The sequence below is a fragment of the Lampetra planeri genome, chromosome 61 (assembly GCF_965212315.1).
Source record: "Lampetra planeri chromosome 61, kcLamPlan1.2.h2, whole genome shotgun sequence".
Classification (NCBI taxonomy): Eukaryota; Metazoa; Chordata; class Hyperoartia; order Petromyzontiformes; family Petromyzontidae; genus Lampetra; species Lampetra planeri.
Genome location: NC_136167.1, coordinates 753,791 through 897,969, shown reverse-complemented (window position 1 = coordinate 897,969; position 144,179 = coordinate 753,791). Strand labels below are relative to the sequence as shown.

At 50.0% G+C, this 144,179-nt stretch overlaps 2 protein-coding genes across 2 annotated transcripts; both read left to right on the top strand.

The window, feature by feature from the left end:
• The first annotated feature begins 60,106 nt into the window (after positions 1-60,106).
• On the top strand, positions 60,107-81,339 carry LOC144736492 (uncharacterized). The gene is made up of 16 exons (XM_078619033.1): positions 60,107-60,168; positions 61,724-61,777; positions 62,126-62,170; positions 62,998-63,051; positions 65,486-65,530; positions 66,986-67,039; positions 69,060-69,113; positions 70,096-70,149; positions 72,731-72,784; positions 73,470-73,523; positions 75,382-75,426; positions 76,963-77,016; positions 77,599-77,643; positions 79,567-79,620; positions 80,217-80,270; positions 81,180-81,339. The coding sequence occupies exons 3-16, from the start codon at positions 62,150-62,152 to the stop codon at positions 81,240-81,242; spliced, it is 705 nt and encodes a 234-aa protein (XP_078475159.1). The 5' UTR covers positions 60,107-60,168; positions 61,724-61,777; positions 62,126-62,149; the 3' UTR covers positions 81,243-81,339.
• Positions 81,340-83,770: 2,431 nt separating this feature from the next.
• On the top strand, positions 83,771-132,304 carry LOC144736540 (uncharacterized). The gene is made up of 31 exons (XM_078619088.1): positions 83,771-85,278; positions 85,852-85,905; positions 86,606-86,659; positions 88,064-88,117; positions 88,864-88,917; positions 90,302-90,355; positions 93,020-93,127; positions 94,293-94,346; positions 96,031-96,138; positions 96,811-96,864; positions 99,381-99,434; positions 99,568-99,624; positions 100,861-100,914; positions 101,554-101,607; positions 102,305-102,358; positions 103,247-103,300; positions 104,368-104,475; positions 106,202-106,309; positions 107,077-107,184; positions 109,880-109,933; positions 110,821-110,883; positions 112,170-112,223; positions 112,543-112,578; positions 114,200-114,217; positions 115,926-115,961; positions 116,845-116,874; positions 117,844-117,909; positions 119,510-119,642; positions 121,263-121,372; positions 122,231-122,527; positions 122,929-132,304. The coding sequence occupies exons 1-31, from the start codon at positions 85,186-85,188 to the stop codon at positions 123,073-123,075; spliced, it is 2,382 nt and encodes a 793-aa protein (XP_078475214.1). The 5' UTR covers positions 83,771-85,185; the 3' UTR covers positions 123,076-132,304.
• The last annotated feature ends 11,875 nt before the right edge of the window (positions 132,305-144,179 follow it).

The following is a 144,179-nucleotide window of genomic DNA, read 5'->3' as shown; positions in this document are numbered from 1 at the left end:
GTCAAAGATGATGATGTTAAATAATGTGGGAGCCAGAGGACATCCCTGTCGCACCCCAAGGTGAACAGGGAATGGCTCCGACTCCTGGCCACGCAGCTTTACCCGGGCCCGCTCACCATCATGAAGGTCCTTAATGATCGTGAGCAGAGAGTCAGGGACTCCGAAAGCACGAAGAACAACCCAGAGCCCAGGCCGACTGATAGTATCATAGGCCTTGCCCAGATCAATAAAGCAGAGATGTAGGTCTTGTTGGAATTCCCGATCACCTCTGCTGGAGCAGACGGACAGACAATAAGGCATTTGTGCAGGACCGCCCTGGTCTGAAACCGCATTGGGGCTCCGCAAGCCTCTCCTCAGCGTGCCTGGCAAGGCGATGTTGAATAATCCTTGCCAGGACCTTTCCTGGCACACTGCGGAGTGAGATGCCCCTGTAGTTGTTACAGTCTGTGCGGTCTCCCCTCTTGAAGAGGGGGACCACCAGGGCATCCTTCCAATCCTGCGGAACCCGTCCTGTGGTCCAGACAGTTGTGATGATGTCATGTAGGGCAGTCTGCATACAGATGCCACCCTCCTTCAGCACAAACTCCACTCTCATACACACACACATCTCACTCACACACACATTCTGAGAATGTACAAATTCAACATACACACATCTCACTCACACACACACACTCTGAGAATGTACAAATTCAACACACACACATCTCACTCACACACACACACACTGAGAATATACAAATTCCACACACACACACATCTCACACACTCTGAGAAAGTACAAACTCCACTCTCACTGGTGAAGTATGGTCAAACACCCTGACGTCTGCTGCTGTATATTTGGAGTTTGCGTATCCCTCTCTCTCATCACGGTGGCTAGGAGATGTTAACTACCTCGCCTGGTCTACAGGAGGTCGTGGGTTCGATCCCGACCCTGACGCCTGCTGCTGTATATTTGGAGTCTGCGTGTCTCAATGTCATCATCATCACGGTGGCTAGGAGATGTTGACTACCTCGCCTGGTATGCAGTCGGTCGTGCATTCGATCCCGACCCTGACGCCTGCCTAACATGTGGAGTTTGCGTGTCTCTCTTTAGCCATGGTCGCGTGGATGATTTTTTTACAGGCCCTCCGATTTTTATCTCCGCATTTCGAACAAAACATCCCACGTTTAGAGCAGTGGTTCTTGACCTTTGCTGCAGCCTTGTGCCCCTTTGGTTCTTAATTGCAACAGCAACAAGTAAAATGTGAATAAATGCAACGTAGAGTTTGATGAAACAGAGTAATCTTCTTGGTTCTTATGAATTCCTGCAGTCACGAAAGCTTTAAGTCAAGAGATTTTACCCACTGAATAAATTTCACTCACTCACTCGCTCACGCACCCATTCACTTAAAAGTAAACTATTTTTGTATTTTACCAGGTAAGGGTCACGGAGCTAAAGAGCTCATTTTCAGCGAACACAAATGATAGCCCAATGAAGTCATTGCTCATCATCGCGTGGAAATGTGTAGCAGCCAAACACTCCGAACGCGTAGTGACGTTGATTCTTAATGTGGAGAGAACAAACAGGGCCAGGAGAAAAATCCACGCGACTACTGAGAGAGAGAGACACGCAAACTTCAAATATACAGCAGGTCGGGATCGAACCCACGACCTCCTGTACACCAGGCGAGGTAGTTAACATCTCCTAGCCACCGTGATGATGATGAGAGAGACACGCAAACTCCAAATATGCAGCAGCAGGCGTCAGGGTCGGGATTGAGCCCGCGACCTCCTGCACACCAGGCGAGGTAGTTAACATCTCCTAGCACCGTGATGATGATGATGATGAGAGAGAGACACGCAAAATCCAAATATAGAGCAGCAGGCGTCAGGGTCGGGATCGAACCCACGACCTCCTGTACACCAGGCGAGGTAGTTAACATCTCCTAGCCACCGTGATGATGATGATGAGAGAGACACGCAAACTCCAAATATACAGCAGCAGGCGTCAGGGTCGGGATCGAACCCCCTCATAAAAATACAAATCAATTGATAACATTTTTGACATGCGTTTTTCTGGATTGTGTTGTTGTTATTCTGTCTCTCACTGTTCAAATAAACCTACCATTAAAATTATAGACTGGTCATTTCTTTGTCAGCGGGCAAACGTTCAAAATCAGCAGGGGATCAAATACTTTTTTCCCCTCACTGTACAGAGAGATACATAGAGATACATAGAGATACAGAGAGACACACAGATATACATAGAGACGCGTAGAGATACATAGAGATATACCGAGACTAATATAGACACAAATAGACCCTGTCCTTATTGAATTAAAATCACAAATGTATTCAGCGTGAAAGTAATTTAAACAACATAATTGCCATCGTCATTATTATTACGTATTATTTTATTTTCACATTTTTTGGAATGCTTTGATGCTGTCTGTCGGCCGAATCGGCACCGAGATTTTCCACCATCGAGAAGATTTAAACTTAGCCGCCCCACCCCTCCAAGTCATAAATTGTTACAAGAAATGTTTAGGAAATATAAAAATCCCATCGTCCGTACGGAGGAGCGACGGCTGTACAAAACCAGATGCACGGGATATAGCGCATGGGGCCGAGAGGCAAAGACAAAGGTGCCCCGTGTAGCCTGCAACAGAATGTTGAGGCAAGTGCTGCCGGTAGCGATCAGAAGCATCGATGAAGGCCGGCACGGCACGCCAAAGCCAAAGATGCCCCGTGTAGCCTGCCACAGAATGTTGGGGCAAGTGTTGTAGGTAGCGATCAGAAGCATCGATGAAGGCCGGCACGGCACGCCAAAGACAAAGGTGCCCCGTGTAGCCTGCAACAGAATGTTGGGGCAAGTGTTGTCGGTAGCGATCAGAAGCATCGTTGAAGGCCGGCACGGCACGCCAAAGACAAAGATGCCCCGTGTAGCCTGCCACAGAATGTTGGGGCAAGTGTTGTCGGTAGCGATCAGGAGCACCCATGAAGGTCACCACTGTGGCACACCAGGGGATGGGTGGGTGGTCAACACGAACATGCCCGGCCGCTTTTGTCTCGCGAGTGGCGATGTTTTTACACGGTGATCGTGGTCAGGGTGAGTCGCTCCCTCAACCTGTTGTGTGATCGTGGGCTGGGTGAGTCACTCCCTCCACCTGTTGAGCGATCGTGGGCTGGGTGAGTCGCTCCCTCCACCTGTTGAGTGATCGTGGTCAGGGTGAGTCCCTTCTACGTGACTTTACCGAAAGAACCAAGAAGATGAATCCCTGCAGTCACGAAAGCTTTAAATCGAAATGTTCAATAGTTTTATTTTAAAGTTAAATTCTCTACGTCTTGCATATTGCATCCCCCCCTCCCCCCCCCCAGAAGCACACAAGGCAACCTTTCTCTACAAAAAGGAAAATATTAATTATTATATTATTTTGTTAAAAAATAACATTTGTAGGATTAGCTGGTGGCGGCGGGCAGGCGAAACACCCACAGTGACTCCGTTCAGAGTGAAACTCGCTCATTTGAATAATCCCGCCGCTGACGCCGAGAGGGGGAGAACGTTGGCAGAGATCTTGCGAGTTCATAAACTCACAGCCACGTCTCGGATCACCCCTTCAGATCGCTGACGAGTTGAGAAATGTGTTCGCTCCGTGAGTGTGTGTGTCTCTGTGTGTGTGTCTGTGTGTGTGCGTCTGTGTGAGTGTACGTGTGTCTCTGTGTGTGTCTCTGTGTGTGTGCGTGCTGCGCTATGAACCCGGCGACACGGGTTCGATTCCCGCTCACGGCCAACACCAGTGACGATTATCTGAACCGGTCCCGGGCATCCCCTAGGTTGACTCAGCCTCAAATGAGTACCTGGCGCAGTGTGTAAAAATTGCCACTGGGGAGACAAAGGCGGTCGGGCGTGGTGCTGGCCACCCACCCCCCTCGTGTACCGTTCCGGCCTTCATAAGTGCTCGCTAACAGCACTTGCCCCTGCAGTCTGTTAAGGCTATATGGGGGATCTTTGTCTTGATCTTTGTGTCTCTCTGTGTATCTGTGTGTCTGTGGGGAGCGGTAGTGCAGCGGTTAGCGTGCTGCGATGCGAACCTGGCCACCCGGGTTCGACTCCCGCTCACGGCCAACACCGGTGACGATTATCTGAACCGGTCCTGGGCCTCCCCTAGGTGATTTGATCCCATCCGTGAAGGATGTCATTCCTGACATGCAATCAATCCCCTGGTGTCTACAAACTAAGCTGTGTCTGCGGCAGCAGTTACGTTGGGGAAACGAAACGACATGTCTCGGACGGTGTTCGCGAACACAAGGCAGATTTGAAACACGGCAGAACCAATACCTCTGCAGTGACTGATCATTGTTCTAACGCAGTGGGCTCACACGATATTGTTTTTCCGAGACCATGGTACTCTGCAAACCTTCGGGCTACCATCAAAGATTTGCCCACGAAGCTATCCAGATATATAAACACAGAGACAATTTCAACCGAGAAGCTGAGCAATTATTGGAAGGACGTTATTAACCAAGCAAAGTTGTAACTTGATGGTGGTGCTTCCATTCTCAATCTTAATTTTAGAACTTTCGTGACTGCAGGAATTATTATTTAGTTCTTTCGGTTAAGTCACGTCTAAAGATAAAGTAATAAATTAAATTAAATAATAGAATACGACGTTTCGATTGCAACACAAGCAATCATCATCAGGTATAATTAAATAGCGACATAAAATCTAACCAGAAAACTATAGACAGACATATTAGCAGACAGATCACCAAGATACATAGCGAGAGCAACACAGGTAACAGAGAGAGGTGGTCGTCTCTGTGGAGTGGCCTTAAATAGACAGAGGAGGGCGGACGCAGAGAGAGGGAGGGGGGTCTCTCTCTCTGGCGACTTGTTTTCTCTGCCTGTGTCCTCTTTAGAATGTTCACACTTACATTCTAACTTAGCAATCTTTGAAATACGTAATCAACCAGGCTATGCGTTAATTGTGTGTTGACCGACCCTCTGTGTTGTATTACATTACATTTCTATATTTTGCTAGGTTATTTAATTTTAGTATGTCTTTCTCCTGATTTTCAGGCTTGCTTGCCGTTAATCGTACTTGCAGCACCAATTGATATGCTAATTTTTTCTCTAACCCCCCTCCTTCTCTCTGCCTCCGCCCCCCCCTCTGTCTATTTAAGGCCACCCCACAGAGACGATCACCCCTCTCTGTTACCTGTGTTGCTCTCGCTATGTATCTTGGTGATATCTGTCTGCTTATATGTCTGTCTATAGTTTTCTGGTTAGATTTTATGTCGCTATTTCATTATACCTGATGATGATTGCTTGTGTTGCAATCGAAACGTCGTATTCTATTATTTAATTTAATTTATTATTTTATCTTTAGACGTGACTTAACCGAAAGAACCAAATAATGCTTCCATTCTCCCCTGCCGTTTGGCTGTTATCTCCGACTCTCTGAGTTGCATTGCCCTGTTGGGTGCCTCTCTGCATTAACGGGCTGGGGTTTCACTAGCATGGCCACCTCTGCTCCCTTAGCCTCGATGTATCGATGGTTCTGGATGTGTGATGGGCTGTGTGTCTCACTGGCACGATATTTTGCTGTCTTTTCTTGGATTTTCTGTTTGCACTCAGTTACATATTCACTTTAAGATGTTTTTTGTTCATGTTTTTGTTTTTTGTTTGTTGCGGTTGCACCCGATTCAAGAGCCGAATGGCTCACAGGGTTATACCTAATACGTGAACTTGAACTTGAACTTGCACGCGCTTGCCTCTCACAGCGCAGTTGACAGCGCCGCAGCTGCTTGTGTTACACACAGACGTGACATTGACTTGCTAATCCCCCTAATCTTCCTGCCTAATCTCTCCCATCAACATGGTGCTAATCTCCCATTAACACTGCTGTGGGGCGCATATGCGACGATAATCTTACGCGGCGAAAGTTCATTTCATGCGAATATGTCTCTCTTCCTAATCTCCCCCATTAACACAACTGACGTGCACTATGACACCTCCTTTACCAGTGGCAAAACATAGTAGTAGGTTTTTACCCTTTCAACTGGTACAAAAACTGACACCTTTATACAAGGCATCATGTTTGCAATAACCACAACACAAGCAGTCAAAATGCAAACAAAAAGAAACAACTCTGATGATGATAATGATATGCACTGTCCTTGAAGTTGATTGGTCCAATGGAGACTAGGCTCTAAGAAAAGCTGTCTCGGGTGTGGACCAATCAACTTCAAGGACAGTTCTAGATTTGAAGCTTTCGTGACAGCAAGGAATCATATTCTTAGGTTTTTTCGGTAAAGTCACGTAGGTAAAACATCAAATATAATGAAAATAAAATAAAAACAAAAATCACGACGTTTCGGAGGCAACACAAGTCTCCGTCATCAGGTGGGATATGCACTGTCAAGGACAGTGCACTGTCAAGGACAGTGCATATCATTATCATCAGAGTTGTTTCTTTTTGTTTGCATTTTGACTGCTTGTGTTGTGGTTATTGCAAACATGATGCCTTGTATAAAGGTGTCAGTTTTTGTACCAGTTGAAAGGGTAAAAACCTATTACTACAACTGACGTGGTTGCGTCCGGAGATGGAATTTCTTTCCAGCTCAGACCCCGCCTGCTTGCCCATCGCCACATATATAATAACCTCTTACATTTCGATTTTAAGCTTTCGTGACTGCAGGGATTCATCTTCTTGGTTCTTTCTGTAAAGTCACGTAGAAGGGAAATAATAAAAAGAAAACATGATACAATAATTCTCACGACGTTTTCGGCCACAACGCAAGCAGCCGTCCTCAGGTGAAGAACAGGTCTGTCGGGAAGACAGTGTTTGAATGGCTGGATACACACACACACAGAACTTCATATTCAGACGCTGTCTTTCCGACAGACCTGTTCTTCACCTGAGGACGGCTGCTTGCGTTGTGGCCGAGACGTCGTGAAAATTGTATTTTATTATGTTTTATTTTTATTATTTAATTATTTCCCTTCTACGTGACTTTACAGAAAAACCCAAGAAGATAAAAAATAATCCAGCAGTTCCACTGCTGGATTATTTTTTTCCCCGTGAGGACGAACGCTTGTGTTGCCATCGAAACGTCGTGATTTGTTATTTTTTTGTTTTATTTTCTTTTTCTACTCTACGTGACTTTACCGAAAGAATCAAAGAGCAGCACTTAGATATTCATCTCGCAGTGGATTGTCCACGGCTGCTGATGATTACTATAAACGTACTGTACTGTGTATGTCTTATTGGCCACGAGAGGGTGCTCTCTTTAGTTAAACACATTTTTAGTTAAACAGATTTTTTAAAATAATTTTACAAACTAGCCGCCTACAGAGTGAAGTTCTGTGTGAGTGTATACAGAACATAAACGACCCATCTTCTTGGTTCTTTCGGTAAAGTCATGTAGAATGGAAAAAAACATAATAAAATAATATAATAAAATAATATGTTTTATTTTATTATTTTTATTGTTTCCATTCTACGTGACTTTACCGAAAGAACCAAGAAGATGAATCCCTGCAGTCACGAAAGCTTTAAATCGAAATATAAACATCCCAGCTTTGAGTGTAGTTGTCTCTGAGCTGTATGGTGGAGTGAAGGGGTCATGCAACGCTGCGAAACCGCAAACCCCGAGGGGGAACGGTTGGATTCCATCTCCCCAGTGCCGGATCAAGCTCAGTGCGGGGCCTATAGCAAGTGTTGTTATAAAGGGGCCCTAGATTAAAAAAAAAATAACTTAAATATTAAAACACAAAATTGTAACTCGCATAGTAAACTAATTGTATTTTTTCATTTGCTATACGGCCCAGATAATACGACGAATCGCTCACCTTAAACACCCGGTCGTTCGTAAAAGTCGAAGGTGGTGTCGTACTATAGTAATAGAGCAAGTGCAAAATCGCTGAACCGGAATTGATAGCTCGAAAGCGTTTAGCGCGGATGCCCTTGCAAGTGCGGGGCCCGTAGCTACTACACGTGTAGTAGCTACTACTACACGTGTAGTAGCTACTACTACACGTGTAGTAGCTACTACTACACGTGTAGTAGCTACTACTACACGTGTAGTAGCTACTACTACACGTGTAGTAGCTACTACTACACGTGTAGTAGCTACTACACGTGTAGTAGCTACTACTACACGTGTAGTAGCTACTACTACACGTGTAGTAGCTACTACTACACGTGTAGTAGCTACTACTACACGTGTAGTAGCTACTACTACACGTGTAGTAGCTACTACTACTCGTGTAGTAGCTACTACTACACGTGTAGTAGTAGCTTTACCCCACCACTACATATGTAGCTACTTTAACATGTGTAGTAGCTACTACTACATGTGTATCACATCATCATCATCACCATCACCACTATCATAACCATCATCATCACCATCATCACCATCATCACCATCATCACCATCACAGCCTGGCAATGCATAGCAGCAGTCAAATAACTCTAAACAAGGGATGTTGATTCTAAATGTGGAGGGAAAACCCGGATGACCCGGAGAAAAATCCACGCGACCACGGGGAGAGAGAAACAGAGAGACACGCAAACTCCAAATATACAGCAGCAGGCGTCAGGGTCGGGATAGAACCCACGACCTCCTGTACACCAGGCGAGGAAATCAGTCCGTCCACGGCAACTTCGGATCGTATCCTCGCAATACGCGGGCACGTTGGACCCAACAGTTCCGACCACGCGCCAACGTTGGTGCACGAACGTTGGTGCAACGTTCGCCTGCTTACTTCATCGCACGGTCCGCTCAGGTAATTTTCTTTCGCATTTGGGGATCTTCGTCTTTGCGATGGTGGCTGTGAGCAGCCCCACGTGACCTGACACTTGCAGGAGACAGCGATGGGAGGCATCCACCCCCACCCCACAGCCCCACAGACACCCCTCCACACCCACACACACCCACCCACCACCCCCCAGACCCCCCCCCACACCCACCCACCACCCCCAGACCCCCCCACACACCCCCACACACCCCCCCACACACACCCCCACACACACCCCCCCACCACCCCCCAGACCCCCAGACCCCCCCCCCCACACCCACCCACCACCCCCAGACCCCCCCACACAACCCCACACACACCCCCACACACACCCCCACACACACCCCCCCACCACCCCCCAGACCCCCAGACCCCCCCACACACCCCCACACACACCCACACACACCCACACACCCCCCACACACCCACACACACACACACACTCCTCACACCCCCCCACACACACCCCACACCCCCACACCCCCACACACCCCACACACCCCACACACCCCACACACCCACACACACCCCACACACCCCCACACACACCCCACACCCCCCACACAAACCCCCACACACCCCCACACACCTCCCCACACCCCCTCACCCCCTTACCCCCCCACCCCCCCACCCCCCCACACCCCCCAGACCCCCCCACACACCCCTCCTTCCACCCACCACACACCCCCCCCCCCCCCCATTTCAACCTCAACGAGAAGCGGTCCGTGACAAGTTCGCTACAAATTCAATTGAACACCGCGCGCGTTGTGGGGAGAGGGGGGTGAATGAGGAGCGGTGGTGCAGCGGTTAGCGCGCTACCGAACCCGACCTGCCCCAGCGAACGGGGCCAGCAGTGGCGATTATCTGACCCGGTCCTGGGCCTCCCCCCCCTAGGTCGACTCAGCCTCAAATGAGAACCTTCTTGCCGTGTCGTCGTCGTCGTAGTAAGCATCGCCACCGGGGAGACAAAGGCGGTCGGGCGTGGTTGCTGTGCCACCCCCATTGCCTTCATAGTTGCTGCTGCTCGCTGACTGCACTTGCCCCAAATAGGCTGTTGAGGCTACGCGGGGGACCTTTGTCTTTGTGGGGGGAGGGGGAGGGCATCAGTTGTTGTAATTGCCAACACGATGGGTGGCAGTGCGTGAATTAGAAATCTGAGGTCGTTGTATTTGGTGGGGGGGGGGTCTAAGAGCTTCCGAGTGTTTCTTTTCGATGGCCGTGGTCACGTGACGACTCAAGGCTCATAGCCAGACCGGTAGAAATCCTCGTAAGCAGCCCCCCCACCCACCCACTCAGCCGCTCACTCACTCACCCACCTACTCACCCACCCACTCAGCCACTCACCCACCCACCTACTCACCCACCCACCCACTCATCCACTCAGCTACCCACCCACTCAGCCACTCAGCCCCCCACCCACTCAACCACTCACCCACCCACCCACCTACTCACCCACCGACCCACTCAGCCACTCAGCCACCCACCTCAACCACTCAGCAACTCAGCCACCCACCCACTCAGCCTCTCACCCACCCACCTACTCACCCACCCACTCAGCCACCCACCCACTCAACCACTCACCCACCCACCTACTCACCCACCCACTCAGCCACTCAGCCCCCCACCCACTCAACCACTCACCCACCCACCATCTCCTCACCCACCCACCCACTCAGCCACTCACCCACCCACCTACTCATCCACCCACTCAGCCACTCACGCACTCACCCACTCAGCCACCCACTCAGCCATCCACCCACCCACCTACTCATCCACCAACCCACTAACCCACCCACTAACCCACTCACCCACCCACCCTCCCACTTACTCACCCACCCTCCCACTTACTCACCCACCTACTAATCCACTCACCCACCCACTCACTCACCCACCCACTCCCCCCCCGCCTTAAATTCGTCAAACTAAAATACATCGACACAACGAAAAAGAAACCCCAGCAATCTCTGCGCGATAATTTAATATTAAAGTGAACGGACACGGAGTGGTAAATGTTGGGCAAAGTTCATTCGAAGTTTTACTTTCATTCAACTTGACGATGGTCGAGCATCAGCATCAGCAGCATCAGCATCAGCAGCATCAGCAGCAACATCAGCAGCATCATCAGCAGCAACAGCATCATCAGCAGCAGCATCAGCAGCATCAGCGGCAGCATCAGCAGCATCATCAGCAGCAACAGCATCATCAGCAGCAGCATCAGCAGCATCATCAGCAGCAGCATCATTAGCAGCATCAGCAGCATCAGCAGCAGCATCAACATCAGCAGCAGCATCAGCAGCAGCATCAACAGCAACATCAGCAGCATCATCAGCATCATCATCAGCAGCTGCATCAGCAGCATCAGCAGCAGCAGCATAAGCAGCAGCAGCATCAGCAGCATCAGCAGCATCAGCAGAAGCATCAGTATCATCAGCATCAGCATCATCAGCAACAGCAACATCAGCAGCATCAGCATCATCAGCAACATCAGCAGCATCAGCAACATCAGCAGCATCAGCAGCATCATCATCAGCAGCATCAGCAGCAGCAGTGAGGTTATTGCAAGTGATGGAGAGATGGAGGCGCTTCCACTGATTTCTATTTTGCAGCGGTTTGGCAGCCTCTGCAGGGGGAGAGTGCAGGGGGGGCGCGGGGGGGGGGGAGAGCGCAGGGGGAGGGGTGCGGGGGGAGCGGGGGGAGGGCGCGGAGGGAGGGCGCGGGGGGAGGGCGCGGGGGGGGGGAGAGCGCGGGGAGGAAGAGAGCGCAGGGGGAGGGGTGCGGGGGGAGGGCGCGCGAGGAGGGGGAGAGCGCAGGGGGAGGGGTGCGGGGGGAGCGGGGGGAGGGCGCGGGGGGAGGGCGCGGGGGGGGGGAGAGCGCGGGGAGGAAGAGAGCGCAGGGGGAGGGGTGCGGGGGGAGGGCGCGCGGGGGGGGGGGAGAGAGCGCAGGGGGAGGGGTGCGGGGGGAGCGGGGGGAGGGCGCGGAGGGAGGGAGGGCGCGGGGGGAGGGCGCGGGGGGGGGGCGAGTTGGGAATTGGAGAGAGTTGTGGAGAGATGAGAGATGCGGTGTATTTGAGAGCGGAGTTCGAGGGGTGGTGTACAGGAGTGAGCCATCTGTGAAAAAGAGCTTTATAGCTCATCGGATTCCTCCAGACAGACAGAGGGGAAAGAAAGAGGAGGGGAGGGGGAGAGAGTTTTGGGAATTTTGAGAGGGTGTGAGAGTAAGGAGGAGAGTGAGAGAGAGTGTGACAGTGTGAGAGTGTGAGAGAGTGTGAGAGTGTGAGAGAGTGTAAGAGAGAGAGTGTGACAGTGTGAGAGTGTGAGAGAGTGTGAGAGAGTGTGAGAGAGAGAGTGTGACAGTGTGAGAGTGTGACAGTGTGAGAGTGTGAGAGAGAGAGTGCGAGAGAGTCTGAGAGAGAGTGTGACAGTGTGAGAGTGTGACAGTGTGAGAGTGTGAGAGAGAGAGTGTGAGAGAGTCTGAGAGAGAGTGTGACAGTGCGAGAGTGTGAGAGAGAGAGTGTGAGAGAGTCTGAGAGAGAGTGTGACAGTGCGAGAGTGTGAGAGAGAGAGTGTGAGAGAGTCTGAGAGAGAGTGTGACAGTGTGAGAGTGTGAGAGAGAGAGTGCGAGAGAGTGTGAGAGTGTGAGGGTGAGAGAGTGTGAGAGAGTGAGAGAGTGTGAGAGAGAGTGAGAGAGTATGCGAGCGTGTGTGTGAGAGTGTGTGTGAGTCAATGGTTTCTATGTTAGTTTGGCGCAGAACGCGAGAGATGAGTGGGAGAGCGTTTGGTAGGCAGAGGGAGAGAGAGTGTGAGAGAGTGTGAGAGTGTGAGAGAGTGTGAGAGTGTGAGAGAGTGAGTTTGTGAGTGTGAGTGTGTGAGAGTAAGAAGGAGAGTGTGAGAGTTAGGAGGAGAGTGAGAGAGTGTGAAAGAGAGAGTGTGAGGAGAGTGTGAGAGAGTGTGAGAGAGTGTGAGAGAGTGTGAGAGTGTGAGAGAGTGTGAGAGTGTGAGAGTGTGAGAGAGTGTGAGAGAGTGAGTTTGTGAGTGTGAGTGTGTGAGAGTAAGGAGGAGAGTGTGAGAGAGTGAGAGAGTGTGAGAGAGTGTGAAAGAGAGAGTGTGAGGAGAGTGTGAGAGTGTGAGAGTAAGGATGAGCGTGAGAGAGAGAGAGTGTGAGAGTCAATGGTTTCTGTGTTAGTTTAGGGGAGTGGGAGAGCGTTTGGTAGGCAGAGGGAGAGTGGGAGAGTGTTGGGAAGTGAGTGGGAGAGTCAGTGGGAGAGCGAGTGTGTGTGTGTTGGAGTTCAACGGAGGGCGGAGGAGCGACGCTCACAACAACGAGCGGACCGCCGGGTGGCTAAAGCACAGCAAGTTGGCACAGTAGGGGGCACAGGTGGTGCATCAGCCAGTCATCTCGGTCATCTCGGTCAGTCGACCCGTGGCACCTGCAGGGTCTGCCCCGTGACCTCCTGCCAGCGGGCGTTCGACACTTCACGTGACAGCCTAAAGGTGCACATGGCCTGGCACAAGCGTCGTGGTGACGTCACCGCCACTTAGTGGCGAATGGCGGTCGTTGTTGTTGGAGTTCTGTGTTAGACTTGTAGAGAGAGAGTCAGAGAGAGAGGGGGGAGATGAGTCGATGTCATTACCCATCGCATTAAAAGTTGGGCAAAGTGGACCAGTTGGGGAGACAAAGGCGGCCGGGCGTGGTGGTGCTGGCCACACTTCCGTTGCCCATGCACCGTGTCCAGCCTCAGTAATAGGTGCTCGCTAACCTGCACTTGCCCCAAAACAGTCGAAGGCTATACGGGAGATCTCTAGCTTTTGTGTTGGAGCCAGGAGAGTTGAGATTTTTTCGTGATAATCATCGCGAGTTCAGAGAAATGACTACGGAAGAGAGACAGTGAGTGGTGGTGACGTGGAGAGACTCACAGAGAGACTCAGAGACTCACAAAGAGAGACTCACAGAGAGAGAAAAACTCACACAGAGAGACTCACACAGATAGACTCACACAGAGAGACTCACACAGAGAGACTCACAGAGAGACTCAGAGACTCACAAAGAGACTCGCAGAGAGAGAAACTCACACAGAGAAACTCACACAGAGAGACTCACACAGAGACTCACACAGAGACTCACACAGAGACTCACACAGAGAGACTCACAGAGAGAGAAACTCACACAGAGAAACTCACACAGAGAGACTCACACAGAGACTCACACAGAGAGACTCACACAGAGAGACTCACACAGAGAAACTCACACAGAGAGACTCACACAGAGACTCACACAGAGACTCACACAGAGAGACTCACAGAGAGAGAAACTCACACAGAGAGACTCACACAGAGAGACTCACACAGAGACTCACACAGAGAGACTCACAGAGAGAGAAACTCACACAGAGAAACTCACACAGAGAGACTCACACACAGACTCACACAGAGACTCACACAGAGAGACTCACACAGAGAAACTCACACAGAGACTCACACAGAGAGACTCACAGAGAGAGACTCACACAGAGAAACTCACACAGAGACTCACACAGAGAGACTCACAGAGAGAGAAACTCTCACAGAGACTCACACAGAGAAACTCACACAGAGACTCACACAGAGACTCACACAGAGACTCACACAGAGAGAAACTCTCACAGAGACTCACAGAGAGAGAGACTCACACAGAGAGACTCACACAGAGACTCACAGAGAGACTCACACAGAGAGACTCACAGAGAGAGAAACTCACACAGAGAGACTCACACAGAGAGACTCACACACAGACTCACACAGAGAGACTCACACAGAGAGACTCACACAGGTGAGACTCACACAGAGAAACTCACACAGAGAGACTCACACAGAGAGACTCACACAGAGAGACTCACACAGAGAGACTCACACAGGTGAGACTCACACAGAGAGACTCACACAGAGAGACTCACACAGAGAGACTCACAGAGAGACTCACACAGAGAGACTCACACAGAGAGACTCACAGAGAGACTCACACAGAGAGACTCACACAGAGACTCACACAGAGAGACTCACAGAGAGAGAAACTCACACAGAGAGACTCACACAGAGAGACTCACACAGAGAGACTCACACAGGTGAGACTCACACAGAGAAACTCACACAGAGAGACTCACACAGAGAGACTCACACAGAGAGACTCACACAGAGAGACTCACACAGGTGAGACTCACACAGAGAGACTCACACAGAGAGACTCACACAGAGAGACTCACACAGAGAGACTCACAGAGATTTAGTCGATACGAAAGAGGAGGCTGAGAGAGTGAGAGAGGGCACGGCACAGAGAAGCCAACCGATTCGCTACGTACGGTGCGAAAGAAGTTCTACATTACATATATCTTCAGAGAGAGAGAGAAAGAAAGTCGACGGTGATTGTGGTAGTTTGGTGGAATATTCACACGGGCACACACCAATATACATTCATACAAATACACACAGACATCACACAGACATCACACACACACAAAAGATCCCCCGTGTAGCCTTAACAGACTGTAGGGGCAAGTGCTGTTAGCGAGCAGCATCTATGAAGGCCGGCACGGTACACGAAGGGGTGGGTGGCCAGCACCACGCCCGACCGCCTTTGTCTCCCCAGTGGCGATGTTGACATACCGCACCAGGTACTCATTTGAGGCTGAGTCGACCTAGGGGAGGCCCAGGACTGGTTCAGATAATCGTCACTGTGTGTGTTGGCCGTGAGCGGGAATCGAACTCGGGTCGCCGGGTTCGTAGCGCAGCGTAGCGCTAACCGCTGCACCACCGCTCCCCATACTCTCACACACACACAGATCACACACATACATACATACACACACACATCCCATTCACTCACGCCCTCACATCACACACACACACGCGCAGACTAACACACACACAGACCACACACATACATACATACACACACACATCCCATTCACTCACGCCCTCACATCACACACACACACGCGCAGACTAACACACACACAGACCACACACATACGCACAACACACACACAGCTCACACACACACATTCGCAGAGAGAGAGAGATCTCACACACACCCACGCATTCAAACGCACACACACACACGCGATTACAAGGCTCTAACTTATACACATATCGCGCGCACACACACACGCACGCACATTTAAACTTACAGACAAAACTCACACATAGATCACACATGCATACACACATCTTGCACGCACGCACAGACACCCATACTTAAACTTTACACACACACATAGACTTTACCCCTAGGGCTGCAGTAAGGAAATTCAACCACAGGTCTTCACTGTTAACCATTCAGCCAGCAGGCAGCAGCAGCAGCGGCAGCAGCGGCAGCAGCAGCAACATCATCATCAGCTCAGCAACAGCAACATCAGCTCAGCACAGCAGCAGCATCATCATCAGCTCAGCAACATCATCATCAGCTCAGCAGCAGCAACATCAGCATCAGCTCAGCAGCAGCATCATCATCAGCTCAGCGGCAGTAGCAGCATCACCATCAGCTCAGCAACATCATCATCAGCTCAGCAGCATCATCATCAGCTCAGCAGCATCATCATCAGCTCAGCAGCATCATCATCAGCTCAGCAGCAGCAGCATCAGCTCAGCAGCAGCAACATCAGCATCAGCTCAGCAGCAGCATCATCGTCAGCTCAGCGGCAGTAGCAGCATCATCATCAGCTCTGCAGCAGCAGCATAATCATCATCAGCTCAGCAACAGCAGAATCAGCAGAAGCAACAGCAACATCAGCTCAGCAGCAGCAACATCATCATCAGCTCAGCAGCAGCATCGTCATCATCAGCTTAGCAACAGCAGAATCAGCAGCAGCAACAGCAGCATCAGCAGCAGCAACATCAGCATCAGCTCAGCAGCAGCAGTAACATCAGCATTAGAATCAGCAGCAGCAGCAACATCATCATTAGCTCAGCAACAGCAGCAGCAACAGAATCAGCAACAGCAGCAACATCATCATCAGCTCAGCAACAACAGCAGCAACAGCATCATCATCAGCATCATTATCATCATCAGCAGCAGCAGAAAATGAAAGGCGACTGTCAAAAGCTAGACCCGACATCGAGTCTGTAGGGCGATGCCGAAGCCATCATCCGTTCCACAATCTCATAGCCGTCCATCGGTTCCAGTTTAAGGTTCACTTTTCTACCACGATTTAAAGTAAAGTCCTTGTGATCACGGCATCGTGAGCGTGTCTTTGTAAAGCGTTATCGGTGGACTCGCTACAATGTTAACCTGATTTTTTTTATTCGTTTAAGTAAAGGTGGGTTTTTTTTGTTTGAAACCCCAGATAATTTCTCGCGCTCTCGTTAATTTATTAGTATTTTACAGCTGCTGCTGCGGGAGGTTTTTTTTGTCGTTGTTACAATAATCGTAATTTTAACAATCGTTCATTTTTCGGCAGAGGTTTAAGTTTTGGTAATTTTATATTTTTTTTGGTGGGGGGAGGGGGGGAGCTGGATGGAGGAGATATAATTTATTAATTTTAACCGCAACGGTTTGAAGCAGTTAGCGTGGTGGCGGTGGTGGTGGCGGTGGTGGTGGCGGCGGTGGTTGCGGTGGTGGCCTAAGTGACCACACAATCCCCCCCCACCTCCAAAAAAAAAACCGATGAAATTCCCGATCGATCTCTGTGCGCAGGTGACGAACGAACGCAGATCGAGGCGTCTCTCTTAACTCACTCTCTCGTTTTCATCCCGTCGGATGTAATCCCCATCGTATTACAACAAGCGAGATTACTACCAATTACCGGCGCATCGGCCAATGCCATCACCCTTTGAATGTGGCGGCCAAATCGGTTATTTTACGAATTCGACTTTAATTTTACAGACACGCCGGTGGGAGCGAACGGGGCTGTTGTTGTTGTCGTGAGAGATTTGGGTCGTCCGTCCGTCTGTTCGTTCGTCTGCTTATTTGGGGAAGCGCACGTGCGCGGAGCCGAACTTCAAGTGTGATGTTCAACGTTTTGTGATCGGAACGTTTCGAACTCATCATCGCCGCTCGCGAAATCCCTCTCGAACTTCTCTCCCCGCGAGCATTGCAGCGTTCGTTCGTCAACGCGCGACACATTTGGGATACATATTCTAAAATAAAATCGGAACTAATTTGTATTAATATTCGAGCGACAGTAACTCTCTCTTTCAATTGATTTGTATTTTTTATTTTTTATTACTCGGCTCGGAAATGATTCACCGCAATCACAAATGCTCGTCTTCAACCGTTCCGTCTCTTTAACAAATTCGCCACCACTTCTCTTTTCACGTCGCCCTTTCTATTTTCTCCCCCCCCCCCCATCTCAAACCAACCTCCAATTCGGATTTTCTCAATCACCGGTTTCACTACCACCACCACTACCACCAGCGACACCACAAAATCCACCGCGGAACTGAACAATCCGCTAAGCTCGCTAGCTCGAAGCCGGAGCGATCTGCACTCCCACACACACACATATGTCGTCTTAATCGACATCATCTGAGAAAGGGAGAGACAGGTTATTATTATTATTTGTCTTGGCTCAGATCGGGAACGATTTTTCATTTTTATTTTTTTCAAATTTTTTTTTTGACTTTGGTCCATTTGAGCCATCGATCTTCTCGCTCCACGATCGATCCCGATCCCCGTCCGATGACTCCGCGCGTCCACCTCCGCTAAGGCGCAGCTCCTCTACGGACCCTGAAGGTTGTCGTCTAATGGGCATCGAAGGCGGTCGCCCTGCATCCCGGAAGATTCGGGAGCCGCGACAATGGTCCCGCTGCCAAGGTCTGTCATCCCTCGTCATCGCCTCGACTCGCCATCTTGTCCACCTCCTCCACCTCCTCCACCTCCTCCTCCACCTCCTCCACCTCCTCCACGTGGGCTCACGTCATCACGGCCTCCTTGTCGACACCGCGCCGCGTCTCCGCGCCGCAGGTGAAGTCGCGATGGGAGACGAGCTGAACGGTGATGAGGATGTTGGAGATGATGTTGATGGTGATGTTGATGGGGATGTTGGAGATGATGTCGATGGTGAGGATGTTGGAGATGATGTTGATGGTGATGTTGATGATGAGGATGTTGGAGATGATGTTGATGGTGATGTTGATATTGAGGATGTTGGAGATGATGTTGATGGTGATGTTGATGATGATGAGGATGTTGGAGATGATGTTGATGGTGATGTTGATATTGAGGATGTTGGAGATGATGTTGATGGTGATGTTGATGATGATGAGGATGTTGGAGATGATATTGATGGTGATGTTGATGATGAGGATGTTGGAGATGATGTTGATGGTGATGGTGATGATGAGGATGTTGGAGATGATGTTGATGGTGATATTGATGATGAGGATGTTGGAGATGATGTTGATGGTGATGTTGATGATGAGGATGTTGGAGATGATGTTGATGGTGATGTTGATATTGAGGATGTTGGAGATGATGTTGATGTTGATGATTATGAGGATGTTGGAGATGATGTTGATGGTGATGTTGATATTGAGGATGTTGGAGATGATGTTGATGGTGATGTTGATGATGATGAGGATGTTGGAGATGATATTGATGGTGATGTTGATGATGAGGATGTTGGAGATGATGTTGATGGTGATGGTGATGTTGATGATGGGGATGTTGGAGATGATGTTGATGGTGATGTTGATATTGAGGATGTTGGAGATGATGTTGATGGTGATGTTGATGGTGATATTGATGATGAGGATGTTGGAGATGATGTTGATGGTGACGTTGATGAGGATGTTGGAGATGATGTTGATGGTGATGTTGATGATGAGGATGTTGGAGATGATGTTGATGGTGATGTTGATGATGATGAGGATGTTGGAGATGATGTTGATGTTGATGGTGATCTTGATGATGAGGAAGTTGGAGATGATGGTGATGGTGATGTTGATGATGAGGATGTTGGAGATGATGTTGATGGTGATGTTGATATTGATGAGGATGTTGGAGATGATGTTGATGGTGACGTTGATGATGAGGATGTTGGAGATGATGTTGATGGTGATGGTGATATTGATGATGAGGATGTTGGAGATGATGTTGATGGTGATGTTGATGATGATGAGGATGTTGGAGATGATGTTGATGATGATGGTGATATTGATGATGAGGATGTTGGAGATGATGTTGATGGTGATGTTGATATTGATGATGAGGATGTTGGAGATGATGTTGATGGTGATGTTGATATTGATGAGGATGTTGGAGATGATGTTGATGGTGATGGTGATGTTGATGGGGATGTTGGAGATGATATACAGCAGCAGGCATCGTCAGGGTCAAGATCAAACCCACGACCTCCTGTACACCAGACGAGGTAGTTAACATCTCCTAGCCACCGAGATGATGATGAGACACCACAAACTCCAAATATACAGCAGGCGTCAGGGTTGGGATCGAACCCACGACCTCCTGCATACCAGGCGAGGTAGTTAACATCTCGCCACAAAAAGGGCTACAGAGCTCAGTGGACCTTACCTGGCAAATATAACAAAGTAGTTGAATAGTTTTAACGACTTCAGGACTTGCAGCCTGAACTTGCCGCAACGGGAGATCCAAAGACTGCTGCCGAACTTCGCCGGTTCTCAGAAGCTAAGCAGGTCCGAGCCTGGGCTAGGTCGCAGTTGGGGCGGTGTGGGATTGGAGGCCACGTGTCGCTCATTACCGGGTTCTGCGTTGCAAAGCGCGGATTGTTGAATCCATCTGTGCGCGCGCGATCGACTGGCGCCGTCCACCGGAGCGGCGGGCGGCGAGGGGAGAGCTTTCGAAATGAGACGTCCACGTATTTTTAAAATCCTTTATATTAAGTTCGCTTGCTTGCGTGCTTGCGTGCTTGCTTGCTTACGACCATGCAAATCTTTCGGTCGTTTTTCGTTTTTTAACCCACTTCCCGTGATCCAATCGAGCTGACATTTTGCACACAGGCTCGTTGTGCGTGACAATTAATTTTCGTGAAATTTTTTTTCCAAAATTTTACACTATTTAGGGAAAACTTTTTTAAATATTTAATTACCAATTGCTTAATGCTGGCAGACAATCATCTGACCCATAGGTGGCAGCCATCTCAAGCCAGAGGACGACAGGACTCTAGCCGCCACGCATATAAAGGATTTAGAGTGAAAAACTTAGTTTTTACGGGTTAATTTTTTTCCCCTCCCTCTCACAAGCCGCTCTTTCTTTCCCCTGCATGCACCCCCATCATCTGTTTATACATAAAAATAATATATATATAAAATATATAATCCTGGCGGGCTACGGCCAGACTTTGGCTGAGCGCAAGACTCAGTACGCTGCCAAAGAATGCGTAAGATGCAATTTTTTTTTACTGTATGCGATCCCCTTGCCAATTGGGAGCTTTGCAAAAAAATAAAAAAAATTCAAGAAAAATAAAGTTGGCATCAGCCGCCTTCGACGAATGTGGCCGAATGAGTCAGCCCGTGACGAGGAGAGGGTCGTGATGATAGTCGTGATGATAGTCGTGATCGCTGCCAAAGACCTCCGTTCAGCGCGGTTGGCTACGTACGATGCGAACAAAGTTCATCATACGTACTGTGGTAATGTATAGTGTAGTGTATAGTGTAGTGTATAGTAGTGTATAGTGAAGTGTATAGTGTAGTGTATAGTGTAGTGTATATTAGTGTATAGTAGTGTATAGTAGTGTGTAGCAGTGTATAGGAGTGTATAGTAGTGTAGTGTATAGTGTAGTGTATAGTGTATAGTAGTGTATAGTAGTGTATAGCAGTGTATAGTGTAGTGTATAGTGTAGTGCATAGTGTAGTGTATAGTGTAGTGTATAGTGTAGTGTATAGTGTATAGTGTAGTGTATAGTGTAGTGTATAGGAGTGTAAGGTAGTATAGTGTATAGTGTAGTGTATGGTAGTGTATAGTAGTGTATAGTGTAGTGTATAGGAGTGTATAGTGTAGTGTATAATGTAGTGTATAGGAGTGTATGGCAGTATAGTGTATAGTGTAGTGTATAGTAGTGTATAGTGTAGTGTATAGTGTAGTGTATAGGAGTGTATGATAGTGTATAGTGTAGTGGATGGTAGTGGATAGTGTAGTGTATAGTAGTGTATAGCAGTGTATAGTAATGTATAGCAGTGTATAGTGTAGTGTATAGTGTAGTGTATAGTGTAGTGTATAGGAGTGTATGGTAGTATAGTGTATAGTGTAGTGGATGGTAGTGTATAGTGAAGTGTATAGTGTAGTGTATAGTGTAGTGTATAGTGTAGTGTATATGAGTGTATGGTAGTGTAGTGTATAGTGAAGTGTATAGTGTAGTGTATAGTGTAGTGTAGAGTAGTGTATAGTGTAGTGGATGGTAGTGTATAGTGTAGTGTATAGTGTAGTGTAGAGTAGTGTATAGTGTAGTGGATGGTAGTGTATAGTGTAGTGTATAGTGTAGTGTATAGTGTAGTGTATAGTGTAGTGTATAGCAGTGTATAGTGTAGTTTATAGTGTAGTGTATAGCAATATATAGTGTAGTGTATAGCAGTATATAGTGTAGTGTATAGTGTAGTGTATAGTGTAGTGCATAGCAGTATATAGTGTAGTGTATAGTGTAGTGTATAGTGTAGTGTATAGCAGTATATAGTGTAGTGTATAGTGTATTGTATCGGCATGTTCTGTTTACGTGACAAACCTTTCGAATTGGCTGTGTCGGGTGGTGGCCGGTTTAACGACACATTTATTTACACAATATAACCCAAAATAAGTAATATTTTTAAAAACTTTTTTTTAAACACGCTTTTATGAAATTTACTGTAGTACTGGCAGAACTCCACGACTCTAAGAAGTGGCCCCGAAGCTTGCCATAACGTAAGGGGCCGTAGTCATTTACAGCCAACGTCAGTTTACCGTGGACAATTAGACTCAAGCCGAAACCTAACATATTAAAAATTAACCCGTAAAAACAAAGTTTTTCACTCTAAATCCTTTATATGCGTGGCGGCTAGAGTCCTCTCGTCCTCTGGCTTGAGATGGCTGCCACCTATGGGTCAGATTATTGTCTGCCAGCATTAAGCAATTGGTAATTAAATATTTCAAACATTTTCCCTAAAAAGTGTAAAATTTTGGAAAAAAATTTTCACGAAAATTAATTGTCACGAACAACGAGTCCGTGTGGAAAATGTCAGCTCGATTGGATCACGGGAAGTGAGTTAAAAAACGACCGAAAGATTTGCACGGTCGTAAGCAAGCAAGCACGCAAGCACGCAAGCAAGCAAGCGAACTTAATATAAAGGATTTAATAATGTTGATTTTTTTTTGTTAGTTTTTTTATGATAGAATGTAGTATTGTCATCAGTATGACATAAGTATACCAAGTTTGCAGTCGATACCACATTGGGAAGTCGGTTGAAATTGAGTTACAAGATTTGAGGATACAACGACAACAACAACAGACAGAGTGAGTTAAGCGTGTAAAAATAACCTGTGTCATGGATGACATTGGTCGCGAAAGCCTACTAAGTGTTAATCATAATAATCATCACGGTAATTATACATTAGAGTTAATCGCAACAAGTTTTTGTCTACGTGTGATTCGCCGCCAGGAGGGGAGGGTGAACCACAGAGACACACGAGGAGGCAGGCAGCAGCAATCGCCATGCAGCGATGAGCCGTTCACTACCAACAATTTCCCAAGCTCTGTGATCCTATCTCTCCGTCTGATGAAGGGTGCCATCGGCCGATTAACGGGCGCTTGCACGCCGGAGAAAGCCCGACGCGTGCGAGGGGGAAACACTCGATGCCGCAGAGATGGAACAGGCAGAGTTCATGTTTATGGATAATCAATGCATTGATTAATATTCACTGTAACTACGACAGTCCGTCATTAACTGGGGAATGGTCGGTGAGCGAACACATTGGGGTTTATGGAAGCACTACACTATCTACTGCACTACTATACACTACACTACTATATACTACACTATACACTACACTATACACTGCACTACTATACACTACACTACTATATACTACACTATATACTACTATACATTGCTTCACACTACTACACTTTACACTACTACACTATACACTACGATACACTACTACACTATACACTACAACACTATACACTACTATACACCACTACACTATACACTACTATACACCACTACACTATACACTACTATACATTACACTATACACTACTATACACCATTACACTATACACTACTATACATTACACTATGCACTACACTATACACTACTATACACTACACTACTATACACTACACTACTATACACTACACTATACGCTACTATAGACCACTACACTATACACTACTATACACTATTATACACTACACTATGCACTACACTATACACTACTATACACCACTACACTATACACTACTATACACTACACTATACACTACTACACTACACTATACACTACTATACACCACTACACTATACACTACTATACACTACACTACACACTACACTATACACTACACTACTGCACACAGACTCCTAGCTATTTCTGAGGGAATTCCCAGACATTCCCAGGCCAGCCGAGCGACATCGTCCTGCCAGCAGCGTGCCCTGCGCCCGGCCCCGGGGCTTCTTCTTGGCCTAGTGGGACGTGCTGCTCGCTGGAGTCCCAGTGGGAGTTTACCGGGGAGGGAAATCCTCACCGGGTGCCCGAACCACCTCCACCGGCTCCTCTCGATCGATGAAATGTTCCTTCGGCGAGCAATGGAACGAATCTGTCGCCGCTGAGTTGTGCGCCACGTGAGAACCGCGTGGCGACGGCTGCGGGGGCCATTGATGGATGGTGCGATCACGTGACCGTTCGCGGCGATCACGTGGCCGCTGGGGGGCGATGACGTGGCCGCTGGGGGCGAGCACGCGGTAGGGCAAGCCGCCACTTTGCCGATGGCTTGCGGTGTCGTTTGAATACGTCGTTCACGTGGCACGAGACGACGGGTGGGAGTGGGGGTGGGAGGGCGTTCTTTGTACTTTTTAAGTTGTCATTATTGTGCCAATATCACTTAAATTGGGTCTGCGCTGATGTGTGTGCGTGTGTGTCGATGTGTCTGTGTGCGTGCTTGTAAGGGAGCGGTGGTGCAGCAGTTAGCGCTACGCTGCGCTACAAACCCGGCGGCCCGAACTCGATTCCCGCTCACGGCCAACACCGGTGGCGATTATCTGAACCGGTCCTGGGCCTCCCCGAGGTCGACTCAGCCTCAAATGAGCACCTGGTGCGATGTGTAAACATCGCCACTGGGGAGACAAAGGCGGACAGGCGTGGTGCTGGCCACCCACCCCCTCGTGTGCCGTGCCGGCCTTCATAGGTGCTACTCGCTAGCAGCACTTGCCCCAACAGTCCGTTACAGGCTATACGGGGGATCTTTGACTTTTGGTCAGTACATTTATTTTGCCCGTCAGTCAGTTTTAGTTTTTCCAATTGGCCAGAGTGGTGAAGTATGGTCAAACACCCCCCCTCCCACACACACACCACTATCCACACGTCAGGTGGATTGTTTGCCAGAGAGATGCAAACAATATCCATGTATTTATGTTCATCTATCGAGGGTCACTGAGAATCAGGAAGAGGAGCCCACGTGATTGGAGAACACACACACACACAGCTTCATCACGCCGTTCAAAATGTGAACAAAAGTCAGTGATGTCTTCACGCAGCAGAGGATTCACCACGGCTGACGATGATGATGATGGTGATGATGTCATGGGGAGGTGATCATTGGTTTTTTACCCTATTATCTGGCAACAAAACTGACACCTTTTTTTGGGGAGGGCTTCAGGCAGCGGTGGATTGACCACGGCTGGCGATGATGATGGTGGTGGTGATGATGTCTTGGGGAGATCTTCACGCAGCAGTAGATTGACCACGGCTGACGATGATGATGATGATGGTGATGATGATGATGATGGTGGTGATGTCATGGGGAGATCTTCACGCAGCAGCGGGCTGACCACGTGCTCACGACTAACGCGCGGTCGCTGTTGCCCCCTGCCCGTGTCTCGGCAGCCACGTGGTGCCCGCCGGCCTCGTCGTGTTCATCGCCATCGCGGCCAGCCTCGTGCAACGGTCCCTCGGAGGTGAGTGCGTCCGGGTTCACCAGCGGTCAGTCGACGGGGCCAGGGTCACGCGTCTGTCAGTAGGGGAGGGAGGCGATGTTGCTGCTGCTGCTGCTGTATAATGTTTGTTTAAAGGCTTACACGAGCATTAATTGACGAACGCGTTGATGAGTGTTCGGTTGTCTTTGAGGGGTGTGATTCTGCTGTTGCTGCTGCTGTGGTCTAGCCTATGGGCACCCCCAGTAGCAGCTGTCCCTGTGTGTTAGTCTGGCAGTAGAGGGGAACGATGATGTTGCTGCTACTCTGTGCAATGAATTTTTAAATAATATTTACTTCTTTTAAAAACACGCTTTTATGAAATGTACTAGCGATGGCAGAACGTAAGGGACCGTGGTCAATTACAGCCAACGTGAGTTGAGCGTGGACAATTAGACCCAAGCCGAAACATAACATATAAAAGAGAATGTTTCAAAATATATGTCTTATTTTTTTATGATAGAATACAGTATTATCATCAATATGACGTAAGTATACCAAGTTTGTTGTCGATAGCACATTGGGAAGTGGGTTAAAATTGAGTTACAACATTTGAGCATACAACGACAACAGACAGAGTGAATTTCGATTTAAAGCTTTCGTGACTGCAGGGATTCATCTTCTTGATTCTTTCGGTAAAGTCACGTAGAAGGGAAATAAAAAAATAAAACATAATAAAATAATTCTCACAATTATTTTATTATGTATTATTATTTTATTATTTCCCTTCTACGTGACTTTACCGAAAGAACCAAGAAGACAGACAGAGTGAGTTTATAAAAAGCAGGTAATAAAAATGGGCTGATTTGGTGACCGTGGCACCGTCATGGCGCGTCTCTAAACTGCCCGTAATGCGGATATTTAACGGTTGTACACGTGTGTGTGTTGAACTTCTATTGCACCGTACGTAGCCAACTGTGCTGAACGGAGGTGCAGTGTTGAATCTATGGGCAGTGTTGAGTCTATGGGCAGTGTTGAGTCTATGGGCAGTGTTGAGTCTATGGGCAGTGTTGAATCTATGGGCAGTGTTGAGTCTATGGGCAGTGTTGAGTCTATGGGCAGTGTTGAGTCGATGGGCAGTGTTGAATCTATGGGCCGTGTTGAGTCAGTGGGCAGTGTTGAATCTATGGGCAGTGTTGAGTCGATGGGCAGTGTTGAGTCTATGGGCAGTGTTGAGTCTATGGGCGTTGTTGAGTCTATGGGCAGTGTTAAGTCTATGGACAGTGTTGAGTCTATGGGCAGTGTTGAATCTATGGGCCGTGTTGAGTCAGTGGGCAGTGTTGAATCTATGGGCAGTGTTGAGTCGATGGGCAGTGTTGAGTCTATGGGCAGTGTTGAGTCTATGGGCGTTGTTGAGTCTATGGGCAGTGTTAAGTCTATGGACAGTGTTGAGTCTATGGGCAGCGTTGAGTCTGTGGGCAGTATTGTTAGGATAGCACGCATGGCATTAGGTACTCATTTAAGCCTGAGTCGACCTAGAGGAGGCGCAGGACCGGTTCATGGATCGACCATGTGCCTATGATGATGACGGCTGCACGTACGTGACCTTCAACGAGAGGGTCTTCCGTTCTCCTCCTCCAGATGGAGATATTTAGGTCGGGATACACACAATCCGCGTGTCGTTGCGTCTCTGTGTGTGTGTGTGGGGGGAGCGGTGGTGCAGCGGTTAGCGCTACGCTGCGCTACGGACCCGGCGACCCGAGTTCGACTCCCGCTCACGGCCACCAAAGCCCCGCGACGATTATCTGAAACCGGTCCCTGGGGTACTCACCCCTAGGTCGACTCGGCCTCAAATGAGTCGCTGTTGTGTTGTGAACGTCCCCGACTGGGAGAGACAAAGGCGGCCCCGGCGAGACGGCCATTCGAACCGGTTCCTCGTGTGCATGGTTTGGGCCTCCCTTAGGTCGACTGGGCCACACACAAAGACAAAGATCCCCCGTGTAGCCTGTAACAGACTGTAGGGGCAAGTGCTGTTAGCGAGCACCTATGAAGGAAAGGAAGGAACGGCACACAAGGGGGTGGGTGGCCAGCACCACGCCAGGCCGCCTTTGTCTCCCCAGTGGCGATGTTTACACATCACATCAGGCTGAGTCGACCTAAGGGATGCCCAGGACCGGTTCAAATAATCGTCACCGATGTTGGTCGTGAGCGGGAATCGATCTTGGGTCGCCAGGTTTGTAGCGCAGTGTAGCGCTAACCGCTGCACCACCGCTCCCCACTCGGCCACACACATACACATGTACACAAAGATTCCCCGTGTAGCCTTAACAGACTGTAGGGGCAAGTGCTGTTAGCGAGCACCTATGAAGGAAAGGAAGGAACGGCACACGAGGGAGTGGGTGGCCAACATCACGCCCGGCCGCCTTTGTCTCCCCAGTGGCGATGTTTACACATCACACCAGGTACTCATTTGAGGCTGAGTCGACCTAGGGGAATAATCGTCACCGGTCTTGGCCGTGAGCGCGAATCGAACTCGGTTCGCCGGGTTCGTAGCGCAGCGCTAACCGCTGCACCACCGCTCCGCACTCGGCCACACACACACACGGAGACACACACACACATATATATGGGACCAATTGTTATAAAACACCGTCGCCGGGGGATACAAAGACGGCAGGGGGCGACGCCGACCTCCGACACTCGCCCACGCGGTGGCTCGTCTCGAGGCTGAGTGAAGTCTCCCTCCTCCTCCGTCTTCGTGCGCGTGTGCCCTCCGCTGTGTTGCTACAAAACACACGTGGCACACCACATGTTGCAACACTGTACGCAATGGCCCGGATTCTTTTTTTGTGTATTCTTCACTTCATTCCCCACACAGCACCCCCCCCACAGCACCCCCCCCCCGCGTGAGCGAGCGAGCGAGCGTGGTTTTAAATACAATATTAGTAATCAGCTCGCTTTTACGGTATCTGCTGCACATATGGCCGTATGGAGTTAATTATTGGTGGGGTGGTGGGGGGGTGGTGGGGGGGTGGTGGAGAGAGAGCGTTTACACGGCAGCGTCGTCGTTACCCGATTGTCCACCACCCCCCCCCCCAGGATTGTTCACCAACTCCTCCACCCCCCTCGATCGGAGTTTGCTTTCCCCGTGGGGGGCTGGGGGTGGGGGCTAGGGGCTGGGGGTGGGGGCTGGGAGCTAGGGCTGGGGGCTGGGGGTGGGGGCTGGGAGCTAGGGCTTGGGGCTGGGGGTGGGGGCTGGGGGTGGGGGCTGGGAGCTAGGGCTGGGGGTGGGGCTGGGGCTGGGGGTGGGGGCTGGGGGCTGGGGGTGGGGGCTGGGGCTGGGGGCTGGGGCTGGGGGTGGGGGCTGGGGTTGGGGGCTAGGGCTGGGAGCTGGGGCTGGCGGGCTGGGGCCGCGTGCCCTGGAGGCGTCGCTGCCTTGGCCTCGAGCCACGTGTCGTCTTCTCGTCTCGACTGACAGCGGCAACCACTTTGCGTCTGGCCCTAGGACGCCGCCCGTTAAGCGAGGACAGGGAATGACGTCATGCACCTAGGGGGGGCTGTGGGGGTCAGACATTTGTGACGATGTGTGACGAGGGGGGAGGGGGGGGGGTGAGAAATGTGACGTCACGTCGAAATGCGCAACTTTAAAAAAATATGGACAACACGTTCTAATTAATTAAATAGACTTTTTAATAAATGTTTTCTCCTACAACATCAGAGTGCAGCGCCACATTAAATACGCACTACAATGACAATAGTTTAAAGCAATTTGAAGCATGTTTTATTTTGGGGGGGGGGCAGAGCTTCGTGACGTCATATACCCATAGACTGACACGTGACATCAGCACTGAGACTACCCATACACTAACGTACACGTACGTCATCACTGACACTACCCATTCACTAACACGTACACGTACGGAGACGTACGTCATCAATGACACTACCCATAGACTAACACGTACACGTACGTCATCACTGACACTACCCATACACTAACACGTGTACGTCATCACTGACACTACCCATACACTAACACGTGTACGTCATCACTGACACTACCCATACACTAACACGTACACCTACGGAGACGTACGTCATCAATGACACTACCCATAGACTAACACGTACACGTACGTCATCACTGACACTACCCATAGACTAACACGTACACGTACGTCATCACTGACACTACCCATGCACTAACGTACGTCATCACTAACACTACCCATAGACTAACACGTACAAGTACGTCATCACTGACACTACCCATAGACTAACACTAACACGTACGTCATCACTGACACTAGCCATACACTAACACGTACGTCATCACTGACACTGCCCATAGACTAACACGTACACGTACGTCATCACTGACACTACCCATACACTAACACGTACGTCATCACTGACACTGCCCATAGACTAACACGTACACGTACGTCATCACTGACACTACCCATACACTAACACGTACGTCATCACTGACACTAACCATAGACTAACACGTACACGTACGTCATCACTGACACTACCCATAGACTAACACGTACACGTACGTCATCACTGACACTACCCATACACTAACACGTACGTCATCACTGACACTAGCCATAGACTAACACGTACACGTACGTCATCACTGACACTGCCCATAGACTAACACGTACACGTACGTCATCACTGACACTACCCATACACTAACACGTACGTCATCACTGACACTAGCCATAGACTAACACGTACACGTACGTCATTGGAACGGAATCGAAAGAAAAACTGATGACGTTCACATACGGAATGGGAAAGGGTTATAATCAATGCATATCCTTGCCATATTTATCCCTCCACGTCAAATATTCTTGTACTTTGCGGTACTATCATGATTTGTATACTCTTTGTCGTCGTAACCGCCCCCTACTGTACATCTATGAACAAAAAGAGCTTTACATAGCATGAGATTCCTCCTGCAGTCTCAATAAATAGTCTGATAAAAGTATATTCATATTCTTAGTTTTTTTCGGTAAAGTCACGTAGGTAAAACATTCAAATTAATAAAAGTAAAATAAAATAAAAATCACGACGTTTCGGAAGCAACACAAGCTTCCGTCTTCAGGTGGAACCGTCACAGCCCGACAGCTGTATCAAGTAAATGAGAGATTACAGGAGATACCACTCCGTATATATCGGTGAGGACACAGCAGCGGATGTGAGTGTGAAAGCGATGGGTATTACCTTGTTATCTCGGCATCTCTTGAGGAAGGCCAGCGTCTCGAGAAGCTGTGACTTCTTGTCTCGTTGTCTGTTAAAAACTCTAACAGATAGGTGGAATTCCTCCCCGTAGAGGGCATTAATTCTAGATTTGAAGCTTTCGTGACTGCAAGGATTCATATTCTTAGGTTTTTTCGGTAAAGTCACGTAGGTAAAACATCGTCGTGATAAAAGTATGTTTTTGTACACATCCCATCATCGCCACGGCCTCCTAGGAGCACATCTCATCGGCAAAGCCGTGGATCGGTTTTCAACATCTGGTGTGCGAATCAGCTTGACACCAGTTCTGGGTGGACATATTCATAGACGTGGGTCCGAGTTGAATGGTGCAACTCTTAGTGGATGCAGAGCGAAAATTAACCATCCGCACCGCTGTCGAGGATGAGAGGCACGTATACCCGTTGTATTGTGCAATGTATTCGCTTAACGGTACGGGCACGTGACCGCTTTCGCCGATGCACCTCGCTGACCCCGTGCCTGTGCAGGAAACCTGCGAACAAAGAGCTTCACGGCTCATCAGATTCCTCTCCCTCCGCTGGTCTAAATGAAGATTTTTATTTCGATGGCCGAAGCGCGCTCACCGCGAGTTTCTCCACCCTCTCGACCGCCTTAGAGTAACAATTATGTGGCCCGTTGATGTAAAGAAAATCCTTAAATGGATTATTTTTTCTCTTCAATAAATTTCTTTTCATCTTCTTGGTTCTTTCGGAAAAGTCACGTAGAATGCAAATAATAAAATAACAAAAATAAAACATTATAAAACAATTCTCACAACGTTTCGGCCACAACGCAAGCAGCCGTCCTCAGGTGAAGAACAGGTCTGTCGAGAAGACAGTCTGAATGCATTCCATTTCTGTCTTCTGTCTTCTCGACAGACCTGTTCTTCACCTGAGGACGGCTGCTTGCGTTGTGGCCGAAACGTCGTGAGAATTTTTTTACTATGTTTTATTTTTATTATTTTATTATTTCCATTCTACGTGACTTTACCGAAAGAAACAAGAAGATGAATCCCTGCAGTCGCGAAAGCTTTAAATCGAAAAAAATGCATTTCTTTTCTTCCGCAGATGTGGACGTTCTCCAAAGGCTAGGCTTGACACCCAACATCACGCTGGCGACGGCGATGCCGCCACCCGCCAGGCCGGTGACACCTCACGGCGCCACGCTCGCACTGCCCGGCGTCATCCTCACCAAGAAATCCCAGGTGGAGGCCAAGGTCTCCGACGTCGTTCCGCCAGATTTTTTCGCTGGCAATTTCTCCATCGTCTTGAGCGTCCGCCCCCTGCGGCCGAGCCACGCGTTCCTCCTCAGCGTCACCGCGCCGGCGGGCGGGGCGGGGGAGGCCCTCGCCGCTGAGGCCCCCGCGCTCCTCTTCGGCCTGCAGCTCCTGCCGCGGAAGGTGGCGGTCCACCTGTCCAACGGGAAGCCGCTGCACTTTGGCGTCAACCTGCACGAGCCGAGGCCGCACAGCGTCGCCTTGGCCGTGACGGAGCGGAGCGTGACGCTCTACACCGGCTGCGGCCGCCAGTTCCTGCGGAGGAGTGTCAGCGCGGCCGCCAGGCCCGCCGTCGGGCCCGAGGCCTTGTTCAGGCTCGGAAGGCTGTCCCGCCACGCGGTGCCCTTCGAGGGCCTCGTTTGCCAGCTCGACCTCTTCCCCTCGGCCACCGTGGCCGCCGACTACTGCGCCGTCGTTCGCGAGGAGTGCCGAGGCGACGCCGGCGAAGACGGCGGCGAAAGAAGCGACGCGATTCCGCCGCCGTCTTCGCCGGGCGAGCGGCGGCCCGGCGAAGGCTTCGCCGCAGACGCCAACGGAACGGAGGCCCGGGGGGCGGCCGCTCTCCGGGCCACGGCGACCCCGCGTCACGCGGCGGAAGGTGGGAGGCGGTGGGGACGCGCGCCCCCGGCGGCGGCGGCCAAGCGGGCTCCGACGACGGCGAGCGAGAACCAGGCCTCGCAGAAGCCTACGGCCTCGGCGAAGAAGGAGCCGGCGGCTTCTACGAGCGGCGGCGGTGGCGGCGGCGACAGAACGCCGAAGAAGGCTGACAAGGGCCCGCAGTCGTCGTCGTCATCAACGATCACAAAGCCGACCGCTCCTTCGGAGAAAGCGGTCGGCCGTTTAAAATCCGCCGGTCGGGGAACTACGGCAGTGGCGTCGACGGCAGTGGTGACAGTTGAGGGAATCAACGAACCGGCGGCTCCAACGACGCCCCAAAGTCCCAGGCCCGAAGTGTCGAGCTCGCTTCGCCCGGGCGCCGCCCGTGGGAGAAGCGGTACATCCGAGAGCCCGCCGGAGACGCGACACGAAGCAGAAGGCGCTTCGGACGGGCGGACGGACGGCCTGCCGGGAGACGCCATCGGTGGGGGCGACGGCGGCGGGTGGCGGCGGCGGCGTAGAGATTCTGGGCAGCGGGGCGAGCGGCGCGACGGTCACGAGGAGCCCGGCGGATTTCGGCAACGCGACGCAGATCGAGACGCCCCCCCCCAGCGTCGAGACGATGTTGGGCGGCGACGGCTACTCGGTGGGCCACGACGCCACCGACGCCATGGTGCTGCTGCGTGGCTTGGAGGGCCTCCAAGGCCCCCGTGGAGACCCTGGGCCTCCTGTGAGTATATGCGCGCGCGGCGTGCGTGCATCTGTGTGTGCGCGCGAGTGCTCGCTAACAGCACTCGCACCAATAGCCTGTTCAGGCTATACGGGGGATCTTTGTCTTTGTGCCTGCGAGTGCTCGCTAACAGCACTTGCACCAACAGCCTGTTCAGGCTATATGGGGGATGTTTGTCTTTTGTTGTTACACGTGGCAGTGTAGCGGTTAGCGCTGCGCTGCGCTACGAACCCAAGGTGTACCCGAGTTCGATTCCCGCTCACGGCCACCAACACCGGTGACGATTATCTGAGCCGGTCCTGGGCCTCCCCTAGGTCGACTCAGCCTTAATTGAGTACTCGGTGCGGTGTGTAAATGTGCCACGAGGGAGACAAAGGTGGCCGGGCGTGGCGCTGGCCACCCACCCCCCGTGTGTCGTTCCGGCCTTCATAGGTGCTGCCCCAACAGTCCGTTGAAGGCCTAAACGGGGGATCTTTGTACTTGCGTGATCAGGGAGCGGTAGCGCAGTCATCATGGTAAAGGCCCAGCGCTGCAACAGCTTGCTCACGCCGCTCAGAGGTAGTTCTGTGATATCCGCTTCCCTGGGCCATTCTGTGTGGACCAGAGTGCTACCGCAAAGGGCCTCAACTAGAGGGAGCCATTGAGAGCTCAATCTAGGGCGGCGTTCTTCATCGCAAGGCCACCGCGGGCCACACAGAGTGAGAACACAGCCCACGTCATCATCGTCGTCGTCATCATCGTCGTCATCGTCGTCATCATCGTCGTCAACGTCGTCATCATCGTCATCATCGTCGTCATCATTGTCGTCATCATCGTCATCATCGTCATTGTCATCATCGTCGTCATCATCGTCATCATCGTCGTCATCATCGTCATCATCATCGTCATCATCGTCAGCATCATCGTCATCGTCGTCATCATCTCTGATAAGTGCACATATTATAAGTGCATATATTATCAGAGTTATGTTTTTTTGTTTGCATTACGGCTGCAGGTATTGTGGTCTATGCAAACATGCCTCCTTGTAAAAAAAAGTGTCAGTTTTGTTGCCAGATAGAAGGGTAAAAAAACCAATTATCAAGATCATTATTCTTATTTCACACGAAGTTCTTGCCACGAATGAACCACAATACCTTGGCTACGAAGCATCGTCACGCGACACTCCGCTGACGCTCGCAGCGGCAGCTTCCGTCTCGGCCGTCGCGTGGCGCTTTCAGATGCGCTTCTGCGGCCGTCTGGAACGTTCTTGCCTTCCGATATTAGGAAGCCACTACTAGCTATGCAACTTTTACATCATCGTCGTTTAGATTGACAAACTCATTTGTTTAGAACTGCTTCTTGTGTTTAGTTTGTTGTCCTCCCCCCCCCCCACCCCGGGCCTCCGCTAAACGCGGTTGGCTCCGTACGGTGCAAAAGAAGTTCAGCGTACACTTACACGCATGCAACCTCTTCTTCCAAGACGTACCGGTCAGCCAAAGACCACTGTCTCTGTGTCTATGTCTCTCTCTCGCTGTCTGTCTCTCTATCTCTGTCTCTGTCTCTCTGTCTCTCGCTGTTTCTCTCTGTCTGTCTCTGTCTCTCTCTGTCTGTCTGTCTCTCTCTGTCTCTCTGTCTCTTTGTCTTTGTCTCTCGCTGTTTCTCTCTGTCTGTCTCTGTCTCTCTCTCTCTGTCTCTCTGTCTCTCGCTATTTCTCTCTGTCTGTCTCTCGCTGTCTGTCTGTCTCTGTCTCTCTCTTTGTCTCTCTGTCTCTCTCTCTACCCGTCTCTCTCTGTCTTTTTCTCTTGCTGTCTCTCTCTGTCTCTCTCTGTCTCTCTTTCTCTCTCTCTGCCTCTATCTCTCTATGTGTGTCTCTCTTTGTCTCTCTCTCTCTCTCTCTTTGTCTCTGTCTCTCTGTCGCTCTCTCTCTCTCTATCTGTGTCTCTCTCCCTCTGTTTCTCTCTCTCTCTGTCTCTATATCTCTGTCCCTCCAGCGCTCGCCCTAGCGGAGGGCCCCCCTCTCCACCAGCAGCGGGCCTGTGCGGGCGGTCGCGGGCCCGCTCCTTCGCCCGCTCTCTAACGCCAACGCCGGAATGTGCGGTTGTGTGCAGGGACCGCCTGGGCCCGCTGGCCAACGCGGAGTGCAGGGAATGAGAGGACCCAACGTAAGTTGCCCGCGGTCGATCATGAGCCATGCTTGCTAGATGTGGGCCACCCTCCCCCTGCCCCCCCCCCCTTGTCCACTGGGCTCTCAGAGGTAGCTCTTGTAATATCCGATTCCACGGGCCTTTCTGTGTGCACCAGAACGTCACTTGAAGAAGAATAAGAAGGGATTTCAGAGGTAGCTCTGTAACATCCGCTTCCGCGCGTGAACGTGAGAACGTTTAGCTCACGTAGTCAAGTTTTCCTTGCGTTCGACCACGCAAGTCTAAAGGCTGCGTCGTTAGCCCGCCACCACCGCCCGACACAGCCAGCCGGTAGGTTTGTGTCGCTTACACAAAACGTGCCAATTGGTAACTACTCGGGCCACACACCGGCTGCGCGTCGGAGAGTAAATCCCACCACAACATTAACAATTCGCGTTGCCCGGACGTGATCGCCGGTGACTGCGTCCAGAAACGCGGGGCGGTTTTTTTTGCCGGACGCGTGAAGAGATCCGTCTGCTCACAGCGCGTTGGGCCACAGCAACGATGACCATTCGGGTCTGGCCGTGCCGGGTGGGTGTTTGGGTGGGTGGAGGCTCTTGACGGCATGAACTTGACCACTTGACTATTCAACAAATATATATTGTTACCGGGTAAGGCCACACTGAGCTACGTAGTTTTCTTTTTTCGGAAGCGACCTCGCCGTCACAAACGGCAGCTCAAGAAAAGCGGCCCGTCGTGGAAATTTCAAGCGGCAGCCAAATAATCCTGAACGCGTGACGTCCATTCTCTAAATGTGCAAGAGAAGAACCGGGAGGACCCGGAGAAAAATCCACGCGCCCACCACGGGGAGAGAGAGAGAGTGACACGCAAATTCCAAATATACAGCAGCACGCGTCAGGGTCGAGATCGAACCCACGACCTCCTGTACACCAGGCGAGGTAGTAAACATCTCCTAGCCACCGTGATGATGAGAGAGAGACGCAAATTCCAAATATACAGCAGGCTTCTGGGTCGGGATTGAACCCACGACCTCCTGTACACCAGGCGAGGTAGTTAACATCTCCTCGGCTCTATGATGATGATGAGAGAGACACGCAAACTCCAAATATACAGCAGCAGGCGTCTGGGTCGAGATCGAACCCACGACCTCCTGTACACCAGGCGAGGTAGTAAACATCTCCTAGCCACCGTGATGATGATGAGAGAGAATAGAGACACGCAAACTCCAAATATACAGCAGGTATCTGGGTCGGGATCGACCCCACGACCTCATGTACACCAGGCAAGGTAGTCAACATCTCCTAGAAGCCTTCGCGATCCATGAATAGTGACCCAACAACAAACATCAGCTGTGAATTGAGATAAGGGGAGATGGAGGCCTGCCTTGCAATTTGAATGAGATCTGTTTAACAAGTAGTAGTAGGAGGTTGCTTTCGCAACCAATATTTTCCATAATAGAGGTTTTGGGGGTAAGATTGAGTGAATATAAATGTTGTGTAGTTAAGCCCGCCACCACCCGACACAGCCAATTATGAAGGTTGTGTCACGTAAGCAAAACGTGGCCAATTCGTTGCTAGTGCAGCACCCCACGGGTGGTGAGCTGGAGAGTAAAACCCACGATAACATTCACAATTCGAGTAGCCGCGACGTTTCACCGGTGATTACGACAACAACAACAGCAACAACAGCAACAACCAGCAGCAGCAGCAGCAGCATCAGGCGACAGCCACAGAGTTGTGATGTCATTACTTGTGAGCCAATCAGGGACGGAGGCCAGAGGCGGCGGGGGAGGGGGGGTGTAATGTATGCACATAAATTACAATGGACCTCTTTAACTGGTTGGGTTATTCACGTGGTGATCAACAACAACAACAATAAACCCGTCTTGCTGTGGGTGAATGAGATGTCACTGTCTGCTTGTTTGTGTTTATCATTCCCAAGGGACTGCGTGGGCCTCACGGTAATCCTGGCGTGCCCGGTCCACCAGGCTTGATGGTGAGCAACATCGCACGTGTCGTGCTGTTAGTCTATGGGCAGTGTTGATTTTATGGGCAGTGTTGAGTCTATGGGCAGTGTTGAGTCTATGGGCAGTGTTGAGTCTATGGGCAGTGTTGAGTCTATGGGCAGTGTTGAGTCTATGGGCAGTGTTGAGTCTATGGGCAGTGTTGAGTCTATGGGCAGTGTTGAGTCTATGGGCAGTGTTGAGTCTATGGGCAGTGTTGAGTCTATTGGCAGTGTTGAGTCTATGGGTAGTGTTGAGTCTATGGGCAGTGTTGAGTCTATGGGCAGTGTTGAGTCTATGGGCAGTGTTGAGTCTATTGGCAGTGTTGAGTCTATGGGCAGTGTTGAGTCTATGGGCAGTGTTTATTCGCTCACACTCGTTGAGAGACGTCTCTAGAACCAAAGACAAACGGGAAGCCAGCTGCCACGTGATAAAACGGCACCGAGCTCTGATGTCCTCTATATATTCAAGTGTTTTTTTACACACTTTTATTTAACTCACTCTGTCTGTTGTTGTTGTTGTATCCTCAAATTTTGTAACTAAATTTTAACCCACTTCCCAATGTGGTATCGACTGCAAAATTGGTATACTGATGTCATACTGATGACAATACTATATTCTATCATAAAAAATATATATTTTTAAACGTTCTTTTTTAGATGTTATGTTTCGGCTTGGGTCTAATTTCCCACGGTCAACTGACGTTGGCTGTGATTGGCCACGGTCTCCTTACGTTATGGCAAGCTTCCACGTGTTCATCGCCGCTTGAATTCTCCGCGAGAACGACGCCCCGGCTGACGACGCCGTTGATGTCCTGCGCCAACGTGCGGTCCGTGCGATCCGCGCCCTGTGTCGTTGGTTAACCCGGCTCTCTCTCACCCCAGGGACTCACCGGTGACCCGGGCATGGAGGCCCCGAGGGGCCCCCCAGGAAAGAAGGTGAGTGTCCCATCAACCCCTTGCACCCGGGGCTCGGACCGTGAACTACACTCGCGACGTGAATGTTGGAGCAGAAGTGACGACGTTGATGAGGTGTGTCGATGGAGCTGCCCTCCCTTACGCTGGCAACTTTACGTCTGCAAAGCATTCACTGAAACGAACCTCCTGCGAGGTAGTTAACATCTCCTGGCCACCGTGGCGCCCATTGAAGGGGCACCCCCAGTGGCAGCTGTCCGTAAGGTGGCACGGAAACTCTTCAGCGAGCCGGGCTTTCAGTCTGCCGGCGGCGTGCAGATGATCTACGCCGTTGCGCGAGTCCCCATCGAGTCATTTGGCGACGTGATTACTTTTAATTTTTTTCGGTTCAACAAAAAACTTTGGCAAACTCTTGACCGCCGACGAACCCAACCTCCTCCGGCGTCGTCACGGGTTCGACGCGCCCGGCCCGTCGCTACCGGAGCCGGCGTTTCGGAAGAAGTCGCGGGACGAACATCCGCGGAGGGTGTCGGAAGACCCCCGCCCAGGGTAGGGGGCGGATGGTTGATCTTCTACGGAGCTGCTCGTGGTCCCACAACCCATCAACAGGACCACCCACTGCACAAAACCATGGCAGCGGCAGTAGATACCGATGACGCACGGATGACGCACGAATGGGGAATTTAAAAGGCCTCCGGTTAGTAGCGTGGCGACTGTGGGTCATCCAGAACGGACCGTCGTGCAACGCGCGACGAGGCAATGCCCCGATCCACAAATACGAAGCAGACATCACGGCGGCGACGACGATGATGTAACTGCTACACCGCTGGCTCCTGACGCGGTTATCCAACGGCCTGACCACCTTGAATGTGAAATCGTCGTTGTTGGCTCTGCGTCTATATAACTTTTAGTGAAGCAAAAATATAGATACATTCACGGTAAATGATCACGTCTCTATCCTTTTATGTTTCAGGGCTACCCAGGACCCATGGGCCCAAAGGGCCCTCCGGGACAAGAAGGGCCAAAGGTAATTTGGGGCACCGCGGTGGCTATGAGATGTTAACTACCTCGCCTGGTGTACAGGAGGTCGTGGGCTCCATCCCGACCCTGACGCCTGCTGTATATTCAGAGTTTGCGTGTCTCTCTCATCATCATCACGGTGGCTATGAGATGTTAACTACCTCGCCTGGTGTACAGGAGGTCGTGGGCTCCATCCCGACCCTAACGCCTGCTGCTGTAGATTTGGAGTTTGTGGTGTTTCTCTCTCTCATCATCATCACGGTGGCTATGAGATGTTAACTATCTCGCCTGGTGTACAGGAGGTCGTGGGCTCCATCCCGACCCTGACGCCTGCTGCTGTAGATTTGGAGTTTGTGGTGTTTCTCTCTCTCATCATCATCATGGTGGCTATGAGATCTTAACTACCTCGCCTGGTGTACAGGAGGTCGTGGGCTCCATCCCGACCCTGACGCCTGCTGCTGTAGATTTGGAGTTTGTGGTGTTTCTCTCTCTCATCATCATCACGGTGGCTATGAGATCTTAACTACCTCGCCTGGTGTACAGGAGGTCGTGGGCTCCATCCCGACCCTGACGCCTGCTGCTGTAGATTTGGAGTTTGTGGTGTTTCTCTCTCTCATCATCATCACGGTGGCTATGAGATCTTAACTACCTCGCCTGGTGTACAGGAGGTCGTGGATTCGATCCAGACCCTGACGCTTGCTGCTGTATATTTGGAATTTGTGGTGTTTCTCTCTCTCATCATCATCACGGTGGCTAGGAGATGTTAACTACCTCGCCTGGTATACAGGAGGTCGTGGATTCGATCCTGACCATGACGCTTGCTGCTGTATATTTGGAATTTGTGGTGTTTCTCTCTCTCATCATCATCACGGTGGCTAGGAGATGTTAACTACCTCGCCTGGTGTACAGGAGGTCGTGGATTCGATCCTGACCATGACGCTTGCTGCTGTATATTTGGAATTTGTGGTGTTTCTCTCTCTCATCATCATCACGGTGGCTAGGAGATGTTAAGTACCTCGCCTGGTCTACAGGAGGTTGTGGGTTCGATCCCAACCCTGACGCCTGCTGCTGCATATGTGTAATTCACGTGTCTCTCCGTGGTGGCTGCTTGGGTTTTTCTCTGGGTCCTCCGGGTTTTCACCCTCCGCATTTAGAACCAACGTCACCACGCTTTGAGAGCATTTGGCCCGCCGCTATTAAATTCCCACGCGACGGTGATGGTGATGACGATGAGACCACTTCGTTGGCGCTAATCATTTGTGACGGACAGGCTCGCTTCTGATGAAGAGCAACGTAGCAACTCAGTGGGACCTTACCTGATGACAATGCAACGTTCAACATTCTAGCTTTTAATTACAAACGGCCGTATAAGCAAAGAGCCTGATTTTAAATTTCGATTTTAAAGCTTTCGTGACTGCAGGGATTCATCTTTTTGGCTCTTTCGGTAAAGTCACGTAGAAGGGAAATAATAAAATAATAAGAATGAAACATAATAAAATACAATTCTCACGACGTTTCGGCCACAACGCTGAAACGTCGTGAGAATTGTCGGCAGACCTGTTCTTCACTGAGGACGGCTGCTTGCGTTGTGGCCGAAACGTCGTGAGAATTGTATTTTATTGTGTTTTATTCGTATTATTTTATTATTTCCCTTCTATGTGACTTTACCGAAAGAACCAAGAAGATGAATCCCTGCAGTCACGAAAGCTTTAAATCGAAATATATGGGCAGTGTTGAGTCTATGGGCAGTGTTGAGTCTATGGGCAGTGTTGAGTCTATGGGTAGTGTTGAGTCTATGGGCAGTGTTGAGTCTATGGGCAGTGTTGAGTCTATGGGCAGTGTTGAGTCTATGTGCAGTGTTGAGTCTATGGGTAGTGTTGAGTCTATGGGCAGTGTTGAGTCTATGGGCAGTGTTGAGTCTATGGGCAGTGTTGAGTCTATGGGCAGTGTTGAGTCTATGGGTAGTGTTGAGTCTATGGGCAGTGTTGAGTCTATGGGCAGTGTTGAGTCTGTGGGCAGTGTTGAGTCTATGGGTAGTGTTGAGTCTATGGGCAGTGTTGAGTCTGTGGGTAGTGTTGAGTCTATGGGTAGTGTTGAGTCTATGGGTAGTGTTGAGTCTATGGGTAGTGTTGAGTCTATGGGCAGTGTTGAGTCTATGGGTAGTGTTGAGTCTATGGGCAGTGTTGAGTCTATGGGCAGTGTTGAGTCTATGGGTAGTGTTGAGTCTATGGGCAGTGTTGAGTCTATGGGCAGTGTTGAGTCTATGGGCAGTGTTGAGTCTATGGGTAGTGTTGAGTCTATGGGTAGTGTTGAGTCTATGGGTAGTGTTGAGTCTATGGGTAGTGTTGAGTCTATGGGTAGTGTTGAGTCTATGGGTAGTGTTGAGTCTATGGGTAGTGTTGAGTCTATGGATAGTGTTGAGTCTATGGGCAGTGTTGAGTCTATGGGTAGTGTTGAGTCTATGGGTAGTGTTGAGTCTATGGGTAGTATTGAGTCTATGGGCGGTGTTGAGTCTATGGGTAGTGTTGAGTCTATGGATAGTGTTGAGTCTATGGGCGGTGTTGAGTCTATGGGTAGTGTTGAGTCTATGGATAGTGTTGAGTCTATGGGCAGTGTTGAGTCTATGGGTAGTGTTGAGTCTATGGGTAGTGTTGAGTCTATGGATAGTGTTGAGTCTATGGGCGGTGTTGAGTCTATGGGTAGTGTTGAGTCTATGGGTAGTGTTGAGTCTATGGGTAGTGTTGAGTCTATGGGCAGTGTTGAGTCTATGGGTAGTGTTGAGTCTATGGGCAGTGTTGAGTCTATGGGTAGTGTTGAGTCTATGGGTAGTGTTGAGTCTATGGGCAGTGTTGAGTCTATGGGTAGTGTTGAGTCTATGGGCAGTGAAGAACAGGTCTGTCGGAAAGACAGCGTCTGAATGTCTTCCCGACAGACCTGTTCTTCACCTGAGGACGGCTGCTTGCGTTGTGGCCGAAACTTCCTGAGAATTGTATTTTATTTTGTTTTATTTTCATTATTTTATTATTTCCCTTCTACGTGACTTTACCGAAAGAACCAAGAAGATGAAAGCCTGATTTTACTTTATATATGTATGTGTGATTATATAAAATCTATATAAATAAAATATATCTCTTCTCTCCGTCACCGCTAAACTAATTTCCTCTGCCATGCTCTGACACACGTGCGGAGCAAACCACGGATTTGTGTCCCGATGTATCCCCCCTCCCCTCCCTCCCTCTCCTCCATAAATCGAACGCTGGGCCCGGCATCGGCCAAAACTTCACGACCAAATATGCGCGCGGTCGTTTTGTGTTGATTTTATATTTTTATTATCGCCGCCACCGCCACCATTGCCGGCACTCCAAAATTTTGGTGAATTGCCATTGACATTTGCCAGAGAAAATACTTTAATTTACGTGTATATTAATGATGTATGAATATTAATCGATGTATATTAATCTGGGGCACATATTTGAATGGCTTCGAGGTTTCTGAGCGTACGTGGGGGGAGCTGAGCTCCCAGCTGAGCCAGACGCACGCGCATTGAACTTCTTTCACACCGTACGTAGCCAACCGTGCTGATCGGAGGTGCAGTGTTGAGTCTATGGGCAGTGTTGAGTTCATGGGTAGTGTTGAGTCTATGGGCAGTGTTGAGTCTATGGGTAGTGTTGAGTCTATGGGCAGTGTTGAGTCTATGGCTAGTGTTGAGTCTATGGGCAGTGTTGAGTCTATGGGTAGTGTTGAGTCTATGGGCAGTGTTGAGTCTATGGGCAGTGTTGAGTCTATGGGCAGTGTAGAGTCTATGGGAAGTGTTTAGTCTATGGGCAGTGTAGAGTCTATGGGAAGTGTTCAGACTATGTCCAGTGTTGAGTCTATGGGCAGTGTTGAGTCTATGTCCAGTGTTGAGTCTATGGGTAGTGTTGAGTCTATGGGCAGTGTAGAGTCTATGGGCAGTGTTGAGTCTATGGGTAGTGTTGAGTCTATGGGCAGTGTTGAGTCTGTGGGTAGTGTTGAGTCTATGGGTAGTGTTGAGTCTATGGGCAGTGTTGAGTCTATGGGTAGTGTTGAGTCTATGGGCAGTGTTGAGTCTATGGGCAGTGTTGAGTCTATGGGCAGTGTTGAGTCTATGGCCAGTGTTGAGTCTATGGGCAGTGTTGAGTCTATGGGCAGTGTTGAGTCTATGGCCAGTGTTGAGTCTATGGGCAGTGTTGAGTCTATGGGCAGTGTTGAGTCTATGGGTAGTGTTGAGTCTATGGGTAGTGTTGAGTCTATGGGCAGTGTTGAGTCTGTGGGTAGTGTTGAGTCTATGGGAAGTATTGAGTCTATGGTGCAGTGTTAGTCTATCCAGCACGTGTTATTTCATGGTGGCGTCGCCACGCTCACTTCGCGTCGAGCGTTTCCAGGTCCATCGTGCGGATTCGGCCACGGAGACGCAAAGCGCTAAGACGGCGGCGAGTGGATCGATGCTGCCTCGCCGCTCTGAGATTTTCGTTCCACGTGCGTCAACCTTGGCCTCGGCGTTTAAAGTTGAGCTTTCTTTGTAGCCGAGTGTACGATGCGGGGTTACCCCCCCCCCCCCCGAGGCACAGCAGGGTGACTCTGGTGTTCGAGGCTCTGGTGACGTTTCGGTGTCGCTCCGTATCACCGTTGCTCAGGTGGAAGGCACGGATTTGGGCTTTGCTCGGGTTGGGTTTGATGATATTATTATTATTATTATTTCGATTTGAAGCTTTCGTGACTGTAGGGATTCATCTTCTTGGTTCTTGCGGTAAAGTCACGTAGAAGGGAAATAATAAAATAATAAAAATAAAACATTATAATATATTTTATTATTATTTCCCTTCTACGTGACTTTACCAAAATAACCAAGAAGATTATTATTATTTAGGTCGTATTATTCACCCCGAGACCAACTACCTCTTACCACGTGAAGCCCAGATGAAGCCCACTGACCTATTAACTTGTTACTCAGAAGCAACCTCGCCACAAATGATAGCTCATTGAAGTGGCTCATCACGTGAACATTTACAGCGGGCAAATACTGTAAACGCGTGACGTTGATTCTAAATGTGGAGGGGGAAAACCGGAGGAGCCGGAGAAAAATCCACGCGACCACGAGGAGAGAGAGAGAGAGACATGGACACTCAAAATATTGCTGTAGGCGTCAATGACGCAATATCAATTCATTTCACTGGTCAACAAAATAAAAAAAAATTCTGGCCTGGACTTTTGCAGCTGTTCTAGACTAATTTCAGGGTGCTGATTCCAAATCTGATCTCAGATTTGCTCTATCACATCTCATTTTATGCTATCGGCATACCCCATTTTCATTGATTTTACCTGAAATTAACTCTGTCACTTATGATTGCAAGTTGTTGCGAGTCAGTGACTGCTTTAGTGTTAAAATATGTAAAAATATGGTGCTGTATTTTTAGGATAGTGTGTTTATAATATAATTTTATGTAGATATCCACATTTATTTAATATTTTTCTTCAGCAGTTTTTATTGAAAATGCAATATTTGATATCTCAAAAAACCTGAAGTGATAGACAAAAACTGATGCCAGATTTGGAATCAGCACCCCAAAATTACCTTAAAACCGTTGGAATACCTTATGCCAGAAAAAAAGTGTGTTGACCAGTGAATTATCAAATAGACAGCAGCAGCAGCAGGCGTCAGGGTCGGGAACGATCCGACAACCTCCTGCATACCAGGCGAGGTAGTTAACATCTCGCACAGTGGCGAGATGTAACCCGTAACACATTTAGATTTCAGCTTGGAATGAAATGCCCCTTCCTCGCCAGCGACGGAGCCCGCTGCGTTTGGGACAGAGACGAATGAGCTCACCGCAATGTCTCCGATGACTTATCACCCTCGGCGGTTTTTTCCTTTTTTCCTCTCTCTCTTATTTTTTTTTCTCTCCGATCATAACTTTCGTGGAATCGAGCGACGCGGCAAATATCGATCGACTTCGGCGGTGTCACTTGAGCCCCTGGTCGACCACTGAACCACCAAACGATGATGACCTGGGTTCGAACCCTGTGTCTGGGTGTCTCTGTGTAAGGTCACCGAACCAGCAATACTTTTGAACAGCTGGTTTTCAAGCCTTGGGTCTGCATGTCTCCAAAGGATAATGTATGTGTTTAAAAGTTGTGCGAGCCACCTCGGAAATATTGGGTTCGAATCTGGGTCTGGTTGTCTCCAAAGGATAATGTATGTGTTTGAACATTGGCACAGCAACCCATGAACATCTGGGTTCGAGCTATAGATGTGGGTGTCTCTGATGAATACCGTTTGTGCTAATCAGGAATATATATTTTAAAAGATCTTTTTTTCCTGCAATAAATATCTTTTCTGTCGAACAGGGCGCCATTGTATAGCTGGAGTGCTCGGTGCCAATGACATCTGCCGATCCAAAAGTATTTGTTCTGCACGGCTGACTGCTGATGAGACCCAGGAGGTCGAAACCAGCCCAGAATTTGAATGCTTAAACAAATGTCAGTGGATAACGTTCGTCAAGAAAGCCATTAGGACAGGCAGGCAAAAAATAAAAAATGAACAACAAATTTAAATAATTACTCTCACGCGGAAATCGAGAACACAGGCTGCTTGATTTGCGTTTATTTATTGATAAACAGTTCGCAAATCAAACTCAGGAGGCAAGCGGAGGGCTCGCAACGCGGTGTGCTAACCACTGCGCCACCGCTCCGTCGTAACCTTGCACACACACACACGTTGCACACACACACACACACGTTGCACACACACACACACACTACATTGCACACACACACACGTTGAACACACACAACGTTACACACACATACACGTTGCACACACACACGTAGCACACACACACGTTGCACACACACACACACACGTTGCACACACACACACACGTAGCACACACACACACGTAGCACACACACACGTTGCACACACACACACGTTGCACACACATACTACATTGCACACACACACACACACGTAGCACACACACACACGTTACACACACACACACACACAACCTTGCACACACACACAAAGTGCTCGCCAGAAATGAACCGCACAATACCTCGCTGCTGATCTCGTCAAGGAAGGATAAACCATCATCACGCGAACTCCGCTCATCCTCGCAGCAGTAGCGGCAGCAGCAGTAGCGGCAGCAGCAGTAGCAGCAGTAGCAGCAGCGGCAGCAGCAGCGGCAGCAGCGGCAGTAGCGGCAGCGGCAGTAGCGGCAGCAGCAGCGGCAGCAGCAGCGGCAGTAGCGGCAGCGGCGGCAGCGGCAGCAGCGGCAGCAGCGGCAGCAGCGGCAGCAGCGGCAGCAGCGGCAGCAGCAGCAGTAGCGGCAGCGGCAGCGGCGGCAGCGGCAGCAGCGGCAGCAGCGGCAGCAGCGGCAGCAGCGGCAGCAGCGGCAGCAGCGGCAGCAGCGGCAGCAGCGGCAGCAGCGGCAGCAGCGGCAGCAGCGGCAGCAGCGGCAGCAGCGGCAGCAGCGGCAGCAGCGGCAGCAGCGGCAGCAGCGGCAGCAGCGGCAGCAGCGGCAGCAGCGGCAGCAGCGGCAGCAGCGGCAGCAGCGGCAGCAGCGGCAGCAGCGGCAGCAGCGGCAGCAGCGGCAGCAGCGGCAGCAGCGGCAGCAGCGGCAGCAGCGGCAGCAGCGGCAGCAGCGGCAGCAGCGGCAGCAGCGGCAGCAGCGGCAGCAGCGGCAGCAGCGGCAGCAGCGGCAGCAGCGGCAGCAGCGGCAGTAGCGGCAGCAGCGGCAGCAGCGGCAGCAGCGGCAGCAGCGGCAGCAGCGGCAGTGGCAGCGGCAGCAGCGGCAGCAGCAGCAGTAGCGCCAGCAGCAGCAGCGGCTTTTGGCTCAGCGGTCAGATGCGCTTCTGCGACCGTCTGGAACGCTCTTCCCTTCCGGATATTCGGAATCCACTTGAGCTTTGCATTTTAAAGTAATCATCTCAAGTGAAAACTCATTTGTTTAGAATTTATTTTTGTTGTGTTTAGTTTGTCGTCCTTATCCCCCGCACTTCTAATTAGCACGGATGGCTACATAGGGTGCGAAAAGTTATACATTGATACAGTACATAATGCCGATAGACCTACACTGCCCAGAGACTAACACTGTCCATAGACTCAACACTGCACATATACTCAATACTGCCCATAGACTCAACACTGCCCATAGACTCAATACTGCCCATAGACTCAACACTGCCCATAGACTCAACACTGCCCATAGACTCAACACTGCCCATAGACTCAACACTGCCCATAGACTCAACACTACCCATAGACTCAACACTGCCCATATACTCAATACTGCCCATAGACTCAACACTGCCCATAGACTCAATACTGCCCATAGACTCAACACTGCCCATAGACTCAACACTGCCCATAGACTCAACACTGCCCATAGACTCAACACTGCCCATAGACTCAACACTACCCATAGACTCAACACTGCCCATAGACTCAACACTGCCCATAGACTCAACACTGCCCATAGACTCAACACTGCCCATAGACTCAACACTACCCATAGACTAACACTGACCATAGACTCAACACTACCCATAGACTAACACTGCCCAGAGACTCAACACTGCACATAGACTCAACACTGCCCATAGACTCAACACTGCCCATAGACTCAACACTGCCCATAGACTCAACACTGCCCATAGACTCAACACTGCCCATAGACTCAACACTGCACATAGACTGAACACTGCCCATAGACTCAACACTGCCCATAGACTCAACACTGCCCATAGACTCAACACTGCCCATAGACTCAACACTGCCCATAGACTCAACACTGCACATAGACTGAACACTACCCATAGACTCAACACTGCCCATAGACTCAACACTGCCCATAGACTCAATACTACCCAGACTCAACACTGCCCATAGACTCAACACTGCCCATAGACTCAACATTGCCCATAGACTCAACACTACCCATAGACTCAACACTACCCATAGACTCAACACTGCCCATAGACTCAACACACCCATAGACTCAACACTACCCATAGACTCAACACTGCCCATAGACTCAACACTACCCATAGACTCAGCACTACCCAGAGACTCAACACTGCCCATAGACTCAATATTACCCATAGACTCAACACTGCCCATAGACTCAACACTACCCATAGACTCAACACTACCCATAGACTCAACACTACCCATAGACTCAACATTGCCCATAGACTCAACACTGCCAATAGACTCAACACTGTCCATAAACTCAACACTACCCATAGACTCAACACTGCCCATAGACTCAATACTACCCATAGACTCAACACTACCCATAGACTCAACACTGCCCATAGACTCAACACTATCCATAGACTCAACACTACCCATAGACTCTACACTACCCATAGACTAACACTGTCGATAGACTCAACACTGCCCATAGACTCAACACTACCCATAGACTCAACACTACCCATAGACTAACACTGACCATAGACTCAACACTACCCATAGACTAACACTACCCATAGACTCAACGCTGCCCATAGACTCAATACTGCACATAGACTCAACACTGAAATTCAACGGAGAAGTGTGTCCTTCTCCTGATTTTCAGGCTTGCTTGCCGTGCCATCGCATTCGCAGCACCACGTCTGTTGACCACTCAATGATATGCTAATTTTTTCTCTAACCCTCCTCCTTCTCTCTGCCTCCGCCCCCCCCCTCTGTCTATTTAAGGCCACCACACAGAGACGATCACCCCTCTCTGTTACCTGCGTTGCTCTCGCTATGTATCTTGGTGATATCTGTCTGCTAATATGTCTGTCTATAGTTTTCTGGTTAGATTTTATGTCGCTATTTCATTATACCTGATGATGATTGCTTGTGTTGCAATCGAAACGTCGTATTCTATTATTTAATTTAATTTATTATTTTATCTTTAGACGTGACTTAACCGAAAGAAACAAATAATAATTCCTGCAGTCACGAAAGTTCTAAAAATTAAGACTGAAATTCAACGTCTACACAACATGTTTAAAATGCTTGATACGTACCATTTGGAAATTTACAAATGCACACTTTCCTGTTTACTCAACAGTTAAAGGCAATATATTTTTAAATATTAAAGTGAGTCATTTCCTGTCGCTCCCACGAGCCATTGGAGCTCATCCCCCGTTTCCAGAGCCGATGATTGAAATTCCATATTCCCGTGGTGGGAGCGTGTCTATCCACAAGACAACCCACTCCACACTGTTTACTTCACCACAAAGTCGTACTGATTTTATCGACCCCGGATGGAGGGATGGTGATGATGATGATGATGGGCTAAGTCAACCTCCTCAACTCTCTTCAATCCCCCAACCCTGATTTGAACTCACATACTTCAGATTTCGATTTAAAGCTTCTTTCGTGACTGCAGGGATTCATCTTCTTGGTTCTTTCGGTAAAGTCACGTAGAAGGGAAATAATAAAATAATAATACAACATAATAACAAAATAATATAATAAATTAAAATAATAAAATAATATTGGATAAGAAAATAATAATATCATTTTATAATGTTATATTTCGATTTAAAGCTTTCGTGACTGCAGGGATTCATCTTCTTGGTTCTTTCGGTAAAGTCACGTAGAATGGAAATAATAAAATAATAATAATACAACATAATAACAAAATAATATAATAAATTAAAATAATAAAATAATATTGGATAAGAAAATAATAATAATATCATTATATAATGTTATATTTCGATTTAAAGCTTTCATGACTGCAGGGATTCATCTTCTTGGTTCTTTCGGTAAAGTCACGTAGAATGGAAACAATACAATAACAGACCTGTTCTCCACCTGAGGACGGCTGCTTGCGTTGTGGCCGAAACGTCGTGAGGATTGTTTTATTACGTTTTATTTTTATTATTTTATTGTTTCCATTCTACGTGACTTTACCGAAAGAACCAAGAAAATGCTTCAGATTGTGAGCCGCTCTGCGCACTCACTCGTTGCCCTGTGGCTGGTCTGGTTCCTGCCATGGGAACGTGGAATTCCCACCACTGGCCCAGCACTGCCAACAGCGTGCTGCCCCCATTGGTCATTTGAGAAGGGAAGACGCTCTTGAGTTGATCTCAGACGCACAGCTTTGAGCCTGGTTAGTGCAGTAGTCGAATGGGGGGCCACCAGGGCTTGCCAGGTGCTGTATGCATGAGGGGGGGGGGGCTGCAGTGAGGTGTCTCCCCCACCGGTTGTCCCCGGGGTCTCTGTGTCTCTGAGTGTCTCCCCCTCGTGTACAACAGCAGCAGGGTGCTGGGTTCTCTTTGGGGGTCTCTGTGTCTCTGAGTGTCTCCCCCTCGTGTACAGCAGCAGCAGCAGGGTGCTGGGTTGTCTCTGTGTCTCTGTGTGTCTCCCCCTCGTGTACAGCAGCAGCAGGGTGCTGGGTTGTCTCTGTGTCTCTGGGTGTCTCCCCCTCGTGTACAGCAGCAGCAGCAGGGTGCTGGGTTGTCTCTGTGTCTCTGTGTGTCTCCCCCTCGTGTACAGCAGCAGCAGCAGGGTGCTGGGTTGTCTCTGTGTCTCTGTGTCTCTGAGTGTCTCCCCCTCGTGTACAGCAGCAGCAGCAGGGTGCTGGGTTGTCTCTGTGTCTCTGAGTGTCTCCCCCTCGTGTACAGCAGCAGCAGCAGGGTGCTGGGTTGTCTCTGTGTCTCTGTGTCTCTGAGTGTCTCCCCCTCGTGTGCAGCAGCAGCAGGGTGCTGGGTTGTCTCTGTGTCTCTGAGTGTCTCCCCCTCGTGTACAGCAGCAGCAGGGTGCTGGGTTGTCTCTGTGTCTCTGAGTGTCTCCCCCTCGTGTACAGCAGCAGCAGCAGGGTGCTGGGTTGTCTCTGTGTCTCTGTGTCTCTGAGTGTCTCCCCCTCGTGTGCAGCAGCAGCAGGGTGCTGGGTTGTCTCTGTGTCTCTGAGTGTCTCCCCCTCGTGTGCAGCAGCAGCAGGGTGCTGGGTTGTCTCTGTGTCTCTGAGTGTCTCCCCCTCGTGTGCAGCAGCAGCAGGGTGCTGGGTTGTCTCTGTGTCTCTGAGTGTCTCCCCCTCGTGTGCAGCAGCAGCAGCAGGGTGCTGGGTTGTCTCTGTGTCTCTGGGTGTCTCCCCCTCGTGTACAGCAGCAGCAGCAGGGTGCTGGGTTGTCTCTGTGTCTCTGGGTGTCTCCCCCTCGTGTGCAGCAGCAGCAGCAGGGTGCTGGGTTGTCTCTGTGTCTCTGCGTTCCTCCTCCTACACGAAGTCAAACTCTCATTAACTGATGGAGCTAACGTCCAAAACCTCTCAGTGGATCAGCAGCAGCAGCATAACCTTCCCGAGGAAGAGTCTAGGGAGACTTGGCAAGGCTTGTCTGGATTCATGAAGTGCGTCTTACAATCATGTTATCGGCTCTTCGTCAGCCTTAATAGCAGCTTGCTAACAAAGCTGGCCCAACAGTCAGATGTCTATAATGCCGATGTATGGGCTCGCCTTTTGACAGAAAGAGTTTGGCTCTGAGATAAAGCGAGTGGACGCGTGCTGTGCGCGTGTGTGTCTTCATCAGTGTGTGTGTGTCTTCCTCAGCATGTGTGTGTGTGTGCGGGCGGGGAGCGGTGGTGTAGTGGTTAGCACGCTGCGCTACGAACCCGGCGACCCGAGTTCGTTTCCTTCCCACGGCCACCAACACCGGTGACGATTATCTGAACCGGTCCTGGGCCTCCCCTAGGTCGACTCAGCCTCAAATAAGTACCTGGTGCTGTGCGTAAAACATCGCCACTGGGGAGACAAAGGCGGCCGGGCGTGGTGTTGGCCATCCCATTCCGGCCTTCATTAGGTGCTCGCTTACAGCACTTGCCCCGACAGTCTGTTACAGGCTACACGGGGGGTCTTTGTCTTTGTGTGCGGGTGAGTGAGTGAGTGACCAAGTTGGTCGAATCAGCCTCAGAGAGAAGTCGCTGTTGGCCACCCACCCCCTCGTGTGCCGTGCCGGCAGCCTTCATCGGCGGTGCTCGCCAACAACACTTGCCCCAACAGTCGGGAGATCTTAGTCTTGTGTCGCACACACACACACGCACACACGCGTGTGTGTGTGAAGCAACACGCGTGTGAAGAAGCACACATGGGCACACGTGTGTGTGTGTGTGCGTCGTCTATCAAGGCTAACACGGGGGATCTCTTGTCTTGTATCACACACACACCGCTGCACACACACGGCTACACACACACGCACACACACACACCGCTGCACCTATACCGCTGCACACACACACACGCACACACAAACACCACCGCACGCACGCATCACGTGTGCGGGCGGGCGCGTGTGTGTGTGTGTGCAGCGGTGTGTGTGTGTGTGCAGCGGTGTGTGTGTGTATGCAGCGGTGTGTGTGTGTGCGTGGTCTGTCAAGGCTAACACGGGGGATCCCTTGTCTTGTATCACACACACGCTGCACACACACGGCTACACACACACACGCACACACATGCACACACGCATGCACACACACCGTTGCACACACACACGCACGCACACACACACGCACATACACACACACACACGCACACACACCGTTGTACACAAACCGTTGTACACACACGCGCACACACACCGTTGTACACAAACCGTTGTACACACACGCGCACACACACCGTTGTACACACACACGCACGCACACACACACCGTTGCACTCACACACACACGCACACCGCTGCACACACGCACCACGTGTGCGTGCAGCAGTGTGTGCGTGGTCACGTGTGCGTGTGTGACGCGCTTTGGCAATGTGTCAAAGAATTACATTAATAAAAAGAACCCGAGTGTACATGACCTTGCAATTTGGCGAGCAGAGTTCCCTGTGGTGCGCGTGTGTTTGGAGTGTATGTGCACAATTATGTGTGTGTGTCTGTGTGTGTGTCTGTGTGTTTGTGGTGTGTGTGTGGTGTGTGTGTGTCTGTGTGTGTGTCTGTGTGTGTGTCGATGTAATGTACCGCACGTGCCCCTGTGTCTGTGCGTGTGTCTGTGTGTATCTGTGTGTGTTTGTGTGTGTCTGTGTGTGGGGGGGAGCGGTAGTGTAGTGGTTAGCGCTACGCTGCGCTACAAACCCGGTGACCCGGGGTTCGATTCCCGCTCACGGCCAACACCGGTGACGATTATCTGAACCGGTCCCGGGCCTCTCCTAGGTCGACTCAGCCTCAAACGAGTACCTGGTGCGATGTGGGAAACAAAGGTGGCTAGGCGTGGTGCTGGCGACCCACCCCCTCGTGTGCCGTGCCGGCCTTTATAGGCGCCCGCGAACAGCACTTGCCCCAACAGCCTGTTGAGGCTACGCGGGGGGCGTCTCTGCCTTTGTCTTTGCGCGTGTTCAACTTTCTGCCCAAGCAGAGCGGTGGCGCAGCGGTTAGCGCGCTGCGCCACGAACCCAGCGGACACCGAAGTCCACGTGACCGCTGACAGCCAACACCACGTGACGATTATCTTGAAACCGGTTCCTGCACCTCCACCTAGGTCGACTCAGCCTCAAACGAGTAACCTGGTGCTGTGGGTAAAAATGCTGGTGGTGGCTGTGTGGCCACCCAACCAATCGCGTGCCTGTAGCCGGCCTTCACAGGTGAACCGGTTCCTGGGCCTCCCCCCTAGGTCGACTCAGCCTCAAATGAGTACCCCGCTGCTGTGTGTAGGACACGTGGCGTGCGCGTCACCACCCACCCAACGCGATTGCCATGGGCACTTGCCCTAAAAGTCTGCTTGAGGCTAAGCGGGTGGTGGGAGCAATGGGTGGGGGGGGCAAGGGGAGGGTGAGGGGGGGACGAGGGGGAGGGGGGAGGGATCTTTGTCTTATCGTCGCAGTCCTCTCAAGTAATGTGACCTTCGTTTGCGTGTTTGACGCAGGGTCAGGAGGGCTGGCAGGGATCTCCGGGCCCACCTGGTGAGACGGTGAGTCTGAACCTTCACCGCCCCCCCCCCCATTCATTTACTCTGTACCCCCTCCCTCCTCCCCCCCATCGAACCCCGCAGTTGTATTGCAGCGGTAGAAATCCTGGGAAGCACATCCATCTAGCCCCACCAGTTATATCGCAGCGGTAGAAATCCGCGGAAGCACCTTAATATATCCCCACAGTTGTATTGCAGCGGTAGAAATCCTCGGAAGCACCTCAATATATCCCCACAGTGATATTGAAGCAGTAGAAATCCTCGAAAGCGCCTCCATCTATCTCCACCAGTTACATTGCAATAATCAGCTCGAGCCTACAGTACACCACGTGGCCACCCCCACTCTGAACCCCTCCCCTCTCCCCTTCGCCGCCCCCTTTGAAAACAGACGCCGCTCCGTGCAGCAGCAGCAGCATCGAGGCCCTGACACTTCCTCCTTCCTCCTCCTCCCCCCTCCTCCTCCCCCTCCTCCTCCTCCTCCCCCCCCCCTCCTCCTCCTCCTCCCCCTCCTCCTCCTCCTCCTCCTCCCCCTCCCCCTCCCCCTCCTCCTCCCCCTCCTCCTCCTCCTCCTCCCCCTCCTCCTCCTCCCCCTCCTCCTCCCCCTCCTCCTCCCCCCTCCCTCCTCCTCCTCCTCCTCATCCCCCTCCTCCTCCCTCTCCTCCGCTCCTTGTCCACCCCCGTGTCCACCACTCTCTCTCTCTCTCTTCCCTCTACCATTCCTTTCTCGTGTTCCACTCATTACCTCATTGACTCTACTCCCCTTCCCCGTGGTAGCGGTGGTGGTGGTGGTGGTGCCAAGAGGCAAAACAACCCGGTTGGATATTAATGCCCTTGCTAACGTTACTAAAACTGAACACGTTTTTATTGTTTATTGTATTTAACCAGGTAAAGCCCCGCTGAGTCTCTTGCAGATATTTTCCAGAAGCGACCCAGGGCCACCCACAAATGATGTCACATCGCGTTATTGTTTAATCACGTGTTGTAACCCTCCACCACCCGACACGGCCAATCAGTGAAAAAGTGTCACGTTGACAAAATACAAAATAGTTCACGACTTTAGCCCACCGGCGTGTTGATGATGACGATGATGACAATGATGATGATGATGATGACGATGATGATGACAATGATGATGATGACGACGACGATGTGTTGCTTTGCGTGCGTGCACGCTCGCGCGTGTGTGCGTGTGTGTGTGCACGTGTGTGTGCGCGTGTGTGCGTGTACGCGTGTGTGTGTGTGCGTGTGTGCGCGTGTGTGTGCGCGTGTGTGTTTGTCGGTGTGCGTGTGTGTGCGCGTGTGCGTGTGTGTGCGTGTGTGCGCGTGTGTGTGTGCGCGTGTGTGTGTGTCGGTGTGCGTGTGTGTGCGCGTGTGCGTGTGTGTGTGTGCGCGTGTGTGCGCGTGTGTGTGTGTGCGCGCGTGTGTGTGTGCGTGTGTGTGTGCGTGTGTGTGTGTGCGTGTGTGCGCGTGTGTGTGTGCGTGTGTGTGTGTGTGTGCGTGTGTGTGCGCGCGTGTGTGTGCGCGTGTGTGTGTGTGTGCGTGTGTGCACGTGTGTGTGTGGGCGTGTGTGCATGTGTGCGTGTGCGTGTGCGCGTGTGCGCGTGTGTGCACGTGTGTGCACGTGTGTGTCGGTGTGCGTGTCGTTTGCTAGGGCCCACGCGGATCTGACGGGAATCCTGGAGCAAAAGGATACCTTGGCAGGCAGGTGCAGTGAAACTACGGGGATCTCATTGCCGCCGGTTCCAAATCGTTGCTACGATTGACTTGGGGGGGGGGGGGGGGGGTGTTGGTGGATCACACCACGGGGTGGGGCGGTTCGTTTGGTGTTGGTGACGGGGCGCGAGCAGTGGGATCGGTCGCGGTTCGGTTCGCCGGTTCGGCTCTGGCCGGCCGCCCCGGTTAATACCACCGGTGTCACCGCATCGTTGTCACAAATAGCAACATTTTAAAAATAATTCTCACTCGCTACATCCGCTATCGGACTGCTCGGCATCTGTGAAAACGATTTTAGCTCTTCGGATTCCTCCAGTATGAATATTCTGATTCTGGTGGGGACGGGTGGTATCTAAAAGCGATGGAAATTCCACGTTTTTTTTGACAGAGACTGACTGTGGCTGGTGTGTGTGTCTGTGTGTGTGTGTGGGTAGCGGTGGTGCAGCGGTTAGTGCTCACGGCCAACACCGGCGACGATTATCTGAACCGGTCCCGGGCCTCCCCTAGGTCGACTCAGCCTTCAAACGAGTAACCCGGTGCGGTGTGAAGTAAACATCGCCACTGGGGAGACAAAGGCGGCCGCTACTTGCCCCGACATCCCGTTAAGGGCTATGGGAGGGGGGGGTGTTGGATCCTTGTCTTCGTAGATGTGTGCGGTAATCGTCGTCTCTCTCCCCAGGGTTTGCCTGGTCCTGTCGGCCGCTCTGGTCCTAAAGGAGTTGCGGTAAGTAGCCGGGCAATCCCCGGTCTAGGGCATTGCCAAAGGGGGGAAGAAAATCAAACGGGGAAAGGAAAAACCACGCCCGGCGCATGGACTCCGTACACGCCTTTCGCAACATCGCCTCCCCTACTGCCAGACTAACACACAGGGGCAGCTGCCTCTGGGGATGCCCCTAGGCGAAACCACACAGCAGCAATAGCAACATCGCCTCCCCTACTGACAGACTAACACACAGAGAAAGCTGCCGCTGGGGATGCCCCTAGGCTAGACCACAGCAGCAGCAATAGCAACATCGCCTCCCCTACTGACAGACTAACACACAGAGACAGCTGCCTCTGGGGATGCCCCTAGGCTAGACCACAGCAGCAGCAGCAGCAGAATCACACCCCTCAAAGGCAACCAAACACTCATCAAAGCGTTCGTCAATTAATGCTCGTGTAAGCCTTTAAAAAACATTGTACACACAGATTTGAAGCTTTCGTGACTGCAAGGATTCATATTCTTAGGTTATTTCGGTAAAGTCACGTAGGTAAAAAATTAAAATTGATAAAAGTAAAATAAAAAATTAAATAAAAATCACGACGTTTCGGAGGCAACACAAGCTGTATCAGCTATCGGGCTGTGACGGTTCCACCTGAAGACGGAGGCTTGTGTTGCCTCCGAAACGTCGTGATTTTTATTTTATTTTTATTTTACTTTTATCAAATTTTTTTTTTACCTACGTGACTTTACCGAAAAAAACCTAAGAATATTATACGTCAGACGACGTTTCGGACAAGGTCCTCGTTCATGGCGGATGTGCCAGCGGATGTCCGCGGCGAGAGGGGCTCGGCTGGCGGTGAGAGTATGTGCCCCTGGACCACATCGTACATGTCCTCACCATGCAGTCCGTGGGCATATACACTCGCTGCCAGCATCGCCATCAACATCCTCATCAACATCCTCATCAACATCCTCATCAACATCCTCATCAACTTCGTCATGGACACTCGCTGCCAGCATCGCCATCAACATCGTCAACATCGTCATCGTAGAAACTCAATGCCAACATCGTCGTCAACATCGTCAGCGACAACAGCAGCAGCAACACTAATCTTTATCGCTGCTAATTATAATCATCATCAGCAGCAGCAGAATAATCATCATCATCAACAACAGCAGCAGCAGAATAATCATCATCATCATCAACAAGACCAGTACCATTCTCATTGCAGTGACAATCATCAGCAGTCTACCACCAGCAGTAGCGGCCACATTATATTAATCACTTGCCATCCTTCTCATTCGCATCATTATCATCAGCATTATCGCGATCAGCAGCATCATCATCAGCATTATCGCGATCAGCAGCAGCATCATTATCAGCATTATCGTGATCATCAGCAGCAGCATCATCATCACCATCAACCCCATTGTCACTTCTGCACAGCCCGTGCCAAAGTTGCTTTTCCAGACGCTGCAAGTTTCCATCCGGGCCAAATCGCCAGCGGGCAACACGTGGCCGTGAGCGACAGTTGACCCTGTGTGCCATAACCCAACTTGTGTTGCAGGGATTCGTAGGAATTCCCGGCATAATGGGATTGCCCGGACTGGATGGTGACACAGTAAGTGACACTTCAATGGTTTGACACCTCATTTTCGATTTTTTTACCCGGTGAGGCCCACTGAGCCGTATCGCGAGATGTTGACTACCTCGCCTGGTGTACAGGAGGTCGTGGGTTCTATCCCGACCTTGACGCCTGCTGCTGTATATTTGGAGTTTGCGCGTCTCTCTCTCGTCATCATCACGGTGGCTAGGAGATGTTAACTCCCTCGCCTGGTGTACAGGAGGTCGTGGGTTCAATCACTACCCTGACGCCTGCTCTGTACATGTGGAGTTTGCGTGTCTCTCTCATCATCATCACGGTGGCTAGGAGATGTTAACTCCCTCGCCTGGTGTACAGGAGGTCGTGGGTTAAATCCCGACCCTGACGCCTACTCTGTACATGTGGAGTTTGCGTGTCTCTCTCATCATCATCACGGTGGCTAGGAGATGTTAACTCCATCGCCTGGTGTACAGGAGGTCGTGGGTTCAATCCCGACCCTGACGCCTGCTCTGTACATGTGGAGTTTGCGTGTCTCTCTCTCTCTGCTCCGTGGATTTTTCTCCACGCCCCTCCGGCTTTGCCCCCCTCTGCATTTAAGAATGAACCATCACGTGCGTTCAGAGTCATTTGGCTGCCGCTATGAATTCTAGATTTGAAGCTTTCGTGGCTGCAAGGATTCATACACTTAGGTTTTTTCGGTAAAGTCACGTAGGTAAAAAAAATTTTTATTAATAAAAGTAAAATAAAAATAAAAAATAAAATAAAAAATCACTTTACTGACTATTCTCGGTTTTATTTTTATTTTACTTTTATTAATTTTAATTAAATTTTTTTACCTACGTGACTTTACCGAAAAAACCTAAGAATTGCTGCTATGAATTTGCACACGCCGAATCGACAACAACGACGATGATGATGAAGCCACTTTGTTAGGCTGTCAATTGTGATTGTCCAAATTTCGATTTAAAGCTTTCGTGACTGCAGGGATTCATCTTCTTGGTTCTTTCGGTAAAGTCACGTAGAAGGGAAGTAATAAAATAATAAAAATAAAACATAATAAAATTATTCTCACGACGTTTCGGCCACAACGCAAGCAGCCGTCCTCAGGTGAAAACCAGGTCCGGTAAAGTCGCCTCGACGGACCTGGTTTTCACCTGAGGACGGCTGCTTGCGTTGTGGCCGAAACGTCGTGAGAATAATTTTATTATGTTTTATTTTTATTATTTTATTACTTCCCTTCTACGTGACTTTACCGAAAGAACCAAGAAGATGTGATTGTCCAGTTCAGGTCGCTTCTGAAAATAAAAGAGAGAGAGAGAGCGCTACATCTTAGAAAATGTTTTTTTTTTAAACAACGATGACGACTGACTTGTGCGAACCGGTGTTTGTTGATGTTCTTTACGTTTCGAGGGCATTCTGGGACTTCCGGGGAAGATTGGCGACTCGGGACGTCTGGTAGGCCGTGCGATCGCTCCACCCCGGATGTTTATTTCAGTTTTTCAGTTTCATTTATTTGGTGTAGCCCTGTGAGCCACTCGGCTCTTGAATCGGGTGCAACCGCAAGCAACTAAAACATGAACAAGAAACCATCGTAAAGTGACTATGTGACTATGTGCAAACAGGAAATCCAGGAAAATAATGTAAGAATGTACACCATTGTAACCTCCTTTGCGAGTAGAAAAATATGATAATTGTTTTTTGTGTGTAAATGCTTACCCCGAGCTCTCATACTCTGATGGTGCATTGTCTTTGAGTTGTGCGCCTTTTGGCGTCATCTGGTCCAACACCATGTGAGACTAGGCTCTAAGAAAAGCTGTCTCGGGTGTGGACCAATCAACTTCAAGGACAGTGCATACATTATCAGAGTTGTGTTTTTTGTTTGCATTCCGACCGCAGGTATTGTGGTCAATGCAAACATGATTCCTTGTAAAAAAAAAGGTGTCAGTTTTGTTGCCAGATAAAAGGGTAAAAAAAACAATTATCATATTTTGCTACTGGCAAAGGAGGTTCCAATGGTGTTGTGTTTTCGATGATTTGACCTCCGAAAACAAAAAGTCTGACCGCGTCTCAGCACCTTCCAGAAAGGGCATCTCGCATCCCCAGGGGGTGGCGTGCCCCCCCCCACCCCGGGTTAAGAAGTGCATTTATTTATTTATTTCAAAGTTCATTTATTAGGTATAGCCCTGTGAGCCATTCGGCTCTTGATAAGAAGACCCCACTGATCCAGATTGCACACTCATTTCTTGAGAGCTGCTTTTGAGTGTTTAATGTGTAACACGGTTGGCTACGTACGGTGCTAAAGAAGTTCAACAAGCAGTAGATGCATAGAGACGCGCTTCTGCGGCCGTCTGGAACGTTTCTTCCTTCCGATATTTGAAAGCCGCTGGGAGATACGATGCACTTTTCAATCATCAGCTAGATTTACGAACTAATTTCTTTAGAACTCGACTTAAAGCTTTCGTGACTGCAGGAATTCGTATTCTTTGGGGTCTTTCGGTAAAGTCACGTTAGATAGGTTGAAAGAAAAACAACAACAAAAACTACGTTTCGATTTAAAGCTTTCGTGACTGCAGGGATTCATCTTCTTGGTTCTTTCGGTAAAGTCACGTAGAAGGGAAATAATAAAATAATAAGAATAAAACATAATAAAATACAATTCTCACGACGTTTCGGCCACAACGCCGAAACGTCGTGAGAATTGTCGGCAGACCTGTTCTTCACTGAGGACGGCTGCTTGCGTTGTGGCCGAAACGTCGTGAGAATTATTTTATTATGTTTAAATTTTATTGTTTTATTACTTCCCTTCTACGTGACTTTACCGAAAGAACCAAGAAGAAAAAAACTACGTTTTTTATTTTCTTTCGGAACTGATGTTTTGCGTTTAGTTTGTAGCACGGTTGTCTACGTACGGTGCAAAAGAAGTTCTACGTGCACGCACACACGTGCGTGCGTGCGTGCCGTGGTAGTTCTATCCCCGATCAGCACGGACATTTCCAATGTGCGCTTGCAGGGATTTGTGGGTGAGCCCGGAGAGAGGGGACTGCCAGGTTTGGATGGGAACCCGGTAAGTCGCTGTGTGTGTGTGTGTGCCTACACGGTATGAACCGGTCACGGACCTCCCCTAGGTCGACTCAGCCTCAAATGTGTACCTGGTGCGATGCGTAATTGTCGATGTTAGGGAGACAAAGGCGTGGTGCTGGCCACCCACCCCCTCGTGAGCCATGGCGGCCTTCATAGGTGCTGCTGCTCGCTAACAGCACTTGCCCCGACAGTCTGTAGAGGCTACACGGGGGGGTCTTTGCCTTTGTGTATCCATTGGTGTAGCTCAAGAAGCCAACGGTAGCTGTGCCAGTGGATTGATTTGTTATTACGCCTGCCCGCGCCTCACTCTGATTGGCTGCTGTCTTCCCAGGGTGCACTTGGAGCTCCTGGACCAATGGGAGTGAGAGGGCTGGCGGTGAGGCCTGCTCTATAACACAAGCGGATTACTATATTTAATGAATGGATTACTTTCTAATTGAACGATTACTTTTCGACTCAATCATTGAGTTACTATCTGACTACGTCATTGAATTACTTTCTAAAAGCGGTTGATTTACAATTCTGATTCAACAGTTATATTACTTTGAAATGTACGAACTAAATTCTCATTTCGGAATTAGATTGCTTCGTAATTTTCCCGTTTGCCACTTTCTTATTTACTAACCATGTCTCCCATTTCACTGTTGGATTATGGGGGTGTCCCCCCCCCCAAAGCTATTGAACGCAGAATACCGGTGCATTGTTTGGCTTGTGATTGTGCCTGCCCAGGCTCCCCCTCTGATTGGCTGCTGCCTTGTTTATGTTTGCCCAGGATGCACTGCGAGCAAATGGGGGTGATATGGTGGGGGAGAAGGTCAACCCTTCTCTTGTGTGGGGAGCGGTGGTGTAGCGGTTAGCGCTACGAACCCAGCGACCCGAGTTCGATTCCCGCTCTCGGCCAACACCCTGTGACGATTATCTGAACCGGTCCTGGGCCTCCCCTAGCTCGACTCAGCCTCAAATGAGTACCTGGTGCGATGTGTAAAAGGCGGCCGGGCGTTGTGCTGGCCACCCACCCCCTCGTGTGCCGTGCCGGCCTTCATTGCTGCTCGCTGACAGCACTTGCCCCAACAGTCTGTCGAGGCTATATGGAAGATCTTTGTCTTTGGAGGTCACTCCCTCTCTTATGCTCTTCGCCATGTTTTCCCTCCCTCCCACTCCCTCCCCACCACCACCACCACCACCAATCTTGTTGCAATCCAGGGAGACCAAGGCTGTGCGGGCTCTCGGGGAATTCTCGGGATTCGAGGATATAAGGTCGGGAATTCCGGACTCGTCCCATCCCAAACCTTCACGCGAACGCGGGTTAAATATGTACATAAGTAAATAAGTAGGGGGGAGTGGGGTCCAAAGGGGCAGCCCTGCAATTTCCCCACGCCCGCCACTGCTGGCGAAAGGGGGCTCTGCGCCACGGGCAGTCGTGGAGAGCTCCTCTCCGGAGAGAGGTTATTGGGGCGCTGATAAAATCGTACACCTGATTTGAAAAAATCACGGATTTATTCCCCCCTAAACTCCTCTACTTGCGAACATTCGACTTACGGACTTGCAGAGACACGAACAAAGCCGGTCTGTACGTTCAGTGGCCTGTGTGGACCGAGAGTCGTGAGTTCAACCACCGCGCGATACATGGCGGTGGTGGCATCTACATCTACAGAACGTGAAGAACCAGTGGCATCTACATCTGCAGACCATGAAAAACCAGTGGCATCTACATCTGCAGAACGTGAAGAACCAGTGGCATCTACATCTGCAGAACGTGAAGAACCAGTGGCATCTACATCTGCAGAACGTGAAGAACCAGTGGCATCTACATTTGCAGAGCGTGAAGAACCAGTGGCATCTACATCTGTAGAATGTGAAGAACCAGTGGCATCTACATCTACAGAACGTGAAGAACCAGTGGCATTTACATCTACAGAACGTGACGAACCAGTGGCATCTACATCTGCAGAACGTGAAGAACCAGTGGCATCTACATCTGCAGAACGTGAAGAGCCAGTGGCATCTACATCTGCAGAACGTGAAGAACCAGTGGCATCTACATCTACAGAACGTGAAGAGCCAGTGGCATCTACATCTGCAGAACATGAACAACCAGTGGCATCTACATCTACAGAACGTGATGAACCAGTGGCATCTACATCTGCAGAACGTGAAGAACCAGTGGCATCTACATCTGCAGAGCGTGAAGAACCAGTGGCATCTACATCTGTAGAATGTGAAGAACCAGTGGCATCTACATCTACAGAACGTGAAGAACCAGTGGCATTTACATCTACAGAACGTGACGAACCAGTGGCATCTACATCTGCAGAACGTGAAGAGCCAGTGGCATCTACATCTGCAGAACATGAACAACCAGTGGCATCTACATCTACAGAACGTGATGAACCAGTGGCATCTATATCTGCAGAAAGTGAAGAACCAGTGGCATCTACATCTGCAGAACATGAAGAACCAGTGGCATCTACATCTACAGAACGTGAAGAACCAGTGGCATCTACATCTGCAGACCGTGAATAACCAGTGGCATCTACATCTGCAGAACGTGACGAACCAGTGGCATCTACATCTGCAGAACGTGAAGAACCAGTGGCATCTACATCTGCAGAACGTGAAGAACCAGTGGCATCTACATCTACAGAACGTGACGAACCAGTGGCATCTACATCTGCAGAACGTGAAGAACCAGTGGCATCTACATCTGCAGAACGTGACGAACCAGTGGCATCTACATCTGCAGAACGTGAAGAACCAGTGGCATCTACATCTGCAGAACGTGAAGAACCAGTGGCATCTACATCTGCAGAACGTGACGAACCAGTGGCATCTACATCTACAGAACGTGACGAACCAGTGGCATCTACATCTGCAGAACGTGAAGAACCAGTGGCATCTACATCTGCAGAACGTGAAGAGCCAGTGGCATCTACATCTACAGAACGTGATGAACCAGTGGCATCTACATCTGCAGAACGTGAAGAGCCAGTGGCATCTACATCTACAGAACGTGAAGAGCCAGTGGCATCTACATCTGCAGAACGTGAAGAGCCAGTGGCATCTACATCTGCAGAACATGAACAACCAGTGGCATCTACATCTGCAGAACGTGAAGAGCCAGTGGCATCTACATCTACAGAACGTGATGAACCAGTGGCATCTATATCTGCAGAAAGTGAAGAACCAGTGGCATCTACATCTGCAGAACATGAACAACCAGTGGCATCTACATCTGCAGAACGTGACGAACCAGTGGCATCTACATCTGCAGAACGTGAAGAACCAGTGGCATCTACATCTGCAGAACGTGAAGAACCAGTGGCATCAAAAAAATTGTAACACTTATATGGGACTATCGTTTTTAATGAAAAAATAACGGATAATACACTGTAACATGATAACAGATGTTTGTTAATAGCTTCAAAAAGTCTCCCACTTGTTCGCCATCATTGGTCTTCAGAACATATTTATATTCTTGCAAATTCTAAGAAGTGTTAACTTATTTTTGAAGCACCCTGTATTTGGAGTTTTCGGTGTCTCGGGTTTTTCTCCGGGTCCTCCGGGTTTTCCCCTCCGGAGGACCCGGCTTAAGGAGCGGACTGATGATGATGATGATGACGATGGTAGTGATTGTTGTTGTTGTTGTTGTTTACGATCGTGTGTAACCCTCGCCGCCATGTGTTGTTTCAAGGGCTTGTCCGGAAGCAGAGGGGAGGCTGGATTGAAAGGTGATAAGGTGATTTACATGAAACATATTCGTGACCGTATCTCAGAGCGGAATCTTAGGGTTAGATCGCGTAAATATAAATGCGCGCACACCGCCAATTCCTAAGGCGGTGCCACGCAAACAAAACGTGACGATGAGTGAACTGCCCTACCTTATCACAGACCAATTCTGAACTCGTTGGTCACCCCGTGCCCCCTTATCAATCTCAGCGTTCATCCTACAAAGTCCCAATACAAGGGAGGAACACAAACAAATAGGCAAAAATGTGTTGCCCCTTTTGAAACGGCTGTACGCCGTATGGACCTGAAAACTCAATTTCCCTGCACAAGAATACGGGGTGAAACCGTACGGGTTGACGCGCTATGCGGTTGCGTGTTGGAGATGTAAACCCACGACGGCATTTACAATTCGAGTAGCCGTGACGTATTGCCGGTGATTACAACAACAGCAACAATAACAGCAACAACAGCAACAACAACAACAGCAACAACAGCAACAACAACTGGCTTCATCAGGCAATTTGCCAGAATTGTGAAGACATCCTCCTGCTTTCTGAGTCAGGGTGATGTCATCGCTCCGAGCGTTTATGTTTACGCGATCTGACCTGTAACAAAAACCTTTATTCTGAATAATATTGATCGCGAAATCCTACGTGTTAAATAATAATAATAATATCCACGGCAGTGATAGGGGTTGGGGTAGTGATAGGGGTTGGGGTAGTGATAAGGGTTGGGGAAGTGATAGGGGTTGGGGTAGTGATAGGGGTTGGGGAAGTGATAGGGGTTAGGGTAGTGATAGGGGTTGGGGAAGTGATAGGGGTTAGGGTAGTGATAGGGGTTAGGGTAGTGATAGGGGTTAGGGTAGTGATAGGGGTTAGGGTAGTGATAGGGGTTGGGGAAGTGATAGGGGTTGGGGTAGTGATAGGGGTTGGGGTAGTGATAGGGGTAGTGATAGGGGTTGGGATATTCATAGGGGCAGTGATAGGGGTAGTTATAGGGGTAGTGATAGGGGTCGTAGCTGCGAAGCCAGGAATAACCGCAGATCCGTATCGTGCAGCCTGCAAGAAACCCGAAATAATCACGCGACGAACATTGTACGTGGAACTTATTTCGCACCGTACGTAGCCGACCGCGCTAATCGGAGGTGCGTTACTTTCAAGGGAAGGGCGACGGGGGAAGGAAAATGCTGCCCTCTGCTGTGTGTGTGCACCAATGTCACTTGAATAAGAAGAAGGGGAATCTCAGATGTAGCTCTGTCATATCCGCTTCCACGGGCTGTTCTGTGCGCACCATAGTGCCGCTTGAATAAGAATAAGGGGATCTCAGAGGTAGCTCTGTCATATCAGCTTCCGCGGACCGTTCTGCGTCCCGCGACGGCCACGTGACACCCACCGGAGTATCGCGGTGGCTACGAAGTGAAACGCTGAAATGAACGTCGCGTGATTCATGCCGTGTGAATTTGCAGGGACCGGAAGGCGTCCCCGGTGAAAATGGAAAACCCGGATTCCCGGGGGACAAGGTGAGAGGCCTAAGAGAGAGTCGCCTGGTTCAGGTGGCGACATTTTTAAGATTTTCCGAATTTTGACGATTTTCTTTTTAAACGCGTTCCTGTTTCGGATTGATCCGAACGCCCGGCAGAGGTCGCAAATGGGTTTTAATTCCTTACCCGTACCCGTACCCGGCCGCACCAGGGTTGCAAATGGGTACCCGTCCCCGGCCGTACCCGTACCCTACCCGTACCCGGCCGGGTATGGGTAGGGTACGGGTATCGGGTACCCGATTGCGACCTCTGGGATGAAGCCATGTTGCAGGCGCGGGTGGGTTGATTCTAGGAACTTGAATTGTGAGAAGAGACAAGACGTTGAGAAATGAGTGACAAACGGTAACTCACCAGTGACTCACGGTCTACCCGTACCCGGCCGCGACCAGGGTCGCTAACGGGTACCCGTACCCGGCCGGGTACGGGTAGCCGGGTATCGAGTAGGGTACGGGTATCGGGTACCCGGTTGCGACCTCTGACGCACGGCGTGGCGACGACAAAAAGAAACAACTCTGATGATGATAATGATATGCACTGTCCTTGAAGTTGATTTGTCCACACCCAAGACAGCTTTTCTTAGAGCCTAGTCTCCATTGGTGTTGGACCAGATGACCCCAAAAGGCGTCAAAAGGCGTCATCTGGTCCAACGAGCCAGGCAAAAGTATTCTTGGACAGGAAAATGTAGTTTCGTGGTCCATACGGCGTACAGCTGTTTCGGCAAAAACCGCCCAGAATGTTAGTCTATTTGTTTGTGTTTCTCCCTTGTGATGGGACTTTGTGGGGTGAACGTTGACATTTATGAGGGGCACGGGGTGACCAATAAGGTCTGAATTGGTCTGTGATAAGGTTGGGCACTGATAGAGAGTTGACAGGTATGGACTCTGATCGTAGCAATGTAAAACTATTAAATAATGTAAAAAATATTTTTGCCAGGTAAGGCCTCACTGAGCTATTTAGATTTATTTTCAGAAGCGACCCAGCGCTATCGCAAATGATCGCCTCAATTAAGTGGCTCATCGTCATCGTCATCATCATCGTCATCGTCATCATCATCGTCATCATCGTCGTCATCATCGTCATCATCGTCATCGTCATCATCATCATCATCATCGTCGTCATCATCGTCATCGTCGTCATCATCGTCATCATCATCGTCGTCATCATCGTCATCGTCGTCATCGTCGTCGTGTGGCAATGCACAGCGGCCAAAACGCGCGATGTCGATTCTAAACGAGGAGGGGAAAAAACCGGAGGACCCGGAGAAAAATCCACGCGACCACGGGGAGAGACACGCAAACTCCAAATTTACAGCAGCAGGCGTCAGGGTAGGGATCGAACCCACGACCTCCTGTATACCAGGCGAGGTAGTTAACATCTCCTAGCCACCGTGATGATGAGAGAGAGAGACACGCAAACTCCAAATATACAGCAGCAGGCATCGTCAGGGTCGGGATCGAACCCACGTCCTCCTGTATACCAGGCGAGGTAGTTAACATCTCCTAGCCACCGTAATGATGATGAGAGAGAGAGAGAGACACGCAAACTCCAAATATACAGCAGCAGGCATCGTCAGGGTAGGGATCGAACCCACGACTTCCTGTACACCAGGCGAGGTAGTTAACATCTCCTAGCCACTGTGATGATGAGAGAGAGAGAGACACGCAAACTCCAAATATACAGCAGCAGGTGTCAAGATCGGGGTTGAATCCACGACCTCCTGTATACCAGGCGAGGTAGTTAACATCTCCTAGCCACCGTGGTAAATCCACATGACCACGGGGAGAACTTGCAAACGCCATGACGTTACATTGCTGATGGCTGCCCATCACAACACCCGGAATTCCGGTAGAACGAGCGGAGTTACCCGGCTCGGTCACCACCCACGATGCTGTTGAATGCCCTTCAAACATTGAACGAGCAAATTGTTGCAAAGCGGCCGTGTTCACTACCCTGATGGATTCCCTTCCTCTCCCTCCCTCTCTCTGTGTCGCGTTCGCAGGGATATCAGGGCATTCCCGGCCTACAAGGACCACGTGGCAACGTTGGGCTCGCTGTGAGTTCCTCCTGCCCACTGACTGATCACTGAATGATCGCATCGCTGCCCACGCGCTTAACGATCCTCCAAGGACTCAACCCCTGCCTCTCCCCTCTCATCTCACTCCACTCCCCTCCACGCACTCTCCTGCCTCTCTCATCTCACTCCACTCCCCTCCACGCACTCTCCTGCCTCTCCCCTCTCATCTCACTCCACTCCCCTCCACGCACTCTCCTGCCCCTCCCCTCTCATCTCACTCCACTCCCCTCCACGCACTCTCCTGCCTCTCCGCTCTCATCTCACTCCACTCCCCTCCACGCACTCTCCTGCCTCTCCCCTCTCATCTCACTCCACTCCCCTCCACGCACTCTCCTGCCTCTCCCCTCTCATCTCACTCTACTCCCATCCATGCACTCTCCTGCCTCTCCCCTCTCATCTCACTCCACTCCCCTCCACGCACTTTCCTGCCTCTCACCTCTCATCTCACTCCACTCCCCTCCACGCACTCTCCTGCCTCTCACCTCTCATCTCACTCCCCTCCATGCACTCTGCAGGCTTAACTCTGCATAGCTTCCGAGATGTGACAAGTTCGGTCGGGCAGGTTCCGGGTGATTGATCTTCCCATAGACTCAACACTGCCCATAGACTCAACACTGCCCATAGACTCAACACTGCCCATAGACTCAACACTATCCATAGACTCAACACTGCCCATAGACTCAACACTGCCCATAGACTCAACACTGCCCATAGAGTCTATGGGCAGTGTTGAGTCTATGGGTAGTGTTGAGTCTATGGGTAGTGTTGAGTCTATGGCATAGACTCAACACTGCCCATAGACTCAACACTACCCATAGACTCAACACTACCCATAGACTCAACACCACCCATAGACTCAACATGGCTGTTGTACTGTAGTAATGGTTGTTGTTGTAATATAGTAATGGTTGTTGTTGTACTGTAATAATGGTTGTTGCGTGCGTCACTCTTGAATCGCCAGGGCATCGACGGAGACAAAGGCCTAGAGGGTCCGGCAGGACAGCAGGGACCCGAGGTAACTGAGCAGGCGGCAGGAGGCAGTTGAGCAAGCAGGTTGCTGCCTTCCCTGCATGGCAGAGGTCGCAAACGGGTTTTGATTCCTTACCCGTACCCGTACCCGGCCGCACCAGGGTCGCAATCGGGTACCCAATACCCGTACCCTACCCGATACCCGGCTACCCGTACCCGGCCGGGTATCGGGTAGGGTACGGGTATCGGGTACCCGATTGCGACCTCTGGGATGAAGCCATGTTGCAGGCGTGGGTGGGAGGATTCTAGGAACTTGAATTGTGAAAAGAGACAAGACGTTGGGAAATGAGTGACAAACGGTGACTCACCAGTGACTCATGGCCTACCCGTACCCGGCCGCACCAGGGTCGCAAACGGGTACCCGTACTCGTACCCGGCCGGGTACGGGTAGCCGGGTATCGGGTAGGGTACGGGTATCGGGTACCCGGTTGCGACCTCTGCTGCATGGAGTCTTTAGAGTTGTGTCTCCTCCATGTCGTCTGTCTGCTGTGGGTGGTCGGGTTGTGAGCTGGGAAGTGGTGGTGGTGGCGGTGATGGTGGTGGTGGCGGTGATGGTGGTAGTGGCGGTGATGTTGGTGGGGCTGGTGATGGTGGTGGGGCTGGTGATGGTGGTGGCGCTGGTGGTGGCGGTGATGGTGGTGGTGACGATGGTGGTGGTGCTGGTGGTGGTGTTGGTGCTGGTGGTGCTGGTGTTGGTGGCGGTGATGGTGGTAGTGGCGGTGATGGTGGTTGCAGTGATGGTGGTGGTGCTGGTGATCGTGGTGGCGCTGGTGGTGGTGGTGCTGATGGTGGTTGCAGTGGGGTGGTGCTGGTGGTGGCGGTGATGGTGGTTGCAGTGATGGTGGTGGTGCTGGTGCTGGTGGTGGTGCTGGTGCTGGTGGTAGTGATGGCTACACTGGTACTGCACGTGGCGTGTCTCTGCACTGTGATCCACCACTGTGGAGGCAGCAGCGAGGGGTTAGTGGATCACCGCAGAGATTGGGGTTGTCAAACTCCCTCCATGTCCCGTGGGTGGGAGTCGAGGAGCCGTGCCCCGGCTCTGTCAGGAGAGGGCGGTACTGAGCAAAACATGGACTCCACCTGTTCCGTCTAAGGCAGGGGTCGGCAACCTACGGCTCCGGAGCCGCATGCGGCTCTTTGCGGGCTGCTTCTTGACGATATGTACGTGAGTACAGTATGTACTCAGATGCATTGCGGCTCTTGAAATACTGAATTTTGTACCGAATTGGAAAGAAATGGCTCTTCTTGTTATTTTGGTTGCCGACCCCTGGTCTAAGGGATCGAGTGTTTCTCCCTCGCATGCGTGAAGTTTCTCCCACTCCTCGTCTGTGGTTCCTTCTCCTGCTGCCTCTGAGTCGTCCCCTCTCTCTCTCTCTCTCTGAGTCGTCCTCTCTCTCTTTCTGAGTCGTCCTCTTTCTTTGAGTCGTCCTCTCTCTCTGAGTCGTCCCCTGTCTCTCTGAGTAGTCCTCTCTCTCTGAGGCATCCTCTTTCTCTGAGTCGTCCTCTCTCTGAGTCATCCTCCCTCTCTGAGTCGTCCCCTCTCTCTGAGTCGTCCTCTCTCTCTGAATCGTCCTCTCTCTCTGAGTCGTCCTCTCTCTTTCTCTGAGTCGTCCCCTCTCTCTCTCTGAGTCGTCCCCTCTCTCTGAGTCGTTCTCTCTCTGAGTCGTCAGCTCTCTTTCTCTGAATCGTCCTCTCTCTCTGAGTCATCCTCTTTCTCTGAGTCGTCCTCTCTCTGAGTCATCCTCTCTCTCTGAGTCGTCCCCTCTCTCTCAGTCGTTCTCTCTCTCTGAGTCGTCAGCTCTCTTTCTCTGAGTCGTCCTCTCTCTCTCTCTGAGTCGTCCCCTCTCTCTGAGTCGTCTTCTTTCTCTGAGTTGTCTTCTCTCTCTGAGTCGTTCTCTCTCTCTCTCTGAGTCGTCCTCTCTCTCTCTCTGAGTCGTCCTCTCTCTCTCTCTGAGTCGTCCTCTCTCTCTCTCTGAGTCGTCCTCTCTCTCTGAGTCGTCCTCTCTCTGAGTCGTCCTCTCTCTCTCTCTCTCTGAGTCGTCCGCTCTCTCTCTCTCTGAGTCGTCCTCTCTCTCTGAGTCGTCCTCTCTCTGAGTCGTCGCCTCTCTCTCTCTCTCTCTGAGTCGTCCGCTCTCTCTCTCTCTGAGTCGTCCTCTCTCTCTGAGTCGTCCTCTCTCTGAGTCGTCGCCTCTCTCTCCTCTCCCTACGAGAGAGCGCGGAGCGGATACGGTGCGGGTCGGTGCCGGCCGCACCGAGACGCGACGCTCCCCTTCGCCGATTCGACGCGTCGCTTAATCCGTGGGATGCACTCGCAGGGGCGTGCGTTGGGCACGCGTCACGGGGTCCGGCGCGTGGTGCGTCATTGTCCTCCCTTGTGTCTTCCCCTGTGTCCTCCCCTATGTCCTCCCCTATGTCCTCCCCTGTGTCCTCCCCTGTGTCCTCCCCTGTGTCCTCCCCTGTGTCCTCCCCTGTGTCCTCCCCTGTGTCCTCCCCTGTGTCCTCCCCTGTGTCCTCCCCTGTGTCCTCCCCTGTGTCCTCCCCTGTGTCCTCCCCTGTGTCCCCATCAGGGTTTCCCCGGAGACATCGGACTCCCTGGACCCAATGGTCCCGAAGGACCGATGGTGAGAGCTCGTGTTTTTTTTCGGTCGTTTTTCCTCCGCAATGTCGACCGCCCCCCACCCCGATTTGTTGTGATCGGTGTCCAGCCCGGCATCGAGTGAGAAGTCCCCGCTTGGGGAAGGGCACGATTCTTCGCATTGCGGCAGGGGTGACCGGGGTGAATGGGTGGATGAGCGAGTGAGTGAGCGAGTGAGTGAGCGAGTGAGTGAGCGAGCGAGTGAGTAGGTGATTGGGTGGTTGATTAAGTGATTGAGTGGACGAGTGAGTGAGTGAGTGAGCGAGTGAGCCAGTGAGCGAGTGAGCGAGCGAGTAAGTGAATGGGTGAATGAGTGGGCGAGTTCGTGAATGGTTGTTTGAGTGGGCGAGTGGGTGAGTGGTTGGGTGAGGGAACGAGTGGGTGAGTGGGTGAGTGGGTGGTTTCTTGAGTGGGCGAGTGAGTGAGAGAATGGTTGTTTGAGTGGGCGAGTGAGTGAGTGGGTGGGTGAGCGAACGAGTGGGTGAGTGGGTGGTTGGGTGGGTGAGTGAGTGGGTAAGTGAACTGATGTAATCAGTACGTGATCGGAATGGGGAAGGGTTCATTTTGTAGGGGAACTTCTTCACGCAAGCCATGAGTTTTTGTTCTCGCCTGCCAGTACGGTTACAGGGCTATATGGTCAATGTCGTTGTCCTTGTTTCGTATTTTTCAAGGGACTTCCTGGGGCAAGGGGCTTTCCGGGACCGCTCGGAGGTCAGGGTCAAGAGGTCAGTAACTTTGGAAATGCGAGGGTTGGCGCGTCACGTAGGGATCTGCGTACTCGCAAACTCGCCGGGATTGGGAGGGGGAGGGGTCAGGCAATAGCAGTACAGCAAGAGTTGTCTAGAAGCCTTCCATCTGGATCTGTCAGTGGGTTGTCTCCGGGGTCTCTGGGTCCCCAGTGGCATCTACATCTTCAGAACGTGAAGAACCAGTGGCATCTACATCTGCAGAACGTGAAGAACCAGTGGCATCTACATCTGCAGAGCGTGAAGAACCAGTGACATCTACATCTACAGAACGTGAAGAACCAGTGGCATCTACATCTGCAGAACGTAAAGAACCAGTGACATCTACATCTACAGAACGTGAAGAACCAGTGGCATCTACATCTACAGAACGTGAAGAACCAGTGGCATCTACATCTACAGAACGTGAAGCACCAGTGACATCTACATCTACAGAACGTGAAGAACCAGTGGCATCTACATCTACAGAACGTGAAGAACCAGTGGCATCTACATCTACAGAACGTGAAGAACCAGTGGCATCTACATCTGCAGAACGTGAAGAACCAGTGACATCTACATCTACAGAACGTGAAGAACCAGTGGCATCTACATCTGCAGAACGTGAAGAACCACTGGCATCTACATCTACAGAACGTGAAGAGCCAGTGGCATCCACATCTGCAGAACGTGAAGAATCAGTGGCATCTACATCTGCAGAACGTGAAGAACCACTGGCATCTACATCTACAGAACGTGAAGAGCCAGTGGCATCCACATCTGCAGAACGTGAAGAACCAGTGGCATCTACATTTGCAGAACGTGAAGAACCAGCGGCATCTACATCTGCAGAACGTGAAGAACCAGTGGCATCTACATCTGCAGAACGTGAAGAACCACTGGCATCTACATCTGCAGAACATGAAGAGCCAGTGGCATCCACATCTGCAGAACGTGAAGAACCAGTGGCATCTACATCTGCAGAACGTGAAGAACCACTGGCATCTACATCTACAGAACGTAAAGAGCCAGTGGCATCCACATCTGCAGAACGTGAAGAACCAGTGGCATCCACATCTGCAGAACGTGAAGAACCAGTGGCATCTACATTTGCAGAACGAGAAGAACCAGCGGCATCTACATCTGCAGAACGTGAAGAACCAGTGGCATCTACATCTGCAGAACGTGAAGAACCAGCGGCATCTACATCTGCAGAACGTGAAGAACCAGCGGCATCTACATCTGCAGAACATGAAAAACCAGTGGCATCTACATCTGCAGAACGTGAAGAACCAGCGGCATCTACATCTGCAGAACGTGAAGAACCAGTGGCATCTACATCTGCAGAACGTGAAGAACCAGCGGCATCTACATCTGCAGAACGTGAAGAACCAGTGGCATCTACATCTGCAGAACGTGAAGAACCAGTGGCATCTACATCTGCAGAACGTGAAGAACCAGTGGCATCTACATCTGCAGAACGTGACGAACCAGTGACATCTACATCTACAGAACGTGAAGAACCAGTGACATCTACATCTGCAGAACGTGAAGAACCAGTGACATCTACATCTACAGAACGTGAAGAACCAGTGGCATCTACATCTACAGAACGTGAAGAACCAGTGTATAATCACGAGATGATACAACTGTTAAAGCCATGCCCGGTATTATGTCTACACGCCGTACAACGCGTTTGGAATTGACAGTCGTAAAGTTGGGACTTGCGAACAAATCGACTTTACGAACAGACAGACCTCTGGAACCTAACCCGTTCGTAAGTAGAGGAGTGCCTGTGTATACACACACACGTACATCAGCGTGGTTATCTTCCCTGCGTTGCGTACGTCTCGCCTAGGGTGACCAAGGACCCACGGGGCCACCTGGCAAGGCCGGCTTGACGGTAACGACGCACTTCACGCAACGTTGACCCCCGCCGTCACGACAACGTTGGTGACGTTTTTGTTGTTGCGCCTTTTGGCGTCATCTGGTCCAATCCACGTGAGACTAGGCTCTAAGGAAAGCTGTCTGGACCAATCAACTTCAAGGACAGTGCATATCATTATCATGATCAGAGTTGTTTCTTTTTGTTTGCATTATGACTGCAGGTATTGTGGTCTATGCAAACATGACTCCTTGTAAAAAAAGGTGTCAGTTTTGTTGCCAGATAGAAGGGTAAAAAAACAATTATCACGTTTTTGTTGTTGATGTTGTTGTTCAATTCGTACGGACGCGTCTTGCGGCTAACGGTACCACTCCGTTCCCGCATGAGGGTTGGACGGGGCGAGGGGGCGATCGTTTATTTTCGTGAAATGTTTCGTGATGAACGTAACGGTCCGAGCATAAAACAATTGTTTCCCCGTCATTAAGTTTCCCCCCGCCACCCGACGCCGGATCACGTGGCGTGGCCTGTGCGAGGGTTGATGGTTCACCACACAGATGTTGTTGTTGTTGTTGCTGTTGTTGTTGCGAAACTCCCTTCTGACCCGTGGGTGGGTATCGAGTAGGAGCCGTGCCCCTGGCTATGCCAGGAGAAGGCGGTTCTCAGCAAAGTGTGGATTACACATACTCTTAGTTCTTTCGGTAAAGTCACGTAGGTAAAAAATGAAATAGAAATTAATAAAAATAAAAGAATAAAAATCACGACGTTTCGGAGGCAACACAAGTCTCCGTCATCAGGTGGGACCGTCACAGCCAGATTTGCTGCATCAAGTGTTGCCTCCGAAACGTCGTGATTTTATTATTTTATTTTTATTAATTTTAATTTCATTTTTTACCTACGTGACTTTACCGAAAGAACTAAGAGTATGAATCCTTGCAGTCACGAAAGCTTCAAATCTAGTGGATTACTCCCCATCTGTTCCATCGGGTCAGATGTTCGCCACTGCTATTGGTCGTGAGCGGGAATCGAACCCGGGACGCCGGTTTCGTAGCGCTGCGCGCTAACCGCTGCACCGCCGCTCCCCACGCTCCACGCACACACAAAGATCCCCCGTGTAGCCTCACCAGACTGTTGGGGCAAGTGCTGTTAGCGAGCGCCTACGAAGGCCGGCACGGCACACGAGGTGGTGGGTGGCCAGCACCACGCCCGGCCGCCTTTGTCTCCCCGGTGGCGATGTTTACTACACACCGCACCAGGTACATCATTTGAGGCTGAGTCGATCTAGGAAACGAGGCCCAGGACCGGTTCAGATAAAATCGTCACCAGTGTTGACCTTCTACGGGAATGGAACCCGGGTCGCCGGGTTTAAAAGCACAGCGTAGCGCACACCACCGCTCCCCACGACGACACACGGACACACACACAGGCACTCAGGTTACGGGTAGCCGTTTGCGACCCTGGTGCGGCCGGGTACGGGTACGGGTAAGGAATCAAAACCCGTTTGCGACCTCTGGTCTGGCCCCGGGTTCCAATGAGCGCTCCTCTGCTGTTCCACAGGGCCTCCGCGGGAGGAAGGGAATGTCTGGCGCGAGCGGACTGCACGGCCCAAAGGTAATTCGTCTTATTGCGAATTGCCTGCTGCTGCTGGTAGTATTCAGTCAGTGTTGAGTCTATGGGTAGTGTTGAGTCTATGGGTAGTGTTGAGTCTATGGACAGTGTTGAGTCTATGGGCAGTGTTGAGTCTATGGGCAGTGCTGAGTCTATGGGCAGTGTTGAGTCTATGAGCAGTGTTGAGTCTATGGGCAGTGTTGAGTCTATGGGCAGTGTTGAGTCTATGAGCAGTGTTGAGTCTATGGGTAGTGTTGAGTCTATGGGCAGTGTTGAGTCTATGGGTAGTGTTGAGTCTATGGGCAGTGTTGAGTCTATGGGCAGTGTTGAGTCTATGGGCAGTGCTGAGTCTATGGGCAGTGTTGAGTCTATGAGCAGTGTTGAGTCTATGGGCAGTGTTGAGTCTATGGGGAGTCGTGTGCATGTTGAACTTCTTTCGCACCATATGTAGCCAGCCATCCAAATCGGATGTGCGGTTGATAGCATGGCGAAGCGCTGTGGTGCCTTCACAATCCACCTAGTGACGAATGGCTGCTGTTGTTGTTGTCCCTGCTGTTGTTTGTTGTTGTTGACGGTTGTTGACAGGGGGAGCAGGGTGACACAGGGCTGGTGGGATCCGGTGGAGACCCGGTGAGTACGCGCATGCGGCAACTCACTCACTCGACTCACCGCTCACGTGCGCTTCCGCCGGGTTAAGCTAGACTACGAAACTAAACTCATTACAGGCAGTCCCCGACTTACGATGGAGATGCGTTACGACGACCCCATCGTAAATCGAAAATATCGTAAGTCGAAGATGGCCTATAGCCTGCCCAGGAGGCTTACAGAATGGTGATAATTTAGCAAAACAGAGCGATTTACAGTACCGTACTGTATAAACTATATGCTGTGTGTATTTATTAATTACAATACTGTATTGCACAGTAAAATGTAAAGTAAAAAAAAACAAGGTCAATTCCTAGCCTACCTATATGAACTGCAAATTAATAGAAAGTTTTTTTCAGGAAACAATCCTCTCTGCTATTAAAACGTTTAACATGCATTGAACGTATCGTAACGTATCATATTGTGCTGTACTCACCAAGATTATGTCCGTCGTCTGCACACTTGAACGATGTTAGGTTGTTGATGGCAATTTTGTCGTATCGCTATCGCCATCGTAAGATCGAAATATCGTAAGTCGGACCCCATCGTAATTCGGGGACTAACATCGTAACTCGGGTACTAACATCGTAACTCGGGGACTATCACCGTAACTCGGCGACTGCTATTGTTACTCGGGGACTACCACCGTAACTCGGGGATTGCCATTGTAACTCGGTGACTACCACCGCGACTCGGGGACTATCATCGTAACTCTGGGACTGCCATCGTAACTCGGGGACTGTCGCCGTAACTCGGGGACTCTCTGTAGTTTTTTTTCTACCAGCTAAGGCCCACTACCGAGCTATTATACAGCTCTTTTTTAGAAGCGACCTGGCCTTCGCCAATGATAGCTTCAACGAAGTGGCTTCTCGTCGTCTTCATCACGTGGACATTTCTAGCAGCGGGCAAATCCTCTAAACGCGTTGTGACGTTGATTCTAAACGTGGAAGGAATAAAATCCGGAGGACCCGGAGAAAAATCCACGCGACCACGGGGAGAGAGAGAGAGAGGGAGACTCCGCAAACTTCAAATGTTTCAGGGTCAGGATCGAACCCACAACCTCCTGTATGCCAGGCGAGGGAGTTAACATCTTGCAACCGATGGTTGTTGTTGTTCGGCGCGAAGTTCGACGTTTTGCTCTGCCTGCCGGGAGCAGCAGCTTCTTTTAGCCAAATGAATTTGAAATGAACGTTAGAACTGACGATACCCCAGTACATCTGAGTGCTTCGTCGAGTGATTTTAGATATGGTTGATGGTGATGATGATGATTGATGATTATATTGACAGTGATCATGATGGTGGTGGGGATGGGAATGATGATGATGATGATGTTGTTGAGAAATATATGATGATGATGAGAGATATATGATGATGATGAGAGTAATGAGAATTGTATGATGATGATGATGAGAGATGTATGATGATGATTGAAGATAGATATGATGATGATTGATGATGAGTGATATATGATGATGATTGAAGATAGATATGATGATGATGATGAGAGTAATGAGAAATATATGATGACGATGAGAGATATGATGATGATGATGATGAGAGTATTGAGAAATGTATGATGATTGATGATGAGTGATAACGATGATTGATGATGGTCAAGATCTTGTTGGTGAACATTGCAGCAATTGTGATTGTGATGTCGATTGGAAGAGAAGATTGTCGATTACGATCATGATCTCGACTTAAAGCTTTCGTGTCTGCAGGAATTCATATTATTTGGGTCTTTCGGTAAAGTCACGTAGATAGGTTCAAAGAAAAAAACGTCGTAGTTTTTTGTTATTCTTGTTATTTTCTTTGAACCCATCTCCGTGACTTTCGCGACAGACCCAAAGAATATGATAATGATGATTATGATAACCACCTTAAATTATCAATTCCGTTTCTTTGCAGGGCCCATTGGGAAATATTGGACGCATGGGGAGAATGGGTCAAGTTGGACAGAAGGTCTGTTGTTGTTGTTGTTTTATTGTTATCGCAGTAAAACCTCATTATGTGATAAGTCGTAATTGGGGATGATTTGGCACGGCTCCCCTTCCAGGCACACACGCACGGTGTCTTAGTATCGATTTAAAGCTTTCGTGACTGCAGGGATTCATCTTCTTGGTTCTTTCGGTAAAGTCACGTAGAAGGGAAATAATAAAATAATATTAAATACAACATAATAAAATTATATAATAATATCATAAAATAAGCTAATATAATATAAGAAAGTAATAAAATAAAATTATATAATAATATAATATAATAAAATAGTAAAATAATATAATTATATTATATTATTATATTTCGATTTAAAGCTTTCGTGACTTTACCGAAAGAACCAAGAAGATGAATCCCTGCAGTCACGAAAAAGCTTTCAATCGAAATTTAATAGAAATAATAATAGAAATAAAATAATAAATCACGACGCTTCGGAGGCAACACAAGTCTCCGTCATCACGGCAAAATTGAGTATTCCGCCGTTGCCGATCATTGCTACAACGCCGTGGGCTCTCATGATATTGTCTTTTAGAACTCGTTGTTGTCTTTGTTGTTGGCAGGGAACGCGAGGGCTCACGGGGTCGCCAGGTCCACCTGGAGAGAAGGGAGTTCCGGTGAGTCGGAGGGAAGTGGCTCAATGGGGAACGGAGCCCTTGGCAGTGATTCTCAATGCCCCACTCCGCTCCACGCGCTCTCCTGCCTCTCACCCTCTCATCTCACTCCACTCAACTAACTCCACTCCCCTACACACTCTCTCCTGCCTCTCCCCTCTCATCTCACTCCACTCCCCTCCACGCACTCTCCTGCCTCTCTCCTCTCATCTCACTCTACTCCCCTCCACGCACTCTCCTGCCTCTCCCCTCTCATCTCACTCCACTCCCCTCCACACTCTCTCCTGCCTCTCTCCTCTCATCTCACTCTACTCCCCTCCACGCACTCTCCTGCCTATCCCCTCTCATCTCACTCCACTCCCCTCCACACTCTCTCCTGCCTCTCTCCTCTCATCTCACTCCACTCCCCTCCACACTCTCTCCTGCCTATCCCCTCTCATCTCACTCCACTCCCCTCCACGCACTCTCCTGCCTCTCTCCTCTCATCTCACTCTACTCCCCTCCACGCTCTCTCCTGCCTCTCCCCTCTCATCTCACTCTACTCCCCTCCACGCACTCTCCTGCCTATCCCCTCTCATCTCACTCTACTCCCCTCCACGCACTCTCCTGCCTATCCCCTCTCATCTCATTCTACTCCCCTCCAAGCTCTCCCCTGCCTCTCTCCTTTCATCTCACTCCGCTCCCCTCCACGCTCTCTCCTGCTTCTCCCCTCTCATCTCACTCTACTCCCCTCCACGCACTCTCCTGCCTCTCACCCTCTCATTTCACTCCACTCCCCTCCACGATCTCTCCTGCCGCTCCCCTCCCATCTCACTCCCCCCCCTCCCACACGCTGTCTCCTCTCCAGCAACCGATGCCCTCTGCGCATATGTCTCCTCCCTTGACTTCACGACCTCTTTCTGCTTCCTTCAGGGTCACTTTGGACCAATCGGTGATCCGGGATCTCTGGGACGTCAAGGAATTCCCGTGAGTTGAGGAGGCCGGGTGGTGGCGGGTCAGAGGTCGGAGGTCAGAGACGCTGAGACCGCCACCACTGAGAGGCTGGGTTACAATCCGGGGTCAGCCGCCCCAATTACAGCGATTAGACCGGAGTGAGATGCGAGGGGAGAGGCAGGAGAGAGCTTGGAGGGGAGTAGAATGAGATGAGAGTGGACAGGCAGGAGAGAGAGTGGAAAGGAGTGGAGTGAGATGAGAAGGGAGAGGCAGGAGAGTGCGTGGAGGGGAGTAGAGTGAGATGAGAGGGGAGAGGCAGGAGAGTGCGTGGAGGGGAGTGGAGTGAGATGAGAGGGGAGAGGCAGGAGAGTGTGTGGAGGGGAGTAGAGTGAGATGAGAGGGGAGAGGCAGGAGAGAGCGTGGAGGGGAGTGGAGTGAGATGAGAGGGGAGAGGCAGGAGAGAGTGTGGAGGGGAGTAGAGTGAGATGAGAGGGGAGAGGCAGGAGAGTGCGTGGAGGGGAGTAGATTGAGATGAGAGGGGAGAGGCAGGAGAGTGCGTGGAGGGGAGTGGAGTGAGATGAGAGGGGAGAGGCAGGAGAGTGCGTGGAGGGGAGTAGAGTGAGATGAGAGGGGAGAGGCAGGAGAGTGCGTGGAGGGGAGTGGAGTGAGATGAGAAGGGAGAGGCAGGAGAGTGTGTGGAGGGGAGTAGAGTGAGATGAGAGGGGAGAGGCAGGAGAGTGCGTGGAGGGGAGTGGAGTGAGATGAGAGGGGAGAGGCAGGAGAGAGTGTGGAGGGGAGTAGAGTGAGATGAGAGGGGAGAGGCAGGAGAGTGCGTGGAGGGGAGTAGATTGAGATGAGAGGGGAGAGGCAGGAGAGTGCATGGAGGGGAGTAGAGTGAGATGAGAGGGGAGAGGCAGGAGAGTGCGTGGAGGGGAGTGGAGTGAGATGAGAGGGGAGAGGCAGGAGAGAGTGTGGAGGGGAGTAGAGTGAGATGAGAGGGGAGAGGCAGGAGAGAGAGAAGTGTGTGAGTGGGTTGGTGAGTTGGTGGGTTGGTGGGTTAGTGTGTAAGTTAGTGGTTGAGTGTGTGAGTGCGTGAGTGTGTGAGTGGGTTGGTGGGTTAGTGTGTAAGTTAGTGGTTGAGTGTGTGAGTGCGTGAGTGTGTGAGTGGGTTGGTGGGTTGGTGTGTAAGTTAGTGGTTGAGTGTGTGAGTGCGTGAGTGTGTGAGTGGGTTGGTGGGTTAGTGTGTAAGTTAGTGGTTGAGTATGTGAGTGCGTGAGTGTGTGAGCGGGTGAGTGAGTGGGTGGGTGGGTGAGTGAGTGGGTGACTGAGTGGGGAGGTGGGTGACTGGGTGACTGTGGGTGAGTGGGTGAGTGAGTGAATGTGAATGGGTGCCTCACTGTGTGAGTGAGTGAGTGGGTGAGTGAGTGAGTGAGGAACTGACTGTGTGAGTGAGTGAGTGAGTGGGTGACTGACTGTGTGTGTGACTGACTGTGTGAGTGAGTGTGTGACTGACTGTGAGTGAGTAGGTGAGTGAGTGAGTGTGTGACTGACTGTGTGAGTGAGTGGGTGTGTGACTGTGTGAATGAGTGACTGACTGTGTGAATGAGTGAGTGTGTGACTGACTGTGTGAGTGAGTGGGTGTGTGACTGTGTGAATGAGTGACTGACTGTGTGCATGAGTGAGTGTGTGACTGACTGTGTGAGTGACTGTGTGACTGAGTTACTGAACCGCCGCGTGTTGGATCACGCCCTCGGCAGTGACTGGCTCATCCCTTCTGACGTGGCCGCTGTGAGAGTGCCCATCCTGTGCCTACCGTGACGGTCTCCCTGCGAACTCATTTCCACCCCCAGGGCCTGCAGGGAGATAGAGGCCCTCCAGGGATGTCGGGAATTAAAGGCAAGAGGGTGAGTTGTAACGATTAACGTTTAACCAACGTTCAAACAACGTCGGGTGCCCAGCGGTAGCCGCGTTCGCCGCCCGTTGCCGGAGCTCGCGGTTCGAATCCGGAAGGCCCTCCCGGTAAATACCTTCGCCTGACGAGATGTTAACTACCTCGCCTGGTGCACAGGAGGTCGTGGGTTCGATCCCGACCCTGACGCCTGCTGCTGTATATTTGGAGTATGCGGTGTCTCTCTCCAGGTCCTCCGGGTTTTCCCCTCCATATTTAGAGTGTTTGGTTGATAACAATGTCCGCATGGTAAAATATCGACAGGTGTCTTCATAATAATCTTTGATTTTCACGAAGCGCCTTTCATAACGACATTTTAAAGCACTGCACGCACAAAGACCCCCCCCCCCCCCCGTGTAGCCTTTAACAGACTGGAGGGGCAAGTGCTGTTAGCGAGCATCTATGAAAGCCGAAACGGTACACGAGGGGGTGGGTGGCCAGCACCACGCCCGGCCGCCTTTGTCTCCCCAGTGGCGATGTTTGCACACCGCACCAGGTACCAATTGGAGGCTGCGTCGACCTAGGGTAGGCCCAAGACAGTTTAAAACAATCGTCCCCGGTGTTGTCCGTGAGCGGCGAATCGAGCCCGGGTCGCCGGCTTCGTAGCGCAGCGCAGCGCTAACCGCTGCGCCACCGCTCCCCGCAGCGCGCAACACGTGCGGGAGAGAAAGGATTGAGCCGGAGAACACGGCACACGTCGTCTGCTTCAAGACGCCCTGTGGCATCGCTCTCAAGGAGCGGAAGCCACCCCCCTACCGCGCCGTGTTTGCTTGGGAGAACGCAACTGTCCACGTTCGCGCCCCGCTGTTGTGAGGCTACCACAGCCTGCGCCCGGGAGAACGCAGCGGGAGCGATGATCGCCCGTCGTCACGCAGGGACAGCTGCTACTGGGGGTGCCCCTAGGCTAGACCACAGCAGTAGCAGCAGCGACATCGCCTCCCCTACCAACAGACTAACACACAGGGGCAGCTGCTAACAGGGGTGCCCCTAGGCTCGACCGCAGCAGCACTTTGCCAGAACGTATCCACTCCCAGTTTTATCTCCCCCCAGGGAGCCAGGGGTGATGATGGGCTTCAAGGCGATGCTGGGTCTCAAGGCATCAAGGTAACGGTTCCCCGTCGCTTGCCCGCGCGCACCCTCCCGAAACTGCGCGCTCGTGAATTTGTGATGAAATGCATTGGGCTCTCCGTACCCGCGTGTAACGTGGGGGGTCAGGGTGACTCAAGTGGGGGTGTGGTGCGTGCGGTCCGTTTGACGGGAGTGCGAAGTTCAATCTGGAAGCGAGACGCTCGGTAATTTGTGTCTCTGGCCTCTTCAGGGTCCGCCGGGTGACGTTGGGATTCTGGGAGGACCTGGAGACATCGTAAGCGCGGATTTAAAAAAACTCTCGAACCCGTGGCGTTTGCTCGCGCGACGTGCTCGTCACGAATGAACCACGCAATACCCCCCCTGCTGGATCTGATTTAGGAGCTATGAGCCATCATCACGCTACACCATGGTCATCATCGCAGCAGCAGCGGCGGCAGCGGCGGCCTTTGGCTGGCCGACAAACGAAGGCGGTGGTCACCGCATCATCATCGCCGTCATCCCGGCGCGAGGCGCTTTCAGATGCGCTTCTGCAGCCGTCTGGAACGTTTCTTCCGCCGATATTAGGAAGGAACTGAGAGCTACGGTGCACTTTAAAATCGTCGTCGTCGTCTAGATTGGCAAACTCATTTCGCTCGAACTGATTTTGTGTTTAGTTTGTTGTCCTTCCCCCGCTACGTACGGTGCAAAAGAAGTTCAATACACATACTACCCATAGACTCAACACTGCCCATAGACTCAAAACTGCCCATAGACTCAACACTGCCCATAGACTCAACACGACCCACAGACTCAACACTACCCATAGACTCAACACTGCCCATAGACTCAATCACTATCCCATAGACTCAACACTGCCCATAGACTCAACACTGCCCATAGACTCAACACTGCCCATAGACTCAACACTCTTTTGTATGTGTGTGTGTGCGTACGTGTGTGTGCTTGTGTATGTGTGTATGTGTGCGTGTGTGCTCGCGTGTGTGTTTACCTTTACAGGGCATGATGGGAGAATTCGGCGACAAGGGGGAGCAAGGATTTCTCGTGAGTCCTACATCGCGACCAACTTTCTTTGGACATTCGCAGAGAACGGCCCGCGTAAGCGGATATCATAGACCTACCTCTGAGATTCCTTCTGCTCATTCAAGTGACTCTCTGTTGCACACAGAAAGGCCCGCGGAAGCGGATTTCACACAACTAGCTCTGAGATCTCCTTCTTCAAGTAAATATTGGTTTGACAGTCAAACACATTTTTAAAATTCTCACAGCTGAAATATATCAAAATCAAGTATAAAATCAAGGTTAATGTGTGCGTGTCTCTGTGCGTATTAATTATGGGGAGCGGGAATGTAGTGGCTAGCGTTGCGCACTATAATCCTAGTTCGATCCCCGCTCACGACCAATCAACGGTGGCGATTATATCTGAACCGTTGCCGGGCCTCCCCTAGGTCGACTCGGCCTAAAAAAATTGTTACCTCGCCCGCCGGCGTGTTCACACCAGCACTTGCCCCCCAGGAGTCTGCGATGGCTGTACTGGGTGGTGGTGGGGGTGGCGGGGGGGTTCTGGAAGGGGGACGTCTTTGTCTTCTTTTGTATTAATTGCGTCTCGATTAGCAGGGTCTCCCAGGGCCTCCTGGTCCCCCTGGAGCGAAAGGGACCCCAGGAATGCCGGTAATTAACGTCGGAGATCCCCCCCCCCTCTTTTAATACTACACATATCCCCCCGCCTCCGTACTCACATGCACACACACGCACACACGCACACACACGCACGCACACACGCACACACGCACACGCGCACGCACACACACACGCGCACGCACACACGCACACGCACACACACACGCACACACACACACGCACGCACGTCACCCGTCATTATCAACAGCCTTCGTCACACTTCTCGGCCTGTTTCCCCGCGCCTGGTCTACAGGAGGTCGTGGGTTCGATCCCGACCCTGACGCCTGCTGCTGTATATTTGGAGTTTTCGTGTCTCTCTCTCTCTCATCATCATCACGTTGGCTAGGAGATGTTAACGACCTCGCCTGGTGTACAGGAGGTCGTGGGTTTGATCCAGACCCTGACGGCTGCTGCTGTATATTAGGAGTTTGCGTCTCTCTCTCTGGTAAAGGAGGTTCCAATGGTGTAAATGCTTATCCCGAGCTCTCCTACTCTGATGGTGCATTGTCTTTGAGTTGTGCGCCTTTTGGCGTCATCTGGTCCAACACCAAATGAGGTTCCAATGGGGAGAACATTCAAATAGTTCGGTGTATCCTTCGTCAATTGTTTTTGTGCGCCGCGCGCTTACGACGACGCGAGCCGCTGTCGACCGCCGCGGTCGATCGGCCTAACCCCGGCCCCTCTCCTGCAGGGTCACCGCGGGCCCACGGGGGAGATCGGAGCGCCGGGCGACGTGGGGCCAACGGTGAGACCCCCGCCGCCCCCCCCCCCTGCCCTTCCCGGCACCCCTTTGCTCCCCCCTCCCCCCGTCTCTCTCCGCTGCCTTCTCCCCAGAACCGCGTCTTTACCCCCCCCACCTATACCTCTACCTCTGGACCTCGGGACTCGAGTGATCGGTCGGCTTGGGAATGGAGAGGGGGGCAGGGGCAGAGGTCGACCTCGGAGGAGGTGGATTCACGACATCAAGAAACACCGCTGGCCTTACGTACTAACGTACTTACGCACTCACGCACTAACGCACTCACGCAATCACGCACTGATGCACTAACGCACTCACGCACTAACGCTCTAAAGCACTCACGCACTCACGCACTCACGCACTCACGCACTCACGCACAAACGCACTAACTCAGCTACGGGAGGCAGCGAGCGGAGGTCTGGCCGGTGCTAACCCCACGGCGCGTCGGGTGACGAGGGGTGACGCGCAAACTTCTTCCGTTTTTTGTTTCTTTCATTCCTGCCCCATTGGCGGTCTCGTCATGGAGCGTCGGCCGCTACGTGCAGACTCGCAGCAGCGGCGGGTTCATGGCTATGGCGTCAGAACAAAGACGGTCGCCGCATCGCACGGTGGCTAGGAGATGTTAACTACCTCGCCTGGTGTACAGGAGGTCGTGGGTTCGATGCAGACCCTGACACCTGCTGTATATTTGGAGTTTGCGTGTCTCTCTCTCTCATCATCATCACGGTGGCTAGGAGATGTTAACTACCTCGCCTGGTGTACAGGAGGTCGTGGGTTCGATGCAGACCCTGACACCTGCTGTATATTTGGAGTTTGCGTGTCTCTCTCTCTCATCATCATCACGGTGGCTAGGAGATGTTAACTACCTCGCCTGGTGTACAGGTCGTGGGTTCGATGCAGACCCTGACACCTGCTGCTGTATATTTGGAGTTTGCGTGTCTCTCTCTCATCATCATCACGGTGGCTAGGAGATGTTAACTACCTCGCCTGGTGTGACGGAGGTTCGTGGGTTCGATCCCGACCCTGACGCCTGCTGCTGTATATTTGTTCGGAGCGGTGGCGCAGCGGTTCACGCGCCACGCTCACGAACCCGGCAACCCGAGATCGAATCCCTCTCGCGGCCAACACCCGGTGACGATTATCTGAACCGGTCCTGGGCTTCCCCTAGGTCGACTCAGCCTCAAATGAGTACCTGGTGCGGTGTGTAAACATCGCCACTGGGGAGACAAAGGCGGCCGGCCGTGGCGCTGGCCACCCACCCCCTCGTGTGCCTCAGTGCCGGTAGCCTTCGTAGGTGCTGCTCGCTAACAGCACTTGCCCCAGTGGCCTGTCAAAGGCTAGCCGGGGGACCTTTGTCTTTGTCTAGGTCGTGCCAATCGTCCCTGATGTCTCACGAAGCTCTTTCCCCAGGGATTGCAAGGAGTCCTGGGCTACAGAGGGACCCCTGGCGACAAAGGAGACAAGGTAATTGTCACCGAGTTCATATTCGATGCGGCCCGATGCAGTTTGGAGCACTTGTTGCGCGTGATGGGGGCCTCGCCCATCCGAGCAGTATGCAGGCTGAACCTCACTTAGCTTCCCCGGCCTGACCGCCTTTCTCGTTGTTGTGCTGTACTTCTATGCCGGCCCGGTCAGACAACTCGCGCTCTTCTACCGGAGTTCTCAAGTGTCGCGAGTTGGTGGACTCACATCATCCAATTTGTTCGTGCGCTCAATTTGGCCAAATTCCCACGATGAGAATTTCAACTATTGGTTTGGCTCTCATTGCGACGGACATCACATGGCAGAGCGGGTTTATAATGTGCGACGATTTGCTGTGTGGACCAGAGCATCGCTTGAAGACGAAGGGATTTCAGAGGTAGCTCTGTCATATCCACTTCCACGAGCCGTTCTGTGTGCACTAGAGCGTCACTCGAATAAGAAGAAGGGGATTTCAGAGGTAGTTCTGTCATATCCGCTTCTGCGATCTACTCAGGGTGATGCACTACTCTCCGGGAGTCCTTCACCTCGTGATGCGAAGCCGAGGGCACACGTGTGATGAAGTGATAAACATCAGCACCGGGGAGACAAAGGCGGCCGGGCGTGGTGCTAGCCAGCCGCCTCCTCGTGCACCGTGCCGGCCTCCATAGGTGCTACTCGCGCGAACGGCACTTGCCCCGACAAGTCTGTTGAAGGCTACGCGGGGGATCTTTGTCTTTGCTTGTACCCAGGGATACACCGGAGGTCCGGGCGTTCCAGGCGAGGCAGGGCTGATGGGACTACGGGTGAGTGGGAACGCCGTCTGGAGAGACGAGAGGCTGATAGCAGAAGGCCCTGGGTTCAACTACCGACTCGGGCTCCTTTCTGAGTGGAGTTTGCATGATCTCCCCCTCGATTTAAAGCTTTCGTGACTGCAGGCATTCATCTTCTTGGTTCTTTCGGTAAAGTCGCGTAGAAGGGAAGTAATCAAATAATAAAAATAAAACATAATAAAATAATTATCACGACGTTTCAGACGCTATCGCCTCGGCAGACCTGTTCTTCACCTGAGGACGGCTGCTTGCATTGTGGCCAAAACGTCGTGAGAATTATTGTATTATGTTTTATTTTTATTATTTTATTACTTCCCTTCTACGTGACTTTACCGAAAGAACCAAGAAGATGATCTCCCCCTGTTCTACAGAGTGAGTGGAGTTGCACAAAACTGAGTTGCACTCAACGGAGTCTATGGGCAGTGTTGAGTCTATGGGCAGTGTTGAGTCTATGGGCAGTGTTGAGTCTATGGGTAGTGTTGAGTCTATGGGTAGTGTTGAGTCTATGGGCAGTGTTGAGTCTATGGGCAGTGTTGAGTCTATGGGTAGTGTTGAGTCTATGGGCAGTGTTTAGTCTATGGGCAGTGTTGAGTCTATGGGCAGTGTTGAGTCTATGGGCAGTGTTGAGTCTATGGGCAGTGTTGAGTCAATGGGCAGTGTTGAGTCTATGGGTAGTGTTGAGTCTATGGGCAGTGTTGAGTCTATGGGCAGTGTTGAGTCTATGGGCAGTGTTGAGTCTATGGGCAGTGTTGAGTCTATGGGCAGTGTTGAGTCTATGGGCAGTGTTGAGTCTATGGGTAGTGTTGAGTCTATGGGCAGTGTTGAGTCTATGGGTAGTGCTGAGTCTATGGGCAGTGTTGAGTCTATGGGTAGTGTTGAGTCTATGGGTAGTGTTGAGTCTATGGGCAGTGTTGAGTCTATGGGCAGTGTTGAGTCTATGGGCAGTGTTGAGTCTATGGGCAGTGTTGAGTCTATGGGTAGTGTTGAATCTATGGGCAGTGTTGAGCCTATGGGTAGTGTTGAGTCTATGGGTAGTGTTGAGTCTATGGGCAGTGTTGAGTCTATGGGTAGTGTTGAGTCTATGGGTAGTGTTGAGTCTATGGGTAGTGTTGAGTCAATGGACTGTGTCAATCTACGGGCAGTGTGTACGTGTGTTGAACGTCTTTCGCACCGTGCGTAGCCGACTCCGCTAATCGTAGTTGCGTCCGGGGGGGTGGGGGGGGAGCAAAGTCAACAACAACACCAACAACACCAACAACAACACCAACAACACCAACAACAACACCAACAACACCAACAACAACACCAACAAGCGTCGTGCCGCTCTGCCATCTGTGCGGCTTCCGTTGTCCCGCAGGGAGAAGTTGGCTCCGGCGGCGAGGAGGGGTCGGGCGGAAACGACGGACTCAAGGTTTGCTTCCTGGAATCACGCTGCAGCCACCACCACCGTCACCACCGTCACCGCCACCAACACCACCGCCACCACCGTCACCACTGCCACCACCACCACCACCACCACCACCGCCACCACCACTACCATCACCACCACCACCGTCACCGCCACCACCACCGTCACCATCACCACCACCACTACCGTCACCACCACCACTACCGTCACCACCACCACCGTCACCACCACCGTCACCGCCACCACCACCACCACCACCGTCACCACCACCACCACAGTCACCGTCACCACCACCACCACCACCGTCACCACCACCACCACCGTCACCATCACCACCACCACCGTCACCACCACCGCCACCGTCACCACCGTCACCACCACCACCACCGCCGTCACCGCCACCACCACCGTCACCGTCACCACCACCACTACCGTCACCACCACCACCACCGTCACCGCCACCACCACAGTCACCGTCACCACCACCACCGTCACCACCACCGTCACCGCCACCACCACCACCACCACCGTCACCACCACCACCACAGTCACCGTCACCACCGCCACCGTCACCACCACCACCACCACCGTCACCACCGTCACCACCACCACCACCACAGTCACCGTCACCACCGCCACCGTCACCACCACCACCACCGTCACCACCGTCACCACCACCACCACCACCGTCACCACCACCGTCACCACCGTCACCGCGCGGTTTCGCCGGCTCCGGTTTTGACGTCGGTGGCGGTCGACGTGACCGTTTGCCGCTCCGACTAATTTTTTGTTGTTATTGTTGTTGTTCAATTTTGACTTAAAACTTTCGTGACTGCAGCAGGAATTCAGATTCTTGGTTCTTTCGGTGAAGTCACGTAGATAGAAAATTTAATAGAAATTATACATTTAAAGTAATTAAAGTTGTAATAAAAAATAATAATAAAGGGGGGGTGGGGCGGAGGGAGTGTGGATGGTGGAGTGGGCAGGAGGGGGAGTGGGGAGGGGGGGAATGGGGAGGGGGGGGGGGAGTGGGGAGGTGGGGGTGGGGAGGGGGGAGTGGGGAAGGGGGGGGAGTGGGAGGGGGGGAGTGGGGCGGGGGGAGTGGGGTAGGGAGGTGGGGGGGGAGTGGGGAGGGGGGGGAGTGGGGGAGTGGGGAGGTGGGGGTGGGGAGGGGGGGGAGTGGAGAGGGGGGGAGTGGGGAGGGGGTGGAGTGGGGAGGGGAGGGGTGGGGAGGGGGGGAGTGGGGAAGTGGGGGTGGGGAGGGGGGGGGAGTGGGGAGTGGGAAGGGGGGGAGTGGGGAGGGGGGGTGAGTGGGCAGTGGGGAGGGGGGAGTGGGGAGGGGGGTGGGGAGGGGGGTGAGGGGAGGGAGTGGGGGGTGGGGAGGGGGGTGGGGAGGGGGGTGAGGGGAGGGAGGGGGGAGTGGGGAGGGGGGGTTTATCTCTGGGAAAGAATCGGAGAATCCTGGAGGCAACCCGCGCGGATCAGGGGGAGAGAGCCCACAAAGACAAAGCCCCCACCCGTGGAGCCAGACCACCAGCCCGTCGGGGGCAAGTGCCGTTAGCGAGGAGCAGCACCCTAACGTGAAGGCCTGCACGGCACTCGTGAAGGCCTGACTAGCACCACGCCCCGGTCGTCTTCGCTTCCCCGGTGGCGATGTTCGCTGCGAAACTCATTTGAGGCTGAGTCGACCTAGGAGGGAGGGAGAGGAGGGGGTGAGTGGGAGCGCCAGGACCGGTTTGGATAAATCGTCGTCTGCGTTGGTGATCGCGAGCTGGAATCGATCTGGGGGCCGTAGCCGGGGGGGGGGGGGGTCACGCAGAGTTGTGGGTCACGCTGGTCCACTCTGCTCACGTTTCCATGTCCTTGATGGCCAACAGAGGGTTCCGGGCAGAGGTCGCAAACGGGTTTTGATTCCTTACCCGTACCCGGCCGCACCAGGGTCGCAAACGGGTACCCGTACCCTACCCGTACCCGGCCGGGTACGGGTAGGGTACAGGTATCGGGTACCTGATTGCGACCTCTGGGATGAAGCCATCTTGCAGGCGCGGGTGGGTTGATTCTAGGAACTTGAATTGTGAGAAGAGACAAGACGTTGGGAAATGAGTGAAAAACGGTGACTCACAAGTGACTCACGGCCTACCCGTACCCGGCCGCACCAGGGTCGCAAACGGGTACCCGGCCGGGTACGGTTAGCCGGGTATCGGGTAGGATACGGGTATCGGGTACCCGGTTGCGACCTCTGGTCCCGGGTCACGAGGCTGGATATTTCCGCGGCAGTCGTCTTCCAAAAAAAGTGAGGAAGGAGGAAAACGAAAAATGCTTGGAAGCTCCGCCTGATGTTTTTTTATCGGTTTCGTTTCATGCGGATTTGTAGGAGCGCGTTTGGCAGGCCGGGTTTCTCGTGAAACCTCGATCGGGTGTTTTTGTTGTTGTTGTTGTTTTTGTTGTTTTTGTTGTTTTTGCGACGGACGCGGACTTTCCCCGCGCGGCCGGCAACCATCGACGGACCACGGCACGAACTCGGCCAAAGCTGCTTTTGCATCGGCTGCGCAGTGAAACGTGCAAACGGCGGAGCGCGTATGAGCAGGCGACGGCTTTCGGACGGGATGTGACCCCTCTCAGCTCTCCCTCCCCTTCCCCGCGTGAATCCTCCCCGTGTCGCCCTAGGGAGACAAGGGTGACCCGGGTCCGGACGGGGAGAGTGGAGAGAGGGCGGAGGTCGGGTCAAAGGGCAGTGACGGCCCCATCGGTGACTCGGGCATCGTGGGCGTCAGGGTCAGTGTGTGGCCTCTCTCTCTCTACAAAGACAAAGATCCTACACCCCCCGTGTAGCCTTAAGGGACTGCTGGGGCAAGTGCTGTTAGCGGAGGCACGGCGCACTTGGGGGTGGGTGGCCAGCACCACGCCAGATGCACGAAGACAAAGATTTAATTCTAGATTTGAAGCTTTCGTGACTGCAAGGATTCATATACTCTTAGGTTTTTTCGGTAAAGTCACGTAGGTAAAAAAAATTAAATTAAAATTTATAAAAGTAATAATAGAAACAAATGAAATGATATTAATAATAGGAACACAATATTTTATTAATAATAGAAACAAAATAAAATATTTTATTTTTTAATTTTGTTTATAATATTACTTTTATTAATTTGAATTGTATTTTTTGCTTTTACTACCCCGGCTTCGCCCGGGACTTGGATTCACCACGCACGGCCGCCTTTGTCTCTCCAGTGGCGATGTTCACACACCGCAGCAGTTACTCGTTTAAGGCAGAGTCGACCTAGGGGAGGCCCAGGAGCGGTTAAAATAATCGTCACCGGTGGTGGCCGTGAGTGGGAATCGAACTCAGGGCGCTGGGTTCGTAGCGCGGTGCGCTACCCGCTACACTACAATGCGTGACGCTTCCACGTGCGCGGGTCACGTGACAGATGTGACGTCACAGCTCATTTGCCGTGTAAAAAATCTATGCATATTGAGCTCCCCCCCCCCCACCCCCAAAAAATAAAAAGTGTATTTTTATAATTTTTGCATGGTGTACAGTCTGGAAAGTACCCACATGGCAAATGTCAAGTTTGTTGCATGTCGGGAAGTACGCTTAACATATTGAACAGACACATAATCACAACTTTGCCTTTTATATATATACATGGAGATAACCCTGTGAGCCACGCGGCTCTTGACTCGGGTGCAACCGCAACAAAAACAAAAACGCGAACAAGAAACATCTTAAAGTGACTGCACGCAACAGAAAAATCCTGTTGCTGATGAGCATGCATCTGTTGTTCCTGCTGCTGTTGCTGCTGCTCATGATGATGATGCTGCTACTAAGGCTGCTGATGATGATGCTGCTGCTGATGCAGATGATGATGATGATGGTATTGACGCGTTTGTTGTTGCTGCTGCTGCTGCTGCTGTCGATGATGATCTCATTTTGTCGCAGGGTTTGGAGGGGAAGATTGGCAAACCTGGAGAGAGAGGAAAAATTGGACGGAAGGTACAACTAAAACATGTTTTTATTTTGCCAGGTGAGGCCAGCTGAGCTATGTAGCTCTTTTTCAGAAGTGCCCTGGCTACAAATAATAGCTCAGCAAAGACGCTTATCACGTGGTAATTGTTTTTGCAGTAGCCAAACACTTTGAACGCGCGACGTTGATTCTCAATGCGGAGGGAAAAACCGGAGGACCCGGAGAAAAATCCACGCGACCACGGGGGAGAGAGAGACACGCAAACTCCAAATATGCAGCAGCAGGCGTCAGGGTTGGGATTGAACCCACGACCTCCTGCACACCAGGCGAGGTAGTTAACATCTCCTAGCCACCGTGATGATGATGAGAGAGAGAGAGACACGCAAACTCCAAATATACACCAGGCGTCAGGGTTGGGATTGAACCCACGACCTCCTGCACACCAGGCGAGGTAGTTAACATCTCCTAGCCACCGTGATGATGATGAGAGAGAGACACGCAAACTCCAAATATACAGCAGCAGGCGTCAGGGTTGGGATTGAACCCACGATCTCCTGCACACCAGGCGAGGTAGTTAACATCTCATAGCCACCGTGATGATGATGAGAGAGAGAGACACGCAAACTCCAAATATACAGCAGCAGGCGTCAGCGTTGGGATTGAACCCACGACCTCCTGCACACCATGCGAGGTAGTTAACATCTCCTAGCCACAGTGATGACGATGAGAGAGAGAGACACGCAAACTTCAAATATACACCAGGCGTCAGGGTCGGGATTGAACCCACGACCTCCTGCACACCAGGCGAGGTAGTTAACATCTCCTAGCCACCGTGATGATGATGATGAGAGAGAGAGACACGCAAACTCCAAATATACACCAGGCGTCAGGGTTGGGATTGAACCCACGACCTCCTGCACACCAGGCGAGGTAGTTAACATCTCCTAGCCACCGTGATGATGATGAGAGAGAGAGACACGCAAACTCCAAATATACACCAGGCGTCAGGGTTGGGATTGAACCCACGACCTCCTGCACACCAGGCGAGGTAGTTAACATATCCTAGCCACCGTGATGATGATGAGAGAGAGAGAGACACGCAAACTCCAAATATACACCAGGCGTCAGGGTCGGGATTGAACCCACGACCTCCTCTACACCAGGGGAGGTAGTTAACATCTCCTAGCCACCGTGATGATGATGAGAGAGAGAGAGACACGCAAACTCCAAATATACACCAGGCGTCAGGGTTGGGATTGAACCCACGACCTCCTGCACACCAGGCGAGGTAGTTAACATCTCCTAGCCACCGTGATGATGATGAGAGAGAGAGAGACACGCAAACTCCAAATATACAGCAGCAGGCGTCAGGGTTGGGATTGAACCCACGACCTCCTGCACACCAGGCGAGGTAGTTAACCTTCCGCCGCCAACACACGCTCACGTGAAGCTCGCAGCCAGCGGTCCGAGCGAGAGAATTTTATTGTTTAATATTTTTGTTATTTTATTTTTTTCCCTTCTACGTGACTTTACCGAAAGAACCAAGAATATGAATTCCTTATTGTTTGTTAGTCTATTGTTGTTTGTGTCTCATTGTTCTTAGCTATTGTCTATTGTTCCGCCGTTTATTGTTGTTCGTGATTGTTTGTTGATTTGCCATTTGTTGTTTGTTGTTGTTGCTGCTGTTGTTGTTGTTGTTGTGTTTCTTACCAGGGTGACAAGGGCCAGCTGGGCCCCGTGGGGGAGCAGGGCACCACGGGCCTCGTCGGGAAGGATGGAGACACAGGGATCAAGGGCGTTCGCGGCAGCAGAGGCCCAATGGTTAATTTTAATCATTATAATTCGTTATTATTATTGATTATTATTCATTATTATTTATTATTCATTATTATTTGTTATTATTTCTTATTATTCATTATTATTATTATTCATTATTAATCTTTATTTTCTTTATTTATTATGCAATAGTATTATTATTTATTTATTCTTATTCATTATTATTCATTTTTATTCATTGTTATTGATTATTATTTATTATGCATTATTATTTATTGCTATGTATTATTATTATTTCTTATTATTTATTATTATTATTTATTATTGCACTCTGTTACCCAGGAAAGCCTCATTGATCTCTGTCTGGATGTCTCTGTCTCTGATCTCTATATGGTTATCTCTGCTCTTATCTCTAGCTGGCTGTCTCTGATCTGATCTATATCTGGCTTTCCCTGCTCTGATCTGTCTTGGCTCATATCACTGCACCTATTTTGTTACGTATTTGTGCCCTTTCGTCAGCATCGTGACCCAGGTCGCCCTCGCGAACCGTTCTCCCTCCCATCCCGGTCTCACCTGGACACACAGACTCACCTTTCGGCGCCCTGAGCGAGCGGACGTCGTCGCGGGCTGCATGACCCGCCGTGACTCGGGAAAACACCGGATCGGACTCGCCCCGCCGCATGTTGGTTATTCATTCTTGTATTTGTCGCCTCCCAGGGTACACCGGGACGAATGGGAGTCCACGGCGAATCGGGCATCCCGGGGAACTCGGTGAGTGTCCGCGATAAACGTCAAAAAATTATAAAGTAAAACCTTGGATTGCGAGCATAATTCGTTCCGGAAACAAGCTTGTAATCCAAAACTCTCGTGTATCAGTTGTGATCACGTGACGCTCGGCAGGCAAAGCATTACTGCTCGTATTGCAAGACCTCACTCGTTTATCAAGTTAATATTTAATTTTTTTTAAATTGCTCGTCTTGCAAAACACTCGCAGACCAAGTTACTCGCAATCCAAGGTTTTTACTGTATATATGTTTAGGGGGTTTCATATAAATGTTGTGTCGTTAACCCACCACCACCACCTGACACGACCAGCCAATCGGTAAGGTTGTCTACGCCGCGTAAGCAAAAACGTGCCAATTGGCTGCTACCTTCAGCCCAACCGGATTGTGTGTTGGAGAGTAAATCGAAACAAACGATTGCAAATTTGAGAACCGTAAGGTGATTGCATCCAGCATCATCAGGCGATTTTACTCTCCCGGCACATGACCGGTTGAGTGCCGAACTAGCATCTAATTCTAGATTTGAAGCTTTCGTGACTGCAAGGATTCATATTCTTAGGTTTTTTCGGTAAAGTCACGTAGGTAAAAAATTAAAATTAAAATTAATAAAAGTAAAATAAAAATAAAAATCACGACGTTTCGGAGGCAACACAGGTAAGTACTCGATAAAGCTGTCGTGCTGTGACGGTTCCACCTGAAGACGGAAGCTTGTGTTGCCTCCGAAACGTCGTGATTTTTTTATTTTATTTTTATTTTACTTTCAATAATTTTGATTTTAATTTTTTACCTACGTGACTTTGATAATTGTTTTTTTACCCTTCTATCTGGCAACAAAACTGACACCTTTTTTTACAAGGAGTCATGTTTACATAGACCACAATACCTGCAGTCATAATGCAAATTAAAAATATAACTCTGATAATGTGCACTGTCATTGAAGTTGATTGGTCCGCACCCGAGACAGCTTTCCTTAGAGCCTAGTCTCACATGGGTCTTTACCGAAAAAACCTAAGAATATAGCATCTACTTGGCACGTTTTTGTTGACGTCACACAAACCTTACTGGATTGGCTGTGCCGGGTGGCGGCGGTGGCGGGTTTAGCGACACATTTATATTTACACGGTCTCACCCAACTAACCTCCGTTATGGATAATTTTGGTCGCCCTACTACGCGTTAGACTGACCTCCCATGTATTTCGCGAGCGAGGAAAGGTAAAGACATTTTATTTTTTAATAATCTTGACATACATTCATAGTCGTATCCATGTGCACTCTGGGACCTTTTTTGCCAGTATCAATGAATGAAAAATAATAGATTTTCACCCTTTCCGGCAATAAAACAGCTGTTAAGGTCTTCTTGTTTCTTTCGGTAAAGTCACGTAGAATGGAAATAATAAAATAATAAAAATAAAACATAATTAAATAATTCTCACGACGTTGCGGCCACAACACAAGCAGCCGTCCTCAGGTGAAGAACAGGTCTGTCGGAAAGACAGCGTTTTATTTTCATTTTATTATTTCCCTTCTACGTGACTTTACCGAAAGAACCAAGAAGATGAATTCCTGCAGTCACGAAAGCTTTAAAAACAAGAAATCATGTTACCGCATTAACTCACACACGCAGTGATTGTGGTGAACATGTAAACACACACGTGGCTCTGATACTAATGTGTGAGTCATTGTCTTTGAGGCTGATTGGCCTACACCTGAGCCAGCAGCGGGCTTCTTCTTGGCCTAGTCTCACCACCAGTGTCAGGCCGGAAAACAGCAAAAGGCGACCAGGACAAGGGCAATGCCACGCGTATCAGAGCGTTTAAAACTCGTAGTGATCAGCTACGAAATGGGACCTTTTTGCCAGGTGTCAAAGTATGAAAAAATAAGAACACGTTTTAACCCTTTGTGGCAATAAATCAGCTGTACGTTCAAACACCAAATGGAGACATTTTTCAAGGAATCAAGTCTGCATTAAGCCCACACGCCTTGTGGCGATGTTCTCCGGTCTGACGCTGGTGGTGAGACTGGGCCATAAAGAAGGCTGCTGCTGGCTCTGTTGTAGGCCAATCGGTGTCGGAGACGGTGCATCACACATTAGTATCAGAGCCGTGTTTGTGTGTGTATGTTCACCACCATCACTGTGTGTGTGTGGTTAATGCAGTAACTTTATTCCTTGCGAAAGATTTCTATTTGTTGTTTGAGCATCTTCACACCACCCTCCTCCCCTATATGCTTGGTTCTTTCGGTAAAGCCACGTAGAAGGAAAATAATAAAATAATACAAATACAACTATATTTATTTCCCTTCTACGTGACTTTACCGATAGAACCAAGAATATGAATCCCTGCAGTCACGAAAGCTTTAAATGGAACCCCCCCCTGTTTTATTGCCAGAAAGGGTAAAACCTATTCTTATTTTTGTTTTATTTCTGTACACTTTGTTGGCGGTGTTGTTGTTGTTGTTGTTATTGTTGTTGTTATTGTTGTTGTTATTGTTGTTGTTGTTATTCAGGGGCACAAGGGCCCTCTGGGCCCAAGAGGAATATCTGGGCCCAAAGGTGAAAAGGTGAGATGCATTTTTTTTTTGGAGTTTGTGATATTTTTGCCTTGAAGTTTTCGTGACCGGATCCGTGTGTGTGTTGGTGGTCCAGTAATGAAAAAAAATTTTTTTTAATCCGTCACGCTTTTTTGGCTTGCAGGGAGAGCAAGGGGAAGACTGGAAGGGGGAAGGGCCCACCGGACCGCCCGGCGAGAGAGTGAGTGCAGTGCAGCCACATCGCCCAACGCTCTCGGGGGCCCCCATACCAAACAAACTAAAGTTCAAGTTCAAGTTATTTGATTTGGTATAGCCCTGTGAGCCATTCGGCTTTTGAATCGGGTGCAACCGCAACAAACAAAAAACAAAAACATGAACAAGAAAACATCTTAAAGTGAATATGTGACTGAGTGCAAACAGAAATCCAAGAAAAGACAGCAAAACATTGCAGAAAAAAAATCACCGTACACCAACGCTGTGTGCAAAAATCCCTGTGGGATGCAAGTCAAACAACCAACAACAACCACAAGACAACTTAGATTAAGGCCATCAGTCTAACTCTGTACTACAACAAGCAAACATGGCTAAACCAATATACTTTTCGAAATCACCAAAATAAAGCCATGAAAGCAATGAAACACTGACACACAGATCAGAGATTCTAGATTTGAAGCTTTCGTGACTGCAAGGATTAATAATCTTCGGTTATTTTTTCAGTAAAGTCACTTAGGTGAAAAAATAAAATTAAAATTAATGAAAGTAATAATAGAAATAAAATAATAAATCACGACGTTTCAGAGGCAACACAAGTCTCCGTCAACAGGTGGGACCGTACACACTGCAACAGGTACTCATTTGAGGCTGGGTCGACCTAGAGGAGGCCCAGGACCGGTTTAGATAATCGTCACTGGTGTTGGTCGTGAGCGGGAATCGAATTCGGGTGAGCGGGAATCGAATTCGGGTCACCGGGTTCGTAGCGCAGCGTAGCGCTAACCACTACACCCACCGCTCCACACCATCACCACAGACACATACGAAAGAGTCAGATTATACATATATACACAGACATTATTACTGATGAGACAGATTACACCAATGACAATGTAGATGATGATGAGGATGAATATAATGATAATGTTTAAAATGATGATGGTGGTGATATGAAGGTGATTATTGGGGAGGGATGATGATGATATTTAAGATTATGATGATGGTGATGGTGTAATGAAGGTGATTGTGAGGATGGATAATGATGATATTTAAGATCATGATGATGATGGTCTAATGAAAGTGATTAAGAGGATGGATAAAAATCATATTTAAGATCATGATGGTGACGACGATAATGAGCATAAGCAATTAGGATTATTAATGTTTATTCGTGATACCAACGCTAATTATTACCAATGCCCCGGTATTATGAGTGATGACACTGGACGGGGTGTTTGTGTTTAAGGGGCCCCAAGGCAGCCCTGGAGAGAAGGGGCTCTCGGGAGATCAGGGATATCCGGTCAGTGATGGAGACATGACTCATATGTCTGCCTACATCCCATTGATGGACACTGACCCACAGACTCAACACTGACCCATAGACTCAACACTGACCCACAGACTCAACACTGACACACAGACTCAACACTGACCCATAGACTCAACACTGACTCACAGACTCAACACTGACCCACAGACTCAACACTGACACACAGACTCAACACTGACTCACAGACTCAACACTGACCCATAGACTCAACGCTCACCAACGTGAAGTCACTTTATTCCCTGGTTCACTCGGTTTGGGTGCCACGTTCACCTCTCACCGCACAGGGACATCTGCCATTGGGGGTGCCCTTGGCCACACTGAGGCACGACGATGACGGCAGTGATGACGACGATGACAATGATGATGACGATGATGACAATGATGATGACAATGATGATGACGATAATGACGACGATAATGACGACGATGATGACGACGACGATGATGACGACGATGATGATGACGATGATGATGACGATAATGACGACGATGATGACGACGATGATGACGATGATGATGACGATGATGATGACGATAATGACGACGATGATGATGATGACGATGATGATGACGACAATGATGACGACAATGATTACGTTTCCTTCCTAGGGTCTGGTTGGCATTCTTGGCTCAAGAGGCCAAGAAGGGCAACAGGGAACCCCTGTAAGTATGATTCTTATTCTTGTTGCTCCGTAATAGTAAACAACATGACGGTAGTACAGCAAGTTGGTTGATTTTCATCTGTACGGGGATCGAGTATGCGTGTATGTTTGTTGAACTTATTTCGAACCATACGCAGTCAACTTTGCTAATCGGAGGTGCAGTGTTGAGTCTATGGGTAATGTAGAGTCTATGGGCAGTGTTGAGTCTATCGGGAGTGTTGAGTCTATGGGCAGTGTTGAGTCTATGGGCAGTGTTGAGTCTATGGGTAGTGTTGAGTCTATGGGCAGTGTTGAGTCTATGGGCAGTGTTGAGTCTATGGGCAGTGTTGAGTATATGGGCAGTGTTGAGTCTATGGGCAGTGTTGAGTCTATGGGCAGTGTTGAGTCTATGGGTAGTGTTGAGTCTATGGGCAGTGTTGAGTCTATGGGTAGTGTTGAGTCTATGGGCAGTGTTGAGTCTATGGGTAGTGTTGAGTCTATGGGCAGTGTTGAGTCTATGGGCAGTGTTGAGTCTATGGATGCCCATAGACTCAACACTGCACCATCGATCAGCGTGGTGGGCTAAGTACGTCCCTGCTGTCTCACGCCTCGTTTGGCGTGGACGCCGCCGCTGTGCGAAACCCAGCGAACATTTTTATAGTCGTGAAACTCATTATTATTATCATTATTTCGTTTTTTCCACGACATTTTCTTCGTAGGGCAACGCAGGCCCCCCTGGAATCAATGGTGCTAAAGGAGCCAAAGGCTACAAGGTGAGAGCACCACGTGGTTCATTCCGTGTCCCACCAGTAGGAGCATCGCGGTTTGCTATGAGATGTTGACTACCTCGCCTGGTGTGTAGGAGGTTGTGGGTTCGATCCCGACCCTGACGCCTGCTGCTGTGTATTTGGAGTTTGCGTGTCTCTCTCTCTCATCATCATCACGGTGGCTAGGAGATGTTAACTACCTCGCCTGGCACACAGGAGGTCGTGGGTTCCATCCCGACCCTGACGCCTGCTTAATATTTGGAGTTTGCGTGTCTCTCTCCCTGTGGTGAGATGTTAACTACCTCGCCTGGTATGCGGGAGGTCGTGGATTGGATCCCGACCCTGACACTGGCTGTTAATGCATACATATATATTTATAGATATATCTATTTACCAGCAAAATGTTACACTGCTCGACAACACACAACCGGTTAGTGCTGTCCTAGTATCGAATTGTCAATGTTGTCGTATTGGTTTACTCTCCAACCAACAACCGGTTAGTGCTGTACTTGTAACGGTACGGGTACCCGTTCCCTACCTGTACTCTACCCGCAATGAGTGACAAACGGTGACTCACCAGTGACTCACGGCCTACCCGTACCCGGCCGCACCAGGGTCGCAAACGGCTACCCGTACTGGGCCGGGTACGGGTAGCCGGGTATAGGGTAGGGTACGGGTATCGGGTACCCGGTTGCGACCTCTGGCCTGGTGCAGCGGGTGTGGAGTTAACATCGAACGCCGGTGAGACAAAGGGCGGCCGGGCGTGGTTACTGGCCACCCGACCGGCTCGTGCGCCTTGCCGGCCTCCGCACAGGTGCTCGCGAACAGCACTTGCCCCGACAGTCTGTTAAGGCTACATGGCGGGGCTGGGTGGGCATCTTTGTCTTTGTGCAGGGACAGGCAGGGAAGTCTGGAGCAGTCGGTGCACGGGGAAACCCAGGTCTTCCAGTAGGTGAAATACTGACCAACCACGCACACGCGCACGTCTACTCCTTCGCCCCGGATCGCTCCACCCATTCACTCATTCGTTTATTCGTTCGGCCACTCGGCCGTTCGGTCGCCCGCGCGTCCTTCACCCGTTGTCGGTGAGCGATTCAAGTCGCTCGTTTATTCGACGCGCGAGCTCATTCCGTGACTCATTCGTCCAGTCGCCTCTTTAAATTCGTCGTTCCTTCGGTTATCGTATTCATTCAGTCACTCATCCACCTGTGAACTTATAAATTCAGTGACTCATTCACCCACCCACTCATTCAATGAGCCTCTCTCTCTCTCTCTTTCGCACATTCGCTCGCTCATTCCTTCCCGACTCCGGTTCACGCAGTTTTAAGGAAGCTCGGAGGTAGCTCTGTGGTGTCCACTTTCCCGGGGAGGCCGGCTCCGTACCACGGAGGGCCCCGGCCGCTCTGCGAGGTTTCCGAACGAATTTTTCGTTCTCACGTTGCGACGTTGATCGCACGCAGTCGGGATGAAGTTGATGACAATTATATCATCGGCAACATGAAAATCTTTGACAAACTAAAAAAGCCCTTGAAGCTAACCATGCGGCAGCCGCTTCCGACATCTTCCTTTCAGACATTTCCCGTGACCCCTGTGATCTCTGTGACTTGCATGAGCACCTTGACTTCCATGACCCGTGACCTCCGTGATCATATTGTGACCCCCGTGACCTCCATGACTCTCATGACCCCCGTGAACCCCATAATCACCGTGACCCCAGTGACCACCACGTGACCTTCTTGACCCCGATAACCACCATGACCCCAGTGATCAGCGCGGACCCCAGTAACCTCCTTGACATCGTGACCCCCCCCAGTGACCTGTGACCCCCGTTAACCACATGACCCCCGTGACCTTCTTGACCCCCAGTAACTACCTCGTGTCCTCCGTCACCCCCGTTGACCACGTGACCCCCGCGACCTCCTTGACCCACAGTGACCACCGCGTGTCCCACGTGACCTCTGTTGACCCCCCGTGACCCCCGTAGCGTTTCCCACGAGCGTGCCGTTGTGTTGCAGGGGGTCATGGGGCCTCCCGGGCCGAAGGGCGTGGGGGGCCAGGAGGGGGCGGCCGGGGACTACGGAGCGGATGGCATCACCGGGGAGAACGGCCAGCCTGGCTCTCCCGTAAGGCCACCATCATCGTCATCATCGTCGTCGTCGGCATTGTCATCATTGTCGTCGTCGTCGTCGTCGTCGTCATCGTCGTCATCGTCATTACCGTCATTGTCGTCACTGTCATTATCATCATCGTCGTCATTGTCATCGTCATCGTCGTCATCGTCGTCGTCACTGTCATGATCGTCGTCATTGTCATCGTCGTCATCGTCGTCACCGTCATCGTCGTCACCGTCATTATGGTCGTCATCGTCATTGTCATCATCGTCGTCACCGTCATCATCGTCACCGTCATTATCATCATCGTCGTTACCATCATCGTCGTCGTCACTGTCATCGTCATCGTCATCGTCGTCATTGTCATTATCATCATCGTCGTCATTGTCATCGTCGTCATCGTCGTCATTGTCATCGTCATCATCGTCGTCACCGTCATCATCGTCGTCATTGTCATCATCATCATCATCGTCGTCACCGTCATCATCGTCGTCATTGTCATCGTCGTCACCGTCATAGTCGTCACCGTCAATATCGTCATCGTCGTCATTGTCGTCATCATCGTCATCGTCATTGTCGTCATCGTCATCGTCATCGTCGTCATCGTCATCGTCATCGTCGTCATCGTCGTCATCATCGTCATCATCGTCATCGTTGCCAGATTTGTGGATTTCTCCACAAATCTGGCTGCTGTCAGCCTGATGATGCCGGTTGTTATTACTGGCGAAATGTCGTACACTCAGATTGTAAACGTTGTGGCTTGGCTCTCCAACACACCGATGTTGCTGTACTAGTAACGAATTGGCAACGTTCTGTTTACGTGACAACCCTTACTAATTGGCTGTGTCGGGTGGTGGCGGGTTTAACAACACATTTATATATTTCTCTTTGGTTCTTTCGGTAAAGTCAAGTATAAAGAGAAAATAATAAATTAAATACTAGCATACGACGTTTCCATTGCAACACGAACAATCATCATCAGGTATAAATGAAATAGAAACACAAATCTACCATACTTAGAAATGTAATGTAATACAACAGAGAGTCGGATAACATAACAGTCAACACCCTACCTGGTTGATTACGTTCTTCCTGAGAATGCTAAATTTGAGAGAGAGACAAAACACAGAACTAGAGACATATAGACAGACATGTAAATATTTTGGGGATAATCCATAATACGGACATATAAGTAGAGACAGATATCACAGAGATACAAAAAGAGTAATTCCTGCAGTCACGAAAGCTCCAAATTAAGTATTTATATATTTACCTGTATTATGGATTATCCCCAAAATATTTTCCGGCTTAGTTTCCGTAAAAATAAACGTGTCTTCTTGGTTCCCTTCTACGTGACTTTACCGACAGAATAATTATTTTATTACTTCCCTTCTACGTGACTTTACCGAAAGAATTATTATTTTATTACTTCCCTTCTACGTGACTTTACCGAAAGAATAATTATTTTATTACTTCCCTTCTACGTGACTTTACCGAAAGAACCAAGAAGATGAATCCCTGCAGTCACGAAAGCTTTAAATCGAAATATAAACGTGTCGTTAAACCCGCTGCCCCCCACCCCCCCCCCACGATGAGCAAGGTTTGCGTCGCGTGAACAAAAACGTGGCCAGCTTTACCTACGAGTGCCACGCGCGGCGGCCGCGTGTTTCGAGAGTTTTAAACCGAACCGCGGCATTTCCACGTGTGTCTCCGTGTCTCTCCGCGTCGCCCGCCGCAGGGAGATCGGGGCGACGACGGGGAGGAGGGTGCGGACGGCTCTGTGGGTGCCGCGGGCGAGCCGGGGAATCACGGTCTGCCCGGTCTCCACGGACCCACGGGTTTCAAGGTTCGCGCAAAAAGCCAAATGGTTTGGCCCGTCGGGAAATGTTTCATTGATCGTTGAGCATCGATCGTCGACTGGCGCTGGGGCTGCAGCAGAGGTCGCAACCGGGTACCCGATACCCGTACCCTACCCGATTCCCGGCAGTGATAGTGCGATAGAGCCTTCGACACTTCACGTGGTGGCCTCAAAGTGCACCTAGCCTGGCACAGGCGCCGTGGTGACGTCACCGTCACTTAGTGGCGAATGGTGCGGGGTATTGGTAGTGAAATCGGTGGTAATCCACAGCCGATTAGTAAGGTTTGTCACGTAAACAGAACATTCCAATTCGTCACTAGTACAGCACACCGGTGTGTTGGAGAGCAAATCCACAACATTCACAATCATCTGAGTTTACGGCGTTTCGCCAGTAATTACAACGGGCATCATCAGGCGGACAGCAGCCAGATTTGCGGAGAAATCCTCCCGTTTCGTTCCCTTAAATCGAGGTGTAGATGTTATGACGTCACTTGTGAGCCCTTCACGTGCGAAGGGGGGTGGGTGGGGGGTGGATTAATGAATGCATATCAATTACAATGGGCTGTGTCGGGTGGTGGCGGGTTTACCGACACATTTTTATTTACGTGATCTAACCGAAGCAAAAAAAACCCCTCTTATTACGGATGATATCGGTTGCTGAAGCCTCCTTCTGCTACACCATGTTAAGCTGATCAGTGGCAATGTTGGTGATAGTGATGGCATTGGTGGTGGCTGCTGTGTGTGCTCCTGTGAAGGGAGGGATGGGATTGCCTGGGCAGGGCGGTCCAACCGGGATGAGAGGATCGGAGGGCACCATGGGGATATCCGGAGAGACCGGATCGCCAGGCAGCAAAGGGAAGCCCGTAAGTGACGTGCACGCACACACAGACACGTGGTAGCCTCAACAGACTGCTGAGGCAAGTGCTGTTAGCGAGCAGCAGCACCATACCTGTCAATCACTCATCAGTGCCCTATCTTATTGTAATGGGTTCCGGAGGCACTTGTAGAGGTGACTTCTTTATTACAATACAACACTCCAACAGTCCTGATACTCTGTGACAACCTAGGTACACAGCCTAGGTACACAGCCTAGGTACACAGCCTAGGTACACAGCCTAGGCACACAGCCTAGGTACACAGCCTAGGTACACAGCCTAGGTAGACAGCCTAGGTACACAGCCTAGGTACACAGCCTAGGGACACAGCCTAGGTACACAGCCTAGGGACACAGCCTAGGGACACAGCCTAGGTACACAGCCTAGGGACACAGCCTAGGGACACAGCCTAGGTACACAGCCTAGCGACACAGCCTAGGTAGACAGCCTAGGTACACAGCCTAGGTACACAGCCTAGGTACACAGCCTAGGTACACAGCCTAGATACACAGCCTAGGTACACAGCCTAGGGACACAGCCTAGGTACACAGCCTAGGTACACAGCCTAGGGACACAGCCTAGGGACACAGCCTAGGTACACAGCCTAGGGACACAGCCTAGGTACACAGCCTAGGGACACAGCCTAGGTACACAGCCTAGGTACACAGCCTAGGGACACAGCCTAGGTACACAGCCTAGGTACACAGCCTAGATACACAGCCTAGGGACACAGCCTAGGTACACAGCCTAAGTACACAGCCGAGATACACAGCCTAGGTACACAGCCTAGGGACACAGCCTAGGTACACAGCCTAGGTACACAGCCTAGGTACACAGCCTAGCGACACAGCCTAGGTACACAGCCTAGGTACACAGCCTAGGTACACAGCCTAGGTACACAGCCTAGATACACAGCCTAGGGACACAGCCTAGCGACACAGCCTAGGTACACAGCCTAGGTACACAGCCTAGGTACACAGCCTAGGTACACAGCCTAGGTACACAGCCTAGCGACACAGCCTAGGTACACAGCCTAGGTACACAGCCTAGCGACACAGCCTAGGGACACAGCCTAGGTACACAGCCTAGGTACACAGCCTAGGTACACAGCCTAGGTACACAACCTAGGTACACAGCCCACCACTGGCCCGCACAGCGACCCGGCCCTTACAAGGACAAGCGGGTCGAGGGGGTCCAGGGTCCTAAGCTGGCTGGCTGGCGGGTCTTGAGCTGCGACTGGCCCCGATCAGCCAGGGAGCTGCCCTTTTATGCCTCGTCCCCAACGAGGGGTGGGGTTGTGTGCGCCCCCAGATATCCCACAGAGCACACACAGCCCCCCCCCTCCCCGTTGGTGGCGCCAAGGGGCTTAACTGTCTGGGGTGCCTGGGATCCTAGCGCCTGGCGCCAAGGGGCTTAAGTGTCTGGGGTGCCTGGGATCCCAGCACCTGTCGCCAAGGGGCTTAAGTGTCTGGGGTGCCTGGGATCCTAGTGCCTGGCGCCAAGGGGCTTAAGTGCCTGGGGTGCCTGGGATCCCAGCGCCTGGCGCCAAGGGGCTTAAGTGTCTGGGGTGCCTGGGATCCTAGCGCCTGGCGCCAAGGGGCTTAAGTGTCTGGGGTGCCTGGGATCCTAGTGCCTGGCGCCAAGGGGCTTAAGTGTCTGGGGTGCCTGGGATCCTAGCGCCTGGCGCCAAGGGGCTTAAGTGTCTGGGGTGCCTGGGATCCTAGTGCCTGGCGCCAAGGGGCTTAAGTGTCTGGGGTGCCTGGGATCCCAGCACCTGGCGCCAAGGGGCTTAAGTGTCTGGGGTGCCTGGGATCCTAGTGCCTGGCGCCAAGGGGCTTAAGTGTCTGGGGTGCCTGGGATCCTAGCGCCTGGCGCCAAGGGGCTTAACTGTCTGGGGTGCCTGGGATCCTAGCGCCTGGCCCCGAGGGCTTATCTGCCTAGGGTCCCAGAGCCCCCAGCAGCCCCTCCCCTCTTGTGGCGCTACATTATCACAGAGCAATTCAGAACCTTATTGGTCACCCCGTGCCGCTTATACATCTCAACGTTCATCCTACAAGAAGCGACACAGCCATCACAAGTGATAGCTCAACGAAGTGGGCTTATCACCATCCTTCTGGAAATTTATAGCAGCAGACGAATACTCTAAACGCGTCGTGACGTCGATTCTAAATGTGGAGGGGAAAACCCGGAGAACAATCCACGCGACCACGGAGAGAGAGAGAGACACGCAAACTCTAAATGTACAGCAGCAGGCGTCATGGTCGTGATCGAACCCACGACCTCCTGTACACCAGGCGAAGAAGTTAACATCTCCTAGTCAGCGTGATGATGACGAGAGAGAGAGAGAGACACGCAAACTCCAAATTTACAGCAGGTGTCAGGGTCAGGATCGAACCCACGCCCTCCTGTAGTCCAGGCGAGGTAGTTAACATCTCCTAGCCAACGTGATGATGATGATGATGAGAGAGACACGCAAACTGCAAATATACAGCAGCAGGCGTCATGGTCGGGATCGAACCCACGACCTCCTGCACACCAGGCGAGGTAGTCAACATCTCCTAGCCACCGTGATGATGATGAGAGAGAGATGGAACCCACGACCTCCTGTAGACCAGGCGAGGTAGTTAACATCTCCTAGCCACGTGTGTATGTGACGTGTGAAATTGTCGTTTTCTTTTGGCAGGGAGACTCTGGAGAAGTGGGCTTCAGTGGAATGCAAGGTCCAATCGGCCCAAAGGTTGTTCAATTTCTGCATTCAGTTGTTCAATTTCGCTTATCGCGTTTCAAAAAGTGTAACCCGTCTTTCCGTTCGTTCGTTAGTTGTTTTTCGGGGCGGGGGGGGGTATTAGGTTAATTCCGAGCATGCTGAGATCAAGTGCACATTCGGGACATGCTCGCGCGCTATGGATCGTGGCCAGTGGAATGAGATACTGCAGAACTGGTTCTGAGAGGCCTTGGTAAAGTTTAACACGTGGTAGGCTTTCGCGACAAATATCATCCACAATACAGTGTTTTTTTGGGGGGGGTTAGATCACGTAAATATATAAATGTGTCGTTACTAGTGCAGCCCCGGTGTGGCAAACCTTACTAGTTGGCTGTGTCGGGTGGTAGCGAGCTTCACGACACATTCTAGATGTGAAGCTTTCGTGACTGCAAGGATTCATACTCTTAGTTCTTTCGGTAAAGTCACGTAGGTAAAAAAATTAAATTAAAATTAATAAAAATAAAACAATAAAATCACGCTGCATCAAGTGATGCAGCAAAATTTTAATTTCATTTTTTACCTACGTGACTTCACGACACACATTTATGTATTTACGTGATCTAACCCAACAAAAAATCACCCCCTCCACCGCCCCGCTCCCTCCACGTGCGGTGGGGTAGAGTGCGGGTAACTCCCCACTCCTCCTCCTTCTTCTTAGACGTACTAGCCAGCGTGAAAGAGTAGGCCAACAACACCCCCTGGAGCCCTCTCCGTAGTCGAAGACCTCCTTCCACCGGCAGCGGCGGCAGCCAAGCAATTGCAGGAGCTATGCCTTTACCTTTGTAACGCGTCGACGTGTGCGCGCGTGGTGGTTGTTGTGGTTGTTGTGGTTGTTGTGGTTGTGGTGGTTGTTGTGGTAGGGATACCGGGGCGACGTGGGGCCGTACGGGATCATCGGACCGCGGGGATCTCCGGGAATGATCGTACGGCTTCACACGGCGATGGCAACAACACGCCCGCTAACAACAACAACACACCAGATGACAACAACACACCAGATGACAAGAACAACAACAACAACACAGCAGATGACAACAACAACAACAACCAGATGACAACAACAACAACACAGCAGATGACAACAACACAGCAGATGACAACAACACACCAGACAACAACAACACACCAGATGACAACAACACACCAGATGACAACAACAACAACACACCAGATGACAACAACAACAACACACCAGATGACAACAACACACCAGATGACAACAACAACACACCAGATGACAACAACAACACACCAGATGACAACAACAACAACCAGACGACAACAACAACAACAACACCGGATAACAACACTGGATAATACGGCAGTTATCGCAACAAAGCGGATAACGTGGCAGATTATCCAGGCAGTGACCTTGGGCTACGGCGCGCGTGGCGTGTGACTTGCCTGTGGATCCAACGCTGTGGAATCCAATGGGCTGCAAAGCTCTTTTCTTTCACAGACAAACACAAACACGATAGGGGTGCAGAGTGCAAGAGAGTTAAACGAATCTTAATTTGAAGCTTTCGTGACTGCAGGAATCCACACGCTCTGATTCTTTCGGCAAAGTCACGTGGGTAGAAGAAAAAATAATAAAATAAAAAGACACGACGTTTCGGCCGCAAAACAAGCGGCCTTCTTCAGGTGAGAGGCCGGCCGCTAGCGCCACCTGGAGACGGCCGCTTGTGTTGCGACCGAAACGTCGTGTCTTTTTATTTATTTATTTTTTCTTCTATCTACCCACGTGACTTTACTGAAAGAACCAGAGATTGAAGGTAAACAAATCACCGCGATATACACACACACAAGTAAAACTAAACTGTTGCTACTTTAAATTATTGGTTCTTTCGGTAAAGTCACGTAGAAGGGAAATAAAATTAGACGATGGTGAAGACACGAGCGGGAATTATAAAATGTCGTCTCGAACGTATAAATCTCAACGTTGATCCTACAAAGTCCCATCACAAGGGAGAAACACACATAGACAAAAAATTATAGTTTTCCCGTATTGAAACGGCTGTACGCCGTATGGACTCGAAAACTCAATTCCCCCTGTACAAGAATACGGGGTAAACCGTATGGGTTGACACGGTATGCAAATCCTCTATTATGAATTCTTCAATTTTCTGGAAAAAATTACACTGCTGCTAATTACACGATTGTGAAATCAATGATCAAATGTCGTCTCGAACGTCCACTTTTGTCACTGCAGGGTAGTTCTGGTGTGGCCGGGCCCTCGGGCCTCTCGGGGCCAAACGGAGTTCCCGTAAGTACCCAGGGGCGATCCCACGTTTATACAAGGCATCATGTTTGCAATAACCACAACACAAGCAGTCAAAATGCAAACAAAAAGAAACAACTCTGATGATGATAATGATATGCACTGTCCTTGAAGTTGATTGGTCCAATGGAGACTAGGCTCTAAGAAAAGCTGTCCTGACCACGGCCGCCGTGGTGCATTAAGAAAAAGAAGGCGAGCGTGTGGTGTGTCGCGCCTCAATAGGTGCTCGCAAACTGAACGAGGTCTTGACAGTCCCTCAAGATTCAACGTTGTGTCTGTTGTGGTGTTTTTGTCTCTTCTCTAGGGGCCTCAAGGAGAGAATGGGGGGAAAGGAGACATGGTACGACCCGTTACTCACCTTTTCGGCTTCGCTCCACGAGCCTCCACCCCCTGCCCCCCTGCCATTTCATAAACTAAACACTGCCCATAGACTCAACACTGCCCATAGACTCAACACTACCCATAGACTCAACACTACCCATAGACTCAACACTACCCATAGACTCAACACTGCCCATAGACTCAACACTACCCATTGACTCAACACTACCCATAGACTCAACACTACCCATAGACTCAACACTGCCCATAGACTCAACACTGCCCATAGACTCAACACTGCCCATAGACTCAACACTACCCATAGACTCAACACTACCCATAGACTCAACACTGCCCATAGACTCAACACTGCCCATAGACTCAACACTACCCATAGACTCAACACTGCCCATAGACTCAACACTGCCCATAGACTCAACACTACCCATAGACTCAACACTACCCATAGACTCAACACTACCCATAGACTCAACACTGCCCATAGACTCAACACTACCCATTGACTCAACACTACCCATAGACTTAACACTACCCATAGACTCAACACTACCCATAGACTCAACACTACCCATAGACTCAACACTACCCATAGACTAACACTGCCCATAGACTCAACACTACCCATAGACTCAACACTACCCATATACTCAACACTGCCCATAGACTCAACACTACCCATCGACTCAACACCACCCATAGACTCAACACTACCCATATACTCAACACTAGCCATATACTCAACACTACCCATATACTCAACACTACCCATATACTCAACACTACCCATATACTCAACACTGCCCATATACTCAGCACTACCCATAGACTCAACACCACCCATAGACTCAACACTACCCATAGACTCAACACTAGCCATATACTCAACACTACCCATATACTCAACACTACCCATATACTCAACACTACCCATATACTCAACACTGCCCATATACTCAACACTACCCATAGACTCAACACCACCCATAGACTCAACACTACCCATAGACTCAACACTAGCCATATACTCAACACTACCCATATACTCAACACTACCCATATACTCAACACTACCCATATACTCAACACTACCCATAGACTCAACACCACCCATAGACTCAACACTGCCCATAGACTCAACACCACCCATAGACTCAACACTACCCATAGACTCAACACTAGCCATATACTCAACACTACCCATAGACTCAACACTAGCCATATACTCAACACTACCCATATACTCAACACTACCCATATACTCAACACCACCCATATACTCAACACTACCCATAGACTCAACACCACCCATAGACTCAACACCACCCATAGACTCAACACTACCCATGGTGAGAGATAAAGTGGTGAGAGATAAAGTGGTGAGAGATAAAGTGACGAGAGAGAATATGATGATGATGCTACTGCACAGCATCATTGTAATTTAAGGGAAGTTACTATATGAACTATTATTCAATACTTATGTTAAATAATAGTTTTTAATTTACGTTAATTTTTACCGATTTTACATTTTTTTTACTATGATAATGTTCATCTATTTCGTAGCATTTCAATGTATTATAAATTAACGCGTGTTCGTTTTTCTTTTCTGTTGCCTCTGACAGGGTCTTCAAGGTCCTCAGGTAATGACTTCCTGCTTACATCTCCACATATATATAAAAAGCAAAGTTGTCAATATGTGTGTCTGTTCAAAATGTTTAGCGTACTTCCCGACATGCAACAAACTTGAAATTTTCCAGGTGGGTACTTTCCAGACTGTACACCATGCAACAATTATACAAATACACTTTTTTTTGGGGGGGGGAGGAGCTCAATAATGCATCTATTTTTTGCACAGCAAATGAGCTGTGACGTCACATCTGTCACGTGACCCGCGCATGTGGAAGCGTAACGCATTGTGGTTTAGTGGTTAGCACGCCGCGCTACGAACCCGGCGACCCGAGTTCGAATCCCGCTCACGGCCACCACCGGTGACGATTATTTTGACCGCTCCTGGGCCTCCCCTAGGTCGACTCAGCCTCAAACGAGTAACTGCTGTGGTGTGTGAACATCGCCACTGGGGAGACAAAGGCGGCCGGGCATGGCGAATCCAAGTCCCGGGCGAAGCCGGGTAGTACAGCTAGTATTAAATATAACATATGTGCAAAAATAATACAAATACAGACACTGGTTAAAACGCCTTCCGGCTGAAGTTGGTGATGAACATGAAGGCGTCCGTGTGTTACGTGGGGTCAAGGTAGCGTGGGGTCAAGGTAACGTGGGGGTCACGGCAACTCCCCTAGAGGTCATCCGATATGAGTGAGATTGTCGGGTAAAGTTGCGTGGCTGTTATGGACTCATCCCGGACAAAACCGGTGCAGATCGTTCAACGGGTTAAAGCCCACAACTTGGGAGACACAAAACCAGCGTGGTAAATAAACGTTTTTTGCAAGCGCATTTTGCCCCGATAGCTGCTCCACATTGGCTTCCCGCCCCGCGAATCAAAACGAAGCGCTCCTGTTGGGAATTGTTTCAGGGTGGCTAGGAGATGTTAACTACCTCGCCTGGTGTACAGGAGATCGTGGGTTCGATCCTGGACCCTAACGCCATGGTGGCTAGGATATGTTAACTACCTCGCCTGGTGTACAGGAGATCGTGGGTTCGATCCTGGACCCTAACGCCATGGTGGCTAGGAGATATTAACTACCTCGCCTGGTGTACAGGAGATCGTGGGTTCGATCCCGACCCTGACGCCTGCTGCTGTATATTTGGAGTTTGCGTGTCTCTCTCTCTCTTCATCATCTCGGTGGCTAGGAGATGTTAACTACCTCGCTTGGTGTACAGGAGGTCGTGGGTTCAATGCCGACCCTGACGCCTGCTGCTGTATATTTGGAGTTTGCGTGTCTCTCTCTCTCATCATCATCATCACGGTGGCTAGGAGATGTTAACTACCTCGCCTGGTGTACAGGAGGCCGTGGGTTCAATCCAGACTCTGACGCCTGCTGCTGTATATTTGGAGTTTGCGTCTCTCTCTTTCTCCCCGTGGTCGCGTGGATTTTTCTCCGGGTCCTCGGGGTTTTCCCTCCACATTTGGAATCAACAACAAGCGTTTAGATGATTTGGCTGCTGCTATGAATTTCCACGTGATGATGATGATGGGCCCACTTCGTTGGGCTATAATTTGTGATGGTCAGGTCGCTTCTGAAAAAGAGTTACACAACTCAGTGGGGGGGGGGCTTACTTGGTAAAATAAAATTAAAAATGCAAAAAATTTTGTTACGGAATCCATGCGCGTGCGTGCTTTTTCGTCCGTGCTTTTCTTAATTTATTGACTTTGCTTTCATTTACCAGGGACCCACGGGACCCCGGGGTCTCCCAGGGTCTCCGGTAAGAATGTCGTCTGATTCAGCATCGTCTCCGTCCGTTCAGTTGTGGAGTGACGCTTCCGAATGCGTACCCAGAACGATCCCGTAATCCTGATATCCGCACATCGCCACTGAGCCCATGCGGCCGTTCCCGAGCCACAGACGTCGCAAACGGGTTTTGATTCCTTACTCGTACCCGTACCCGGCCGCACCAGGGTCGAAAACGGGTACCCGTACCCGTACCCTACCCGATACCCGGCTACCCGGCCGGGTATCGGGTAGGGTACGGGTATCGGGTACCCGATTGCGACCTCTGGGATGAAGCCATGTTGCAGGCGCGGGTGGGTGGATTCTAGGAACTTGAATTGTGAGAAGAGACAAGACGTTGGGAAATGAGTGACAAACGGTTACTCACCAGTGACTCACGGCCTACCCGTACACGTACCTGGCCGCACCAGGGTCACAAACGGGTACCCGTACCCAGCCGGGTACGGGTAGCCGGGTATCGGGTAGGGTACGGGTATCGGGTACCCGGTTGCGACCTCTGCCGAGCCAGCAGTGGGAATTCCACATTCTTATGGCAGGGGCTTGTCCAGCCCTTAATTGCACCTCCGATTTTACACGGTTGGCTGAGTACGCTGCGAAATAAGTCCAACGTGCACACGTACAAGTCAAACTTGCCGTGTACCTCCACTAGGTCGACTCAGCCTTGAATAGGTACCTGGTGCATCAGCGCTGGGGAGACAAAGGCGGCCGGGTATGCGTGGCGTTGGCCACGCCGTCCCCGCGATCACGCGATGTTGCCGGCCTTCGCAGGTGTTCACGAACAGCACTTGCCCCAACAGTCTGTGTGGGCTATATGGGGGATCTTTGTGTTTTCTTTGCGCGTGTGTGTGTGTGTGTAGGGTCCTCCGAGCATCCCTGCCCCCACTGTGGTGAGTGAACACATTAATCGGTGGCAGGTTTGTATATTAATCGGTGCGTTTGTGTGTGTGTGTGTATTATCAGTTTGCACATACAGCTTTTTGCCTTTTGGCGTCCTCTGGTCTAACACCGCTTTGAGACTCGGCTCTAAAGAAAGCTGTCTCTGGTGTGGACCAATCAGTTTCAAAGACAATGCATCATCATCTACTATCAGGGCGTGTTTTTTGTTCACCACAAGTACGTGTGGTTAACAATAACACGATTCCTTGCAAAATGTTTCAGTTTGGTGTTTTAACATCTTAACCTGTTTCATTGCCAGAAAGGGTAAAACCTATTTATATTTTAGTTTTTTACGTGGTGGTTTAGCTGCTGCAGCTCCTTACTATTAAAATTCCTTCCCTCTATTACTGCTAACCCTACTCCCTCCCTTTGATGCTGCTAATCCTGCATACTGCATAATGCACAGGCATAATATGACTTTGAACCCCCTCCCCACCTCCTACGCATTCCACAAGTAGTGACTAATCCCATATCTGCATTTACCATAAATATGCTAAATTCCTCTTGATATGCAAATTCCTTTGTCAACGCGCCCCTTCCCCCCTCCAACCCAGCTTAAATATATGCTGCCAAGCCTGGTGGTGCCCATTCAGACGCTGTCTTCCCGACAGACCTGTTTTTCACCTGAGGACGGCTGCTTGCGTTGTGGCCGAAACGTCGTGACAATTGTATTTTATTATGTTTTATTTTTATTATTTTATTCTTTCCCTTCTACGTGACTTTACCGAAAGAACCAAGAAGATAAAACCTATTGTTATACGGGGGGGAAGGGAGGGATTTTTTTCTTTGTCGTATTATCACCGTTACATGGGGGAGGCAAGCACCAGCGGTTAGCGTGCTGACGCTACGAGCCCGCGCCACTCCCCAGCGCGTCGCTCGCTAACCGGCTTCAGAATGGTCGGGGGCGCCGTCTCTTTCAGAAGCGCGACAACCCCAAAGCTTCTACCAAAGTTCTCATCCAGTCCGGAGCCGCACTGCGCGTCGAGGTGAGAGGTGCGGCGGTTCTCCAGCGAGCCATCGGAGCGCTGCACGGAGGCAGAGGGTCCCTCCCGTCCCGCGTAGCGTTCGTCAGGCTGTTGGGGCGCCTACGAAGGCCGTCGTTGTGGCACTCGAGGGGGCGGGTGGCCAGCCGGTTCAGAGCGGGGATTGAATTTGAGTCGCTGGGTTTGAGAGAGAACAATACAAAAGAGACGTAATAATACAAACGAGACGGAACAATACAAATGAGACGGAACAATACAAACGAGACAGAACAATACAAACGAGACAGAACAATACAAACGAGACGGAACAATACAAACGAGACGGAACAATACAAACGAGACAGAACAATACAAACGAGACAGAACAATACAAACGAGACAGAACAATACAAACGAGACAGAACAATACAAACGAGACAGAACAATACAAACGAGACAGAACAATACAAACGAGACGGAACAATACAAACGAGACAGAACAATACCAACGAGACGGAACAATATAAACGAGACGGAACAATACAAACGAGACAGAACAATACAAACGAGACAGAACAATACAAACGAGACAGAACAATACAAACGAGACAGAACAATACAAACGAGACAGAACAATACAAACGAGACGGAACAATACAAACGAGACGTAACAATACAAACGAGACAGAACAATACAAACAGAACAGAACAATACAAACGAGACGGAACAATACAAACAGAACAGAACAATACAAACGAGATGGAACAATACAAACAAAACAGAACAATACAAACAAGACAGAACAATAAAAACGAGACGGAACAATACAAACGAGACAGAACAATACAAACGAGGCGGAACAATACAAACGAGACGGAACAATACAAACGAGACAGAACAATACAAACGACACGGAACAATACAAACGAGACAGAACAATACAAACGACACGGAACAATACAAACAGAACAGAACAATACAAACGAGACGGAACAATACAAACGAGACGGAACATTACAAACGAGACAGAACAATACAAACGACACGGAACAATACAAACAGAACAGAACAATACAAACGAGACAGAACAATACAAACGAGACAGAACAATACAAACGAGACAGAACAATACAAACAATACGGAACAATATATTCTTGGGTCTTTCGGTAAAGTCACTTAGGTTCGAATAAAATATCAAAAATAACAAAAAACTACGACGTTTCGATCGCAACACATAACGAATGCTTGATGACGATTGCTTGTGTTGCCATCGAAACGTCGTAGTTTTTGTTATTTTTGTTATTTTCTTCGAACCTATCAACGTGACTTTAGCGAAACACCCAAGAAGATATTGTTCCGTATTGTTCTCTCTTACACCCAGTGACTCAAGTTCGATTCCCGCTCTGAACCGGCTCTGGGCCTCCCCTAGGTCGACTCAGCCTCAAATAAGTGCCTGGTGCGGTCAGAAAACATCGCCACTGGAGAGACAAAGGCGGACGGGCGTGGTGCTGGCCACCCACCCCCTCGTGCGCCGTGCCGGCCTTCATAGGCGCTGTTCCACGCTAACAGCACTTGCCCCAAACAGTCTGTAAAGGCCACACGGGGGATCTTTGTCTTTGCAGGGTGTGGAGGTGGTGAAGACGCTGCACTACCTCAGCGGGCTGGTGCAGAGCATCCGGAAGCCACTGGGCACAAGGGAAAACCCGGCGCGGATCTGCCGAGACCTCATGGACTGTGAGCAGCTCATGGCGGACGGTGTGTGACACGCTGACTCGTTTGTGCGGCCTCGCTCGTTTGTATTGTTCTGTCTCGTTTGAATTGTTACGTCTCGTTTGCATTGTTCTGTCTCGTTTGTATTGTTCTGTCTCGTTTGTATTGTTCTGTCTCGTTTGTATTGTTCTGTCTCGTTTGTATTGTTCTGTCTCGTTTGTATTGTTCCGTCTCGTTTGTATTGTTCTGTCTCGTTTGTATTGTTCTGTCTCGTTTGTATTGTTCTGTCTCATTTGTATTGTTCTGTCTCGTTTGCATTGTTCCATCTCGTTTGTATTGTTCTGTCTTGTTTGTATTGTTCCATCTCGTTTGCTTTGTTCTGTCTCGTTTGTATTGTTCTGTCTCGTTTGAAACGCGCCAATTATTTAACTAGTTCAGTACTAACTGGTTGTGTGTTGGATAGTTAAACCCACCACAACATTAACAATTCACGTATCCGTGACGTTTCGTCGGTAACAACAACAACAACCAGCAGCATTATCAGGCGACAGCCACAGAATTATGGATAAATCTTCCTCCTGTTTAGGTCTTCGAGGGATAAATGTGATGCTGATTGTTTACACGACACACCCTCACCAATTGGCTGTGTCGGGTGGCGGCGGGTTTAACGGCGCGATCTGACCCCATAAAACTCTATTCTGTATAATATTGGTCGCAAAAGCCCTACTACTACTACTACGAAGGTTTGTCACGTAAAGAAAAGGTGCCAATTATTAGTTACTAACTCAGCCACACCGGTTGTGTGTTGGAGAGTTAAACCCACGGCAACATTTACGATTCAAGTAGCCGCGGCGACGTTTCGCCGGTAATTACAACAACAACAATCACCGGCATCATCAGGCCGCAGCCAAAATTGTCGAGAAATGCTCCTCCTTGTTTCGGTCTCAAACACGCAGCGTGTAAATGTGGTAATGTCATTGCCACTTGTGAGCCCGATCAGGTGCGAAGATCAGAGGGACGGGGGTTAATGTAGTTATATCAATTACGACAGGTATCTTTGATTGATTCGGGTTATTCACAGTTAACGATGTATGATTGCGACGCTGTGACGTTTCGCTGGGTGTTTACGCCAACAACAACAACGACAACCTCTTACACGTCGACGCCTACGCACACCTCTTTTAGCCCCGCCCCCTCCCAATACGTTCCATTCATTGGCTACCACATTCAGATAAGCCCCACCCCTCTCCCTTGTATTTAAGAACTTGCATCTTGGAATCCCTGCCTCACTTGAGACAGCAAATCTGACTGTGACGGTCCCACCTGATGACGGAGACTTGTGTTGCCTCCGAAACGTCGTGAATTTTATTATTTTATTTTTTATTAATTTAAATTTTATTTTTTACCTACGTGACTTCACCGAAAAAACGAAGAGTATAACCACAAGCACGACCAGCCTCATCAGGCTATTTAGCCAGAATCGTGATGGAGTCTTCTCTCCCGCCTCGGCCTCGAACGTGCTCTGTTTGCCCTCCGCACTGCGCATCGAGAATAAATTACGAAATGAAGGCGGAAACGAACGGCGGAGCGTCCTTAGGGTGGCGGCAACTTCGGAACGTGAATCCTCATCCCACCCGTGACCCGCATTGCCTCCCGCGCTCCCAGGGTCGTACTTCATAGACCCCAATACGGGCTGCGCCTCGGACACCATCAAAGTCACCTGCAGCTTCTCAAAGGGCGGACGCACCTGCTTCAACCCCGTATCCATCTCCACGGTACGTGTCCGTGCGTGTCCGTGCGTGTGGGTCTGTGTGTGTTGCAGTGGTGCTAGCCTCCCGCTCCCTCGTGTATCGTTCCAGCCTTCCGAGGTGCTGCTACTTGCTATTAACAGCACTTGCCCCTACAGTCTGCTAGAGGCTATACAGGGGATCTTTGTCTTTGTGTGTCGCAGTGGGGAGCGGTGGTGCAGCGGTCTGCTCGCTGCGCTACGAACCCGGCGACCCGAGTTCGATTCCCGCTCACAGCCAACACCGGTGACGATTATCTGAACCGGTCCTGGGCCTCCCCTAGGTCGACTCAGCCTCAAATGCGTACCTGGTGCGGTGTGTGAACATCGCCAAAAGGGATACAAAGGCGACCGGGCGTGGTGTTGACCGCCCACCGCCTCGTGTGCCGCGCCGGCCTTCACAGGCGCCCGCTAACAGCACTTGCCCCTACAGTCTGTTAAGGCTACACGGGGGATCTTTGTCTTGTTTTGTTGCTGTGTGTGTCAGTATTGTGTGTGTTTTCATCATCATCGTCATGATCGTCATCATTGTCATAATCATCGTCGCCGTCGTCATCATTTTCATAATCATCGTCCCCATCGTCATCATTGTCATAATCATCATCGTCATCATCATCGTCATCATCATCATCGTCATCATCGTTGTCGCCATCGTCATCATTGTCATAATCATCGTCATAATCATCGTCGTCGTCATCATTGTCATAATCATCGTCGTCGTCGCCATCGTCGTCATCGTCATCATCATTATCATCGTCATCATCATTATCATCGTCGTCATCACCATCGTCACCATCGTCGCCGTCGTCATCATATACGACGCCTCGCTCTCCGCCCCGTCCCGCAGTCGCACTACGACGTCAGCCGGGTGCAGATGAACTTCCTGCACCTGCTGAGCACCGAGGCCTGGCAAACCGTCACGGTGCACTGCCTCAACTCGCCCCTGCACGGCAACGCCACCGTCGGCCCCACCGCCGGCCCCACCACCGGCCCCACCACCGGCCCCACCACCGGCTCCACCACCGGTTCTACCACCGCCGCCGCCGCCGCGGGCTCTGGCCTCCGCTTCAGGGGTTGGAGCGGCCTCATCTTTGGCGGTGCCGGGGGGCCCCTCCGCCCCAGAGTCGTCCGGGACGACTGCTCGGTTCGTTTGGCATCGCCGGTTTTGTTCGTGCAACAGCGGTGCCGAACGGGGGGGGGGGGGGGGGGGGGGGGCTGTGACGGGCCGCCCCCCTCCCCCACTGCATATCCCCCCCCCACCGCCTGCCCGCCACCCCTCCCTGCTATAAATGTCCACGTGATGAGAAGCCACCTCACTTGCAGCCAGGGCGCGACTCCTGAACAAGAGCTGCGTACTCTTTGGTTCTTTCGGTAAAGTCACGTGGGTAGAAAAATAAAGCAAAAAATAAAATAAATCACAACGTTTCGATCGCAACACACGCAGTCGTCCTCAGTGGAACTGCTTAAGCAGCTGGTTCAGCAGTGGAACTGCTTACTAACCATGCCCCCCTCCCCTGCCCCCACCCCCGCATCTTACCGCCACAGATTCAAGATGGCCGCTGGCACCAGGCGGAATTCTCGTTTGAGACTCGCACGGCCGCGCTGCTTCCCATCGTCGAGGTTCTCAACCTACCTACCTCCAGCGCCACCTCCCAGACGCGCCTCGAAGTCGGACCGATTTGCTTCCTGTGATCGTCATCGCCGTTTTCGGCGGCGGTCAACGGAGACTCGAGACAGAGAGAAAGATGGGAGAGTCCCCCAAGTGTTTTGCACATTTACCACGTGGTATATCTCGAGGTGCCCCTGCAGCAGCAGTCTACTCTCTGGGGGACCACCCCCACTACCCACCCTGGCAGCTGTCCCTGTGTGGCGCAAGGTGAACAAACAGCACCGGGTCTACAAGTGGGCAATGCTCTGGTCAGTAGGGGGACGATGTTGCTTACGCGACTTTTCCCAATTGTCGTCGTCGTTATCATCGCCGTCGTCGCCGTCGTCACAGTGGGGTAAGCAGAGTGAACCGGTGAGTGAAGCTCACGGGGACGGTGACCACGGTAGGTCGTGGCGGCAGTAGTAGTGGCGATAAGACGATCGACCAGGAGCCGACTGACCACCAGTGAGCGATCGAGCGACCGGAGCGAATCGGCGAGTGCCGGATCGCAGCCAGAAAATCTAGCCGCGACTTCTTCCCCCCGTTGGTCTGGCCGAAGAAAACGGGACTGGGGACTGGGGAGAGACATTTACGAGCCCTACCCCACTGGACACGCGAGTGAAAACAGAGCAAGGGAAAGCTTCGTAGCTCATCGGATTCCTCCAGCACGAAGAAATAAATCCGATTCTGATTCTAGACAGTGGGGAAGGAAGTCGTCACGACACACCTGAACCAGCACGGAGACACGTAACCGTTGAGTCGGCGAGCTCCCAACGTGATTGCTCTCCATGTGTGTGATAATCGCGGAGCGCCGGGTGGCTGAAACGCAGTAAGTTGGCGCAGTAGGGGGCGCAGGTGGTGCATCGGCCAGTCATCTCGATCGGTTTGTCCCGTCACCTCTTGCCAGTGGGCGTTCGACACTTCACGTGAAATTTCAGTGTGAAAAATCGCCTCGCCGGAGATCTGACCGCCCCGAACGTAATCAGTAAGGGGGATTTGTTCGGAACGTCGCGAAGATGTTATCTCTCTCTCTCCTTCCGTCAGTCTGCGAGTAACATGGGGGTCACGGTAACCGCCGTAGTGATGATCCGCTCCGAGTGAAACCCCTGCGTGTCGAAGTTGCGTGCGCTGCTCGGCACTCGACCCTCCGGAGGAAATCCGGGACACGTGGATCGAACGGTTCATGTAACTCGGTTGCAAGCAACTTTTGCACGCGGGCGCATGCAACTCGGTCGACGCAGATCCGCCGTCGCGCGCACAGAACGAGCAACGCAACATTTAACGTTGAAAACTGGCCCCGTGCACAAAAGTTATTTATTATTGTCATTCCATACGACAGTTTTGTTTTCACAAAATCCGGTGGGATATATTGCAGACGACGCACATGCCTAGCCGACATTCAGTATTGCCTCCGAAGGGGACGTTAAAAAAGCACGTTTTAACGACGCAATTATTCATGTAAGTTCTCTGCGGGGAGCCCTGCTAACGCCAACCGTATGCGCTTACTCGGCAATCCGTAGCATACAAATGGAACGCGTCGGTGCGAAAATTCACATCGACAAAATCTTTAACCCTCAGGGGTTTTGGAACGCACCGATTGGCGTTTTTTTTTGGGGGGGGGGGAGGGGTGGGTAGACCCCCCCTTCCAATGGTCCGGTGAAATTGGTGTGGCCAGAGCACTTACGTTGCCAGGCCCCGGTGATTATCATGGTAGCAGCGACTGCGGTGGAGAGATGCTTCCTCCCTCGCCTGATGTGCAGGAGGTCGTGGGTTTGATCCCGACCCTGACGCCCGCTGTATATTTGGAGTTTGCATGTTCTCTCTGCCCGGGATCGCATGGATTTTTCTCTGGGTCCTCCGGTTTCTCCCTCCACATTTAGAATCGATGTCGGGCATTTAGAGTATTTGGCTACTGTTATAAATTTCCACACGACGATAAGCCACTTCATTGAGCTATCATTTTTGTTTGCCAGGACGCTTCTGAAAAAGAGCTACACAGTTCAGTGGAGCCTTACCTGGTGAAATAAAAAATAGACGATAGTTTTATTAGCATGCTGAGCCCAGTCCAGATGTTTCAGATGTTCAATGTTTAGTACCAACCGAGGGTGATATCCCATTTGCGATTCCAATATTTTAAGCTAAACAAACCGGGTTTTGCCAAATAAGGCTCCACTGAGCTATGTAGCTCCTTATCCAGAGCGATCTGTCTCTCACAAACGAAGCTCAACGAAGTGCCTTATCATCACGAGGAAATTCACAGCGGCAGCAGCATCAGCGACCAAATACTCTTAAATAATCTTTCGCGACTTAAATGGGCCGGTCCTTCTCAAACCTACGAGTACGACGAATCTCCATTGGTGTGCGCGTGACGGTTTAGAATTCGCCATTGCAGTAGAAGCCCTCTTAACGACGGTACAGTAGAAGCCCTCTTAACAATGGTACAGTAGAAGCCCTCTTAACAATGGTACAGTAGAAGGCCTCTTAACAATGGTACAGTAGAAGCCCTCTTAACAATGGTACAGTAGAAGGCCTCTTAACAATGGTACAGTAGATGGCCTCTTAACGACGGTACAGTAGAAGCCCTCTTAACAATGGTACAGTAGAAGGCCTCTTAACAATGGTACAGTAGAAGGCCTCTTAACGACGGTACAGTAGAAGCCCTCTTAACAATGGTACAGTAGAAGGCCTCTTAACAATGGTGCAGTAGAAGCCCTCTTAACAATGGTACAGTAGAAGGCCTCTTAACAATGGTACAGTAGAAGGCCTCTTAACGACGGTACAGTAGAAGCCCTCTTAACAATGGTACAGTAGAAGGCCTCTTAACAATGGTACAGTAGAAGCCCTCTTAACAATGGTACAGTAGAAGGCCTCTTAACGATGGTACAGTAGAAGCCCTCTTAACAATGGTACAGTAGAAGCCCTCTTAATAATGGTACAGTAGAAGGCCTCTTAACAATGGTACAGTAGAAGCCCTGTTAACAACGGTACAGTAGAAGCCCTCTTAATAATGGTACAGTAGAAGCCCTGTTAACGACGGTACAGTAAGACCCCTCTTAATAACGGTACAATAAGTCCCCCCTTAACGGTACAGTAAGACCCCTCGAAACAATGGTACAGTAGAGGCCCTCTTAATGATGGTACAGTAGGACCCCTATTAACGACGGTACAGTAGAACCCCTTTTAACAATGGTACCGTAGGAGCCCTCTTCTACTGTACCGTCATTCTACTGTACCTACAACAGCGGCACATCGTTAACGGGGGAATGGTCGGTAAGCGAACACATTGGGCTCTATGGAGGCCCGTCGTTAAGCGATTAGTCTTTAACAGCGGTGGTCGTTAAGAGGAGTTCTACTCAAAACTGTTATACAATACACTACTATACATAATAAAGGTTTTTTTTGGGGGTTAGATCACGTAAATTTATAAATGTGTCATTAAACCCGCCACCACCCGACACAGCCAATTAGTAAGGTTTTGCACGTAAACAGAACGTGCCAATTCGTTACTTTGGTGGATCTCTCCACGAATCAGGCTGTCACCTATATGATGCTAGCTGCAATTACAGGTGAAACGTCGTACTCAGATTGTAAATGTTGTGGCTTGGCTCTCCAACACACCGGTGTGCTGTACTAGTACATAATTGAAATGTTTACGTGACAAACCTGACTAATTGGCTGTTGTCGGGTGGTAGCGGATTTATTTGTACGCGATCTAACCCAAAAAAAACCTGCATTATGGATCATATTGGTCGCGAAAGCCTACTTGTTAAACACTACTATACACTACACTACTATACACTGCACTATTATACACTACACACTACTATACACTACACTATACACTACACACTACTATATACTACACTGTACACTACACATTGGGCTCTGTGGAGGCCCATTGGTAAACGATTAGTTGTTAAGAGGGGTCCTAATCTGTTGGCCCGAATTTTGAAGGGTCCAGAGTCAGTTCTATGGGATCATCACGCTCAATGTTCTTTTTTGGGTTTTTCTTGCCAGGAAGAAATGTACATAGTTATTTATTTGGTAACGCCGTGTGGTGCTCACGGTTATGATTCTGTTGCATCATTAAGTACAATTATACGAGTAATATCAAATTAGCAATGTGCAATAGTACGTCTTTTTTATCGTCAGCAACAGAAAAAAAGGGGGACTCGCGCGGCTTAGCAGACTCGGCGTGGCCAACGATTCACCGGTTCTCCGGTTTTTAAAAAAACACACAGACATCGTAATTCTCACAATGCACTAATCGGCGGTGTTGACAAACTGATTACTTAACTCGCAATTCGCTGTCAACAATTATGGTGTGGACTTCGAAACGGGCAGTTTTCGTTCACTCTCGGAGACAGAGAGCGCGTGCGAGAAAGAGGACGGCCAGGACCAGTGATACCAACACTTGCCCAAGCTCTGTTCTCCTACATTTGGATTTTTGGACCAGCCCCATTTAACGGGTGTTGATGCACGTGCGAGGTAATTTGAAGTGCCCGGAGAAAACCGACGCGTGCGAGAACGAGGAGGTCACACTCAATCCCCGTCCCGCTTGCTCTACCGCCTCCCTACCCCATCGAAGTAGTCTCATGAAGTTGCTTTCGTGATCCGCCAACCCTCGCACCCGCCTCCCTGCGCACACACAAGTGCTGGATTTCCAGCGTCCAGCCGTGAAGGTTCAGGGTATCGATTTGAGAGCACCCAAACGATACAAACAGCATGGGGGGGACTGACGGTTAGATGCAGTGCGCAAAACGGGGTAGGGGGGGGGGTCACGGAAGACAAAATGAATCGATTGAATTCGAACCACGATGACGCACCGTTCGGACCTGGTGAATCGTTCTAACGCGGAATCTGTAAAACACTGAGCTCCTTTCCCAGTGAGCACGCGCAACGTTGGGTTGATGTTAAGGTTGACGTTGGGCCAACGTTGACGCAACGTTAGGTTAACGTTGATGCCAACATTGGCGCGCGGTTGGAACCATTGGCCCCACCGCTGGCCCTACGTTCCGCGTTCCACTGGGTTTGTTGATATTCAGGCATTATTGAATAGTATAACGTAATATATATTTTATTTCATGGAGGATTTGAGTGCAGTAGCTTTGCCACGGCTCACAGTTCTCTATACGGATACGGGCGAGTTTCTGTCGTCAGTAAGAAGTAATTGTTGAGCCATGTTTAGGATTTTAAGTTAATCGGTTGGATTCACGGTGCTGTTGATGACAACGCAAGGAATGATCTACCTCCACTCGTGATCATGGAGAAGCGTCAGTTTAGAATTGACAGCACAAACTCTTCATTTATTTTACATTTTTTTACTTTTTACCGAAGCTTAACCATTATCGCAACGACGCAGATTTTTTCATTCCGCGATCCATATTTGTGCGCCGAACGAGCTAGCTTTCTGGACCCAGAGGATTAGTTGCATGTACATTCGCCGCTATCAGTTGCTCATGAATTTCATATGTTGCCAGTTGCTTTTAATATTAAGCGTGTTTGTTGTAATAATTGTGTTTGTGGCAGAAAATACTTTTGCCATGTTTTCTTTTTTTTACGGCCTGTAATTTCAGTTTACAGCCTACGACAATAAGGAGCAGAAGGTGATTGGCTGAACTGTGAAACTTTGGCCAATCGACAGCCAGAACTGTATCACATGATCTCTCTGAACCAATCAAAGGTGCTATGAACAAGGAGGTTTCCTGCTACAAATCAATCATGTCATAATTATTTTTTAAGCTTTTTTTCATTCAATTTAACATCCTCCCAAATGACTTCGCCTCGTGAATGTGAAGTTTAACATACCTTTTTTTCCCTCAGAAGTATAGTTTTGGGAGGGAAAATGGTCGTTATATTGCTATGGGGTGCTATCAACCCCAGTAGATATTCTACAGGGACTCCTCTGTTTACGAATGGGTTAGGTTCCAGAGGTCTGTACGTAAGTCGATTTGTTTGTAAGTCCAAAGGTGTTGTACGGCATCTACACTATACATGGGGAATGGCTTGAAAAGTTGTATAATCTCCTGTAGACGTAGATACCGCCGATTCTTCGAGTACTGCAGATGTAGATGCCGCTGGTTATTCATGTTCTGTAGATGTAGATGTCACTGGTTCTTCACGTTCTGTAGATGTAGATGCCACCAGTTCTTCATGTTCTGTAGATTTAGATGCCACCGGTTCTTCATGTTCTGTAGATGCAACTGGTTCTTCATGTTCTGCACATGTAGATGCTATTGGTTGTTCATGTTCTACAGATATTGATGCCACTGGTTCTTCATGTTCTGCAGATGTAGATGCCACTGGTTTTTTACGTTCTGCAGATGTAGATGCCATTGGTTATTCACGTTCCTTAGATGCCACTGGTTCTTCATATTCTATAGATGTAGATGCCACTGGTTCTGCATGTTCTGCAGCTGTAGATGCTGCTTGTTCTGCATGTTCTGCAAATGTAGATGCCACCGGTTCTTCACGTTTTGAAGATGTAGATGCCACTGGTTCTTCATGTTCTGCAGATGTAGATGCCACTGGTTGTTTACGTTCTGCAGATGTAGATGCCACTGGTTCTTCATATTCTATAGATGTAAATGCCACCGTTTCTTCATGTTCTGTAGATGTAGATGCCACTGGTTCTTCATGTTCTGCACATGTAGATGCCACCGATTCTTCAAAAGCTGTAGATGCCACTGGTTCTTCATGTTGTGCATATGTAGATGCCAATGATTCCTCATATTCTACATATGTAGAGGCCACTGGTTCTGCATGTTCTGCAGATGTAGATGCCACTGGTTCTTCATGTTCTCCAGATGTAGATGCCACCGTTTCACGTGGCATCTACTTGACATTCGGACGAGGTTTGTTCGTATCTCTGAAAGTGCGTAAGTCAAATGTTCCTAAGTGGAGGAGTCCCGTACTGGGTCCTGTCATCAACATTTGCCATACTTTCATCGCACAACTGCCGTGCGTTCCTCCAACGGAACAAACATCCCTGTGCTGGTGTCATCGTCCCCCCACCCCCCCACCCGCGTTTTGCGTCACACCTATCTCGCTAAATGCGTCACACGTTCTGCCCGATGATATGCCGCCAACGTCGCTAGCGGTCGGAGACCGTCAGGCTGCCCCGACGTTTGGCCCGAATGGTTCCACGGAATACGCAAAAAGAAAGCGATCTCGGTCAGCAGAGAAAAAAACGGGGTCTTTGGGGGGGGGAGGGGGGGCTCCGTTTACACAACCAATTATTTATTGGAAACGATATGAAATTAAAAAGGTGACTTTAAATCCGCTTGTTATCGTCGTTTTGTACGCAAAGTTGTCGACTCGCTTTGAACAACAGCAAACAAAAATCGATGTTCGCTAAGGATTATGGTAGAGCAAGCCTTGTGTGTGTGTGTGTGGGCACCGGGGCATCACTTGAAGGGATCTCAGAGGCAGCTCTGTGAAATCCGCTTCCACGGGCCGTTCTGTGTGTACCGGAGTGCCACTTGAATAATAAGAAGAGGATTTCAGAGGCAGTTCTGTGAAATCCGCTTCCACGGGCCGTTCTGTGTGTACCGGAGTGCCACTTGAATAATAAGAAGAGGATTTCAGAGGCAGTTCTGTGAAATCCGCTTCCACGGGCCGTTCTGTGTGTACCGGAGTGCCACTTGAATAATAAGAAGAGGATTTCAGAGGCAGTTCTGTGAAATCCGCTTCCACGGGCCGTTTTGTGTGCACCAGTGTCACTTGAATAATACGAAGAGGATCTCAGAGGCAGTTCTGTGAAATCCGCTTCCACGGGCCGTTCTGTGTGTACCGGAGTGCCACTTGAATAATAAGAAGAGGATTTCAGAGGCAGTTCTGTGAAATCCGCTTCCACGGGCCGTTTTGTGTGCACCAGTGTCACTTGAATAATACGAAGAGGATCTCAGAGGCAGTTCTGTGATATCCACTTCCACGGGGCCGATCTCTTAAGCAACGGAGGCGTCGCGCTGCCTTTGTGAACGGATTCTTCGTCCCGATGCGACGCTGACCCCGTGTGCCTGGGACGACGTTTCGCGACGTTGCCTTGCCGGAGACCCAAGACGAGTCGAACATTTTTAACCCGTCAAACCCGAGCGAGCACCTTGCGTCTTCTAACTCTCGTCCACTTCAAACGCGAGGCGGCGTTGACCCGCCTGAGATGATTTTCAGTTGAGTTTTGCGTTCCCGTGGCCCAAATAAGTGCACATTTCTCCTGCGTATCTAATAAGTGTTGAGTATAGTCCACCATTAGGGGGTGGGGTTAGAGGTTATCCGTTTAATTTGCGCCATACTTCACCGTAATTTGTACATACCCGGTTTTTTACCCTTTTATCTGGCAACAAAACTGACACCTTTTTTTACGAGGAGTCATGTTTGCATTGACCACAATACCTGCAATCATAATGCAAACAAAAACATAACTCTGATAATGTATGCACTGTCCTTGAAGTTGATTGGTCCACTCCCGAGACAGCTTTCCTTAGAGCCTAGTCTCACATGGGTTGGACCAGATGACGCCAAAAGGCGCACAACTCAAAGACAATGCACCATCAGAGTATGAGAGCTCGGGGTAAGCATTTACACCATTGGTACCTCATTTGCCAGTAGCAAAATATGATCATTGGTTTTTTACCCATTTATCTGGCAACAAAACTGACTCCTCGTAAAAAGGTGTCAGTTTTGTGCATACCCGTTACGCGCGCGTAAGATTTTTTTTCTTGTTTCTCTCATCGTCAGCCTCGATATTCCTCAGGGATTTCAGAAATGTTCCAATAAGCTGGATTGTTATCGATTTCAACGTGAAACAAAACGGGCTGTTTTGGTATCTTTACAGCCCGTCACGAACTCCCTCGGCTCTTTCCCGACAGTCCGGACAAAAAGGTTTGCAGGAATTTAATGGTTTGTTTTCGCGTGTTTAATTATTAAAGTATAATTATATATATTTACATATTTACACAGTTTTTATTTTATTTGCGAGGGGGAATTGTTGTATTGCTTGGTTTTGACGAAACGGAGATGAAATATTAAAAAAAAGTGTTTCACCGGCAATTTTCTGTACATTGTAAAATAAGAAGTGGCGTTTCCTTGTCGTGTGAATTATAACGATTATAATAATTATTGTTGCTGCCATGTTCACGGAACTTTTTATAGGAAGCAACAAGAAATCATTTGCCGGCCGAGAAAGAATCTTAAAGGTGTGGGGGGGAGGGGGGAGTGGAATGTCAAACTTTGCTATAATTCGTTAATAATGTAATAAAACAAACATGAACCATATGATGGATTTATAATAGTTTTCTTGGTTTTTATGTTTCGATTTAAAGCTTTCGTGACTGCAGGGATTCATCTTCTTGGTTATTTCGGTAAAGTCACGTAGAAGGGAAGTAATAAAATAATAAAAATAAAACATAATACAATTTCGATTTAAAGCTTTCGTGACTGCAGGGATTCATCTTCTTGGTTCTTTCGGTAAAGTCACGTAGAAGGGAAATAATAAAATAATAAAAATGAAAGATAATATTTTATTATGTAATATTTGTATTATTTTATTATTTTTTATGTTTTATTTTTCTTATTTTCTTATTTCGCTTCTACGTGACTTTACAGAAATAAAACGTAATAAAATATTATGTTTTATTATTTTATTATTTCCCTTCTACGTGACTTTACCGACAGAACCAAGAAGTTGGTTTTTATGATTTCGTCGTAACAAAACAAAACTTTAACCCACCGGGCGAGTTTTTATTTATGATGACGACGATCATGATGATGGTGGCGACTGATCAACTCCGGCGACCTCCAGAACCGCGATCGATCTCACAACGGATGGAGGGAAAATATAATGAGGATCTGTGTTTGAAACCTTTCTGGCAATGAAACAGCAAGTTGTTGTTAAGATGTTCAAACGCCAAATATAAACGTTTTGCAAGAAAACGAGTTTCTGCATTAACCACACACACACAGAATTTGTGGTGAACATGCAAACACACACGTGGCTCTGATACTAATGTGTGATGCATCGTCTTTGAGACTGATTGGCCTACACCAGAGCCAGCAGCCGTCTTCTTCATGGCCCAGTCTCACCACCAGAGTCAGACCGGAGAAAAAACGCCAAGGGGCGAACAGGACAAGGTGATTCTAGATTTGAAGCTTTCGTGACTGCAAGTATTCATATTCTTAGGTTTTTTCGGTAAAGTCATGTAGGTAAAATATTAAAATTAATAATACAGCAAGCGTGCTGTGACGGTTCCACCTGAAGACGGAAGCTTGTGTTGCCTCCGAAGCGTCGTGATTTTTATTTTATTTTATTTTTATTTTACTTTTATTAATTTTAATTTTTTACCTACGTGACTTTACCGAAAAAACCTAAGAATAGGACAAGGCGAATGCCACTCGCGCATCAGATGGATGATAACATTTCTAGGGGAAGATATTCTTAAGATGAGCGTCACGGGAGCGTCCATTAGATGGCGGTATACACACGCCCATGTTTTGTCAAGAACGTTGTAACCAAATAATCTGATAAACTAAAACGATTTTGTTTTGTTTTGACAGGTAAGGCACCTGCTATTTAACGATTTTTGTTAGAAGCGACATGGTTATCGCAAATTATATGGGGCTGCCCATAAATGACGTCACGCGATTTTGGACGAATTTTGACCCCCCTCCCCTCGTCACACGGCGTCACAAAAAGTCAGACCTCCCCCCCCTCAAATATGACGTCACAAAGCTCTGCCCCCCCCCCCCCCCCAAAAAAATACATATTTCCATTTAGGAAATAAAACATGTTTCAAATCGCTTTAAACTATTGTCATTGTAGTGCGTATTTAACGTGGCGCTGCACTCTGATGTTGTAGGAGAAAACATTTATTAAAAAGTCTATTTAATTAAGTAGAACGTGTTGTCTATATTTATTAAAAAAGTTGCACATTTTGACGTGACGTCAGATTCTCAGAGTCATAAACTGTATGCACTGCAGGAGGAATCCGATGAGCTATAAGAACCAAAGAAGATGAATCCCTGCAGTCACGAAAGATTTAAATCGAAAAATAAAAAGCTATCTTTATAGCTTTTTCTTTGTGTTTTTTTCACAGAAGTCCAATAGAGGGGGCCCAGGATCGATCTTGGGCCGCACCGGGTTCGCTCCCCACCGGTGTTCGACCAATACCCCATCACCACGGCGCCTGTGCCAGGCTAGGTGCACTTTGAGGCCACGTGAGGTGTCGAAGGCTCGCAGCTGGCAGGAGGTCTCGGGACAGACCCAGCAGGTGCCATGGGTCGGCTGAGTGAGATGACCAGTAGATGCACCACCAGCTGTACCCCCTACTGTGCCAGGCTAGGTGCAGGAGGTCTCTGGACAGACCCAGCAGGTGCCATGGGTCGGCTGACTGAAATGACTGGTAGATGCACCACCAGCTGTACCCCCTACTGTGCCAGGCTAGGTGCAGGAGGTCTCGGGACAGACCCAGCAGGTGCCATGGGTCGGCTGACTGAAATGACTGGTAGATGCACCACCAGCTGTACCCCCTACTGTGCCAGGCTAGGTGCAGGAGGCTTCGGGACAGACCCAGCAGGTGCCATGGGTCGGCTGAGTGAGATGACCGGTAGATGCACCACCAGCTGTACCCCCTACTGTGCCAGGCTAGGTGCAGGAGGTCTCGGGACAAACCCAGCAGGTGCCGTGGGTCTGTTGACTGAGATGGCCGATAGATGCACCACCAGCTGTACCCCCTACGGTACCAACTTGCTGCGTTGTATCCACCCGGCGCTCCGCTCGTTGTTGTGAGTGTCGCTCCTCTGCCCTCCGTTGTTGCCGGAGGAGGCGACTGCCCTCCAACTGCCCAGCAGCCTCACTGTGCACCTAGCCTGGCACCCCCCCCCCCCACCCAGTAGCGTCCTTCACGAGCCTCCTCCTCCACAGAGGCCGATCTTAACACCGCTGGTACCGCTCATCGGCGTTCAACCCATACCACAAACAAACATAAAAAAACACATCTTGTGCACCCCCATCGAGCGAATGTCTCCTGTTTATTTTAAGTCCGTGCCCTGCCCACCCTTGCCGCGAACGGCGGTAATATTTAACTCTTCCCGCAAAGGATCAAAGGTTTTGTTTGGTTTGTATCAGCCAACTGTTGACAGAGACTGGCACGCGTGGGTACGCTTTGGGAGAGAGAGAAAACAAGCGTCAGCCTGCGCACGAACCGAGTTCATCTCCCACAGCACAACATAATTTCGATCTACAGTTGGAAGCAATGAACGGTGCCGCGATTTTTTTTATTTAAAGCTTTCGTGACTGCAGGGATTCATCTTCTTGGTTCTTTCGGTAAAGTCACGTAGAATGGAAATAATAACATAATAAAAAGAAAAACATAATAAAATAATTAACACGACGTTTCGGCCACAACGCAAGCAGCGGTCCTCAGGTGAAGAACAGGTCTGTCGAGAAGACAGACACAGACAGAGGCTGCTTGCGTTGTGGCCGAAACGTCGTGAGAATTATTTTATTATGTTTTATTTTTATTATTTTATTATTTCCATTCTACGTGACTTTACCGAAAGAACCAAGAAGGTGCCACGATTCTTCCATCCCCCGCCCCCACTCAATCTCCCCCCTCTTCACTCGGCAGTGTGAGTGGGACTTCTAAACGGATTCGCATAACAAACACCGCCTTAATCATGGGACCCATTTTTCGCCAGTATCAAATTATGATGATATAGGCAGCCATGACAAGGAACTTGGCCACTATTTGGACACGTACCACGCCCTGGGGGTGAGAGATGCTCTTTCTGGGGAAGGTCTGGGGGCTGGGGTGGTGGCGAAACACGGGCAGAGTTTTTGTTTAGAAGGTAAATCACCGAGAAGACAAATTAAGCACGGGGCAACGTTAAGTGGCATCTTGGTTTGTTTCATCAAACCCAATATTAATGTTGGACTTTTTTGTTTTTAAAGATCGAGAATCAAAGGGGTGCAAGGCTGTAGTGAAGATGAATAACCCACTGTGACCTAACTCTACTCCTGTATAACTAACGATTAACTAATTAGCTAATTATGAACTAACTCATTATTAACGCGGGCGTTTTGCTGTTGCTGCTGCTGCGTTGGCAGAAAAAAAAGCTTCCACGCCTTAAAAGGAAACATTTAAATATTTATATTTATATATTAAATATGAAATTCGGCGTTTTAGGTAGGAACACTTCTCCAGAGGGAATGGTCCAGACATTCATAAATTAAATTAGTGCATCAGGCCTGTCTTCACCAGGCAAAAGTTTTCAATAAATATAATAATGAACCTCATGGGACCTCCTTTGCCAGTACCAAAATGTGATAATAGGTTTTCCCCTTTTTTTCTGGCAACAAAACAGTTGTGTTAAGATGTGAAAACACCAAACTGAAACCTTCTACAAGGAATCATGTCTTTATTAACCACAATACTTGTGGTCAGAATGACAAAAGGCGTCTTCTGGACTTTTGGCGTCATCTGGTCTAACACCGTTTTGAGACGAGGCTAAAAAGAAAGCTGTCTCTGGTGTGGACCAATCAGTTTCACAGACAATGCCATCATATTATACTGGTAAGAACCAGCTGGTTCCACCAGCCCACAGGGGATTATTGTGTCCGTCCGTCGTGCTTCCAAAAATGGGAGGGGTGGGGCTGGGTGGGGAGGGTGAGGTAGGGCTGGGTGGGGAGGGGAGGGTGGGGAGGGGCTGGGTGGGGAGGGGAGGGTGGGGAGGGGCTGGGTGGGAAGGGGCTGGGTGGGGGGGGGCTGGTCACCCCGTGGTGCCCTTATAAAACTCAATGTTTAACCTACTCACGCTGACTTGTACCCGCCCTCACAGTCGGGCATATTTGCGGAATACACCACGCCGCCGTTGACCCTGGCCATTGACCGAGCAACCCAACGTTCCTACCAGCTCCCTCCGCAGGACAATGTGTTCAAAGTAAGTTTTTTGTTTGCATTCTGACCAGAAGTATTGTGGTTAATGCAGACATGATTCCTTGTAAAAGGTTCAAGTTTGGTGTTTTAACATCTTAACACAGCTGTTTTGTTGCCAGAAAAAAGGGCAAATCCTATTCTCATAATAATGAGACCGTACGGACCGCGTGGGCAGGGCAGATGTGAAGGCTGCCAACCCACTGGGACCTAACCCGCCTCACCCCAACGATCACCACTTCGCGTCCCATACACATGTTTGTGCACGTGTGTGCTGATCTTAAAGGTGCATTGAAAAATATTGACACTCCGACTGATGCTCCTGCTGTTGTGGAGTGACTCATGCAGCCAGCTATGGCTGCAGGGTTTGGTAGTACATGTTGTTTGTGTCGTTTATTGTGAAAATTCGGTCACAGTTCCTATGATCACTGCTGTTTCATTGCTTTCATGGCTTTATTTTGGTGATTTTCGAAAAGTTTTTTGGTTTGGCCATGTTTGTTTGTTGTAGTACAGAGTTAGACTGATGGCCTTAATCTAAGTTGTCTTGTAGTTGTTGTTAGTTGTTTGACTTGCATCCCACTGGGATTTTTGCACATTTTTGTGTACGGTGCTTTTTCTGCAATATTTTACTGTCTTTTCTTGGATTTTCTGTTTGCACTCAGTCACATAGTCACTTTAAGATGTTTTTTGTTCATGTTTTGTTTTTTGTTTGTTGCGGTTGCACCCGATTCAAGAGCCGAATGCCTCACAGGGCTACACCTAATACATGAACTTGAACTTGAAACGTCGACGACGATGAGCGGCGTGGCCGGGCACGCGCCATTGCACGTTCCATCTTTTTTTTGCCCCCCGTGAGATTAATCTCTGTTGGTTATGCGGTAAGTGCAATAACGAATGCGCAGCCGGGGATGTGGATTGTGATTTTCATGCGTAAGTGGAGGGGTGGCGTGGTTATTAATACTCGGCAAGTGGCCGCGATGATTTGCTTGCAGGCACGATGTGTTCCGCGTAGAGTGCCGATGTGTTATTTGGTTTTCGCGGCCCTTCAATGTGTGTTTGCTTGTGCGTGCGTGTGTCGAATTGTGGGAGTGGTGGTGGTGCAGCGGTTAGCGCTACGCTCCGCTACGAACCCGGCGACCCGAGTTCGATTCCCGCTCACGGCCATCAACGCCGGTGACGATTATTTGAGCCGGTCCTGGGCCTCCCCCTAGGTCGACTCAGCCTCAATTGAGTTCATTACCCGGTGCGGTGTGGAAACAGTGTTGAGTCTATGGGCAGTGTTGAATCTAAGGTGCAGTGTTGAGTCTACGGGCAGTGTTGAGTCTATGGGCAGTGCTGAGTCTATGGGTAAGTTACACCATTGGAACCTCATTTGCCAGTAGCAAAATATGATAATTGGTTTTTTACCCTTTAATCTGGCAACAAAACTGACACCTTTTTACAAGGAGTCATGTTTGCATTGACCACAATACCTGCGGTCGGAATGCAAACAAAACACAACTCTGATAATGTATGCACTGTCCGTGACAGCTTTCCTTAGAGCCTAATCTCACCTGGTGTTGGACCAGATGACGCCAAAATGTGCACGACTCTTTGAGTTGTGCGCCTACTGCTACTGGCAAATGAGGTTCCAATGGTGTAAATGCTTACCCCGAGCTCTCAATACTCTGATGGTGCACTAATCGGAGGTGACCTCACCCATGCCCTCGGTCTTCATTTCCGTGGCGATGTTTCTTTTCAGGTTGCGCCTGACACTCTGTCCCTGGGGAACAAACAAAACAAACTCTTTTGGTTCTTTCGGTAAAGTGACGTATAAAGATAAAATAATAAATTAAATACTAGCATACGACGTTTCGATTGCAACACGAGCAATCATCATCAGGTATAAATAAAATAGAAACACAAATCTAGTATACTTAGAAATGTAATGTAATACAACAGAGAGTCGGATAACATAACAGTCAACACCCTACCTGGTTGATTACGTTCTTCCTGAGAATGCTAAATTTGAGAGAGAGATCAAACACAGAACCAGAGACATATAGACAGACATATAAGCAGAGACAGATATCACGGAGATACATAGAGAGAGAACAAACATAGGCACACAGAGAAACTACGCCTCTGTGTCGAGGCCTTAAATAGAGAGAGGGGGGCGGAGAGATAGGGAGGGGTTAGAGAAATTAGCATGTCAATGAGTGGCACGGTGAGTGGTACGGTGCAAAAGCTTGAAACAATTAGGAGACAGGGAGAGAGACACACTGAATTAAATAACCTAGCTACAAAGCTTTGTAGCTCATCGGATTGAACAAAAAAATAATTAGCATCGCTAATAATTATTGAATCACGAATCGTGATTATTGAATCGTAATAAGGGGGTGGGGGGTGGTGGGGTCTGATTGGCTGAGAGCGTGCGTCGCTCTCATTGGCTGGGGCGGACGATGGGCACACGGGGCACCGTTCGTAAGAGCTTGATGGGTTTTTTGATTTCCCTATCGGAGTTCTATACGGGGTCGCGCGCATAAGCGACGTCTGTGGTGACAAATACTGTTAGCGAGCACCTATTAAGGCAGAGAGAGAGAGAGGAGGGGACTCGCTTAGGGGCCGTCCATAAATGACGTCACGCACCTGGGGGGGGGGGGAGGGGGGGGTCAGACATTTGTGACGAGGGGGGGGGGGTTGAGAAATGTGACGTCACGTAAAAATGCGCAACTTTCAATAAATATAGACAACACGTTCTACTTTTTAATAAATGTTTTCTCCTACAACATCAGAGTGCAGCGCCACATTAAATACGCACTACAATGACAATAGTTTAAAGCGATTTGCAGCATGTTTTATTTTTTTTGGGGGGCAGAGCTTTGTGACGTCATATTTGAGGGGGGGGGTTCTGACGTTTTGTGACGCCGTGTGACGAAGGGGGGGGGGGGGGTGGTGGGGGGGGGTCAAAAATCGTCCAAAATCGCGTGACGTCATTTATGGACGGCCACCTTAAGATATATTGACGCTCGCGAACGGCACTTGCCCCGACAGTTCGTGAAAGGCTACCTGGGGGGGAGGGGGGGGGGCTTTGTCTTTGGTGCGTGTTACGCTTCTGCACTGGGGCAGGAGGTTTTGATCCCCTTTCTGTTTGCTGAAGGCGATAGAGTTCCTGCAAATGAAAACTCGTTAAAAGCGAACTTCTTTTACGATGTCGGCCACGGGAGGGTGGAGTCAAAGCGGTAAAATGTTTGTTGAAGAAGTCTGGACGCCGGCGATGCGATAACCACAACAACAACGACAACAACAACAACAACGACGACGACGACAAAAAATTCGATTTGAAGCTTTCGTGACTGCAGGGATTCATCTTCTTGGTTCTTTCGGTAAAGTCACGTAGAAGGGAAATAATAAAATAATAAAAATAAAACATAATAAAATTATATTTTATTATTTTAAAATTGTATTATTTTAATCAGAATAAAACATAAAAAATATTTTTTATTATGTTAAATTTGTATTATTTTATTATATTAAACATAATAAAATATTATTTTATTATGTTTTATTTTTATTCTTTTATTATTTCCCTTCTACGTGACTTTACGGAAAGAACCAAGAAGATGAACAACAACAACAAGGATGTCGCGCACTATACCTGGGGGGAGATAAAGGCGGCCCAGCGTTGTCATAGCCACACCACTTGACACTATTTTTGATCTTTTATAAACGAAACTACATCTTGTGGTAATTGGTTTTTTTACACTTTTTTTTTACGAAGAGTCATGTTTACATAGACCACAATACCTGCAGTCATAATGCAAACAAAAAACATAACTCTGATAATGTGCACTGTCCTTGAAGTTGATTGGTCCACACCCGAGACAGCTTTCCTTAGAGCCTAGTCTCACATGGTGTTGGACCAGATGACGCCAAATAGCGCACAACTCAAAGACAATGCACCATCAGAATATGAGAGCTCGGGGTAAGCATTTACACCTTTGGTACCTCATTTGCCAGTAAAAATATGATAACTGTTTTTTTACCCTTCTATCTGGCAACAAAACTGACCCCTTTTTTTACAAGGAGTCATGTTTGCATAGACCACAATACCAGCGGTCGGAATGCAAAAAAACACACAACTCTGATGATGTGTGCACTGTCCTTGAAGTTGATTGGTCCACACCCGAGACAGCTTTTCTTAGAGCCTAGTCTCACATGGTGTTGGACCAGATGACGCCAAAAGGCGCACAACTCAAAGACAATGCACCGTCAGAGTATGAGAGCTCGAGGTTAAGCATTTACACCATTGGAACCTCCTTTGCCAGTAGCAAAATAAGATAATTGGTCAATTTCAAGGACAGTGCATACATGATCAGAGTTGTGTTTTATGTTTGCATTCCGACCGCAGGTATTGTGGTCTATGCAAACATGACTCCTTGTAATAAAGGTGTCAGTTTTGTTGCTAGATAAAAGGGTTAAAAGACCAATTATCATATTTTGCTACTGGCAAAGGAGGTTCCAATGGTACAACTTGTGGTGAAAGCTTTCGTGACTGCAGGGATTTATATTATTTGGGTCTTTCGGTAAAGACACGGAGATGGGTTGAAATTAATGAGGATGATGACGATCGCTTGTGTTGTGATGGAAACGTCGTCGATTTTTTGTTAATATTCTCGGTTGGTTCGGTAAAGTCATGTAAATAGAAAAAAAATTACAAATACAATTAATAAGATAAAAAAATTATTTTAATAATAAAAATAAACGTAATAAATTGAAAATAATAAAAGCAAAAATCCACCATAAATAGTCTAATAAAGATTTTAAAAATTCAATTAATTTTATGAATTTGAACCTATCTACGTGACTTTACCGAAAGACCCAAAGAATATGAAACTACAAATTATTATTTTTATCTTCTTGGTTCTTTCGGTAAAGTCACGTAGAAGGGAAATAATAAAATAATAAAAATAAAACAAGTGGAAGGCCTCACTGAGCTGCTTCGCTTAGTCTCTTTATTCAGAAGCGGCCACGCCCATCACCATCATCATCACTATCAGGGTTGGAATGGAACCCACAACCTCCTGTACACCAGGCGAGGTAGTCAACATCTCCTAGCCACCGTGATGATGACAGAGAGACACGCAAACTCCAAATATACAGCAGGCATCATCAGAGTCTGGATCGAACCCACGACCTCCTGTACACCAGGCGAGGTAGTCAACATCTCCTAGCCACCGTGATGATGACAGAGAGAGACACGCAAACTCCAAATATACAGCAGGCATCATCAGGGTCTGGATCGAACCCACGACCTCCTGTACACCAGGCGAGGTAGTCAACATCTCCTAGCCACCGTGATGATGATGAGAGAGAAAGAGACACGCAAACTCCAAATATACAGCAGGCATCATCAGGGTCTGGATCGAACCCACGACCTCCTGTCCACCAGGCGAGGTAGTCAACATCATCTAGCCAGCGTAGCGACCACCCATTCACTCGCTCTCGTACATGAGACTCCCCCCTCTGTGTGTCTCTCTCTCTCTCTCGATCATCTCCGTCTCTCCTCCAAAGTTCTCGCCCGGCTCCACGGCCAACACAGCTTGACACCAGCGACTGCGAAATTCGATAAGCGGGCAAATAGACACGTGGCGAACATCAGAACGCCGGATATATGCAAATAACCACGTGGACTCGAGTCAACAGTGCACGCGCGTACAGTGTTTAAAATATATATTTTAAAAAACCCCAGCCCTCGAACAAAGTGGTCAAACAGGACTATCAGCTGTGGTTATTAAGAAGCCGTAAGCCACATAGACGAAGCACCTCCACCACCACCACCCCTCCCGTCTAACCTTCAGCAAAACCACAGGGGGAAAGTGCTGTTGGGGAGACACGCCTATGAAGGTGGAGTCGGACCTCCGGAGAAGGTGTGTTTGTGGGGTGTGTGTGTGTGTGTGGGGTGTGTGTGTGTGGGGTGTGTGTGTGTGTGGTGTGTGTGTGTGTGGTGTGTGTGTGTGTGGTGTGTGAGTGAGGGGTGTGTGTGGTGTGTGTGTGTGGGGTGTGTGTGTGGGGTGTGTGTGTGTGATGTGTTTGTGTGTGGTGTGTGTGGGGTGTGTGTGGTGTGTGTGTGTGGTGTGTGTGTGTGGGGTGTGTGTGTGATGTGTGTGTGGGGTGTGTATGGGGTGTGTGTGTGGGGTGTGTGTGGAGTGTGTGTATGTGGGGTGTGTGTGTGTGTGGGGTGTGTGGTGTGTGTGGTGTGTGTGTGGGGTGTGTGTGTGTGGTGTGTGTGTGTGTGGTGTGTGTGTGGGGTGTGTGTGTGGTGTGTGTGGTGTGTGTGTGTGGGGTGTGTGTGTGTGTGGGGTGTGTGTGTGTGTGTGGTGTGTGTGTGGGGTGTGTGTGTGTGGTCTGTGTGTGTGTGTGGTGTGTGTGTGTGGGGTGTGTGTGGAGTGTGTGTGTGGGGTGTGTGTGTGGGGTGTGTGTGTGTGATGTGTTTGTGTGTGGTGTGTGTGGGGTGTGTGTGGTGTGTGTGGTGTGTGTGTGGGGTGTGTGTGTGTGGGGTGTGTGTGTAGTGTGTGTGTGGTGTGTGTGTGTGTGGTGTGTGTGTGTGGTGTGTGTGTGGGGTGTGTGTGTGTGGGGTGTGTGTGTCTGTGGGGTGTGTGGTGTGTGTGTGTGGGGTTTGTATGTATGTGTGTGTGGTGTGTGTGTGTGGGGTGTGTGTGTGTGTGTGGGTGTGTATGTTTGTGTGTGTGTGTGGAGTGTGTGTGTGGGGTGTGTGTGTGGGGTGTGTGTGTGTGATGTGTTTGTGTGTGGTGTGTCTGGGGTGTGTGTGGTGTGTGTGGTGTGTGTGTGGGGTGTGTGTGTGGTGTGTGTGTGGTTGTGTGTGTGGTGTGTGTGTGTGGTGTGTGTGTGGGGTGTGTGTGTGTGGGGTGTGTGTGTCTGTGGGGTGTGTGGTGTGTGTGTGGGGGGTGTGTATGTATGTGTGTGTGGTGTGTGTGTGTGGGGTGTGTGTGTGTGTGTGGGGTGTGTATGTGTGTGTGTGGAGTGTGTGTGTGGGGTGTGTGTGTGGGGTGTGTGTGTGTGATGTGTTTGTGTGTAGGGTGTGTGGGGTGTGTGTGGTGTGTGTGGTGTGTGTGGTGTGTGTGTGGGGTGTGTGTGTGGGGTGTGTGTGTGGTGTGTGTGTGGTGTGTGTGTGTGTGGTGTGTGTGTGTGGTGTGTGTGTGTGGTGTGTGTGTGGGGTG

Excerpts from the sequence above, each read along its gene's own strand:
- LOC144736492 (XM_078619033.1), top strand. The coding sequence starts at position 62,150 with ATGGGAGTGAGAGGGCTGGCG. Across the intron at positions 73,524-75,381 it reads TCGGAGGTCAGGGTCAAGAG|GGTGACCAAGGACCCACGGG; the intron begins GTCAGTAACTTT and ends CGTCTCGCCTAG. Across the intron at positions 79,621-80,216 it reads TGGGTCAAGTTGGACAGAAG|GGAACGCGAGGGCTCACGGG; the intron begins GTCTGTTGTTGT and ends TGTTGTTGGCAG.
- LOC144736540 (XM_078619088.1), top strand. The coding sequence starts at position 85,186 with ATGTGTGTATGTGTGCGTGTGTGCTCGCGTGTGTGTTTACCTTTACAG. Across the intron at positions 94,347-96,030 it reads GAGGAAAAATTGGACGGAAG|GGTGACAAGGGCCAGCTGGG; the intron begins GTACAACTAAAA and ends GTTTCTTACCAG. Across the intron at positions 104,476-106,201 it reads ACGGCCAGCCTGGCTCTCCC|GGAGATCGGGGCGACGACGG; the intron begins GTAAGGCCACCA and ends CGCCCGCCGCAG.